At 41.1% G+C, this 112466-nt stretch overlaps 3 protein-coding genes across 10 annotated transcripts in view; 2 read left to right on the top strand and 1 right to left on the bottom strand.

Annotated features, from left to right (window-relative positions):
- Nucleotides 1-3137, bottom strand: part of tgfbi (transforming growth factor, beta-induced) — a 22565-nt gene extending 19428 nt beyond the window's left edge. Inside the window, exons 1-2 of the mRNA XM_064328122.1 lie at nt 2951-3137; nt 2452-2550 (exon numbers count right to left, since the gene is read on the bottom strand). Coding sequence (XP_064184192.1) covers nt 2452-2550; nt 2951-3066 — 215 coding nt within the window. The 5' untranslated portion in view covers nt 3067-3137. The remainder of the gene's footprint in view (nt 1-2451; nt 2551-2950) is intronic.
- A 15306-nt stretch (nt 3138-18443) lies between these two features.
- Nucleotides 18444-39971, top strand: stard15 (StAR-related lipid transfer (START) domain containing 15). 2 transcript variants are annotated; one of them, XM_064328120.1, is made up of 6 exons: nt 18444-19294; nt 32226-32373; nt 34749-34852; nt 35465-35582; nt 36429-36481; nt 37516-39971. In XM_064328120.1, exons 1-6 carry the CDS (start codon nt 19148-19150, stop codon nt 37732-37734), a joined length of 789 nt encoding a protein of 262 aa, XP_064184190.1. In that variant the 5' UTR covers nt 18444-19147; the 3' UTR covers nt 37735-39971. The 2 variants fall into 2 exon arrangements, with proteins under 2 accessions (XP_064184190.1, XP_064184191.1); XM_064328121.1 differs by lacking the exon at nt 18444-19294 and adding an exon at nt 21629-21777.
- A 1333-nt stretch (nt 39972-41304) lies between these two features.
- On the top strand, nt 41305-84097 carry arap3 (ArfGAP with RhoGAP domain, ankyrin repeat and PH domain 3). Of its 7 annotated transcripts, XM_064328114.1 has the most exons (36): nt 41305-41469; nt 42173-42482; nt 42685-42732; nt 57813-58853; nt 62587-62630; nt 63012-63091; nt 63828-63901; nt 64450-64677; nt 65830-65899; nt 66312-66432; nt 66704-66888; nt 67180-67286; nt 67625-67824; nt 68142-68227; nt 68644-68826; nt 69421-69565; nt 70914-71039; nt 71352-71505; nt 71686-71788; nt 72028-72226; nt 72868-72931; nt 73315-73478; nt 74106-74318; nt 74649-74754; nt 74873-75020; nt 75847-75915; nt 76143-76217; nt 76613-76730; nt 77246-77374; nt 77726-77862; nt 78193-78275; nt 78447-78482; nt 78958-79021; nt 79968-80105; nt 80578-80616; nt 81826-84097. In XM_064328114.1, exons 4-36 carry the CDS (start codon nt 57838-57840, stop codon nt 82255-82257), a joined length of 5136 nt encoding a protein of 1711 aa, XP_064184184.1. In that variant the 5' UTR covers nt 41305-41469; nt 42173-42482; nt 42685-42732; nt 57813-57837; the 3' UTR covers nt 82258-84097. The 7 variants fall into 7 exon arrangements, with proteins under 7 accessions (XP_064184184.1, XP_064184183.1, XP_064184188.1 ...); XM_064328113.1 differs by lacking the exon at nt 42685-42732 and having other exon boundaries at nt 42176-42482; XM_064328118.1 differs by lacking the exon at nt 42685-42732 and having other exon boundaries at nt 64498-64677.
- Nucleotides 84098-112466: the final 28369 nt, after the last annotated feature.

Raw genomic sequence — 112466 nt, 5'->3', positions numbered from 1 at the left:
AACTAAGTCAACTCAGCTTGCAGACAAACATGATGTTAGATGCCAATATGTTTTCCATGACTGTTAACTGATGTCATATTATAAACACAATGTTAGAGATTTGACAACATGAACAGAGCATTGAAGTATTAGCAAAACTCACCATTGCAGCATGCAATGTCATCTATATCTTTGAATAGGGTTATGTGAAAATAAAATATTACATAGTTATGTAATAATGCATAAAAAGGTTTCCAGAAGTATCATGGGGTGGCAGAGCCCCTAGGGCTAATTCACTTTTTTGTGGTCACATGTTAGCTACATTTTCTACTTCAGGAAGTCATTTCCCAGAACTTGAAAACACATTCAAAATGACAAAACGGGTAGTGCTCCCTTTTGTAAGATAACATCTTTACCTGAATTGAGCTCACATTTTGTTCATAAGAAAAATTCATGCTTGTCTGATTCTAATGTAATGGCATCCATTTAAAACAACAAAGCCACACATGGATGCAGGCTACCCAATGGCCAAGTGACTACATAATTAACTCAAGTCTGGGGCCACAGCAATCCTTTAGAAAAGTGCAACAAAATGTAGATCCTGCTTAAAGAGAAGGGGTTTTATGGTTCGTCCCACGGCTTGACTCCCTAAACCAGGCTAGTAAATGGCTATACACGGCTTTGTGTTTTTGGCACATTTTAAACACCAAAGTGTCCACCTGCAGACCAATAATTGCAGTTGTTCAAACAGCTGTAACATGGAAAAGGATCAGTGCTTCCGACCCGACACTGCTGTGTACACAACCCATTGGGGGCAATATAAACCAATGAACTGAAGCATTGTGAATCTGATCAATGGACAGGGTTCTGGAGAGTGATAAGGGACACAGGCAAAGAATCACAAAATGTCTCCCTAGATTGCACACCTCACCAGGTGTTCAAACACTTTAATCAAATACAAAGGCAAGCTTCTAAACATACGATACGACAAACGGGAAAACTATGTATTCACCCGTATAGGGAAAAGTTGTTCATTCCAGATTGTGTTTTGGAGTTTTAGTTCACTGGGAACATTATGCTAAAGGACAAATGTAAAGCCATTTATGAAGAGAGTTAATAATATTAAAATATGAGCTAAAGTAACCAATAACTTGTCATTACACTTATTTTTATAATATATTTTGGGTACTGTATCCTATGCTGGTCTGGCATTAAAGATATATAAAAAAAACTGGAAATCCTTGATGAGTAAAATTTGGCTTCACACACCAGGTAGAATACCCCAGAGCATTTGGAATTAATGGTTTTTCCCCTTTCCTGTAAAATGCTTTGGGGTTGCTTGTGTGTATGCAATTGGCCACAGGTGGTAAAAAATGCTGCTAACATTCTTGTATCAAGAGGCCAAGCATTTCACTCACTAAAACTTTCACAATATATTTCCGCTCTTGAAATTGGGGCGACTTTCTCGTCAGTTGTGAAGTACACCATCTTGTCTAATCAAGACAAAGGCATAAAAATTCATGTGCTGTGCCACAAAAGACAAAATCGGTTCATGTCTAGCCATCAGAACCAGGTTTCTGCTAAACATTTGAATAGCACGTTTAATGATTCACCACAGGTCTTGCTACACTAAGAGTGGGAAATTTGTTATAATTGTAAGAATCTCATGATAGGCGATGAACAGATCCTCAGGAAAGACAACTAAATAACCATAGTTTTTTATTTTCTTTCTGATAACCACCTTCCTTCTGAAATTATTCAGCAACTGAATGAGATTGTTTCAACAGCAGTCAGTTGTTTTGGGGAAAATATTATGTAGGCTATTTAGTTTCTATACCTAAAGCTTCTATTCACAATAGCTAATACAGGCTTTCAATTTACTGCTCTGGCAACCTGGAGATGAAAGAAGACCACCATTAACTTGATCTGATACAGAAACTTTCAGAACAGTATTACAAGTCTCTCTTGATCTTTTTAATAACACTAACAATTTTCAATGGATATCTTAGAGAGGTTGCAAAACTGTCTCAGTCTGAATGTCATAAAACAATAACCTACTTCTTGAAAAGTGAGAGACCACAGGGAGATGTCTGTGGATTTAGAAAGCTGTTCATTTCACAATCTTCTATAAAATGCAATGCATGACAACACTAATGTCTTTACAAAACAATATGGCAAAAGATTCATGTTGCACAGATAGCAGGCTAATATTAGTTCTCAGCTGAATAATCAGGAGGGATCCTTTATAATTGGGCATTCTAAGTTATCTAAGTAGCCTATATCACAGTTATGCCCACTGGGGCTATCTTAAATTCCTAATGCAGCAGTGGGCTACTCCATTATTTTTACATAATCAAAAGTAAATAACTTCATATGTGTTATCATGCATATATTATGTGTAAAACCGTTCACACATGCACCAAAATACATTTATAAAAATAAATAAATAAATAAATAAATAAACGAACTCACGTTGACTTGCCGCAGATTTTGCGATGATACCATTGCTTGCAATTGGTGAAGTACTTCTTATCAGTCCCTGGGATTTTCTGCATCGCGCATACATTAGGGCTGAAGGTAAGAGACAACACAAAAGCTGCATTTTTGTGGCAGTGTAAAAAAGCTTTCTCACTTGTGAGTGATTCAACTCAATCATATGTGCACTTACTAAACTGGGGATAATATTAGTATCTGGTTAATTTTATATCAGCAATAGTCTTGCGCACTTGCCTAGATTTACTGCTCATTGCTCTCCACAACTAATAAATAGCCCCATAGAGTGACTTGGTAAAGATGTCTATATTAATAAGAACCAATGAATATGTTTTTCTAATAACAGTCACAGCACAAAAATTTGCCAAACAAATAATCTTTAACTGTTCCAGCATTATAAAGGAAATTCGTTCTCGCGCAAAAACTATGTTCCGCAAACGTTAATGTGTGTAACTAAATAATATCGAGAGCTTCATACCCATGTTGCCTTCCCCTAATTCTGCTATGTTGAAGAACTGATTTATAAGGTGACTTCGCGACACAGAGCGTCGCAATCACCACTAGACCCAAAGTCAGCAAAGTAAAATGCTTCATTTTGTCCCTTTTCCAGGTAAACTACCCTCCACGCTCCAGAAAGGCTCCGAAGTGTCGAGGGTTCGGTGGCCGTTGGTGCTTTAATATATATGGGCAGTTCTTTTTGGTTGGGGAGGAGCTTGAGAGGTAGAGCAATTTGAGATATTCGCGCGTTACACAAACTCTACCACAGTTCATACTTGAGCTCCGATCCCACATTGGAAGATTCATATTTACATTGGAACGGCAGCAGAACAAAATGGTTAACAATTTCTGCTTTGTTCATGATTAGGCCTATATTACAAATGCACAATTAGTGAAAGTTGCAGATTATTATTATTATTATTATTCATTAGTAGTTGTATTAGCAGCAACAGTAGCATTGCATAGCTGGATCAAATTATTTTTATGGTCAGCTGATCAAGATGCAGTCTATAATTATCCTTATTATTAACATCTTTTTGTAATTTCAGTAATAGCATAATGATGGTAATAATATGTTTAATAACAGGGATCCTCAGCAATGCATTACGTTGTTCAGAGCTCATTTAGAAAAGTGTGGCAGTTAGGGGTTTGGGACTCCTATGGAATGCAATTTCATAGGTGGTCCTTCCTGTTGTGTTGCGGCTTCAGGAATGTCATCCCTCAGTTTCGTTCCTTTCATGTTTAATAGTAAAAAAAAAAGTTAAATATGCCGTTCCAAATATCAGAGCCACAGGGAGAGGACTCCCTAAAACCTGCCATGGAAAATAAGAGGCAATATTATGTCTTACAAAGGGGACCAATATCTTCAGGCTATTGACTGATAACAGACTTGCTATTGCATTTTGGTGTGTGCAGGTAAAGGTTCTAATTAGGTTTTATTGAGGATGGAGATGGACAAACAGTAGTTGTTAAGGTCCAGACAAATATCGATGCGAGTAAAACTTATGAAAAATATTTGAAAAAAAAAATGAAAAAAAAATCTGCTTATGAAAAATGATAAAAACAACTGACTTCACGATTGAGTGATGGCCCAAAAGAGCAGTTTTTTTTAAAAATTACATGGCCACATGTGCTTCTCCAGCAGTTATTAAATGTCAGGACAAGTCAAGGAATACTGTACACTAGTTATTTAAGTTGGACTCATTAATCTCAATTACCTGCATATGTTTTTGTGATTGGAAATTTTTGACATAATGCAGTTTTTTTGAGGTTTTTTGTTTTGTTTTAGCATTTATACCTTCAAGGGACCAAAACAGCTTTCCTTTCCTTGTATTGCAAAAGGGATCAGCAGTGGTCCATAAGTAGTGTAGAATTTGTAGTGCTAATAGTACTTGTACACATTTTTGAACAGGGCTTATATTTTCCAATACTTTAAATTTACACCTTCCGCTGCTGAATTGCACAGTACTGAGAATTCTAGTATGCTGTTAGGCTGTGATATGTCATCATGTCGTAGCACTTAGGGTCAGAAGGCCCCATCCCGAGGGAATGAGCAACTTGAAAAGTGAGGATCGTGAACAGGTACGCAGTGAACTGACGTCCAACTTTTAATGAAATCTTCCATTTAAAAAAAGGGAAATTCCCATGCAGACCACTAACAGTTTATGGGAAAGAGAGCTGAAACTCAGCACGTGTACTTCTCCCTCCAAAAGCAACTGCTCAGAACACTAGCACAGTCCCTGTTACACAGCCGTCCATCAGTTCACCAAGCAAAGCTGTCATCATGTCGGCAGCAATGCATGAGTGATGTTCTGCAGGGTAATGCAACAGAGAAGAGGAATATGTCCACCTTGCCTCCCAAGTGAGCCTTTGTGGCTTTTGTGTGCATCTCCAATAGAGCTTCTTTCAAAACAGCCTCATTCATCGCCACGGGTTTATCTGGTCATGCTGACTGATTGAAAATCCCTGGCTGTTTGATACAAGGCGTATATATAACAAGGGTGAAATTTATGACAAAGCTCTATGAATTTTGTTTTCAAACCATTCAGTATGTTGAATGCCTGATTCAGTGTTGATGTGGTAAATTTAGATGTCTAAATACCTAGATTCCAGGACATCAAATTTTGATGTGAAATGTACCCTGACATACTGATACGATTCACTCTGAAATGAATGTATTGTTAGTCATTTCTGAATCAATTTCTCCCCGCAATGTCCTTACAGGTCAAAGCAATCCTAAAGGACTTTCAAAAAGCACAATGTTGAAAATGTGCTAGGTTTCTTTCATAATATAACATAAAGGGAAAGAAAATATTGAATTTTTTGCCATTCAAGTCGTAATTCGAGTACCTGTGAACCATGAGTTCTGCATTAAATTCCTTCATTTTCCAATATATGCCTGTGATGGAGATGCTAATCATTTGTGGAGGGTTCTTGGCAAAGGTATTCATGCAGGATTTTACTACAGACTTGCACAGTGGAGGAAATGCTCCTGTTTCCAACAGAAGTGTCAGAAAGGTCCAGAAGAAAGATACTGCACCAAGTGTGTTAAAGTTGGAATATAAATAGTTAAGCATTTTAGTCTGTGAGTAAATTCAGTTATTCTTTTCAGAACTTAGAGAACCACCCTTAGCTTGCTAGCCAGCTGCTTGCTGGCTTATTAACAGAGTTACCACATATCTCCAAGCAGCTGACCTTTTTCATAATTTATATTGCTAGCAGCTTATCTCATTCAGCTTAGCCTCCTTCCTTGAAATTTTAGTTAATTGCTTTGAATACCCTTAGGCAACTAGCTAGCTAAGTCCAGAACATACTTCTTGTAAGAGCATTGTCATAATTTAGGGTTTTTTTCCCCAAATGAAACTGAGGAAAAAAACTCCCCCAGCCAAGATACAGATTTTACAATGGCAGTTGCATGCATGTTGTATCATGCTTTTTGTGATTCAGTTGTCAGTTGTATTTCACAGCAAAAAAATATGTGAAAATACATGACACTATATACAATAAAATACATGTAGAAAAAATCATATTGGCCAACAAGCATTTTTTAGTCAAACCCTCATGAGGTACAGGGCTTGGAATATATTAAGATTAGTTTACTGATTCTGGATTATTGTCCCTTATTATCTGTGTGAAGATTAGAAACATTTGTACAAAAATTATATTTGGAGTAAATGTTTTTTCAGCTGTGACAATTATCATTTTTGCCATTGTGAAATCTTGGTTATAAAAACAAAATGGCATTGTTGCAGGTTCCAATAAGAATTCTGTCTGTCGAGCCCAACTTAGTGAAATAATGTAGACACGACAATGGTGTGGGAAAATTATATATTTTATTGGCTATGATAATGTATATATGGATAGGCTAACTGAAAACAATAATTTGCATAATATGAGAAATAATACCATGTGACTCTTAATCGGAGGAAATGATAATTCTGCAAACACTAAATATAGAAGTTAGCAGTAATAAAATTTAACAAAGTTTAATTTGTGTTACAGGTTAGTGGCACGCTCCACTATATTATGTGGTCAGTTTGTTTCATCAGTCTCATAAAATTACATTTTAACAGGGTAAAACAACAAGGTCAAGGAATTTGCTGTTACAGGCCAACACATGTATAGCAAAAACAAAATACAACAACAAACAACAGTAAAATAGTTCAAATAGGTATTATAAGTTTTATGCTATCCGATGGCTTGATGTCAGTGTTAAATAAGATGTTTTTCAATATTTAATGGCAAGAAAAGGATGGCCAAGCAGTTCCATTAAATTATGTCAGCTCGTCATCTGGACCAAGGTCCCGGGGGTGCATGGACTTCTGGGACACTACTTCCTTGAAATTGGGGTCGGGACAGGGTTCCAGTCAAGATGGCTTGAATGTGCACAGAACTCCACTTGGGCCCATGCCGCAAAAGAGATATTGGAGGAAAAGATATTTGTCCTCAAAACAGCTGTTGAAGGAAAATAAAACAGCATGGTTTATTTTGTAGATTGTGGCTGGCCAACTCTGTCTTGAGATGCTGGTTGGGATGGGTAGCAAAGTCTGTCAAGTCCTCAAGGATACATCTGGTAGGGTTAGACAGTGTCTTTGCCATTAGGGCAAAGTTGATAAAGTTTTGGTGAGTTTTTCTGCTCAAAAGTCAATGATGTCAATGACACTCCATGTGCATTCCCTCGATCCAGATTGGTAGATGGTTTTGGGCACTTGAATGGCAAATTGTATTGAAGTTGTCATTCAAACGCTAATGGATAAATCATTTACTACCACATAAATGTTTAAGCGTACTAAATTTGGTTTCCCATTTCCTTCTCAAAGTGTTCCTGCTCAAACTGGTGCCTAATTGATCAAGCAAATTTTCATTGAAGGTCATGAGAGAAAAGGGACAGACACTCCATTAGGCCTTGGTTGATCAGAGAAATTAATTGTGAATGTGATTCAGCAGAGAGTTCAGTCCCATGGTCAGAAAGCCAGAGTCCACAAATATCCCTGTGTGTCATTACATTTGTTTCGTCAAAAAGATTGAACAAACAAGCAGAAAAAAAACATCTGCTTCTGTGTCAGAAGCCATTGCAATGTCCTTTGAGCTCAAAATTGGACTTGTGCAGCTCACGTGATTGCCATGTTCTGAGGCTGAAGTGTGTGTTCACTCCAGGAGTGAAAGGTGTGTATGTGAACTCACTCAGCTAGATAATTCCAAGACCAGGGCAGAAACTGAAGCCAGTGTAACTGTAGAGGTTATGAATGTATACAGATATTTTTCTGTTTAATGCCTTACACAATTTCCAACCAATACATCCAACAATAGATTACTTTGTAATTGATTGGGTCAAAAACATTTGTGAAGGGGTTAAATTCAGTTTGAAACCTCTGGAATATTCAGGACACTGTTAAGCCAAACATGCACCAACTCTTTACAATGAGGTTAGTGGAATGCAAATACACTCTGAGCCAAGGTAATCAGTGAAAATTCCAAACTAACGAAAAGTTTACAGATGAAGGGGATATGAAGAGTTCCAAATATGTATTTTGTGGTGGCATTTTTTTAAATGTGGCTAACTGCTTTAATCCAGTGGGATTCATTTACATCATCCCCATAGCCAGGCAGTGTTGATCCTATAGGGTTTTCCCCTGTTCCAACTGGCATGACAATCTTTTGGCATGACAAGACGTGGAGCTTTTACTTTGAGGTTTGTTTGCATTTCAAAATGAAGCCAGGGTAGTGGGTCACTGCTTTCACTTTATGCTGATGTCACTTCTTATACACTGTACAGGCCACTGTCTTATACCCAAATTAAAGAGCAGAGTGACTAGAGCAGTGGTTCCCAACCCTGTTCCAGGAGATCAACCGCCCTGTAGGTTTTCAATCCAACACTAAAAAGCAAAAAATGTCATTCAACAGCTCTCAAGAGATCTCACTGAACTACTAATTAGTAGAATCAGGTGTGCCAAATTAGGGTTGGAGTGAAACCCACCAAGAACAGGGTTGGGAACCACTGGTCTAAAGACCCCTCTTTCTTAAGTAATCCATCCAGTTTTAACTGAACTCATAGGTGAGGAGTGGAGTGGAGGTATTTTACACTGGTCACCCTTTGGAACCTACCTTCTTTTCACAAAACAAACAAACAAATAAAATAAATAAATAGTGGAACTTTCAGGGAGAGATATAAGCCAAGAAACATTGGGGACACAAGAACTGAGAATAAAGTACATAAAATGTGCCTGTTTCACAATATCTGCAATGACTCTCTGAAATGGGCCTGATAATCATTTACATTCATTTTCCCCCCACTGCCATAGTCATAACAAAGAGATCTGCTCTCTAGTCCGCTGTAACAGTTTTCAGAAAAAACTCCCATGAAAATAAGCACAGGGACACTGATGGCATTAACTGTATATGTAGTGATTTTATGTTTATGTTTACATACATCTAGTCCTGGCTGCTTACCAAAAGCGTTTATGCATCTCTGACAAAGCGGAAATTTCACCCATACAGGAAAGACATTTTTATGTCACCAGCTGAGATCTGAATCACTTTAACAGACTCAGTTCCTCTCTGCTTTTCCTGATCAGTTCCTAGGAGACAGAGTATAGACACAGTATGTAGAATTTTGAAAAAAAATTATATATATATATATATATATATATATATACATATATTGTAAAAGTTTTTTTAATTTTTAAAAAATAAAGCCAGTGATGCATGTATTTGCCATATTATGTACTGCATAATTACTCTTTTTTGCATGCCATTATTAATGCAATTAAAAATTTTTAGAATGGTGGATGGTAAAAAAACATGAAATTCATGATTTTTCCCATTTATCTAGTAATATCAACCTAAGTTCAAGAGCAGCTTCACAGACAGAGGCTGTTCCAGAGGTCCCATATACATGCATCAGTCTATCGCAACTTTTACATGAAGCATCAAACAAAACTTGGGTGGAGACAAAGTTCTCCAGCTTTTGAAGCTTTGAGAAAAAGCTTCCGTGATAATGTGGCCAGGCAAATTCAGGGGGAAAATTTCACACTGTTATCCAGTTTTTTATTTATTTTCTTATTTTTTATTTTTTTTGTAAATAATTTCTTTGTTAAATTTAGATAAGAAATTGATTTTACTTTATCTCACCACATTTATTTCTAGGAAAATAACATATTTTATCTTTTTATTTTTAATGAAAACGTTTATTCACTACTCGGTACTGTTTAGTCATACACATTTTAATAGTTATCAATTCTCCATATGATGCATACAAGCACTACATAAATTTTGATGGTTTTGCTGAGTTGGTGCCTTGAATAATTATACAACATTCTGCTGAAACATATTATTACTGAGAACCACTTTTTTATTGCCCAAGGGTATAACAGAAATAATACATTTAATTATGTTATGGGCAAGCTCACAGCAGGATCATGTGTTTCATTGCACAGCAAAGACCTCAAGTTTCATCCCCTTACGGATAATATTTAAAGAAATGGAATAAGGAATATTCCTAAATATTTCAGGCAGGCTGTGGTTTTTTGCATGTCATACAGTATACCATTAACTGTCTCCATATTGAACGGGAGACATTTTACCTTGATGCAACCGGCAAGACCACAGCTGTAATACGACGCCTCCCTGGTTTCTGGTAAATCTTTCTGCAGTGGCATCAGATCTGATAGTTGAAACCAATGTTAATTCAGTGTGCTGTGAGGTATTAGTCTGCAGAGCAGATCTTGCCAAACTGGGCTGAAACAATTTCAGACCAGGAACCTGATATCCATTCAGTGCCATAAAAAGTACCCTTTTTGTGTGCTTTTTTCAAGCATTTGCACACCTCTTAATGCCTGCCATCAGGTTTGAAGGGTGACCAATAAATCACCTACAACATTCTGTAAGTCACTACACCTGTTCTGTGTTGCCAAGATGGTCAATTTGTTGTGTTGTTTTGGTGTGGGACACCTTCACACAAGAGACCCCAAGTTTGCTGTGCGATTACTGGCTCTGGTGCGGGGCCATTTAGAAACTGTTGCTGGGATCCTACATGGCTGTGGTCGGCATATGTGACAGCACACCATGCAATAGGTTTCAATGGCGAGGGGATAGATGATATCAAAAAAACTAGTGCCATCCCTGCTGCCAGGGACCACATCTGACAAACCAACAGACCATGTGGAAGGCAGCAATTATCTAATAATTTCTCACTGGATCACTGGGGAGATAATAAAAAACAGCAGGGATCCATGATGGCCTGTGATTAGCCTGCTGTGGAGCATATGTGTGCTACATCAGCATTTGCACTGCACAGCAGAGCATGACTGCAGTCACTCATCATCATCTCTTTGTGTGACTGCATATAATGTAACTCCCCCTCCCTTCCCCCATTGCCAAGTTCCCACGCAAGAGATGGTTGATAATAGGGCTGGAAGTCATAAGACCATTACTGAGTGTGTGTAAGTTTACTTTCAAACCAATTATTTGGCCAAAATGTTTGTAATGGCACATTCCACACCCAGGACTTGTAAATTACATGTACATTTTGATCACTTGCCTGGTCTGCACATGCATGTTTGTGAGCCTCTGTTATTTTACTAACTAGCTGGTTCTTTGATGGGGAAAAAATGAGTGACCCAACTAGCATGACTCTTTTCAGAAGCAATTGGGGAGGTCTTTACTGGAGCTGAAGACCATAGCCCGTCTGGGAACATCCCAGGCTCCTGTTCCTGTTGAAATCCCATAGGCCATATTTTTCTACATATTTCCGCTTGGATACACAGAATACTTTCTAAAAGCCCAATTCATGCAGGTCTGAAAATCATTTTAATGCTGTGTTACATAATATCTGGTCTTGAACAAAAATTACATGTTTTTTTTATTCTCTCTCTCAAAGCCATTTTTTCCAGGGGAAAACTATTTGAAAGAGGATACCTTCAATTTTAGTCTTATGTTTTGGAATTCATAGACTTTTTTTCATTAAGCACTTGTACAATAAAGAAAATGGATACAGGTGTTATTTAAAAACATTCATAGAATCTGCATTAAGAATATTAATATTAACTTATTCTCTTCATAAAAGTTTCACTGAACGTAGTTTTATGCCAATGTATCCTGTTTGTGGTTTGAGTACAGCATTGTTTTTGTTTCATATGGAAATTAAAGCACTACATGAAAAAATCTGTTCATGTTTGTTCTAACAAATATGACATCATTATTTAACATCATTAAAATGACTACAGTAAAACTGCTGGCTGTTGTTTTCAATGTATTGTGATATTGTAAAATTTGTCTGTATTTAATGGAAGATGCTGTGCTTATCAGAATGGCATGTTCAAGTGGGCTGTAGTAAATTCTGGTTTGTAGTTAGGCAAAAAAAAAAACAAACGAACAAAAAAAAACACAATATCTGTATTTCATTTGAATGCTAAATAATTCTAATGTGCCCAGCTTACATCATAGCCTTGTAAGGATCATTTCCTAGCCACTGATTGCAATGTAACTCCAGTAGCCATGGTTTTTGGTATTGTGCTTTCATTTTTTTTTTTTTTTTACGTTTTATTTCAAAATAAGATTGTAAAGAATTTCTATTCTTTTTACAGTTTCTGTTACAAAGCAAACATTGTCTTGTGAAATATTACATATGGACAATTGCTTTGCAAGATGCCCTTTAAAATTAAAATCTGAAATGTTGTCAACAATAACCTTAAGAAGATGGTTTCAATCTAAAGAGTAAAAGCCAGTATTTTCTGATATTAGCTACCATCATATCAAGTAAAGGGTTAAACAAACAGACTAACCTGTTTATCTTTGGATGACAAAAGCCACACATTCCTATGCAGATGTCCAGTTGTGTGCAGTCTTTCAGTGTAATTATTTCAATAATAATAAGATCACAATAGAGTCTACAACCAATGAAATCACTTATGTGATCTATGGGCAACTTCAGAGTGCAAAAGAGAATGACTTACATTCTAATAGTGCCTAGGCCGTATTTCTTAGTTGTTATTCAACTCAGGGATGAAATATGGCATGGTTACTTAGTGGTCTGTTTCTTCAATTACCATTTATTGCTGTGCCCAACAGGAGCCAGTGTGGGGCTGTACATTAATGTTGACCTGTACTGTTGCCTGAAAAGCCCACATTCCTCCAGAAGGGTCCAAAAGAAAAAATGGAAAAGTGGCCCTGATAAAACCAGCACTGCCTATCTAATATCCAAAATCTTTCCTGTTGCATTTTCTTTGGCTCCTGCATGTAAACTGGATAGTAATAGTAATATTAATAGTAATCATTTAAATTGATCATCGAGCAGTAAGTATGATTGCTCTGTGTGATGATTAACCAAGTCAGGAAGAAAATAAGTGATAAGGCAGAACCCAAACTGGTTTTGCAGTTTATTATTGCAATAACTATGAATGAGCTCTCGACTTACTGCATAAGGAACTGAACTGTTCATATGCATTCCAAGACAGTTTGATCAGACAGATTTTTTTGTAGATTACCTGGGATCATTCAGTCTTGAAAGACTTGGAATTATTTTTCACATTGCTTTGTTGCACTATTGTGTGATTATTCAAATTCTAAAAGAATATTGTGTGTATTGTGTTTCAAAGCATTCTTTCTTTTGTTCTGCTATACTATGGTGTTTCACTGCAGCCTTCCATTATTTTACTGGCGCATAACCTTGCCCAGCACCCCACCACTAACCCTTGATCTCCATCACCCTCATTTTCCCTCCATTTCATGAGACAGGAAGACTCCGTTTTTAGAGTTTAGAGCACCTACTACATCGTCCCCTGGTCACGTTGAGGGTTTTCCGTATCAAACCACAAGGGCTCGGAAGCAGTGTACCTTAAGGAGAAATAATTATGTGTGTTTTTCCAATCTCCTTGGGGGTACCACAGGTCTCCTCAATGTCTGGCATGACTTCCTGCTCACATGTTGAGGCTAGCTTGAAACGAAAAACAACACAAGTAACCATGGCTACAGCAGTGCCCTACAGACAAAATAAAAGGGGCCATCTCTCCTCACAGTGCTGCTGTTCATCTATGTACTGCATGGAGTAAAGATTAGAATGTCCAAGGCTACTGCTCTACACCTTGTACATCTTCACAAAATATTGGTCCTGTCTTTAGCACAGCTGCTTTTACTATTTGTGCACAACCTAGATTAACAGCACACATAATTTATAAATGAATTTTAATTGGCAATCAGCTATTTATTCTGAGAGAAATAAGAGGTGGACTGCTCCAGTTTTCTATAATGCTAAACCATTATAATGTGCCCAGCCTTCACACAGCCTTGTAAGGATCATTTCCTAGCCATTGATTGCCGATAGGTGAAGAAGGCAAGTGATAATATTAAAGCACAAATGCATTTACTGTAGCCATGGCTTTAGGAATAGTGCTTTCATTTTGTCAAATGCATTATTTTAAAATAAAAAAACACACACAGGCTACTGCTTGCAAAGGATGTGATAAATGACTGGCCAGTGTGCACAGTTCCAGCACGCTAACTTGCGCGCACGCACAGAGTGAGAAAGACAAATGAATGAAAATTCAGACTAGTGTGAAGTCTTTAAATCTCCAAGGCAGACATTTACTCATCTCTCACTAATATGTCTGTCACACGCTTCCCGTCTCCGGCTCCTGTTCAGAAACTGTGAAAATGTTATACTTTTCTTGGGAATAAAATAACAAAAAAGTTGTCTCCCACATATTTCAATTTTACGTTAATCTGTGAGAATATTAATTTTTAATCTGACACAGATGTATTATACGAAACAGCAATATTATGACTATTATGTATGTGCCAAGTGTGTGAAAGTGTGTGTCTGTGTGTGTGTCTGTGTGAGTGTGTGTCTGTGTATGGTGTTCCCTCTGAAGGGCAGTAGCATTCTTTCTCAGTGTGTGAACCGGTAGGGGCTGTCTTTGAAATCCATGGAGCTTTTCATCTGTATTGGATATATGGGACGCAATATGTGAACTTAGCGGGAAAAATAACAAACGCCTGAGCAATGATGAAGTGCGGGGCAGTTTTTTCAACAAACGCCTCCATCCAGGAGACTAACATTACCATTGCCATGACTTAAGTTGAGTAGAATCCCCTAAATAAACTCCTTATCCCCCTTCCATCAACCACAAGTCTTATTTGGAGCGCTGGAAGAGGTATTAAAACAATTGAGTCAGTGTTTTCAAGAGACTGGTCACTTCTTGCCCTCATCTCCTTTAGAACTCTTGCAAAGGGCCTGAGGGGCAACTGCCATGAGTCGAGCTACAACCAGCAGCCCTGACTCAGCCCTTAGGTCCCTGTGCGGTTACCCTCTTGCATTCTTTCCTGCTCTGTCTCGGCCTTCTTCACCGTCAGTGTTTATCCCTCCGGTGGAAAGTTGTTTCCCATCCCCGGGAGATGATCGCTGCATTGCCAAAGCCGATCCCGTCAAACATTTAAGATTTTAAAAGCCAGGGCGACTTCCATATTCATTCAAAACACACCATCCCCAGAGGTTCATCTGATCTGTGTGGCTGGTTCCTTTCACATTAGCCATTGAAAACAGTCAGTGACATGTGAATGAAAAATTCATTGCAAGAAATGACAGACTACATCGCTGAATATATTTGGTTTGGTACAGGTCATTTGGGCTGTCGCATGTCAAAGGTCACTGAGTCTCAAATACTAAATCACGGTGAAGGGATAAAAGACTAGGTAGTAAGAGGGGGCAGTTAACAATGGACAGAGAGAGAAAAAATGAGTCTGTGTTGTGTTTCTTGAAAATTGGATTATCTCTGGCTGGACAGAGGTTTTGGACACACCCTGAGGTGATTTTTTGTTTCGGACGACAGACTGTCTGTCCCCTTGGATTTCTTTCTCTCTTTGTCTCCCAAACTGACAGAGTGGACCTGTGTCGATAAGTGAGGCTTTGTGTTCATGTTTGGATCAGGTTACTCCGGCAGATGTCATAAGGTGAGGAGGGTCAACTGCCCGGGTGAAATGCACTGGGGGAGCATTATCCCAAGACGCCCGATTTACTGCATATGCACCAACTGTGTGGCAAGGTTCAAGCGGTTTCGCAGTGTGTAAATATACGCATCCACAGTGTGCTGTTAAAATGTCAGCACCCTGGCCGCTATTTGTAACAGCATTATTTGACATAATACCCACAACTCCTTTACCGCCTTGGAAAAAGGTTCCTTCTCTGTGCTGTTTCCCATGACGTCTCACACTTTAACCTTGCCAGTAGAGCATTTAAAATTCCCATTAAAGGTTTCATGCAACTTAGTAACAGCAATGGTTCCCTCTTTATGTCTCTTAAATGACCTATTCAAAGCACAATGCTCGTATGACCTTATGAACCTAAAATGGCCTGTGGGATCTCAGTCAAATGAAAAACAGTGACCCGAGAGTAACAACTGGACCAGGCACGCGTTAGTGATGTCACCGGACAGCTATTCAAGGCCACAAAGAGCAACTTTATCTAAACAGAGAAAAGAAAGGAATGGCGTTTCTGTGTCTGGGGGGTGAGAAGGGAAGGATGGAGGACAAGGGTAGAGGAGAAGACATTGGTGTGAAAATAACTGGAACTTGTGAGCTCAGGACACAGCTGAGCTCCTGTGCTTGCTTAGAATATTTCAGTGATGCATTCTTTGAATTCACACATTTTTAATCTAGGGATAAGAATATTACAGTGCATGATTTATCCAGCAATGGAGAGAGACTGAACGCTTCTTTGTTTCACATTCAATTATCAGAAGAATATTTAATTTATGATGGTACCTTCCAGGTTGATTTGAATTTTAGAAATGTGACTCTTTGATTTATCAAGACTATTAGGTGATTTTAGGACCCCTGCACCTTGAAAGTATTGTCATTCAGAAATTGTCCCTGCTGTCCATATCATGGCTTGAAAAAACATATTATTTGGAGTGAGGGGCATAAAATTAGAATGCCTTAAATTGACTCAATAAGTACATTCAGATCCCTCGGAGCTAAAAAATGCGTCGTCCAGGGTACCGGAGGGTTGTCAGAAAGGTGTACGCGTTAATCGCTATCTAGCGACCTCCGCTGGTCGGAGGCGCCTGGGGACTGCATGTTAAAACCCCATATGAAAGGTCTCCATCAAGTTGCGCTCTATGCAAGTTTAGCTGTAAGCGCCGAGAAAAAAAAGCAGCCGGCGACACCGGATATTTCGGAGGGGAAACGTGGATGTCTACCCTCTCCCAAATTGGCAGTGGGGTTCGTGCATATACGCGGCAGCAGTTGCAGACAACTGGCCATTCCAAATTCGGGTGGGAATTGGATATGGTCAGCCCCAACAACAACAACAACAACAATAATAATAATAATAATAATACATACGCTACTCCTTCGTTAAGATGCAAATGTGTAAATTCTTTATTTCCCAATGAAACACCCTTGACAAAATAAGTCAGTCATTTTAGATGAACACATTCATCTTTCCTCATTAATTCAGCACAAGCATACACCAGCAAATATTTAGCAAATATATATATATATATATACAATTTAGTATAATTCCAATTTCCCAAATAACAGGAAAAATTATTTTAGGAAAAGTCAACAACTAGTAAAGAAAACAACTAGTAAAGAAAAACAAAAATTTCAATCACACCGAGGGCTGTTAAAGAGGGCTGTATTTTTATTGACAGGTCTCTAAAACGATGTGAATATGTAGAAGCAGATCCCAAGTTCGCCCAACCCAAAATGGTTCAGGCTGAACATGTTCTGGCCTCCTGAACTTCTTTAAGTCAATGGGCGCCCTCTACTGGTATTCTCTAGTGTTATTCACTACTATCGGCGTATTTAGTGTAATCTTACTGTGCGATAAAGAATACTTGTGGAAATTATAAGCCTAAAAAACTGTGGTTTGCGTTTTGAAGCAAGAATATACAAGCATTAAAAACAGTAGTTTATGCTCGCTAGTTTGAAAACAAGGTGATCCAAGGAGCCCAGAACAATTACGGGTGTATTATGATATTCTTAAATTCTACTCCGGTTTTCTGGAAGATATAAACGTAGCATGTACACACTACATGTAGTGTCTACACGATTGCAGTGAGGCTTAAAAAAGAGACTTATTCTGTGACAGAAGTGTCTCCTTAACAGTGAACTGAACTGAAATCATAAAACATGTGTAGGCCTACTGTTCATCGTAGCAGACTTACTCATTTTTCCCTAAAAAGTGCAATGCAGCGATTTTTTGAATGCATACTGTGCGTATACTTCAAACATATATTGCAACAATGCACGTGATCCAATCTGCCCTCACACCTTGAAACATTAAAACAGTTAGGCCTATTTCAATCTTCTAATTGTTGTACACTGTAGCCTACTACGTTGCCATTCGACAATGTTAGAAATAGATGTAGACAATGCAGTGCAACATTGTAGTTCAGAAGTCTAAATCACATCGGAATACTGCGCATTATAAATAACGAGGAAATATAAATTAACAGGACAATTTTTTTTACAACTTGTATTTTTTTTAAAAAAAAAACAGTAGTATCTGCAAGTGTTCCAATATGAATGTATATGGTGACAGTTTTGTGGATGCAACATCAATAAGAGTGTGGAAAACAGAACATGGGGGTCCAATGTTCTGAGGTAGATCTTGCTGTAGGCTATCAACTGCATGTTTTAGTTGACTCGTTTGTTGTTAACCTCGAACCTTAAAGTAGGCTACTGAATTTAATAAAGAGGAAGGCCTTGCGTGTCATACAAATAGCTTTGCAATAACGCTTACGTGTAATTCACTCTTCGCGTAAGCCTATGCACTATATCTATCAGATATACACATATAATATCACAGTCGTATGTGCATTGTTATCGAACGTTCAAATTATGAAGAATCAGCTGATTATCCTTTCCTACAGGTTTGTGTGCGTGTGTGCGTAGAGAGAGAGAGAGAGAGAGAGAGAGAGAGCGAGAGAGAGAGAGAGAGAGACGTGTACGAGATACTAGGACTATGACAAAAGATGAGGGGGAGTCTAAAGACGCATGGGGAAATCTGAGAGGCGTTCTCATATTCCATTCAATCACAATAGAAGCCAAACAAAATAACCAAAGAAAGGAAATCTACTGCAAGAGGCCTAACATGACACCCGATCTGTGCCCATCATTCAGTCTGACTGAATGCGAGGTCGTGTAGTCTACCCCACCTGGGCAACCGGGATATCAGTAATGTGACGCCTTACCTATATATTGCTTTCAAGTCTATGTGGCGAGTGACAGAGGAAAGCGCACCGACTGAATGCTGAAAGTCACTACTACATTATTTGTGCACCTACATGGATAACTGTCATCAGTAATAACAACAAAAATATCAACATTAAGAAAAGTTGTCGACGTAAATAGCTCGTCTCAAGAAGACCAAAAGGGGCGCATAACACAGCTTGGATACAACACACAACTTGGATACAATTTAAACTGCCCTTTCCACGGTTTTCTTTTTTGACTTGAAGACCTGGTCCAATTGACTGAAAGCAGTTTTTGTTTCTGCATAAGCACCGAAACCTACATCCCTTGAGTGACTGAAAGTAGGGGATAGCTCCTGGAAGACCAGATACAGAAGCAAGAAATAAACCAGAAGATTGAGACTGCCTTCTGCCATTCGTTAAGGCAATCACTCCCCGACAGATCCGACTGAACTGCCGCAAGCGGCGCCGCGCGTCAGAAGAACATGCCGGTCCAGATTCCGGACGATACCGATTTCACCTCCTTCAAAGAACAGTGCGAAAGCCAGGACGGATGGACAGCCAGATACAACAAGGGAGGGGTGACGGTGTGGTGCAGAGAAGAAGAGTCTAAGACTGTGCAGAAACTGAAGGCAAGCGTGCGTTTTCTGTGTTCTCCAGTTTCCTCCTATTAAGCACCGCAGTGCGGAATAGCCTATAACAAATGCATGGCTTGTACCATTACATGTAGTAGCCCACCTGCCAACATCATGCGTTTACATTGCTGTTGCTCACGCTAATTTTCTAAAGAGTGTTTGCAGTAGGTGCTGCCTCGGGAATCGTAATAGCGTTAAATTGCCGGTAGTATATGGTGTATCGTGGTGTAAATGCCATCTACACCATCATCTAAAGTCCATTGTCATTTGAGAAGGGAAGGCAGTATTGAATCTACTCGGAAAGATTAGCCATGTAGTAAGCCAGTAAATAATGCACCACATATATCGATATGTGTATTGTCCTTGGGTAGGTTGGGATTGTTGATTTTAACAACTGACCCAGGGATTCCGAGAAAGTGTTTTTGATATTTATCACGTTTAGGGAAATAGTGCGCTGAGAAAGTGTGAATAAATTCCCAAATATCTCTTGGGAAATGTGAGAAATCATTTTATGTGGGTACATTACATTTATATTTAGATGCCATGATAATTATATTATATATACCCACAATAAAGCAGTATAACATATGCAATTTTCTTGTAATTATAAATCAATATAACCGATCTAGTCAGTTTTAACCTTATGTAAACATCTGTAACCATTTCCACTTCCTTTAAAATGTCAAAAGAAAGTGAAATGACCCATGTAAAACCACAAAAGGATGTATAGTATTATCCAAAATAAATTAAAGTTATGAAAAGTTATATATATAAATGGCTGCAAGCCATTACAGTAGAAATTTACTGACAATGTTGAGCTTATCTGGCTTAAAGGCCATACATAAAAGGATGTATACTGTTCTGTTCTCAATGTGGATGCAGTTTTGTGAGGTGAAAAGCTCAGTGGATAGTCATTGAGGGCCAATATAATTCACTGTTTAACTTAATGATTTTCGCTATATCACACTCAGGGATAGTGGCTTGTAATAAGGGCACCCCAAACTAAACAAATTTCTTACGAAAGCTGAACCAGGATTTGCCATCTTTTACATAAGGGATGTTCTTGTGAGAAGAATCAATGTTTTGTTTCTATGTAGAGAATCTGCATTATACTGTCGCGCAGTTGTTGAGCAATTCAAATGGCCACCATCTCTTACTTCTGTTCTGGATATGTTCCTTCCTAATCCTTCTTGTTAACCAATATGCATTGGTGTGGATCTTACTTTGCAACAGTGTCCATTTGTGGCAGCCAGTGGTTTTTTTCTCTCTGAATTAAACCATAAAATTCACAATTTTCATGAAGCACAATGCTAACATTGTCAAACAATTGTAATTTAACTCTTTTGAAATGCTAACAAAACATCTATTATAACAAAATGACTATTGGCTAACAATTATTATAAGGTTCCTTACACCAAACTCTGTGTTTTGGAAAATGGAAAGCAGTGCACTTGTACTGGAGAGCTAATGCATTTGGGTTGATCATAATTTAAAAGGAAAAGCACTTCAGAGGGATATGAGTTAAATTACACAAGTCTTTGAATTATTCAGACTGGGAAACAAAATCAGTAATTGGCATGCACCTGCATAAGAACTTCAAATTGGCAGGGAGAGGGCACAGCAGCTTGGCTAATTAAGAACAAGCTAAAAACAGTGCTCCTATTCAGCCTTCTTTTGTAGTGTCTTTATGATTTTTTCCAGCCATATGCACACAACAGTATTGGAAGGAAATATGAGTATTCTCATATTATGGGCAGATAAAAAAGACACACTTTGTTGTTCATTAATTTTAACATGACCCTTTGCAGTGTGCAGCTCTACAGTACAGTATATAGCCAATAACCTCAGATTTGTGAAATTGTAGTTAGAATGCTTTGTTAGTAAACTTCACCAAAAAAGGCCTTTTGAATAAACCATCAGTTTCAGACTATTTTCAAAATGCCTTGTGCTAGTGTGCGCGTGAGTGCATTGTAGCTGTGTGGTGGGGGGTGGGGCTGGGGGAAGACCTTGCACTAAGACTGTTAATGTGACAGGGAAGTCTGTGACGAGCCAGTGATGTTGTGCAGGAAAACATGTAGCACAGAATGGTCACTTCTGCTTGTGGCATTGGCCGCAGGGCAGCTTGGCTCTACAGGGAAGCTGTCCCACCAGGGTCTGCTTGAGCTGTCAGAAAAGAGGAGACCTGTGTGCCAGCCGCTCTCTCTTCAGCATGAAAAGTGGGGGTGGCGCTCTGTTGTCGTGCCTACTGCAGGGTACCTTGTGTTCCTACACAGCGCTCTGCACACAAGCACCGCCCCCAGCAGTACCCTGCACTCTCCATTCTGCTTGCTTCAGCACTCTGATGGAAACAGCTATAAAAATAACTGCTGAGTTTTACTCCTGAAAAGAGAAAGCAATGCCCTGAGCTGCGTGTGCACACTGCCAGCTGATGACAAACAACGTAGTGGAGTTCCACAGCTTGCTAATGAGACTTGGGAGTGGTATGCAAGTTTTTTTTTGTTGTTGTTTTTTTTTAGTTTCTCCATACACAATGCCTTTCACAATAATAGGTGATTTTGTGTTCTCCAAATCAGAGATGATCTGAATAGCAGTTCGCAGTTCAATTTACCTGCTGTTGAGCACAGTGGGTCAGGCAAGGAGAAGAAGTTTTCTGTTTGGCTGTCCAATGTGATCTTGGTGTGTTGGGATGGATTGTGAAAAAGAAGCTACACAGACTAGTTCCACAGCAGTTTTATGTTCTTGTGGAATTTACTTGTGCATTCTTGGAAACAGTCATGCTAGCTGGCCTTAATGGTTCACTTAGCTGACGTCAGCGGCATTGGAAGACTGCCCAGTGTTTAATGACCAAGTCAAGCGAGTTCTTTTCTGGTTTAGGTTTACATCTGAACTGAGTTACTTTTTAAAATTGAATACCAGGCTAACCAGCTTAATCTACCAGTACTGCTTTGATAATGTGGACAGAATCTTTTGCCTTCATGCTTAGTAAGAATACCATTAACATTTTAAAAGCCTGACTGGGTCTTTGTATATTCATTATGTCATCCTTGATTAACTTCTGTACATCCACAGCAATTTGCTCTGGTTAATTCAATCCATATTTAATGAAATCCTGATAATCTATTGAAGCTTTTCAAAGCTGAACAAAGGAAGAAAATTTAGAGGCTGCCAGCAAATACTCTTGATGATTTTCCTAAGCCATTGTTGAAAATGTACTACTTGACAAGGAAACTACATATGATATAGTGTTGTATAAATACATGAAAATCTTCTTCAGTGAAAAAAAAATACTACTGCCACCACTGAAATTATTTTCTATAGGTAGCAATCCACATAACACAATGACGAACAATGATATTATTAGACAGGACAGTAAGAAAGCCAGATTATATCTTAAATCATTTTCATTGATTATTTTGCTATCACATATAATTTATTGTAAGATCCTGTGGGATTTGCAAAGATTTTGGTTTGATGAGGTGATTCTCTGGATTAAAATATTCAGCTCAGCACAGTAGCAGTTCACAGTGAGCAAAAGCCTAAATCTAGATGTCTAGAGGGGTAGAAATCAAGGTTGAGACATGTTTTGACCTAAAATGGAGTAGGCTGGCTCAAGTTAGCTCCAAATTAGCTCAGGTTTTACCTGGACATAGCCTGGCTATGTCCTAGTTGGCTAGAAAACATTCACTTTTCAAATAAATGTAGATCATCTTTGATTGAAAAGTGAAAGTTTTCCAGCCGATGAGAACATATTCAGGCTTTATGCAGGTGAAACCTGAGCTATTCTAGTCTAATCTCTCAACCAAGATTTCCACCCCTCTAGACATCTAGATTTGGGCTTTTGCTGACTCGGTTATTGGGTTTTACAATTCACATGACACTGTCTAAATGTGTATAACAACCCCAATCAGGCTTTCATGACAAGCTTCAGGTTTCTAAGCATGGAATGTCATAGGCTAAAAATCTTTTTTACAAGGCTTTTTTGTTTTCCATTTTTAATTGTTTTGTGATTTGACTCACCTTGTAATTACGTACACATACGTAACTAATGTTAAACAGTTAAAGACACTGACTACTGATCTGCAGCTGAGCTACTTGAACTGGCATGCCAGGAGCACTGCAGGTGATGCAACCCCTCTCCACCTAGTGGAAATTTTACCCTCCTCAGTCAACATTGTACTAAAGTACTAAACTAACCAACCAGAGAGGATTGGAAGACACCTGGTAGCGTGTGGGTGTCTGGCATATGGTGGCAAAGATGAATATAGAAGTAACCCAAGGAACCCTGCCAACCTAGACAAACTGTACACCTGACAAGGCTAGGTCAATTGAATCTCAATGCTTTGTACTTGCAGTCATAGTCAGCTAATGACATTGCCAAGGCTGGAACCAAAACATTTAATGACACAACACTGCAGCCAGAATAGAACAGGTGTAGTTTACTGTTGGAAGGTTGATGTATTTCTCAATAGGCCTTTTCCTACTACCTTTACTCTAACAGGGTTTAAAAAAACATTATGAATATATTATGTATCCCTTTGCATAGCTGAAGCGTCCTCAGTTCTGTGGTAAAGCCATGAAGATCAACTTTGCTGTTCTGTGGGTGGGCTTGGCTGAGCCCGTCTACAGAAGGCTGTTTTGGCACTGGAATCAGTAGAGGACTGTGGGAGACACAAAGTGTCACTTTTACGCCACATCACAAACTGTACAGTAACCTATGTCTGAATGGATGCATTTAAGTGTCAACTAGGCATTCTTTTAGGCTACATGTGAAACCACACAGGATGTTAGTGCCAGATGTCTTATGGGAAAACACAACCATTATATTTTCTACAGACCCTGTAGATTTTTGAAGGGCTTGAGGAGAGAAAGCCAAGTGGGACATCACTAAGTGACAGTGTGTTCTCTCACTTTTCACAGAAGAATGCATGAGGGAGATTAGAAAATGCATCCTCACACGCCTCAGAGTTAATAGAGCCATGGAACCTGAAATTCCAAGCAGTTCGTTTGCTGAACAGTTCTCTTATCCCGACACTCAGGCTTTGTTGTTGGCAGAAAGACTTGTGCTGGCTGGTGCTGGCCTTCCAATGATCCTTGACAGAATATAACAAATACAATAATCACACAAAGGACGTGTATTCAATTCATATGTGGACTCTGAGTGTAGCTGAAACAGCGTTCCGCAGCATATGCTCTATTAATATTTGGTGCAAACATAGACTGGAAGCATCCATCACCCCTTGAGGTTCCTGAAAGATAGGCCTTTAAGAAGATTCATGAAGTGTGGCTTTCCTGTTTCAGTACAAAATACAGCAGTTGAACTTTCCTTGAATTACAACTAGATAAGGAAAATGAGCAATCTGTGATGCTTGAAACAGAAATATTTAGAAGAAATTTCATGCGATCACTCATTTGTCTTTGCCCGATAAGGTATGAAGGGTGTATTGGTACAGCTGCGAGCCTGTCCTGTCTGAAATCCTTTTTTCCAAAGGCCCTGTAGCTGGCAGAACTCCACTTGTCAGATGCAGCAGAACAGTATGTGGCTAAAGAACAATTTCGTCCCATTTTCTGGTGCCCTGCATTGGAGCCAATATTGTTTGGACTTCTGGTACATCACAGAAATTCATTACAAATTAACTACCACTGTCGTCAGGGCTGGAGCAGCAGTTAAATGGTAATTTATAATACCCAGGTTGTTCCAAATGCCAGAACTGTGAAAGTTCAGTGTTCTTAAAAGCTTCTGCCATCTGAAGCTTTTAAGCATATTATTTCCTTTTTTTAAAAAAATCCAATTTGAGTAAAGAACACTTGTAGTTTTTCTGGCATCACGTTTCATTTACTGATCGATTGCTGTGTTCACCTTTAATGGTCTAAACAAAGCTCCACTGCACTGCACCATTTCACAATGAGCCAGCAATAAATCTCAATACTCTACCACTCCAGTGATGGGAATACATTGACTGATGGGTTTCATTTTATAGGAAGTTCCACAGGTGTACTAGCTTGTAGATCTGTATGTGGAATTAAAGTCCAAGATGAGCAGTTTCATCCTGACACAGCTCACAATTCAGAGATCATCCGCAACAATTAATTTACAGAAGCCCCAAGCATCGCAATGTTCTCACACGCCATTTTCGGACAAAATGTGGGTTGATCTGGGTGGCTACTGAATGCATTCTTCCCCTGGTACGGTAGAGCCTTCAAAGTCAGAAAACATAAATTCAACCAAAGCTGTGAGGGATCATGTGTAAGACGAACAGTTACACTGTAATTACTAGGGTGGTGTTAGACATTGTATTGACTATGGTGGAATGCAGCTTATTACATTTCATGCCACAAAAACAAAATAATATTTGGTACTTAACCACCTTTACACAATCACACCCAAGAGACATTTAAAACACTTAAGCAATGTATACCATATGTGTATTATCAAGTTATTGCTCCATAAATTATGTTGATTCGTGAAATATTAGATTTGTTTTATTAAATATTTTTTATGGGCATTTCAGCTTTATTGGAAAGGACAGTGTAGAGAGACAGAAAGAATGAGGGAGAGATGTGTGACAAAGGTCGTGAGGTAGGACTTGAACCACAGACATCGCAGCTCATAATGAGCATGTGGACAGTGCTCTACAGGCTGCGTCACGAGACACCCCGAAATATTAGATTTAAAAATCTAAACTAATGCGTCATTTTATTCAGTCCAGGTGTACACCTAAACCAGATAAGTAGCCAAAAAACTTGCTTGGCTTTGTCGTCATTAAACACTTGGCAATCCTGCAATGCGTCTGACCTCAGCTAAGTGAACCGTTAAGGCCAGAAAGCATTATAGTATTTCCAAGAATGCTTCATGGCTTATATTTCACACCAGTAATTTCTACTGGAACAAAAAATGTAGCAGTGTCTGCCACCCAGCCACTTTTTCACAATCATTGCTGACACACTAAGGCCTCTTTGAACAAGATAAAAGAGGCCTTGGTGTGTCCACTGTGCTCAGGGGGAAAGCAAATGGTATTGCGAAGTCCCTCCGAGGCAATTTACGATTTCAAGAACAGAAATCCTCTTCGTTTTTTGACACCAGCGAAAATCACCCCATATTGTGAAAGGCACATTATGGAGAGACTCTGAAAGGATTGCCTGTTTACCACTCCCATGTTTCTCCAGTGAACTGTGGAGCTGCTGTGTGCAAGTACAGACAGGGTAGCCTAGCAAACTGCGCAAACCTCAGCATCAGAACAGAGGTCCTCTTCAGGTAGGGCGCACTTATGGGGCGCTCTGAAAAATTCAGAGCGGAAAACGGCAGTAATGGCAGACAGAGAAACCCGAGCCACCTGTACTGCCCTGTCTTTGGTGGCCTGACATATATTTTTTGGGAGGACTCCAGCTGACCTTGAGGTTCGTGTGAGATAGGGGGTGGACAGGAAAGGAAGCGGTTGATTTTTATTTATTTTTCTAGAATGGGGGCGGGTGGGGGAGCACAAGAAAAAGAATTTGGGCTCCCGAAACACCCAACTAAACAGGGATAATGGACTCCACTTCATCATTCATGAAGCCTTGTGGGACGCAGCTGTGCCTCTTGCCATGAATAATTGAATGCCTGTAGAAGCCATTGGTGACGTTCCATTCACAGTTTGTTCCAGGCGGCCGAGTGGAAACGGGGAGCAGTTGATGAAGCTGGGGGCAGGGCGGGGACTGCTCATGAATAATGAATCTGGTGCGAGGGGGTCAGGGATACAGTTACACGGAGCATTTGCATCATTGCCTTGGACGATATCCGATGGCACCACACCTGACACTCTGCACCCTTACTTCACTGGGCATCTACGCAAGCACCATGAAAGACAACTCGTGCGGTAGAAATCCAAAGTGGAAAAAAGCATTTGTTCCATCGCATCTGTTTATTTATTTATTTTAGCGTGCTGATGGCCAAATGTGGCACGATGGCGAAGGTCCATGCATTCATGTCCATCACTGGCTGAGGCATTTTTCCATGGCCTAGGTGGCTGTTTTTGTATTGGACTGTCTGTAGCAGACTAATTGTGTACTACATAAAAATTTAAAGAGGTAAATAAGTCCTGTTGAACCCATATGCCTATTAAGAATTGTTATAAGACATTTTGCTGCATGCAACTGAACAAGACATAGAGAAGAGCTTTATTTTATATGTGGTGTAAAATCCGTGGTACAGGCCAAGGGCAGGTTAATTAAAGACTTGCTGTGTGATGAATAGTTGGAATTGGCCATGCCCGTTAAGCACTTTCAGGTTAATGTACTCCAGCCAGTGATCAGCAGCATGCTCCCTATATAAAAGATCAATACTCCTTCGCTATTTTGTGAAGGCGTGGTGGCCTGACTGTAATTCTGTCACATTACAAACAGCTGCTCATAAAGTACAGTAAGAGAAGCTCAGAAATTGTTATTGATGATCATCTTCTGATGATCAGAGCATCTGGCCAGCATCATTACAAAGCCAAATGGGTCATAGTAAGGTAGTAGGGGAAATATATATAGCCAAAGAAACTACCAAAACTTACAAATGTAAGAAATTTCTGTGTTTTACACTTTATAGTTCACAGTATGTGCCATCCATGTGTGTAACGTACTCTACTGTATATCACACTAGCTAAAAAGCAGCATGGTTCTGTTCTTCCGGGCCGTTCTATAGCAGTGGTGCTCTGTTCACAGCCCAGGGCCCAATGGGATGCGGTTGAGCCTCAGATCAGAAGATTCAGTGTAATGCTGCAATAGATGTAAGCATTTAAGCCACACTTTGACAGCATTCCTTTGTGGAGATGAAGACCAACACAGTTGCTCACACTCTTGTGGGTCTTCTGCAGTTCACACCCAGCTTCTACTCACAGGGCTTTCTGGATAAATGAAGAAATTAAGGGTAGTGCTAGAAATCATAACATGCTGTGTAGAGCTTCATAAATATTATTGAACCTGTGTTAGGTAACTGGCTAAAACGGTTAGAACTTGTTATGTTAAAACTGTTATGATCCAATGCATTGTTTACTAGTAAATGGAATATTCCAGACATGACTCAAAAAACAGATTACACTAATTAAATCTATGTGTAATTAATCCTCAGGGACTTGTTCTTTTAAGTGGGCTAGACATCTTAGTAGTGGGACTAATAAAACAATACTTGTTTTTCATTAAACCTGTTCTACCTCTGACTAATTATCTTAAATATGTCCACAGTGGTCATTATATATTTCACCCCACCCTTTAATGGAGCAGCCTGTCTATTAAAATACAATAACAGCACCTGAAATGAACAAATGATTGTGCAGTTTAATATCTTCCATACAACCCCACGTGATGTATTTCCTAGTGCGAAAGTGAAATTTACATATCATGTGGGCCATAGCTCAATGTGATTATCCCAAAAATCACTGTATAAATGTTACTACCAGAGATGGGCCTTATTTTTGCCTGAGGACATGTTCTTCCCTTTTGTAAAGTATTTTTACTTCCTCTAATGCGTGTGCCTGTCAACTCCACTATCACAGCAACACCCAAGTCCTCACCAAACAAGTCCTGACTTTTTCCGCCCTCTAATCCACCAGCTGAGCTGCACAGTTGCTGGAATGCACTGACACTGACACATTTGGTGCAGGCAGGGGGCAAGTACCTGACTGACCAGAGGAGTTCCTTTTGAACAATGAGGCTGTGCGATTATATGCCAACCAAGGCAGCAGTAGTGCTGACACAGTCTGGATTTGATCAAAACATTATGGCATGTCTCAAAACTAAACAAATAGATATGCCAGTGAGGATGTTTCTTACTCCAATCCCATTCACTTAAACAAATCCTGATGTAAGTCATTTTAATTGGATACTTTGGACTTGACAGTAGGTATACACAAATTTGAATCATGACCGGTGAGGTCAGCTTGGATTGAATGCATTACATGACATAGTGATTAGATACTATTGCACTATGTTGACATCCATGATATGGTTCAAAGTGCCATCCAGACTGTATTCTGTTTAATGCATAACCACATTTGAGACAGAGTCTGTGCTCATCATCATCTCATTGGTAGTATGACCATTTGTAAATTTGATTATAACACACGATGATAGAGGAAATCATTTGCAAGCTAATCCTAAAGAAGACAATTATTTCTTCAATCCTATTCAAGTATAGAATATTTTAGCAGAGCATTTTGTGCTAGAGCTTTATTTCTTGTGGCTTGCAAACATATTTATAATGTAACTGGCAAAATGGAACCAGTCTTTTAGAAAGGTCCCATTTCCTTATACTTTCCATTATCTCTTATCTAATTATTGATGCTAGTGAATCTGCTTCTTTGGTTTTGTGTATCCATGAGCAAGATCCTAATACCATGAACTTATTTGTTGGCTTGTGCCAGAGTCGGCTATTAAAGTGCTATACTGGCATTTCGGAGATGCTTTCTCCTGCTTTATGATTCGTAAGCAGAATTGAGTGTTATGGCCAGCAGGAAGCTTTTTTTAGCAGAGAAAATTACCGCAAAGAATGTGTAGGATTTTTGATCACTGCTGTAGTCATTGCCACTGTTATTATTTGTAGGTAAAGCTGATGTGTGGCAGTGATTTGTTGAAGCAACGTTTGTTAGGAGTCTTCTTTAGGAGACACTCCCCTACACCCTTCACAGAGTGCCCGAAATCTTGGAGTTGTGCTCGACAACAGGCTGTCACTCTCTGAGAATATCGCGGCAACCACCCGGTCGTGCAGGTTCATCCTGTACAATATCCGCAGAATAAGACCACTCCTCACCAATTATTCCACACAGCTCCTGGTCCAGGCCATGATACTGTCACGTCTGGACTACTGCAACTCCCTCCTGGCTGGCCTCCCAGCATCAGCCACCAGACCCCTTCAGCTCATCCAGAATGCAGCAGCACGTCTGGTTTACAACCTCCCTCGTGACTCCCACGTCACTCCCCTCCTCATCTCCCTCCACTGGCTACCAGTGCAAGCTCGCATCCGGTTTAAGACACTGGTGCTTGCTTTCCAAGCAGCCAAGGGGTCAGCTCCTGGTTATCTGCAGAAGATGATCAGACCCTACAAGCCGGCCAGATCGCTCCGATCGGCTACTACAGGGCGGCTGATTCCTCCCCCTACACGAGCAGCAACAAGGTCTCGACTCTTTGCAGTTCTGGCCCCACGATGGTGGAACGATCTTCCAGTGGAGGTCAGAACAGCAGAGTGTCTGAGCACCTTCAAACGGAAACTCAAGACGCACCTCTTCTCTGTGTACCTCTCTCCTCTTCCCTAAACCCCCTCCCATAACTATTTAAAAAAAAAAAAAAAAAAAAAAAAAAAAACTTTTGTTCAGACTATCTTGTTTCTCCTTATTGTATGCATCATAGTAAAGGCTTTTTATCTACATGTTGTTCAATGGACTTAAGTGGACTTGATCCTGAGTTTGGTTACTCTGTTGTAAGTCGCTCTGGATAAGAGCGTCAGCTAAATGCCTATAATGTAAAATGTAATGTAATGTTAGGTGCTTTTGCAGAGGATTTCTGTCTCTTTGAAGCTAGGGCCTCTGAACTGTGTGGGCTGACAGTGGCCTTATGGATGTAAGCTTGTTGCCCTCCACATCATTTGTGCTAAATTCTTGCTGGTTTTCTCTGTGCCTAATTCTTATGGTATATTTTTGAATTTTGTGAAATGCGAAGTGGATCCGCCTTTGTTTCTTGAATTTGACAAAATGGCCTTTTTTGTGATTTATCACTTGAGCATACTAACACCATGGAAAGATGATGTTGAACTCTCATCATTGCTCTGATGAGCTCACATTATGTTGGTTACCAGTCTTCAAGCCTGACTAAATGTTGTCCATTTATGATTGGAAAAGTCTAGAAGCCCATTCCAGTGTCCCTGTGTCATTGCACTCAGCTGGGTGAAATATCACCTCTGAGGGGAGCTCAATAGTTTAAAGACCTAATTAATCAGATCCATTCAAGGGGATAATGGCATGCATGGTTGCGAAACTTAACCAGCCACTTTATCCCGATTCCATGCTGATATCCCTGCTGATTTGACAACATGCGGAGAATGGTCTCTCTAGTTGCTCTGCCAGGACAGGCTTACATAACAATGTAAGATGAATCACAACAGCAAAGTGTGTTCTGGTGTCCATTTGGCCACAGTGAAATATTTGCACACATGCAGCCCACATCACTGATTTGTCTAGATGACCTAATATACCTTCTCATGGCATGTTATCATGAAGATTTAGCTGGCCGTTGTAAGACGTTTGGGGGTCAAACCCAGTGACGATACAGGTGCTGTGATTAAGAAAAATGTGCAGTGTTAAGAGGAAGAGATATAGATAAGGCTCTGTCCTCTCATCCCATCATCAGAGCATTTAATCAAGCGTGGTATGAGCTGCTTGGCATCCCTTAATAGCCCAGAATCAGCAGCTTTGGACCAGAACAGATGGAAGTCATATACAGAGGGAACTGGATTTGTTTAATAGAACACAATGTCTCTGTTCCACAGTGTGTGAAGGATACAGCCTAAAATAAAAGAACAAGAACAGATATGGACAAGGTCAACGGAGATTTGACATGACATGAAATGTCAACAAACATAAAGAAAAAAAAGCTAAGAGTAAACTGCTTCATGTTTTTGCATGTTAGCATTTACATGATGCTGGTAATTTAAAGCAATTTAAAGATTTTGAAAAAAATATTTCCAGATTTCAGTTAGGTATTGAATTTAATCAGTTAATATGTATAATACATGTTTACAATATGTCTGTATACATAGTGCATTATCCAGGTTTCCAAAAACAGCAGCAACTAAAGAAGGGGGTTTGCCATTCATAGAACCAGTGAAAGTAAAAGTTCTGTAACCGACTACACCATTAGCATAACCAAGTTTTCTGTCCAGTACGCCAAAATGAAATGTGTTCATGTTTTTTTTCAGATGAGGATAGTGTGTAAGGATGTGACGGCAGAGACACTGTACGATGTCCTCCATGACACAAGCTACAGGAAGAAGTGGGACAGCAACATGATTGACACCTTCGACATCGGGAGGCTGACAGTGAATGCAGATGTGGGCTATTATTCCTGTGAGTGATGCAGACATTACTGCTGTAGACACATCACTTCCCTCACACAGTTTTACTGAAACCTACACACTGGCCTCCAGCCCACAGCAGAACAGTTGTTTTGTGATCAACCAGTAGCTATCAGGTTAATGGCGGGAGATTAATCAGATAGAGATTATTAAATGCAATATGAGTGTTCACCATTAGCCCAGACAAACAATGCATTCAAATCCATTTCAAATCCATGATGAATGAGCGACAAAGCACTTTCAGTGAGTCATGTTCACTTATCTAGACTGAATCATAGTTTAAAATGACCTCAGGTTGTGAAGGTAAATTAGCAGATGTATTCAGTACTTTACCGCTTGACCTTTATATTGTACTTCAAAGCCCATAGTGTAGAAAATCTGTTGCAGAAAACAAAAGAAAAAAGCCTCAAGGGCATACTTGGGTATTCATAGCCCATGTACAGACACGCCACTATATCATGTAATGTGTGGAGAACTTCACACAAATTTATCTTTTTTTCTGCTCTTCATAATATAAGACATGGACTTCGAATGGCTTGAAACTTTTGTATAAACCTTGCTTTGGATGCAGATTTCATGGTTTGTGCTGTATAGGTCTCTTGGGCTGTAACATTTTCCCTATTAGTGCCGAAACGCAACACAGCTGGGGTTTCATTCATCTGGAAAAATATCTGTCCGTGAGAAACAGACAGCCTTATAGTCAACTGTAATTCAATTCAGTTGCCAGCGCGGCATCAAAAGTCTTCCCACAGTCCACTCTGTCCTCTCCCCTCCATAGCTGCCATTTTCAGTTTCCTATGTATTCTTGCAAGTGCTTTGCAATAGTCACAAACCCCCCAGAAATTAAATAAATAAATAGACAGTGTAGTCATTCTGTTTTATATGCACAACAGAAATAATTTAGCAGCAGCAAATATGCCTCCAATTCTGGTAACCATAAAAAAATAATTGTGTCTTGGAAGAATTAACAAATTTGTTTCTGCCACCAGTTATATGTTTCAGGAGGGAATCGGAAGAACAGAACAAATGGTGCACTCATTTGTTCTTCATTACATAACCTGTCCAGCCACATGCACATTAGATTTGAACAAAGGGCACTGTCTCAGCTTGTGAATGAATTTGTCTCTACTTGCACCTGTATCTGCACCAGTCCAGGATGATGTGTAAGGAAAACATGACATATTGCAAATTATGGCCCTACCCAACTGATGTATCCAGAGTAATTAAACTACTTCTTACTGCACCTGACAAGCATAAAATAGACTATTCCAAGAGACTGAGCTCTCCCACGATCCCTTGCTCTCATCGCCCAGCTGTGTTTATAATTTCTGTTTATTTATTTATTTTTTTTATATTCCCTCATCAGCAGTGCCTGCCTCCACCATTGCGCCTGGCATTGACGTTGACTACACAAACACAAAAAAACTATTATTGGTATAAATGAAGTATTTTAGTCTTATTTTTGACTTAAAATAATATTTCTATTACTTTTTTGCTAAATAAGACAAAATATTGCCAATGAGGTGTGACAGTTTGACTCATTTCAAGATTTGCCAATGGGGTAAGACAATTTCACATGTCAAGCAAGCAGTAACTTAAAGCAAGCTAATACTTTCAGCTTGAGGGGAAAATATAAGATTTGGAGTCTTATTACAAGACAAAAACACTTAAGACAAACTTTTTTGTGGTGAAGATTGTTTTTTTTTTCCTGAGGAGTGGTTTTTTGTGTGACCTATGGCAGTAGCTGTAATAGCAGATAATTCTGTGCAGTGTCTGAGAAATGATGGAATCGATAAGACCTCATTTACCACCTCAGTCATCTTGATTTGGAGGGCTTTTTTTCACAGGGATCAGGCCTGGAGGCATGTGGATGACTCAACAGAGCAATAATGAAACTGTACGCATCATTACCTTGCTGCAAAGCAAAAGCTGATTTATGCATTTCTAATCTAGTTTCATCCTTTGCTTCAATGAGGATTTCTTTGTCCTTTCCCGGCTGACACATATATTTTTTCCTGTTTATAATGTCTTGTCTTTTTTGGAGGTAATTTAAAGAGAATAACCTCTAACATTACAGCTGTAATAAACATTCAGGACAGCATGGGGTGAGATATACTAATAAAGTACAGAGATTTTATTGTAGTGCAGTTTGAAATTATTTGTTCGATGTATAATGAATGAGGTTTAGCAGGTTTTTATGGCATCACCCCAGGACTCTGGTATTGATTTGAGAGCACTGCCGAAGGTTAGAATAAGCCACTAAAATGAACATGCTTTCATCTAGTGACTGGAAAAGCAAGGATGTCTGCTGGCACAGACACACAGTTGTTAAATGTTACATGTGGTTGCACATGTTTTTGACCTCAGGGAAGTGTCCAAGCCCACTGAAGAACAGAGACTTTATCACCATGCGGTCCTGGCTCCCTCTGGGAAATGACTATTTGATCATCAATTACTCTGTCAAACACCCGGTAAGTCTCTGCACGATGCCTCCTTTGGTGGCTCAAGATTTTGCTAGAATGGTTGATGCGCACATGCAAAAATGTCAACAGATAGGTCAGTGTCACATGTCAAGCATCTGTGTCAAGTTGCCAGCAAGTTCCTTTGATTTCTCGGTTCAGTTAAGTACCACAGATCCTGAGCAATAATGTCATATCACCAAAGGTATCAAACATCTTATTAATTATTTTCTGTACTAACTCATGTCTCTGGCTGCCTGCTGGATCAGTTGTATAGCATACCAATTATAAAAGAGGTAAAATCTGTTTTCTGTCAAGGTTGTGGTTTTTGTCAAACAAGCCACTGTCTGCAATAGCATTGTTGCATTATTTCTCATGTCTGGTCTGTGAAGATGCAATTCAGTGCATCAACAGTAAAATTATTAGTGTTCTTTTAACTTTAATAGAGTTTATATGAGTCCAAGATGGATTAGATGTGACAGTAGAATGTACTTTATCAGAGTTAATACTGAACATTTTACTGTGTATAAAAAGGTAATTGGCCAAAGAAGCAGACTTCTGTCTCATCAAGTTACTCTTGTGCTGTGTTCACTTGAACATGTTGTGCTTTATATCTTGTCCCAGCAATACCCTCCAAAAAAAGACTATGTGAGAGCTGTATCTCTGCTGACTGGCTACCTGATTCAATCCACTGGCACAAACTGTTGTACTCTCTACTACCTGACTCAGGTGGACCCAAAAGGTGAGACAGCACCAAGGGAAAGGACCTACATGCAACAAGAACTTAGCATACACAGAGCAAACGTAGTTTCCTTAAATGTGAATCCATTCACTTCTGCAAATTTGTCTTGTCATTAGAAAACTATGTGCTATGTGCAGTTTTAACAACAGTTAATTTCAGGCATGAAGGATTTTTGACAGATACAGTAGCTGCACAGATACACATACCATTTAGGACATCTGGATTATTGATTCTGAATAAATCAAGCGGTGTTTTACAAATTTTCTTTTAAAATATTGATGGTCTTTGTGTAAAGAAGCGGAAGCTGCGTCTGCCCTTAGGTTGTGTTTTACCACTTCCTTCCTCTTGGGCCACTTCCTTCAAACTTTAACGCATTTTGAGCTCCAGAGTCAGGAAGCAGGAGGCAAAAATAAACCTGTGCTGAAGGAATATTTTATTCATGCCTTTAAGTCATCTTTTCCAAACTGCTTTGGGAGTTCTCTGAATATTAATGTCTTCCGCTGCAAGGTCTTTATTTACGCACAGGAAATTTGTGAAAGGGGCAAGCCCTGTGTGGTATAATATGATGCACCGCTCTCCCCTCCCGTTATTCATATGGTGTTCACTACATGAGATGAACTTGGCTAACAGAGCAGAATTTTGCTCACAAAGAAGATAACATTTGCACATTTTGTACATTACACTTCATTTTCATTTATGTGGTCAGTGGGATTGTTGTTTATGCTTTGATTTAGCATTAACATTTAGGCCTTTGCATCATTGATTGGAGTTGAAATTTTACATTGTGTTGAAAACATAAATGTCATGACCCAAGTCCATTTTGAAACATTGCTGTGTCTACTGCAGGTTCCTTACCCAAGTGGGTGGTCAATAGAGTCTCTCAGTTTGTGGCCCCAAAGGTAACCAAAACCATTTATTTACATCTTTCATGATATTTCATGTAGATATGATATATATTTTTACACTGAATGTTTACTCGTCATTATAAATAGCAGTTATAGTTTGATCTTTTAAAACAGTATTTTATTTTTGTAAAAAAATAAGCCATCAACACATTGGGTATGTTGCAGTTAATTTGCACAAATGTAAAAAATATATATATATATATATATATATAATCTTAAAATTGTGATTCATGAGAATTTTATGAATTTACTGACCTTAATCATATAACTTAAAGTACTACAAATCTCAATCCTACAGCATACTGCTGACTTTATAAATAATTACTTTGTCAGAGGAGGTGAAATAGTCTCACATTACTAAACACAATGCACAATACAGTGCACAGCTTAAACACCCAAACAACACAATTGGTTGTAATCGTACGATTATTTACTATTATGTACTATTGTTCCTCCCATTAGTTAAATATTATTTTCATTGTGGTAATGATGACTAGAAATGTATTTTTTAAATGAATTTTCCTAATTTGGCACAACTGCAGTAACAGTCGCACCAACACCACTAAGACATTCTGACAACGGCCTTGGAATCATATTAAACTTTCAGTGTGCCATTTATCCATCAACTAAATACAAACATACCATTTTACAGCCTTATACTGCCACCTTCTGGTGAAATAATGTAACTATATATACTCAAACTTCATCAGCCTTAGAAAGAGCATTGCTTCATTTGAGGTATGCACAATATATAAATATAAAATATAATATGGCCTTGTTTTAATTCATATTATTTGGTTTATTAAACACAGACACCTCCACAGAAATGCCTCTGTAGCCAGTACATGAACATATATTTCTGTATGTATCAAGTCCTAATGTGAGCTACTGTATCAATCTTAGACTAAAGACTTTGAAGCAATATTTTAAAAACTCGACCCTTCCAATTTGCGCATGCTCACTAGCGCAGCTTCCTTCACTGTGGGCCAGCTGTTGAGCTGTGGGTGCATCTCTGTGCTCTTTGGCAGGCCATGAGGAAGATCTACAAAGCCTGCCAGAAGTACCCAGAGTGGAAGCGCAAGCACAACCCCAACCTGAAGCCGTGGATGTACCCTGAGCAGAACACCCTGCCCTGCATCAACATAGCCGACCTGACCCTGCAGAGGGCTGACTCGCTGGAGAACATTGACGAGAGCAGCCTGAGCGAGGAGAAGTCGCACAACAACAGTGAAGAGGAGGAAACCTAATCTTCCTCTGGGGAAACCCCACCCATGGAGGAGGCAGTAGAGGGAGAACAGGATTTATTGACTGTATGTGTATATAAGCTTGTGTGTGTGTGTGTGTGTGTGCGTGTGTGTGCACATGCATATTTTATTTGGCGTGATGCAATATGGATTTGTATCGCAACCTCTGGTCTTTGTGGCGATCTTTGGATTTTGGACTGAATTTACATAGGACATTTTGAAAAGCCTCCAAAGATCCATATCAGGGACATAAAAACACAATTTTGACCCACCCCAGTTTCTGTATTCCAGCTAGATTCTGGTGAATGGCAATGTGAAATATCAAAAATGTGGGAACAGTTAAATGGTTTTTACCTTGAGCCAAAAACTAATTTAGGAATATCTGCTAATTGGACTGCAATCTTACTGAGAAAATTCTGCTGTGCATCCAAATTTTGGTTCTCTAGAATGACTGCAACCTTATAGGCAACCCAAAAACCTTGGAGCTTTTGGCACTGAGGGGAGCCTTGTTGCTGTGTGATTTGTGCTGCTTCATCTCCAAGGCAAACTCCCTCAAGCTAGAATGGTGTTTTGAGCAGCCCCTCTTGGGAGAAACTCAGCATGTGGTAATGCTTGCTACTGGGCAGTGGAATTTGCCTGACCCCGCCCTCCCCCACCAATGCAGGAATCTGGTCACCAAGGCAGTTGTTTTAAGTGAGCTCCACAGAAAATGGAACCACAAGTGTCACAGTGCAGTAACTTCTTGGAGACAATAATAGTGGGTAGCTGTGAAAAGACTTCAAAATAATGTCATGATAAAGTCAGATAATGAGATGGGTTCATCTTGGAGTCATCCACAAGTCCTTCATACCACTCTTCCTGTCTATATTTGCGTGATTTCACATCAGAAGCATGTTACCAATTAATTTATAGATTGTAAGGTGTAAGGGGAAGTTAAATGAAATACAATTCTGAATATCTCACATTATTTATGAGGCATATCATCATATATGCATTGTCCTACCCATTTTGATGAAATGAGTACCTTGTAGAGGTGTGCACAGGTAAAGTGAATTCATGGTAGTAATCAAATGCCACACTTAGTCACAACTGGTCACCATCCAGATAATTGCAGTAAAATGTAACAAACCAGTCAGGTGTCTCAAGACGTACTGGTTAGTCACATGGTAACATTCTAATACCTGACATTTTTGTATCTGTTTGATTGTACTGCAGTAACCACAGCTCTCGTACTGTGTCTTGAGTTTATTAAACTCTAAAATATAAGTATAGAGAGGCCTATTAGGCATCTCCAGCCTCATTAGTGTCAGCCTGATAGGCATTTATTGATGTGCTTTTTTTTTCTTTTACAAGGCCATGCTTGGAATCTCCAAAACACAAGCAATAGACCAGACATTCTAAAGAAGTTAAGTCAAAAAAATCAGTGCAATCATATTTATTTTCATAGCTGACAATAGTAGACTGTATTTTATAAAACTAGGAAATGTAATTCAAAATAGAATAGTATTGACAAAATAAATCTATTTTGTGCATGCAGATTTGAGGAAAGGGGCAAGTTATCTCTTATCTTTGTCAGTCTTAATATTTTACTAATAGTTTTGAATTAAGCATGCTTCAACCTATTGATGCAATTTGCCTTTATTTGATTTGATTCCTTTAGAGTTTCTAGCTAATACAGTGAACAGTTATGACACAACATTGAAATGTAACTATATATTTTTGGAGGATTGTGTTTGACTAAAACAGAAGAATATAAACCCCTTCTTCTTCTTTTTTTCTTCTTTGGCTCAGCCTTTGTCAGTGTTTTCAATGTAAGCCACTTCCTCTTGGAAATAAGGAGTGAACATTATTTACCAGCAAAATTATCTGTCATTTGATACCTTGGCCAAGTGCATGAAGTGAATGTAAAGATGACCACAACAACAATCCATGGAAATACAGTACATGCAGTGTGGGAATATGAGGTTGTGTAAAGGCCACTGGCTCTGTCTCTCCTGTTTCCATTGATACTGTACAATATATGACAGCTGTGAAGTCAAACTCAAAAGGGAAGACATAGCTTAAACAGTTGCCACAGAAGTTGCATTAACAGTTGGTTTCACAGCTTGCTGTTTTAGATGGCACCATAGTGCTTGGATAATCTGAGTGTGCAGATTCTTACCTTCTTTAATTGTTTCACTGCATTTTATTCTTGAGTTTATTTTTCCTTTTTTGAATAAAAGTACATGTCTGATTCATGGAATTCTGTGTTTTTTTTAATTAAATATATGAGATCAGCATTTTTGTATACTACAGGCTTGATCTGTTTCTGATGTTGCAACAATATCTTTTCAGAAACAAAGCACTGTTGCTGTTTGTTTCTTGTCAGTTTAGTTCCTATTTTTGCTGTACCACCTATTTGACAATCATTTCTTGCTACATTTTTGATGGACATCTCTTTCATCACAGCAGTACATGCAAATGCCGAAGCACACTAAAAACATATTTTATACAATTGCAAATTGAATATCTCACGAGTATTCTCATTAGTTGAGTTTCTCATTAGTTCCCAACCTCTCGTGTGTCTCCTGAATGTTGTTTATTTGAGAATTCAACATGTGACTAAATTTCTTACATGTCTTGAAATGACAATAAAATTGTGAAAAAAAATGTAGGTATTAATTTTGGGGCCTGTGGTATGCGCAGTAGAAAAAAATATTCAGTGAGATGCTCTAAAATATGCATTATTTCTGAGAATATCACTACTGAGTATCTTCAAGTTCTCATTCCTTGACTGTTGAGGGCCATTTGCTATTAAAGGGGAGGTTGCGTTTTAGGGGGGGAAAGAGGTTGAATTAGGTTGCTGCCTGCCAGTTTCTTCATTAGCTGCTGAAGTTAAATATTCTTTAGCGGATGTCCTTTAGTCACGATACAGCTGAAAGGTTGAGAGATACTGAGATTTAGAGATTCTTTTCTTTTATTTCAGCCCAGTAAAGAAACTGAAAGGATATAAAATAAGGAATTTATTATATATTCCATGACTCCTATATTCCAGGACTATATTATCCTACTCATTATGAGTAGAACCACTGGTTTGACTCCACCATTTGACCTGTAGGGATTTAATCTTGTATTTCAATGGTCATGACCCAGCATGCACTGGGTGAGAGGCATGAATAATACCCTGGACAGGTCTCCAATCTATCGCAGGTTACACACACCATTCACTCACCATGCATTTTCATAAATAAAAGATTAATTGCAGTTATAAATTGAAGACTCTGTTTTTTATTGGTTTTCAAAAAAATCCAAAACATTAGAAGACCAATTTCAGAATTGAGAGACTTCAAACTTGTGTGTTTGGATATCAATGGTTGTTTTGCTTTGTTCTTGTGAGTATTGCTGTGGAAAGTAAAATCCGCATTTTAACAAAACGGTCAGATATTGAGTTATTTGCAATGATAAGGGGATTTCTAGTGTCTGTGTCTGTCCCTTTTGTACACAGATCTACAGCTGGGGCCACTCCTCAAAATCTGTATTGTCTCAGGCATTTCCTGTTTCCCATTTGGCACACTTCCTGTCCACATCAGAGTAGGATTGTTTTTTCAGGGACATGGGAAACTCCTCAAATCAGAGGTTTTCTGATTTCTCACAGGAGAGATGATTGGCTCATTTCACTGTGTATTTTCCCCTTAGAACATGACTCACTTTGAAAGAAATCCATCCAAAAGTGAAGTGTGATCGCTTTCACGTGACAAGGTAGAGTCTTAGCATGGACCAGATTCTATTATTCTTTACGTCAATGAATTAATTTTTCCACCATCCTTTTAAAATTCTCACACTTTTGTCCGCTAATATTGGAAATTCGTGTTGTCACTGTACGTTGGTAATTAGGCTATATGGAGATCTTCACGTAACCAAGGGTGCGTGTGCTTGAACTTCCGAAAAGGCCTGTTCCCTTTTCCTTTTCCTAAGGCTGGAATGTGAAGCAATACAAACAGGACGCGAATGTAGAGGTCGAGCCAGCTCAGGGTCATGTGTGTTCTACAGTGTGTATGCTATATACTTGTAGCTGGCATGTGTATTGAACTTATATTGTAGAACGGCTGCTGAAAATGATGTTCATAAGCAGCGCAAATCATGGGGAAGGTCGTTGTGAACATAAAATGTGTTGTAAAAGGTTTACAAAAGGGGGAACAATTACTGTCAGATATTGAGATATCATATTTAGGCATATTTAACCTGGATAAAACATGGGATGCGACGATAAGGGATTGCGAGTTGTTAAATAACAGGGTAAACAGTGCAGACGATTGCAATTGAAATGTGTTAGGCCACCCGTTAAGACTTCAGGACAGCCGCAGATTGCAGCAACAAGTATTCCGTAAACCTGGACCTCAACAGTCGTCGTTTGCTATCCAGAAGACTAAGTGATTAATAACGTTTATTTCCTCCAAATTAGCAGGAAAGGGATGACTCCATTGGCCATGAAGATTCAAGTGGGGGAAAGTCGGCAAAGGCTTCCTCTTCTAGCATGGACACCCTTCCCTTTAAGGGTTGTGTTGGTACTTTCGCTGTGACCGCGCGGTAGCCAGCGAGTCCCAGCAGTGAAACAAACCTTTCCGTCAAAGCTCCTGTTGAATGGCTATTTAGATACCCCGTGGGTTTCTTCTGTAACCCGAAAAGTAGTTGCAAAGGGGGAGAACGAATTTAATTGTTTCATAAAAAACCACTGCCTGGACAAAACCGCGGCAACAACAGGTGACAAAGAGGTAAGTTAGCTTATCTTACGCATTAAAAGTTACAGCACGCTAACTACAGGAATGTTGCTGTCTGGTTAACTTTCAGGATTTAACGTGAATGTTTGATGTTGTCTGATTGGCTTGGGGACGAGTTCAGAGCATGCAACGCAAAAATTTACAGAACGTTTAAAAATACGGGTTCTAATTGAAATTATGTTGCTAACTTCTGTAGGTGCGGCCGGTATATTGATGGCAGTATTTTTCTGAACACGACCATCAAGTAAGCATATACAGCATGACTAATGTATAAATACAAAACCTTCTCGTTGTCTTTTTACTTTCTTCCCCAAGTTACATATTTGTGCCTGCTTTACAAGATTACAGTTTTGCTTTGAGAAACCCATTGCACAATACCTACAGTTAGCTGTCTGCAGCTAACGTTAGACTACTGTATGACACTTAAAATTTGGTATCCACGATGACTAACGTTTAAAGAGTTAAACGACGCAATCTGCACATTCTAATTAACTGTTAGCTAACGTTTTCTGTTCGATGTGTCGTTATACATATAACCGATGTTACACATCTTAGAAATGTCATTTTCACTTAAAAAAAAACATTTCAGTTTTGTTCAAAAACGTACCTAAAGTTTAGAGATTGTAAAGTTTATTAATGGAGACAGCTGACGTTAGATGTCATTTAGGATAATGAGCTAGTATTTTAATTTGTCGTGTTTGAAGTATGCCATTTTTAAAAAACCTCGATTATAAAGAAGAAAATGCACGTGAGCATGTCAGGGATGCAGTTTCTCTGTATTCAGTGTAATTAGCCACAATACATAGCTGTGATAAGAGCGATGGAGTTTCTCTTTCATGCATTACCAGACGAAATCAGTTTGTTTACTCTTGCCTGGTAAAGTTTCATTTTGTCGGTCCTAAATAAAGTATGACAGTTGCAGGGCTATGAACAGAAAGCTAGCTAAATTAAAGGACACGCAATCTGTCTGCCACCATAGTAGACATACATCAACGAGCCAGTGGGGCATTTGTCAATTTAAAAAATCTCAGTTTCAAAGCTTCTAGCAAAACAATAACATTACTTTTGCAGTTTTGTTATTTGTATTCATTTGACAGGCACGGCTGATAAGTTCTTATGGTTATGTCGACATGGCATACTTTACCAGAATTTTAATGTGTAACATAAATAGAGTATAAATTCCATTCTGAAAATAGGAAACTCCAGCTCTATTGAGCAAGAAATTACCTAATAAATAAATATAGTTAATGTTCAGTCAGACAAATTGAAGCATCACACTGCAATGCAATGTTTGCTTAATTTTTCACAAATGTGATGAACTAAACTCTGCAGGCTTAGCACTAGAGTGTGCTGAGCGGGTGTTTTCATGTGATGCTGTGCTGCAGTAGTCTGGCTCGGTAGCCCATGTGGTATTGGCTAAGACTAGACTCAAGCCAGGTCTATGTTGACTAACCTGACATGTGCTAGTTGCTTGAGTTTGCTCAGGGTTTTGATGTGCCAGCCCAAAATAGGGGCATCTTATGATACAGCATTGCTAAAGCTCATTCTTGCTAATAAGCCTTGCTAATAAAGATACAGTTCCCTAGTGTAACCTAGTGTTACCTTAGTGTAAGGTAATAGCTAGCTTTGTATATTTGGGCTGCAAATAGTTCAAGATGACATGATAAGCCACAATTTAAGGAATTATGTCAAAATATTAGGCCATCTGTGCAAAAAAGCAAAGTGCTCATTGTAATTTGAGATGACTGCTGTGTAGTATGGACCAGAACATGTGGGATTTTTTCTTTGAATCCTGTTGTCTTTCCTAAAATTCGGAAATATGAATGCCTTGCAGAATGTTTATCCACCCCCCACCCTACCCATTTGTACAAATAGCTATGTCACAAATTTTTAGGTATTGCTTCAATTTTCATGGGAGAGTGACCTCGAGAAATGTTTCCAAAGCTATGTTTTCCCAAAATAGAGGCAAAACAATTCTCCTTTTTTTCCCCCCATCCAACACAGTTAGGCATTTTGTTGTGTTTCAGTAGAATCAAGGATAAATAATGGAACCTCTGCAGAACCTGCTGTCTTCTCTTTTGTAGCACAGGGCTTAATTGTGATGGCACAGCTGCTGGAATGTGGGCGAGCTGTTGGGAGTCACAGTTTCATCCCTTTCATTCCGTTTGCCACGTAGGGCCGAGCCCAGCATCTCTGGGCCACGACCAGCCCGCCAGTTGTTCCTCTTCCTTTCCAGAGCCTGTTTTTAGGATGGGTCACGTGGCGTCAGTGCTTTTAATAACCCGCCTTTTCCCCTCTGTCAGTGAGCAGCAAGACCAAGGCAGGAAGCTGCCATTTGGTGCGAATCAGAGAAAATCTGTGCAGTTTTTTTCTTTTTTGTGTTATTCACTGAAAGGAGGAGATAGCGTGGGCTTAGTGAAAAGAATCTTTCATCCCAAGCTGTTTCTATTTTTAAAGCCGACTAGCCCCTCACTTAAAGAGTTAGCCTACTGTAGATCGCTATGTTTACTGCAATGCAAATGCTAACAAACAAATAAATTGTTTGAAACATTTTTTTCCAATGGAAGTGAATGCACATGTTTTCATGTGTGAACATGATTCATCTGAATATCCTTAGAAAATGACACCGTAATTGCATATATAGTAAGATGAATATTTGTTAAATCTATAGGCATAGAGTGACTATCCAATTCTGTAGCAAAGCACTGAGAGTGTAAGTATGGGGCTAATCAACTATAGCAATGCACATGATCTAATTTCTATGACTGTCATAGTTCTGAATGTAACAATCTAATTACCTCAGAAAATACATTTAAAAACATGTCCTTGTCTGCATATGAAGAGCCCTGTAGAGGACTGAAAAAAAATGTCACACAAGCAAATGGATTTGAATGGAACACAGCCCTTTTATACATTTTTACAGCCATATTTTGTTTAAAACGGGAGCTCTTAGTGGTAACGAGCTATAGTGATAACAGTGTAGATGGGGGTTGCCACAATACTTTTTTTTAGGTAGGATTATATTGAACATATGTACTTTATTATAATAGCAAATAGCAACAACTGCATAGTCATTTGACCACATATTTGAGTGTGGTTTCCAAAAAAATATGAGATACCAGTAGCATTGATCACTAGGATACCGCTCATAGTACTACAATATTATTTTGTCTGGCCAACTTCATGATGCGTGCATTCTCATCTGTCATCACACACGCAGTTGTCTATGAAGGCCCAGTATTCACAGACACAGCCTGTAACCTCTGATGTTATTGGCTCAGCTGACACTAGCATATTGTATGTGTTCCTATTACAGGCTCCATTCACACAGCTAGGAAACATGGCCGAAAGCTTAAACGACGTCTGAATTTAAATGCAGAGGCAGACTCACCACTGACTAATGTGTGAGGGTAAGGCTGTCTTTGAAGGTTGGGCACAAGGTCATTCCAAGCCTAAGGCAGTTCTGTTCAACCAGACAGCACATCAAATTACAAGCCATGGTCAGTGTAGGAGGGGGGACAGGATTCTTTGTAAAAAAAAAAAATAAAAAATAAAAAAAAAAAGTGTGTAAGATTTGCAGGCGCACACTTCTCCTAGATACACATGTGAAACAAGTGGATCATGACAGAGTTTCTGTGGGTGGGTCTGTTCCTCTCTGAGGTGCATTTAGCTTTGACAGAGTTAATATCAGCACCACTGAAGTGTACTTACGGCTTATCACTTTCAATGTGTTACATAATCCTTTAAAAAGCATTACAGAGGACCACTATACACTGTAGTGGAACACTTTGAACACTGACAGGTTAGATGAATAGTATTTTTAAGGAAGCACAAAGTGAAACTGACCTAATTTTTACTCTTCAAGTATTTAATGCTTGAAATTTGTGCAAGTGACTTAGCACTCTGAAATTTAATTGTCTGCCATAACTGTTTGATTATTTATGAGAAATGGCTGGCTTTTTGTGTTGATGAGGCAATACACAACAACTCCAGAACATTACAGAATGCTAATGCTTCATCCCTGTTTGCTGTTGGAGAGAGACATGCGTTTTCTGAGCGGCTGTTGGGTGTCCTTTAAGTGCATATCTAAAGCAACACTCCTGTAGTGATTTTCCTGTAACCCTGCAAATGAACACGCATAGGTGTAGGTGTCTGTGGACCCTGTCTGGTGTGGTTTTGTGTGGATGAACACCAGACGGGGTCCACAGACATTCATACAGAACCACATCCGAAACTCAGACTGGAGCTCTTGAAGTGTTAGCACTCTGGTGTTTGTGGGTGGGTGGGGACGCCTGACCGGCCACATCAGTCAGGGCTGCTGTAACCTCCCACACGGGCAGGCCATGAGGGCAGGGCTGCGGCGCTTTAGCGACGCGTCCGCTGCCAAGCGCGACCCGAGCGGAGGGGGAACCAGCGAGCGGCGCTCCCGGTGGCCTTCGAGGGAACAGGCTGAAGAGCCGCCAGCCCCGCAGGGGGTTGCGCTTCTCCAAAGAGGGGAGGAGGAGGGGAAGAAGCGGCGGGCCCCGTTTGAACGGAACAGAGGGCCTCAGTCCAGTGTGCCGAGCCGAGTGGCGAAAATGTGACCAAGCGAGGGGCCAGCTTATTAGCACACAAGCGCGTCCAGTCATTGAGGCAGCGCGGCCTCGGCCAGGCCCCAACAATGACATATTGTGGCGCACAATAGTGGCCCTCTGTTATTTATATACAACCCCTGCACCCTCCATCCCAGAGACATCCTCCATCCCTCCCTTCGGCTAATCGCTTTTGACTCTACAGCTTCCACTAATTGTTTGACTTGGAGGATTGGACAGAATTCGAATTTGGAGACGGACCCATAAGATTTTTCTAAATGTGCCTTCCCCCCCCCCCCCCCTTCCCCCCCTTGGTTACCTGAGAGGAGGGAGCATTGAAGCGACTGGGTACTTAACACAGTGATGTACATACTGCATTACTGCACTTCCCTCTGTGGGGAAAGATAAAGTGTTGTGCTTGTTCTCTTGGTAATATTCAGTTTTGCCTTGATAGCAAGTCATGGTACAGTAATGTTGTTGGGAGAAACACTGGCATTAATGTGTTGTGTTGTGATAATATGTTGTTGCTGAGAAGTTGACTTGATTGTCATTGAATGGATCTTTGCATTCGGTTCCATCTGCTGGTATCTGTCATTTCAGTGTCATATTTGTGAGTAAAATTGCAAATTCCATACATTTGTACCATATTATTATCATTGTTAAATGCCGCTGTTCTCAGTTACTGTACACATCATGGAATGTTTTGAATTGCTGCAAGGTCCTAGGCTAACCTTCGAGTGGTACGTCGGCACACTGCTACAGTGTATGGATAGCTATGGCTTGGATTAGTGGTCAGGACCCATGGTGCCTCATGAGGAGGCATTTACTTGCTCACATATCCATTCATTTCAACACTTAAAACGGTGTAGGCCTAAGCTCAATTGATAATTATTTTGCCTATTTTGCGTAAACGACGAACATTTTCTTGCAACCATATGTTGCAACAGAATCAAGGTTTTATGATAGTCAGAGAACAAGAAGTTTGTAAACTGGCTGTGAGATGAGCATAGTTGGAAACCCCCTCCCAGTCACCCACTAGTTGCAAATTTCATTAAGTGAAAAGAAAGCCAGTCTTTAGTTGTTTTCGTGTAGCTCATGATTGTGGGATCTTATATTGTCCATGAGACTGTGAATGGAGTGCCTGTGTAGGGGTTGCCGATCATATGGACAGCTGTGATATGGAGTTGGGTGGAGCTAGGGAGGAGGGGGCATTGGTGTGTGAACTCAAAGCACCAAACGAGGGTGCGATTCAAGGGTGTCCGTCAGAACAGACGGCTCTGGCGTGACTTGCCTTTAATGTGATTCATGCACTGACGGTTGTAAACCTGTTGAGGAGGTGGATGGAGAGTGTCCTTTCAGAGTTGTAGAAATCGCTGGTTGCGAAAGCTTAGTCTGGTGATGACTGAAACTAAGATGAACATGCGACCAGCTATGCTACATGGCCAACCTCGTAGTGATGCCTTGATTTTGACCAGTATTTTCACCCTTTTGAAGCCAAGAGGACCAGAATTATGTTTCAGCACTGAAATACAATAGGGCCAAGCTGATTTTTTTTTTTTTAAATGATAAAAATAAATATTTTGTGGGGTCATCATACACGGCGGTGTGTTCTCAATTTGGCTTCAGAAAGTAGCGTGACCAGTTACTACTTTAAATGCCCTAATTTTGCATGCATTCCTTCAATTTTGTAGCATGGTACCTACGGGTTACGGAGGTTAACTAGTGTGTCCACTGAGTGGGTCTGTGTCTGAAGATTGTATTTTCAACTGTCTGTCTGAATCTGTCACCTTCTTCTGGAGGAAAAGGTGTTACATGCAAGTAGCACTGAAAGCAGAAGGAAGGAAACAGGCTTGTGAACAATTGGTGGAAACTGTGTCACTGTGAGCCTGTAAAACAAGAAGCTGCTGTGTTACATAAACTGCAGGAGGCATGTTGACATATTTATTAGCCCAGAAAGCACTGCGAAAAGTGATTTTTGTGTTTAGGACTACTGGACAAGGTATACAGTAAAAGAAAATTGTCGACAGCCAACTGGCTTACTGGAATTTGATCTGTGTTTAACTGCTAATTCTGTGCTCAGTATATTACAGGTTTTTAAACGTTGTTTAGACTTTGCATGCTCTGCTTGTAAGGCTATTGCAGCTGGAGCACTGGCTCCTTATGTATACCCAGAGAACCTGCTGTATAGCCATTCCCGCACTGCATTTTTCACAGTTGCTAAAGCGACCTTCTGCCAAGATTTCTGTGTGCCGTTTGTTTTCTCTGGCTTGAAGTCCGCATTGGTATGTTGCAGAAGGAAATTTGCTTTCAAAAACATTTTGGGTGATGACTCCATGCAGCCTGATTAAATGTCACACAGTGCATAGGCCAATGTCGAACTGACTTATTATCATATGCACACATCTGGCCTGTTACAGGAAAAGACACCAGTGGTGCTTAATGTTTTTAAGTCCTCTGAGATTTCTTTTCTGGCTAAAATAACTCAAGGGAATTGGAAATGTAATGCATTTAGAAATCTTTTAATTTTTTGCAGATAATTAATGTTACCCAATCAGTACCTGACAAAGTCTGAATCTGAGAAATCTCTTGGCAGCAAGCCGTTTTGATCTACTGGTCTCCATGTTTGTTTGCTTACTCTCCCTCCCTGTCCCCCGCCGCCATCATCAGGCTAAACCCGCCTACATAACTTGACTGGGGAAAAATTCCCGGAGCTCTTCAGAAAATGCCAGATTCCCATGTGTGACTACGAGGACCACAAGACCACCACGCCTGACTTCCTCCATCTCTATGTCAACACATTCCCCTTTCAGCTGTGTGTCCCCCCTCCATCCCCCCAGCAGAGCCATGGGGCAGAGGGTCATCATTATCTCTGATCTGTCTGAACATTAGCGAGTTTATCTCCCTTCCTGTTATAGCAGGCAGAGGAGGAGGGTGTGGGCCCTGTGTTTTCAGCAGGGTTTGAGGGACAGCTGTATCCTGTGCTTCAAGCAGGCCGTACAGGGCCGAGGGGAGCCGTGGCAGCCCCCGGGGAGCGGAGGCTCTGATTGGTCGACACAATCGATCCTGTTGACTTGGAAAATGTGGGTGCGGTGAAGAAAGCGAAGCCACATTTGTTTGTTTGTTTGTTTCCTGCCAAGCATGACTCTCAAGCCACTTTTGTCCCCAGAATGCATGAGTTATCGATTGTCGTTTCTTGGCTTTCCAGACCAAGAGAGATTTAGGGTTATGGGTTTGCATGATGGTGGATGACAGACCATACTGTAGGATTCAGTGATCAAGGATCAAGGGTTTTTTTCATTAATTTAAATTTGTTTTGCAACCCACAAATGAGAAAATATTTGTGCTTTACAGCCCCCGCTTACTTTTAGTCAGTGGCTGACTTCTCACTCAGATGTGCTCTTTTTGTGGTGATGCATTTAAGCTGAACAGCGAACACATGTTGGCTGATTTTCACACATTCTCTGTTTTCACACACACCCTGAAAACCCCGAAGAATAACGGTGGAGGAACTGACAAAGCAGATGACACTGCTGTTCTGCAAAAGACAGATATAGCCTGCAGACGTATGTAAAGAAAATCTAACTTGCCTTGTAGGCCATAATTTAGAGCACATTCCAAAGCCCAGAGCCACATGGGAAATCATTGTTCAGTGTTGGAGCGTATATCCACATCACCTGGGTGAGAGTGGGTGAAATTTATGTAGGCTATACATAGGCTACCTGCAAACTAGTCGCTTTTTGGCGAAATTCGCCAAAATAGGTCATTTGTGTGATTCGTGTAGATCTGATGAGTTTTTGAAATTTGGGGGGGGGGGGGGTTCGCCACCGAAGATTTTCACCACAATCAGTTACTAGCAATGAACCAATAACTCTTACACCACCGCTGTTTGTGGTGTTCACTCCCTGGGTGATGCTGTCATAAGATTTTCCCCGACCGTGAAGACTGCCTTACTTGTTTACATTTTGGACAGATGTGGCTCATGGGTAAATCTGTCACCTTTTTCACCCCTGATGAATTTGCAGGTCTGGCTATATCTGGAACTAATGCGAGAAATACGTAAGACATGAAACCAAATGCATTCTATTTTAACATTCCTGGCTCAGAAGCATGTTAGCTAAATTTGTAGTCACTGTGACTCAGAATTTTTTTTTTGTGTTTTCGGTTCTGGTTTTTTCTCCCCATATTTCCCTGGATAAGGTGAGCTTGATCGCACAAGGGATCTCCATTAAATGTCGGCGTCTGCTTATAAAGGTGATTTAAAGAGGAAAACCTTTCCCTGACTCTGGCGATAGGCCCTAGACACCCCCACCCCCCACATGTCCTGCAAAAGAATGTCCATTAACTCATTTTAAAGCATTTTTTCCCTCCCCCGTCTCCCCTTCAGCCAGCCAGAGGCACTGCTTTTACAGAGCAGTCTGTCACACTTTTTCATCTCAAAATAACTCCCCCCTTCCTCATGTCTAATGCCCTGTCTGAAGTCGATGCAGAAGTTGTAGTTTGGGTCCTACAGAGTGGGGATGGTGCCTACCCTTGGTGCCACTGTTCTTTTCTCTGGTTTGGGCAGTTATTACTATAACTATCAAATTTATAGTTGAAATTTTAGGTGTTGATCTGACTAAACATTTAAAGTATCTTGAAGTATTTTGAGAAAATAATCCAGTTTTACGTACAAAAAAAAAGCAATTGTTTTTTTTGTGAGTAAATTTTAGTTATCTTTGAATCCACGTCCAGTCATGTTTTTAAAAGTGAACTTTGATTGCGAAAGTTGGAATCCAAGCCCAACAGGGATACGTCAGGGACAATCTATAGTTGCATACCAAGCACATTCCAGGCAACTGACTCCTACAAAGCGAACTAGCCTAAATGATTTGAATGACCAACCCCAAAAACTTTCCCTTTACTTTCTGCAGTGTAATCCCTAGGAACTTAACAATAGCAGAAAATGTTCTGTGAGGGTCAATCCCATTTTTTTTCTGACCCATGTCTGCAATGCTAAATTGATCGAGGCAAATAATATCAAATGCCTTACGATAATGGTTCAGGGACTATAATATAGGCCTCTCCTGTTTTCTGACTCCAGCGTCTATTTCTGTCACATGAAACGGTCATGTATCAGGGTCTGAAACTAACGTTTTGTTGAAACAGTCTGGTGGATGAGAAAATTGACCAGACACTTGGAAATTTTGCCAGTCACTTCTTCAAAAATAGCAGAACTGCAAGAGCATGCTTTGTAGAGCATTTTTAAAATCTTTATGTTAAGACAAAATAGATTTCAGAATGCGATTAAATGAACAAACAATATTAATAGCAACATTTTATCTTTTCTTTTTAAAGAAGGCTGGGTTACGGGCTTCAGGCTTCCAAGCAAGGAGAATTTCATCAGCCTTTAGTCCTGAAAAACATTTGGATTAAGAAGTTTATTTGAAAAAATGTTCACTTTAGAGCATCATTTGATTGTGCCTTTAATTTCATCAAAATCTTGTGCCCGAGGGGTTAGTGTTGAGCCTGGGTAGCAGAGGAATACAGGAACCATTATGAATGTTTTCAAAAAAATATTTCTGAAATGAATGACTTGCAGTTTTCATTTCAGCATGTTGCCTGGGAATTGTCATCAGCTGTGTTTCATGGTTCAATGGATTCGCCGAGTGTTTGCATCTTGGCAATCACTTATCGGAGAGATCGGCCCCACGCGGGATATGTGCCGAGATCAGCATCTTTTGATCGTTTCACACAGCAGCCTTATCCTATTAACCATATTAATCGATCAAATTGTTTTAAGACACTCATCAAGCTGCTTTGTTCTTACTACTGCAAAAGAACGAAACAGAGCACATGAAATAAAGGAACGCTACCTTGGTATCTGGCAGGGCGTTATCATTCCCTTTTTTCATTAGAAAGCTATTTTAGCAAGCTTATCTGGCTAGGAATCTAGATTTAACAAAATCATATAGCTTTATACCTATAGGTCTTGGTTGTTCTCTTGACGTAGGCAACATCCATGGCTCGTTTGGCATATTTGACAACCGCTTGTCCAGACAGCAGGTTTTTTACCTGGTAAAATACCAGATAGTCCTTAGTTGTGTGAACAAGAGAAGCCACTAGATTGCTGAAGAAGTTAATACTGCAATGTTTTGTGTTCCATGTGCGAAAGAGGCTTTAGTCTGGCTCGCTAGCGTAATCAGTGCAACCCAGATAGCGTTACTCTGAGATGTCATGTCTAGCTTGATGACAACACTGGCAGCGGACATATCTCAGCAATGGTGAGATGGGAGCCCCAGAGTTTGGCCTGAAGGCCAGACTTCCTTTATCAGCCCAGCTCACGCGCTTCCTGCCAGCCTGTCAGGGCGCTGAAGCCAGGGGTCACCTGCCAGCATGGCAGCAGGGGAAGGAGGCGGATATGACTCACGTCCCCTTTTGACAGCCGCCTTTCCCACTGCCTCTTAGTTCAAATCTCCGGAGGACGGAGGTTCTGCTCTTCTGCTCCGGCTGCTCTGCTCGGAGCTAATCACTGGACTGGTCGGTTGTTTCTCTTGAAATTTTCATATCTTCTGCCATCCCCGTCCGATTGATTATGTTTTGGTGGATGTGCGGCAGAGAACTAACAAGCATGTCATTTGGTATCTGATATCTGCTGTTCTGTTTTGGTGCATTAGGCTCCTATATTGTACTAATGTAATTTCAGCTTTGATCCACCCAAGGCAGAGTTTATAACTTCCTGTTGATAGCATCTATTTTTTTAAACAGTCAAAGGGGTTTTTCAGCTCAGGTCAAATTAACCATTGGTAGCAATTAACAGGTTTTTTCCTTCTGTCCGCTAAGGGAGTTCCCAGGATTGGTCAAATCAAGGCTGCCCAGTGCCTTTATCTCTGGCAGGAAGTATTTTACTCACTGCAGTCATCATTTAGCCTATTGCTGTCTTGTTTGTCACAAGCAATATAACTTAGTGAAACTTGTACAAAGGCATCTGATTCAGTTGGCCATTTGAACATGATGAAAATCTTGCAGTGATGTATGCATATTACCAGGTACTTGTAATCTGCTAAAAACAGCACAAGGCATTTTATAAGATACCCTGTTCAATGAAAGGTACTCAACCTCAGCATCCTCCCCCCCGTCCCACATCCTCACCCCACCTTCCCCCAGCTGGGTCTGACAAAGACACAGTCATCCTTGAGATTTCACGCTACGCTGTGTTCTCAAGCTCAACTGCCCTTTGGGTTAGAAAAAGTTGAAAAAAAAATTCTTTTAAAGCTCATTCCAATCCTTTTCCAGGAAGTGTCTGCTCTGGGAGCTCTTCTTCCAGGGCTCTGCCTCCTGCAGAGCTGCATCTCTGCAGCTAACCTCAGCTAACCACAGTGCACTGTCCTGGAGGGCCCCCGGCTGGGTGGTGTCTCTCCATTGTTCAGTGGCCCTGGCTGCTCGTTTCGTTTGCCTGTTATTATTATTATATTTTTTTTTTACATGATGAGTTATTGTTAAGACATCTTCAGCTGTAGGTTAACAGTGAGCTATTATACTGTCTTTACATTGTTGAATTGAGAGCAGCATTTTCTTTCCCCAGGCTAATTTACATCCATTCTGCACTGTCCAAAATGCCTAGTCTGTTATTTAAACTGATTTAAGTACCTATACAGTGAGAAAAGTTGTGTCTTTCTATTTATAACTATTCAGATTTTGTCTCCCTAAGTAGTAATTCTTGAAAAATGATCTTGGATATTTTAATTGTGTGTTGTTAGTTTTCTGTTAGCACCTTTGCCGGTCAGCTTTTCATCTGGGATTTAATAATAACTTCCTTTAGTAGGGCCTTTAGTTAACACCCAGCAGCTAAATGACTACAGCCAGTAGGAGATCACATTTCCATTAGCACATGCTGTGCAATATATCACTGTCATTCCTCATCCATTAGTCAGTGATAACAAGCCTGAGCTCAATTATCAGCTTCTTCGAGACACAGTGTTAACAGGTTGGAGACCCGGGGCTTGGTGCTCAAGCTAGCTAGATGTAGCTGTTGAGCTTTGCATGACTGAGAAATCATGAGAAGTGCACCTTGCAATAGAGGTTACAAAACCAGATGTTTAGTTGATGCTGTGTTTTCCTGCATTTGAAGGTTTACGCGGGCCACAACTGTTTTGACTCAAGAAAATCACTGTTGCATAATTTTCAAATGGGAATTAAATGCTTTCAGTCAGTACAGTGGTCTAAAATAGCTAGGTGTCCAGAAACATATCCAAAATCTCTCCAAAATTGAATAAAATGCTTTTTGTCCATTATAAAGCATATAAATGAGCCCCTTATGAGGATTTAAGATGAAACATTGCTATCAGATTTAAAAAATAATGCAAAAATATTGTCACACAATGCGGTACAGTACCTAAATGTGTAATAATTAACTCGTGTGTATTTCTATACTCTGTACTCTCGTATGTTTTCTTGTATGGGGATGAGACAACATGAAAACAATTTTCACCCGTCCACCACGTTTTGGCAATGTTCCAGCTCTGACGTCATCACTGTTGCATGCTTCACAAAAACTATTACACTTCCATCTAACGCTTACATTACAGTGTGAAATATTTACATTATATAACACCACTAACCTATTTAAAGATACTCAATTTCAAAAATAACGTATATAACCGAAATCTTTTGAGCGGTAATACTTAGGCTACATAGCAATGATGAAATCTCCTCTATGTTCAGTAGATGGAGACAGAGACAGTATCAATGATATTGTTCTATTCGCTTCTGTTTTGCTCCAGAAAACGATGTCAGCTAGGTCTATCAGCAAACATATGGCTTAGCTATGTTCAGAAGTCCTCAATAATAATAGAATTTTCCAAGAAATGACAAAATATCCTTGAACACGTTTTGTTAGGTGCATCGTATTTGTCTGCTAACAGAGTGAATGCGTAAGTGAATGCGATGCTAAGAATATTTTCTGTTACGCTGACCTATAAAACGCTATTCCAAAAGCAGAATTAGACATGTTATACATCGTTAGAAAGCTTATACTCTCGCCTACTGAATAAATGAATTGTCAATCAAGTCAGACTGTAGTAAAAAGGGCGACGACGCCGTAAACAACAGGTGTGGTGTTATGCACAGCTATTTTGGAAGATACCCAGGCGTCACAGATGCGCGTATATTTCCCAAACGGATTGTCCAAGACAATATATGACCACCCAGTCTCAAAAGGGACATCTCTACACGTAAAACCAACAGTAAGGTTTTATATTTATTCAATATTTAGTCCCAGATATTGACTGTAGAATGACATGGTATCATTTTTAAAAACTTTTTCTCGTTTATTTCGTTATTCAGTGAGCAGCGTTTTCACTGCTCTGTATAGGCATATCTTAGGGCTATTGTCGGGTTTATCTTGTTGCTATGACGGAATACGATTTTTTAGTGGTGAAAGAATATTTTTATGAATGCCAAGATAGACAATATTGTCCATTATGTCAAGGGTGGGGGGTGTTTTTTAGATGAGACTGCAGGGAGGGGGTGCGTGTTAAATGAACGACCGGAGCGACAATGGTGGGGCTGCGAAACTCCGTTTTCGGCATAGTTGTCATGTATCGTCTACTAATGAAACTGAAACAACGCGTTTCTGTATTCATCTCACACGTTGGTTGCAGTAGCACCGAATGTTTGACTTTAGTAATCTAGGCACACGGGCGTGCCCACCACTAGGGGCTGTGCGCTAAGAGGTTAATTGCATAAAAGAATGAAGTGGACAGATGACAAGAATTTTTATTGCCTACATTTCAATGCATTGTAGTGGTCTCTTGAAGACAAGAACTTTACATTCTGAATGTAGCTAAATATAGAGAGATGATGCATCGAGTTGACCGTGGCACTAAAGCTGGATCGACCACAGTCGCTGTCACACAGTCACTGTCTGAGTTCTTTTAGCCAGGATAAACTTTATAAAGTATGAAAGAAGAACTCCCGTGAAAAGATTGGGTATGGCCCTCCTTGGTGACTCAAGGCAGCTAGATTACCAACCAGGTTTTGCATAAATTGAAAGCACAAAAAAACATTGGAAAACAGATCATAAGTATAGTGTCATTTTGGAAAAACCGCATTAATTGATTATAATGTAACAATCTTTGTAGACCAACCATTCACTAAAACTTTGAAGTATAACCACAATTAAACATTCAGTTTAACAATTAGTCACAATGTGCTTTTATTAGCTTTATTAGCTTTTATTGATGTTTTATCTCATTATATAACTTCCTGTTGTCATAGTTAGACTGTTTCTTACGCGATTATGACATGAAATGAAAAATTTTACTCAGAGAGTTTTAAAGTGTAAGTGTGTATACACTATATACACAAAGTCCCTAGTCTTAATTTTTAGCACATTTGTACTTCATGTTTCTCATTGTGTGTCCAAAGAAGCCCATCCCTTTATTCTCTCCTTGGAGTATTACAGTCTAAAAGGAACAATAAGGTGGCTTTGTCTGTTGAATGATCTCAGACTCTGTGACTTCGTGAGGCAGTAGGAATGCCATGACCCCTTCTTCAAGAAAGGTCACTGTGATGTCATTGAATTTATGAAAAAAACACACACACACACACTCTCCACACCACAACCACCACTGAACCAACCAAATAATCAAGCGGTAGGCCTACATTTATGCACATATTACACATTCAAATAAACCTTTTTTTGTTGATTGAGGAAATGTTCCTTTAATATTGAGAACTCTAAAGCTGATGTCAGCCTGTTTCTTTATCATTTCAGATGGCAGGGTGGTGTCCTTTCTTCCATGTGGCCGATTTTGGCCATTGAATTTCATGCCAGCAGGATCCAGGAGTCTCCGTCTGTTATGGCAATGTTCGATGAGAATGTGGATGTGGGGAACCTGCTGACCTCTATTCACTTGGATAAGTACCTGGAAGTCTTCAGGCAGTCTGGGTTCCTCCAGGCCAAAGACTTAATTCATCTCAACAATGAGACTCTCAATCAATTGGGGATAACTGCCACAGGCCACAGGAAGCGCATCCTCAAAATAGCAGCACAGATCCGTGGACAAAGCCAGGAGCCTCTGTTCGACCGCTGCCAGTCCGAATCTGCCATCCACTTGGCGTTTCCAGGGGCACCGGGTGGGTCGGGACCTCCGTCTCCCCCATGCGGGGTCCCCGTGTCCCTCGGTCATCATCGGAACAGCTCTGTCCCAAACCTTCCATCAGCGATTGCAAACTCTCACCCGAAGCATAGTGGCGCACTGGTTAAGCCAGTGCCCAAGCCCAGGACTGTGTTCCACAAGTCCAAAATGGAGCCTCTACTCTCCTGTCCAGCTCCGGAGTCCAGACTAACCAAAGGAGTGTCTCAGGAATCTCTGTGCTTCATGGTGGTGGAGGATTTTGCTCCTGGAGAGTCCGACTTGGAGGACCCGGGTTCCGGCCTGAGGGGGGGATCTTGTGAGAGGTGTTTGAGTAACTGTTCAGAGTCTGGCGGAGATCTGCCCCCTGTGCCTCCAAGGCTCAATCGGGGGATACCTCCAGCCACTTTCAGGGTTCTATCATCACCCGCTAGGGAAGGTCAGAGCCAGTTTACCCCTCCTTCCGCCTCCTCCTGTCCCGGAACACCCTGTACCCAAGGGGAGCCTCCCTTCCTCCCTTCTACCAGTCCCCCTCACTGCCCCATGGAGATGGTCTCCAATGAAATCTACTGGGGCACTTTACTCGGCCCTGAGGCCCCTAGGGCAGAAATAAACAGGAACCGCCCCGTCCCACTACCCCCTCCCCGACAGGAGCTCAACACCTCTATGGAGAGAAACAGGTACAGTCATCCGCCTCCAGAGTATTGCCTTTCTTTTCCACTATGCTCATGGAGTTTAGTGAACAAACAATGAAAACGCAACATGCTCCAACCGTGAAGAATTATGCTGATTTTTAAAATAATATCAGCCACTTTTTCCTTGCATAGATTGGATGCACTCATACCCTGATAAGGCAGGGTTGATTTCAGGGTTTCCCCCAACGATACGTCTCCCCTAAATTACCCAGTGCCTCTTCTAATGTTAAGGGAAAAACGCAGAAATCTGCACTTGTTGCATTCTGTTATAAAAAACAAGCTTATAATAAATTTTACAATGCAAAAAGGACCTGCCATCTTTTAAAAACACTTTATTTTCTTACCAGTCTCTGGCCCAATCACTGCATTAGCAGCCAGTATCAAACTGCTCATGTGGTCTGTGGCATACCATCACAGGTGCGATGATTGTCAAGGGATAAACGTTTTGAAGATGATGCAGTACCCACCAAGCTAAATGTGTTCCACTGCTGCAGATCACATGCGTTAAATAAATAAGAAAATACTTATTTAGAATCAACTGAAGGCGGAAAATGGTTACATTTTACTGGTGTAACATAATGTTGCTAACATAGAACATAATCAGGCTTTTTGAACAACATGGTTGATATCATGAGTGGCCTAAAATGGATATAAATGTTTTTCTTACCATTTTGTACAACCCCTGTTCCTAAAGTATGGCAGCCATTGATACCATCTTCAAGTGGTTCTTGGGCGAGACTAGCATCACATGTACTGTTTCAGCTAAACGCTTTCACGACAAACTGATATTGTAGCTACCCATCTAAAATATTAACTTTATACATGACAATGTCATTAAATAGCCTGTCCATAAAGGACACTGGATAGATGCTAACCATGTCAAACAAGCGTGAATATGATTGCAAATGGGGCCATGGGAATCGGAGATGACCTTGCGTGGCATTGCTTCTAACAGAACGTAACTGCAGCGAACTAATACCTACCAGACATGCATTGGACTAATAATTTTCTTTGAATTAAGTCCTGAATTCATGTGATTGGTTAATTTTAATAATAAACAAATACAATGCTTCTCATGGGTGGTACTGTACATGTCAGGATCTTGTGAGTGGAAATCATGCTGCGAAATGCACAAATTTTGGGTAACTGTCTATATTATGCTTGTGAATAATAAAAAAGGTATCTCTTGTTAGCGTGCCTCTTTTCCCCCCATACAAAAGCACTTCCTTTTTTCAGCAGCCCCCCCTAAGCTTGTGTGAGTTTAGTTTCTGGTGAAAGTGGTGGAATCATTCCTTCCTGCAGAAGTCCAGAAATTGGTAGATCCTGCCACAATGCAGAATAACCACACTGGGCACTGGCCATACAGGTCATGGGCTATGAGTGACTTGATATTGGTTTGTTCATTTCTTTGTTCATTGCCTTCCGCATTTAATACTCATCATAAGTCCAGGTACAAATCTCCCTGTGACTGGATTTTAAAACTGGCATCAAAAGCAGTTTGAGGTCCTCAGCCCTTCATTGGAGAGCACTAACTTCCTGCCTTTGAACACACGCAATTTTCACAAGACATCGAAATACAAAAGGCATTGTGACTGAGGGTGTTTAGGTTTGTGTGGGAGAGGTGTACGCTGCATCACTGAAGAGCAATTTTACTATGTTTCAGACCCTTCCTTGGCCCAACCATTCAACTTTTTACGTCTTTTTGTGGAAGTATTCCCTAACAGTGTATTAAAAGATGATTGAAAAACCCAAACAGAACCATTGGATCATCATTGTGAACAGTGAATGTATCTGTGGGGAGGAAGATATAGAGTGAAATGTTTTATTCAATCGCTGTTCAAAGGACAGAATGTGGAGGTGTTAATGACCACACAGACTCTCAGCTCAGCGTTATGAGAAGAACGGGTGAAAACCAAAAAGTCTCCTCTCCTGAAGTTTTTTTTGTCTTATTTTGTGAGCTTCAAAGCCAAGGCACTGGGCCCCAATTTGTCAAAAGTGAGAACAAATAAACAAAATAGTATTGTCATACTTCCACAGTAGATTCACAACACTTCAGTGCATAACTGCATTGCCTTGTTGTCGACTAATTAGACTGCACTTCCCCATTTCATTTCCTGGCCTGATGATGTTTACTTGTTGTGGCCACATTGGACGAAATAAATGACTGGCTCAACCTTGCCTAGAAACTCAGCAGGGCTTACAGAAGTTACTAATTAAATGGCAAAACAGTGGGCAAGCTGTAAAAAGTCAGCTTCTGCCCTTAGGTTAATTAATGTGTTGTCATGGTGAGAAGGAAGTGTGCTTGATGTGGGGATGTGTACCCAGATAATCTCACATTGAAGAATGGTGAAACATTAAGTCCTCGCAAGTGAATTGCGCCGCAAAGGAAATGTGTACACTTTGCAGGTACACTTTGAGTTACATGGAGTTCAGTTAAAATTGATAAATGGTTGGTTAATCTGTGTAGAAAAAAATAGCGTATATCTAAACATGGAAGTACATGAGCGGTAGTTTAATGAAGAGTATCACTTTTGAGTAAACGGATGTGAAAAAAGCTTTCTACCTCATTTGAGTTGTTAAGGGTACTGAGAAAGGCTCGGGATTCGGTGACAATAGCCACATTTCCATCCGCCAGGCTTTTCACAATGACAAAACCTGCCTACTGCCTAGTGTTAAACTGAAACTTCCAAGGTTCACATCAGGTTTATTTTCATTTTGGTACCAACAATCTATGTTCACACAATTAAAGTAATTATTTGTATGATTGTTAAATGGGTGCAGCAGTAGCAGTTGAAAGTACCATGATATGCATCTACAGTATATATTCACTTTTTAAAGAATAGCTAAACGTATTGAAATACTTTTTAGTAGAAAAGAGGCATTTATTAAGTGATGTAATTCCTAAAATTGTATTAAGATCATGAGTTCATGAGTGTACAGTGTTAACACTATTTGCACTTGGGAATGGCACTGTAAACACCTTTAGTACAACAAAACTAAATATTCTTATTCAAAGATCCTCTATGTATATTCCTCTCAAGTGTAAAAAGATACAGTGCAGCATGATACAAAACCTTTTATATGAAAAATAATTATCTGCTTTCTGTTTATGATCATGTCGTTGAAGTCCTCTCTCTGTTTGTTTTATAAACAGAACTAGTGTCAGTAAATTTCAGTTTGGCCTTCAGAGGGCCAAGCATAAGAGACATGCAACTCCCAAACAAACTTGTTTGAAATGCATTAAGTACTTCATTTTTACCTCTGAATCACTGTACCATTTTTAGTCACAGATATAGAATGATAACTGTCCTACAGTGAAGGCTTTGTCCGTCAGATGTGTGAAGTTATACATGCAGTGAACTGTAATTTAATTGGTGTATTGCAGTCATTATGCAGTGCATTTCAGCACAGTACATTTGAGAAATGTTCTTTTGGGACTACCTGTTTTTTCCACCAAAAAATGATATATAAAGTAACTAATATATGAAGGAAATTGTTTAAAGAGAATTCTTTTTTTCCAGTCTACCTTCTAATTTACATAATTAAAAGACTTGTAAGCATGTAATAGGCTATACCTTGTGAAACATATTTGTAGTGTATGCATAACTTGTATTGAGAGCATACCCACTGGATAGGAAACGGTTGAATTTTATAAGCATGTAATAATATCTATGAGCCAGAGTGCGATTCTGAAAAGGTTTGTGTTTCCGTTTCATAGCACTTTAAACAACAGCCCACCAGAGACACCTGAGAGAACGCTTGGTAAGCTTCCTTCCTTCCGTAGAATTGAATTAATAACCACAGGAAAATTTCCACACTGCTCACAGACAGAAATAAAAAAGTTTGGTCATGCCCTCATATCAATAGTTTACTTGTGCATGTTACAGTTTGAATGTGCACGTAACTAAAATTTGTATTGGTGTGAATTAAAAAAATAATTTTCTTGTAATCATGTTCATTTCTGTGAATGAGATGAGCCCACATCCTCGTTGAAAAGGATAAAGAAGCTACACTGATATCGATCTGTGCAGTGCTCTGGCTCTTTTTGTCCTTGATCCTGCACGTATTCAGTGTGGCTGTAGTCAGTCTGTAATGAAGACACGTTTGTTATGCAAGCCAAGTGACTTTGTTCTTCCAAAACAGGCTGCCGGGGAGACCCAGACGAGATCAGCCCTTACTGTGAAACGGTGTTTCAGAACAACAAGCAGCTTGAAGACACCAAGGTGAGCACCACCTGGGAAAAGAATAAATATACAGGTGGCTTGCTTGCTGAAGGAGCAGGGCATGTGCAGACCTGAGAATGGCTTCTCATCAATGGTTAACTTCCTGGTTATTAACACGATTTCTGCAAGAACCAGTCTGTTGTGTAAGTCCCACCTGATTAATAGTTTACTCCTATCTACCAGATAAGTATCTCTAACTTTTTGTTAGATCTCATTGGAAATCATTTTGTTGGATTTTCTCTTCACCTGAACTTTGGATTGGAAAAGATAAATCCCTCATTAGATACTGACATTGAGAACGTTGTCACTCCAAATAAGCTGTATTTCACTCTATCTAATAAAACTTACCGTATGTCGCTTTGGATAAAAACGTCTGCCAAATAAATGTCATTTAATATAAAGTAAAACAAGTCAAATTGTGTTATGGGGTCTGAAAACCTACCAGCTCCTATACATTTTTAGTTTGATTTTGTATTTGGTGGAGGATATTGATCGTAGGACCATAAATCTATGGGGGATGACAGATTGTTACAACCTCATATGAACATACATTGTATTAAATGTATTGTTTACTACTGTGTAAAAAATACAAAATGTTTTCGGTTTTTGCAGTATTTATGTGCTTAAAATGTCTCTAAGGATGAAAATGTTGATCCGGAGGTCTGTGCAGTTACTGAAGTCTTATTCACAGTTTCTCTGTTTTAACACAGTTTTGTTTCCTGCTGGTTACTCAAAGGTTGCAAGGACCAGAAGTGAAGCAGGGACTGGGGCTCTGAAAAAAGATGAAAGCACAAAAGGAGAGGATTCTGGGTAAGAGAACTGCATCCTGGGTCCTGGCGATGTGATTTACTGGGCACCAGGGCACAGGGCAGCTGGCACTGCCACAGTCTCTTGATTAAACTCAGGCAGGCCTACGTGGGCGTGAACAAAAAGATCTTTGTGTTGGTGTTGACTGCACTCTTTCAGGACGGCACTCTGCCATTTCCAAATGCTCTCAGATTACCCTGCTGATTCCCTGCTTTCATCCTCTGTGATGCCGTCTTGCATGTCTGTATCTACAGACTCAAGTCTTCAGATGTAGGTAACGGTAGTTATGTTTCATTTTTATTTCTGACCATTGGGATATCTGCACAAAAGTCCTTGTTTGAACTGCCTCCAAGGAGTGGATCTCATTTGTAATGGCTTGCATGTTAAGCTATTTTAAATGCGTATCCTAGAAGTAGCAAACTAGGTAAACATGGAATATGCTGAGAGAGACCAGCATGGTGGCACGGCCCAGTGGTGCATTGTGATTACACAGCTGTTCTCACAGTAGGCAGTTGTGGCGGTTATGTGGGTGACGGGGTTTCTGTTCCCAGGCCGTCGCCCCCGTCCAGAACTCTACGTCCCTCTCTGCCCATACACAGCGGGTCCCAGAGCTACTGCACAGTGGGGAACGCTGGGCGGTGCCTATCCATGCCCCCCAGGCTGTACCCGGGGGAGCTGGACGAGGACCAGACCATCTCCCCCTACGCCAGCTACACCTCCCAGTCCGAGCGAGCCGCCCCCATCATCAGCGGCTGGCTGGACAAGCTCTCGCCTCAAGGGTACGAGCCGCCGGGGCTGCTGCGGCCCTCCTCCTGTTGCGTCTCTTCCCCTCTGCGGAACTGTCTGTGCTTCGTGTCTGTCTTCCCAAACCGGTGTGTCTGTGCCTCCTCTCTTCTCTGATGTTTATATGCTGTCATGTTGTCATGTTGTTCTGTGTTTCTCGGCCTGAATGGAAATGACCTTAGAATAGAGTAGATGACGGTTGTGCACAACGCTAAATTTTGAATTTGAATTTTATCAGCAAACAGGATGCGGAACTGCGATTTGAATTTTAATAAAAGGAAGTAGAATGAAAATTCAATGAAATTCGTGTGATTTAGGTGTAGTTTACAGTGAATGCTATGGATACATTTGACACCCTAACTAGTAGTAAATCCATTAATATATACACACAATGGCAACTTCTATACAAACTGAACTCATCAACTAGGTTTAATAAAAATGATTTAAAAAATGCATTCAAGGCTGATATTGTTCTATCAAATCCACCATATTCTGTTATATAGTATAGCTCCTTAGTTAATGGGACCACTTCTTTTTTGTTCATTCTGGTGACAAATTACACACTATGCCATATTAATGCAATGTGTAAATAAGCAATGCCTGAAGTGACACATCACTATTCTAGTTAATCTAGTATGTACTACAGTTGGGAATCATTTCTGGAAATGAATGATTTCTTTGAATTGCAGTGAATTAAATTACTCTTCCTGTCATTCCAATTCATATTCCAATTTGACATCCTGTGGGGTGTGGCTTGTTCAATTCAAATTCAAACTCTTAAAATTCTGCATTTTGCACTACCCTGGTAGTTGATGAGATGTCTTTGTAAATAATATGTAGAATTTATTATTTTCTCCACTTCTTTCACATTCTGAACCATTTTGTGTCTTATACAAGAAAAATCCAAAAATTTTAATGCTTTTACAACAAATGTAAAACATTTCTTGTTTGAGAAATCAATGCCTTTACATTGGAATTTCATTATGTAGTTTTGTAACGGGGTGAATTTTAACTACATTGTATTACATTAACATGTTGATTTTGTTTCATCTAATGAAGTGGAATATGGGACATTGTGCTAAAAAATGGTATACAGGTGTTAAAACTGTTGATTAACAGCACTAACTAGCACATTTATATTGTTCCAGAAACTATGTGTTCCAGAAGCGATACGTGAAGTTTGATGGCAAAAATCTGATGTATTTCAGCAATGAGAAGGTACTGATAAGCATTGGTCATTTTAAGACCGGAGTTGTCCATTTCAGGATGAGCATTGTGCATTTGAGCATGTCGGGTCATTACTTCTCCACTTCATTCATTTTCAAACTACATTTGAAAATTAGCAGAGAACTCTGCTTTGAAGCAGTTGGCAATCTGCTCTGTCACTGTCGTTGCATATGTGGATGCAGAAGTAGTCATAAATTCTTGTGTCATGGAAGACACGCATCTTCTCCTTTTTTTTTTTGCAGTGTCAGAATTTATTATTGTGTTTTGATGTTAAGATACTATTACTATGCAAGTTGCAAGGCTGTAGTTTCAAGAAGTTCCCTTTTATAGAGCATTGCATAGTTTGCTGTGTTTGTTGTTTACCAAGCCTTATTTGCCCCTCCTGAAATGGTTTCTCCTCCAGGAAGTTTATCCAAAAGGCGTAATTCCTTTGGCTGCGATACAGATGGCCCGCACTGCCAAAGACAATAAATTTGAGGTTGTGACGAGCCACAGGACGTTCCTCTTCCGCGCAGATAACGAAGGTAAACACGCGTTATTTCGAGAGCGGGTGCGCAAAAGCACGCAGCAGACCTGACCTCAGAGCTCAGACCCTGCGAACATTTAACCGAGTGTGTGGCTTCAGCCGCAAAACATGCGGACGGCTAACGCTGGCCCAGTTACCGTCAAACGTGAATTATCCGTCTTATTCCTGTTTGGCAAAAGCCATGGTGAATCCAAGCAGGGCGTGTGGGATTTTTTCCTGGCTGAAGGAAGAAGAGCAAAAAAAACACAAGTTTTCCTTTCCTACTGCAGCCCTGAGGAACAAATGGTGTGGCACACTGCAGGAGAGAGTCAAGGAGCAGCTGGTGTTCGGAAGGCCAAGGTTTGGCCCTGGCAACCACTGCCAAAAGAGCGGCTTTCTGGAGCTCAAAGGGACCAAGTCCAAGATCCACGCTGCCATCTACACTGACCAAGTGTGGCTGTACAAAAGCGAGCAGGTGATCTCATGGTCCTGGAGGGAAAACAATCACTCTCTTCTTCCTGAACTAAGGCCCAGTGCCCATAAAGCCCCCCCAACAGTAGAGTAGTCAAAGCCAGTCCAAAATACATACTCACTCTTAATTGAAACCCGTTATATTGCTTTTCCTCAGTTCTTGGAACTGTGCAGAGATACAGTTGAGTATAAGTGGTTAGAAAAGAATGGTTGCATATGTATTGACTTTGTTTTCTGTTACATGCTTCGTTTTTGTATTATATTGTGTTCATTTTCCATTTTGCTTCTATTCCAGTGTTTTAAGAATGGAATCGGGATCACTTTGATAGAGGTCAGAGGCTCTACCATCAGAGACGGCAAGAGCAAAAGCTTCGACCTGATAACTCCCTACAAAACATTCAGGTAAAGTTGCCCCAGAAATCCACTGCACCACTGGCAGCAAAAAAGCTTTTTTTTCTCAACCAGTCTCGTTGGCTGTGTAGCCATTTTCAAGTCTCAATGTCATTCCGATCACGTTCCCTGTATAAATGGCTCCCGGGCTGTTTGATGACATTGGTGGCAGTCGGCTGCCTTGCGGACGGCGGAATGGGCAGCCCTCCCCTGGCTGAATGTAGCTGTGCTCAGGCTGTGCAGTGGGAGGGCAGCGCGTGGGGGGGATGGAGCACAAAGGGCCCTGTGGTAGCCGTAGGAACGCGTGACCTCAGACATCGGCCATGTAACGAACCGTGCCCCTCCCACAGCTTCACAGCCGAGTCGGAGCGGGAGAAGAAGGACTGGATGGAGGCCCTGCAGGAGGCCATCGCCGAGACGCTCTCCGATTACGAGGTGGCTGAGAAGATCTGGTCCAACCGGTCCAACAAGATCTGCGCCGACTGCAAGGCCATCAATCCCGACTGGGCCTCCATCAACCTCTGCGTGGTCATCTGCAAGAACTGCGCAGGTGAGGCAGTCTGAGGGTAAAGGGCAGGCCTGCAGGGTTCTTTAGTGCTGTAAATGAAGGGATAGCGTGGGTTAAATGTGCCTGTGTTGACAGCCTGTGTTTGAAGAGAAACAGAATATTCAAAATAGCATTCTCTACACCAGTATACTGTAGCTGGAGTGCTAAACCCAGTGATGACATAAGCACTTCTTTGGTCATGTGAACCTTGTTAAGATTACTACAAGAGAGTGTAATCTCTGTGGGAGGGGTCTGGATTTCAGTGGGAGCAGATAAAATGTCAGCACTGCTGTCCCTCTCTTTGTTCATTTTGTCTGCAGGTCAGCACAGAGGCCTGGGAACAATGGTGTCCAAAGTTCAGAGCCTGAAACTGGACACCAGTGTGTGGAGCAATGAGATTGTGCAGGTGAGGTTGGGAGACAGGGGGTGGGGCATGAGAAGGAGCCTGATTCATTCTTACCACAGCACACTTTAAGAAAGCAATTCACAGAAATGCTGCTTTTTTATACATTTCTTAAACAGCAATTTTCATTCATTTAATGATTGCCAGAATCATAATCATAAAATGTCTGAAATAAAAATTTTCACACTTGCTTAAAGTCAGAACTGTGATTTAAGGACAAGGCACTTTGGAATTTGATTGAATCAGGAGCATTTGTTTTATTTTATGCAACTGAAACGGCTCAGTCTCAGATTGCTCCTTTTATTCTGTAAGTGATTTTAATGCAGAAGTAACCAAAAGCTACAGTTTGGCTCACTGTGTTGAATTTTTGGTGGAGGTCTCTAATGTTCTAATGTGTGTTTTTTTTTTTTTTGCAACAGCTCTTCATCATGCTGGGCAACGACAGGGCCAATGAGTTTTGGGCGGCGCGCCTGTCTCCGGCCGAAGAGCTGGACTGCGACGCCACGCCGGAGCAGCGGCGGGAGTTTGTCATCCTGAAATACCGCGAGGGCCGCTACCGGCGCCCCCACCCCGCCTTCAACACACAGGAGGAGCTCCTCAAGGTGCTCCAAACATGGCAACCCGTGCTCCACATCATACAGTATATGTACAATACCATATTTTCCTGTTCAGCGTAGATAACATAATAACTAGTTAAACAAAGGAACTGTTGGCTGGGAGATGGTAATGAGGTTCTGGCTCTTCAGAAATGAAAATTTCCAGAGACATGCTAGTGCCCTGCTCCTGTTTACTTGGTTACTGGTTTCTATTCTGAATTCCACAATATCAGCATGAAGAAAGCTCTCCAAGAGTAACTGCAGGGTAATATGGTCTGTTCAGTTTATATTTAAGGAAAGGAGCAATGCGTTTTTATTTCTACTGTAGAATCAGTCACCTCTCCACCTGGGAGAAGTAGAGCCATCTGACTGATCTCTATTTGCATCAACGTGGATATCTGACACCACGCCTTTGGTTGTGGTTGTTCAGTGTGTTGTTGGTTATACAACATTTGTCATCCGGTCCAGATATTAAGAACTTTCCTCTCGAAAACAGAAAAGAACAGCTTGTACAGTCAGGGAGGGACGGAGCTCTGTGGGAAATGAAGCTGGTGTGCCCTGCAGGTCCGGGTGTTTTAGCGAGTGTCTCCCCCCCCCCAGGCTCTGTGCACTGCCGTGAGCGAGCATAACCTGCTGAAGACCGTCACGCACATCTTTGCAGAGGCCGAGGATGCCCACCTCTCAGACACTAACGGACACGACAAGCATCTGTCCTCCGACTCGCTCGGCCCGGAAGCTACCTCAGGTAAGGGGGAACCGCAGTGCATCACCCCGCCCGGTGGCAGGAATGCTTTCAAAGCATCACAGCACGCTCCAATTCAAATAATGCCCCGCATTTGTCGTTAGAATGTCCTTGTTTGTTGGGCTTTAATGGCAGTCCACTCAGATTATTTTACATTTTAATGTAATGGAGCTTGAAAAATATGTCCTACGGCTCCCCAGGGTAATTTGATAAATTTAATGAACTGAAACCCAGAAGTGGGGTTTGATTGGATTGGAAGTAGATAGTCTGTACATGGTACATTTACCAAAAACTTTCATGTTTATTTTTTGACCCAAAGAGGAGCTATCCGGCAGGTCCCTGTAAAGTGGATTTCAGCCCCCCAATTTGTTTGAGCACACAAATTATTCCAGGACCCCTGATTGTTGTGCTAAAGCCGCTCTAACCACACTACATGACCAGAGTGCATGAAAAGAAACCTAACTAGCTTTGCCAGTGACTTGCACTGTGCCCGGCAGTCGTGATTAATGAGGATAAGATAAGCCCATAGGGACTGAAGAAGCTCCTTTGCCTCTTTGAGCCTTTTGTCACGGTGGAGAAAAAGGCGCCATATTGTGGCTGTGGGGCACTCGGAGGTTTTGTGCGGCCATACTTAAGCAGGCCGAATGGCAGCCCGGAAAGTTCCGCTGAATGAGTCTTTGTGAGGGCACAGAATTTCTCAGAAACAGGAGACGGAGGGACAGAGGCTGTCGGATGCCAGTAGTGTCTTACTGTGTGTGTGTGTAAATATTTGAAGCTTTTTTTTATGTCAGAAAGAGGATATGGTTGTAACCAGTGGTGTTTTTTTAAGGGCTGAGGGAGTATCCGGAAGATCATATTCATGACACGTCAGGAGTTGTAAAATACACTGGAAAGGTGTTATGTATGAGCTAGGCTATTCAAAACACCTGAGCTCATTTGTGTATCTCTCCAGTACTCCCACTTCAGATACATTGAAATGGTATGGTGGCCTTTTTTACGTCTATGCAAAGGTGTCAGCTGTACACGTTCTCGAAGTACTTAGTAGGACCCACTGCTTTACAGACATGGAAACATGATACAATTCACCTGGGAATGACCAAAACTGCAGAATGACAAACCTGCTGATTCTGCCCCTAGACATTACATCTAGAATACCGTAGCTGCATCTAGTGTTGATATAGCAGATGAATCATTCTGTTTCCAGAAAAATGCTTTTTTCTGCACTGACTTCAAATACATATCAGTTCCTTTTGGTGCGATTTTGAGGAATTAGAACAAATAGAGGAAGGAGCGTTGCTTCTTTTTTGTTTTGTCTTATTGCCCTCCTTAACACCTTAAATGCTGTCTACAGATCTAAGCTCTCTGGACTGGTCACAGAGTGTTTATGATGAAATCACCCAGCCTGTGCTGCATTCTGGGTATCTCTACAAGTCAGGATGCATGAACAGGGGGACATTATCTCGGAAAACCAGAGAAGGTAAGCGACTATTCATCAGCATGCCAATTTGGCGCCTTTTTTCCAGATTACGTGTCCTTCCTTGGTTTTGTTGGGGGAAAAAGATTGCTTAATAATGAGTACATAAAAGTAGACAATGTACTCTATGAGCATGCCTAAATATTATGAGAAATTACTATTCATTATTCATGTACCTCAATTATGTGCCTTAGACCTATGTGTTTATTGATAATGATGAAGTCTCTGTTATGTTTAGTTGTTAGTCTTTTATATTCTGGTTGTGAATTTTAATATGGTTGAACTGCATTAATTGACATAACCGTGTATTTTCAGATTTCCAGAAATACTGGTGCTCGGTGGAGAAGTCCATCCTGTTCTACGAGTCCGAACGGTGCCATGATCCCAGCACGAAGATCGACATTAAAGATATCATCTGCCTGGGAGTCAGCCGACCGGATTCATGCAACAACACTGGATTCATCGACAGGTGGGGGTGGGGGTGGGGGTGTTGGGGTGCGGACCTCTGAAGGGATCGATCAGTGGAGTTGCTGTTCATCTTTTTGTTCTTGAACAACAGAAATTCTGTATGTTCAATCTGCAAGCGTGAACCAACTGCTCTCAAGTGCACAGCAGCCTCTGGTCTTAGCATTTCTCCAACTCATTTCAGGTTCCGCTACACCTTTGAGCTGTACTTGTCCAACGAGAAGATGTACCAGTTTGGTCTGGAGACCCCGGATGCCCTCCACAGCTGGGCGAAAGCGATTGGAAAGGTGAAACAGCACTTTCACTCTTTATGATTGATTAACATTTTAGAAGAGCTGGTTTTTAGAATATTTTTCCAAAATTCAAAGTTAGTGTTCTAGAACTCCATTGTTTTCCTTTACCAGTAGTGATTGTTAAATCAGAATTGAAATGGTCAGTTGAGAACATTCTGATCACAGATTTGTGATCTTATACCTTAATGGGTTAGAGCTGATGTGTTTGTGGACCCTGTGCCACCCCTCCGCAGGCTGCCACGCCCCTGAGCTGCCACTGCCTGCTAGCGCGGGAGTTTGAGCGAGTGGGTGTCCTGCGCTACAAGGCCATGCTGGACCCTCAGCAGTGGAAGGAGGGGTTCTTCGTCCTGCAGAAGTCCAACCTCTTCATCTGTCCTCAAAACGATGGGGCCGCTGAGGACATCATCAATCTCAAGCGGCTACAGGAGCTCAGTGAGTCCCACCTAAAGCTTTGCATTACCTTACTATAGTGAATACAGTGAGTCCTACCTAAAGCTTTGCATTACCTTACTATAGTGAATACAGTGAGTCCTACCTAAAGCTTTGCATTACCTTACTGTAGTGGACACAGTGAGTCCCACCTAAAGCACTGCATTGCATTACTGTATTGGATACAATGAGTCCCTCCTAAAGTTCCACATTATACTACTGTACTGAATACAGTGAGTTACATTTAAAGCTGTACATTACATTACTGTACTGGATTCAGTGATTACCACCTGCATTTCACATAACTGTAGTGTTTTGAGGGCTGTCACCTGACGTTGATGACAACTGGCCATCACTGTAGTTGTAAGGTCCTTTGCTGACTTTTTGTGCAGCCGCAGCTATTTCTGGACATTAAAGAGCCCATCAAAATATCCTGATGCAACTCCACATTATCATCATTATGTAGTAATGCTCTTCATATTCCACAAGCTTTATAGTGGCTTCGGTCTGGCCCGTAGCCTAAACATGGCTCTTAAATGTTTCAATGTTGGTTATGGCACCCATCGCAATCCCCATAGCGCCACCCTGTGGATGTGTTTTGCCTGTGTCACCCATGGTAGCTCTGTCCTATATTTATCTCACAGGTATCACTTCTGAGAATGAAAGCCATGAAAAGAAGGACATCCTGGTGCTGGTGGAAAAAGGACGGTAAGTATTTAGTCTCCTCTGGAACTAAGGGTTTAAAACAGGGGTGTCAAATCTGATCCGAAAAGGGCCACTGTGGGTGCAGGTTTTTATTTTAGCCCAGCACTACAACACCTAATTCAACTAATTATGGTCTTCAGACATGACGTTGATAAGTAGAATAAGAATTTGATCAAAAACCAACACCCACACTGGCCCTTTTCGGATAAGATTGGACACGCTTGTTTTAAAATGTCCAGTCCTGTCCAGTCCCTTGTGCAGATTTTGGTGTTGAGAGATCTGAAACATCGGAATTTTTGGAATGAGAGTTACATACAACTTTCAAATCACCACTCTGAACAACGATAACCTAACATCCGGTGTATTTGACGCCCTTTGTTCTGCAGGACGCTGTACCTGCAGGGGGTGGGGCGGACAGATTTCTCCTTGTGGTACACGGACATCCAGACGGCAGCAGGAGGGAAGGGGAACGCCCTCAAGGACCAGCAGCTCAGCAGGAGTGACATACCCATCATTGTGGACAGCTGCATTGCATTCATTACCCAGTATGGTGAGTATCCAGTTAATGATCGCTTAATATGTTGGTCCTCTCCTTCAGAAAAATCTTCACTGAAAGGAAATGAGGAGTACTCCCAATAACTTCATTAGTTCAAATGGTCTTCTGCACGTACAGGCAATAGATTTGGTGTTCACTCTTGAAATACAGGTCACAGAGGGTTAGACAGGATGTATCATATTATGACTTGGTTGAAGACCCTTAAAGGGAGTTTGACAGTGTTTTCTGTTATAAAACATATCCAACATCAAAGAATGGTTACTCTTTTTTTACGTTTTGTGAGGCAACGTCCAGTAAGTTTCTCAGATAGTTTTTCATGTTTTTCTTCTGTCTTGTTCTGTATAAAAAGCATTCTTTTGATTACTACGATTTTGTTTTCTGACCTCTTCTGAAGTCGTACCGGAATTGTGGAAAATTGTCCAACCCATGACAGTTTAACACTAGTGTTGTGCTAGTAGCTACTAGTGGTAGTATTCTTAGGTGCCATAATACTGCATAACCTGGCCACAGAAGGTACCCGTCTCAATGAGGGCTTTCCACCGTGAATGATAATTGTAACTATAAATGTAAAATCATAGAAACTGTTCCAACAGTAACGGCAGTACTGGTTTTGCTCCCCAGGTCTGGGGCATGAGGGAATATACAGGAAAAATGGGGCCAAGTCCAGGATCAAGCTCCTGATGGAGGAGTTCCGCAAGGACGCCCGAAACGTCAAGCTGCGTATTGGGGACAACTTTATTGAGGACGTGACCGACGTGCTGAAGAGGTTCTTCCGGGAGATAGACGACCCCGTATTCATGTCTGACCTGCACCCCTCATGGCAGGAGGCTGCCAGTAAGCATCCTGACACCCCTTTACCCCAAACAGGGAAACTCTAATGGCATGACTGTGGAGGACACATTCACTTTCACTCTAAAGTTACTGTGTAACATAACATAATGACGAGAACTGGCCATTTAGCCCAACAATGCTTGCGATTTTCCTGCCTCTAAAATTTTCTACAGTCTATTGCTTCCTCATACCTGTCAGAATTATTGTACCACTCCCCTGATCCCATGCCAGATAAACATATTATTAGTACTGGCTGTTGTGCTGGTTGTAATATCTGATTGTTGCAAAAATGTTTATGAAGAAATTTAGCCTCGAATTGGACTGTCTCTGTAGAAATATCCAGCAAGGTGCACCGCCTGGACAGGTATAAGGAGCTGATCCGCAGTCTGCCTAGAGTCAACAGGACGACACTAGCTGCTCTGATTGGTCACCTCTACCGGTTAGTGGCCTGAGACCACATCTTTGATTTTTATGACTGCTGTGCAGCAATGCTTTTTATTTACGGTCACTGTTCTGACTGTTTTCTAAACGCCGATGGCTATCTCTCCCTGACCCAGGGTTCAGAAGTGCGCCGACCTCAACCAGATGTGCACCAAGAACCTCTCCCTGTTGTTCGCACCCAGCCTCTTCCAGACAGATGGCAAAGGCGAGCATGAGGTCAAGATCGTCGAGGACCTCATTGACAACTACCTCTACGTCTTTGATGTGAGTGGACTGTTCGCGAAGGACACATTTCAGTCAGGTCTGTCTGTCATAGATATAATCAGTTATCTTGTGAATTTTCCACATTCCTCAATTGTGAGACGAAACAAAAGGTTGGTTTTTACTATTATGTAGTTTAGTTTTTTTTTACATTTTTAATATTTCAGTTCATTCGATTGTTAAATTAAGTCTGATTTCTATGAAACACAATTCCCGTTATCCCTGTAAGATTACTGGGATGGATGTTGTATATGAGACAAAACAAAAGTGCTGTTTATACATTATGTGTGGTTTTATTTACCTTTTTAATGGTTCAGTAACTTCAGTTCACTCAGTTAGTAAGTAATGTCTGGTTTCTTTCAAAACACCATTCAGGGTTTCCTACTAGATCACTGTACTGCATGTTGTATGTCAACAGTAAAGTGTACCTGCTGATTTGGTGTAGGAATGCTGGCTGTTAGTGTGATCAATAGGCTGATTTGCCCAGATGGATTTTATACTCCACTAACGCTTTTGGGCGAACGTCAAGCCCAGGCTCACTCTAGATCCACATTGTGCTGACATTTTCCAGACGGTCATGCACATTCATCAGCACCACTCAAGTAGGAATCTGCTTCCCCCACGCAAAATTACCACCATAAGTGTCCATACTACAGTGAGTCTTTTCATGTGAAGATGCATGTGCTTGCTCGTGATATTGTAATAATGGCTGTATATTTGTGTGTGCGTGCGTGCATGTTTGTGTGTTCTTGTGTGTGTGTGTGTGTGTGTGTGCGCATTTGCATGTGCGTGCATGTTTGTGTGTGTGTGTGCATGCGCATGTCCACAGATTGATGAGGAACAGCAGACCCAGATTGAGCTGGAGATCAGTCTCATCACCACCTGGAAAGACACACAGGTAAAGCAGGCCTTCCCCTGAGCACAATAGTTCTTAAGGGACCTATTAGTGCATTTATGTAGTAACATCTTTATTTATAAAGTAACGCAAGGTTAGCAAACAAATTGTAGGATATAATTGATTGAATAAAATAAATCAGTAAATTAGAGATTTGGAAAAAGACCTGCAAAGATTGCAAATTTTACACATTCTGTGGATGGATTCTTCTTTTTCCCCATTTTATTCAGCTGTCTCAAGCAGGTGACCTGATCATTGAAGTCTACTTGGAGAATAAGATTCCGGACTGCTGCATCACCCTGAAGGTAAATCACTTATACATATTTTTATTTACATAAAAGCACTTCACTCACTCAATTTGTTATTCAACACTGAGGGTATAAAGGTCACATTTAAAGATGCTTGTATTTTTGGTTGTTTAATGTTTTTTGGTATTTTTATTTGGCATTTCAAGAACTTAAGATATTGCTCACCAGAGAAGAAAAATAGTAGTGCTGTATGGATTTATTAGTTAAGTGTACTATAAAATTGAAGGTGAGGCATTTTAATATTGGTTTCATAGGGTAAAGCCATTTCCTGAAATAAATCTCATTTAATTTGGGTTACAGTTACTCATTCCAGCCACCAGGTGGTGCTCCTACACAAGAGTAGTAATACACAGCACCCGTTTAGTCGTTTAGTGTCATCTGTTGTCCTATAGGTGTCACCATCAATGTGTGCAGAGGAGCTGACCAATCAAGTCTTGTACATGAGAAATGTGCCAGCCGGAGAGAAGGACATCTGGCTGACATTTGAGGCCATAGAAGATGGAGAACTCGGTGAGAGTGCTGGGAGCATGCTTACATTGCTTAGAGAGAAAAAAATGTCACACTGATTCAGCTAATCGTGTCGTATAGTCAACTCAGAACTGAAATGAAGAACTGAGAGTAGTGTGTGAGATTAGTCTGAGTAACTTCGAATTTCCCCAACTTCTCCCTTTAATGTATTTGAAAGCTTCAGTGATGAACAGGGTTTGGAGAAATAATATTCTCTTCTGAAACTGGATATACATGTTAATGTAATATAGACAGTGTTTATATGCATATACTGAATACTCATACACATATTATGTCAGAAGATATTGTAACATCATAAACTCGATATTGAGGCTTTTTGTAAAGCTGATTAATGTACGATTGTCGCACAACATAAATAATTGTTCATTCATTGCGTTACGACTGACTGTTCTCATTTTTATACATTTGTTTAGGATATGGAATTATATATCCAGAGTGAGTTTGTGTCTCCAAGCCACCTGACAAATAAGTATGAGATGTTATGTCACCCATTGCAGAGAGGCCATTGCACCCCAAAGAGAAGGTTCTGGAGCAGGCTCTGCAGTGGTGTAAGATGGCCAACCCCAGCTCTGCGTTCCTTGTGGTGAAGAAGGCACCTAGAGGAGAAGCCATCAACATCTTTACAGGTGAACACAGTCCTCTTACAACCTAAGGTTCAAGTCAAGGTGGAGCATGCTATCACCATAATTATACTCTGTTATGGTGTATTATTGTGGTTCTTCTGTAATTTCTTTTGGTCACTGAGACATCAGTATCAGCTGTTACTGACAGTCACTGCAAAAAATATTATAAATAATATGAAATATTACCACACATTTAACTAAGGTTATGTTGATGCCAAAGGCGTTGATACTGTGTGGTGTTTAGATTACAGTGAGCAGTGTATGCACTGCAAGTTTAATTGTAATTTGTTTGGAGTTTTATCTGCCTCGTGCTACGATCCTAGTAATTAAGCGTTTGTCTCTGGGGGGGTGTAGGCTACAAGAGTGAGATTGTGAAGAATGGGGTTCTGAAGTGTCGAGAGGAACACCCAAAACTTCTTCAGGGGAACAAATTCCAGGAGCACACATTCCAGATCCGGGACCACAAGCTACTGCTGCTCAAGGATAGGAAGGTACAGCTGCCACTCAGAATCTTGGCCAATGGCAGCACAAGAGGACTATGCAGATGCTTCTCACTTGATTATATGGAGACATTTGGATTAAGCTACGGCTGGAAGGGATGTATTCCATGTTTTGTGTTTCTCTATGAACATCACATCATGTCTTTTCACAGATAAATTCCTAATATGTACATTGCAGAGGGTGTGAAGAAATAGACAGAGAAGTAGCCGAAAGTACAGAGTTTGAGTTCAAATGTTTCAGATTGAGCTCCAGTGAAATGGCACAGAGCTAATGCCATAATAATGAGCTATTTTTTCCCTTGTGTTTCTCTGTCATTGAAGACTAACAAGCCAGAGAAAGAATGGCCATTGAAAACCCTAAAGGTCTACATTGGGATTCGGAAGAAGCTTAAAGCTCCAACAAAGTGAGTTTCCAATGATATCTGAAAGATTTCTGCATATTTGTGTGCTTGTCAGTCAGTCGGGTTCCTGTGAGAATGCTCTCAGCTTACCAATGAGGCAGTCAAATCTGTTAAGACTGTTCATTCTACTGTGAATGTTGAAAGGGAAGTTAATGTTTTTATGTCTTTTTGTAGGTGGGGGTTCACTGTGCTTCTGGACAAAGAGCAGCTGTAAGTATTCATTCATACATTCTCTAAATAATTGCAGAGCTGTGTATTTGTACTACGAATGCACAGATTTATGCAGTGTACATTTCTCATTTGCAGCCCTGCAGGTGGTGCATTGTGGGTACCATAAGGAACACATCAGGACTTTGAATAATTGTACATTTTATGACTAATGATTGTTTTGGACACATCTCCTGTAATGTGCATTTGTAATGATTACTTAGATATCTGTACATTGTACACTTATAAGGAGTCATTTGTGGCCAGAGTTCTGTCCACTGTATTGTCAGCTGCCACATTTCTGTAATCAAGGGGAATTATTTTGATTGATGCCAGATTTATTGACAGCATGCCACATGTAGGGCCGGCATGGTGGTGCAGTGTGTTGTCAGCTAGGAGGTCCCATTTCAAATTCTGTCCTGATTGCATGTTCTCCCCATATTCGTTAAATATAAATGTGGATGCACTGCGTTCGCAGGTACCTGTGCTGTGCCAGTGAGTCAGAGCTGTGGGACTGGATGACTAATTTCCTAAAGGCCCAGGTGGGTTCCTACAAGCCTGCGCATGTGCACACGCTCACAGGGCTTCACACAATGCCGGCAGCACCCGGCTCCTCCACCATTAACCTCCAAATCTACATCTTTGCGTCTGTGTCTGCCTGGATCCCCCCTTTACCTTATTGGGTATCAGAGCTGTTACTGGGTGTAGTTCAGTTCATTTTCCAGTCCAAAATAATCAATTATCCTGCAGGCATGTGAAACACGTTTTTGATGACTGTTTTACAGCTTGTGTTCTGTGGGCAGGGATCAGGGGGAAGTAACTGATGGTATTGCCCTCAGAGTAACGTCCATCATTCATTCATCCTGCTCATTTTCATCACCAGCTCATCTAAATCAGGACTCTGTGCCTGCCTGGATGTAATTCTCCCTCAGTGCTTCTTTACCATCACTTCATATCAGAGCTACTGTGTGGGTTTCTGCAGAATTTCCTATTCAGAAATGATGAGAGGTGGACATAAAGGAACTGCATTGTAGGCAGGCATGCAGTTTGACTTAATCTTGAGGATGCAGCCTAAATGATAAAATAAGATCAGGTTTCTGTGCGCTTCATGAAGAATCTGATTAGATTAGAATCTGATAAGAATCCAATTAGATGAGCATTTGATTTTGTACTTGTACCATTTGCTGAAATATGGATGAGTAATTATGGGTTTGTTTATATACCTGTAAGGAAAAGGTGATGGCATGGCATGTCAGCCATGAAAATATGCTCCTACCTGATTATTCCCTAGTTTTCATTTAGCATTCAATATAGGAATGCTAGCATTTTAGTAATGTAACTCATTTGAATCATGACATTGACCAAACCTTGTCCTCTGGCTGGTGTTTCATTTGAAAAGCGGCCCCTCAGATGGTAACTCTTCCATAGAGGGTAGCTGTTGGAATGTGACTGCGTGCTGACTGTTCGTGTGCTCCCTCCCTCACCCAGCACGACGATCTGAGGCCTCCCGTGCTACGTCGCCACTCGTCCTCCGACATCGCCAAGCAGAAGTTTGGAACCATGCCCCTGGTGCCCATACGCGGGGACGAGAGCAACTCCACCATGCTCTCTGCCAACCAAACCCTGGTGAGATCCCGTCAGAACCCGGGTCCAACCGCTCCCTCCCAAGCGCTCGTTCCTAAATTAGGGAACCGGTCGGTCAGCGTTCTGGCAGGGGCGTGGATTGTGTGCTTATCGTATGTTTAATCGGCCCTGAGCTTCTGCGCCCGCTACAGAAGGTGACATCACTCCCAGAGTCCCAATGAGAATCAAGGTTCTTCTTTTGGTTGGTGTCCTCGGTGCTAGGTCTACAGGCTAATCGTCTCGGTGGCATGGTATGAACGGGCTGAACACCAGTAGTAGGCCCCTACCCTTCTAAGGCCGAATGATGTCTGCATGTACAAAGCATACAAATTATTTTCTGCCCAATCAAAAATCAGCATCAGGCCCCGCTCTTGGGTCTCCCGGCCCCGCTCTTGGGTCTCCCCGCCCCGCCCTCATCCTCCAGCCCTCGCTTCCATAGCTCATGTAGTGCCCGTATATTCTTCTTTTTTCACAGCGAAAGCTTCATGCTAGGAGGACACTCTCCATGTACTTTGTAAGTATACAGTACCCCCAGTGCCATTCCACCTGCAAGACCCCGTCGCCCTCCATTTCCCAAGCAGTCCTTTCCCAATGACCTCAGCTTGTCATTTGCATGCGGTTCAATTTGCATTAATTTTTTTTAACCCTTTAAGGTGTAAGATCACAAATATATGATTACAGTGTTCTTAACTGAACATTCTATTGCTGCTGTAACAATCACTACTGGTAACTGAAATCAGTAGTGTTCTAGAACACTGACAAGACATTCCAAAAAACCTACTCTTCAAAGGGTTAATTGTCTAGCCTGTAAAAGCTGGTTGCGCATGTACCATTTGAGTCCTGTCTGCGGAACGCCATGCATTTTATTTACTGCTTACTTTTTCGAATATGAAATTCTCTAACAAAGCATGCATTCTAACTCTGTTGATTTATTCCACTAAAGATGCGGGGTGTGGGTTCGGTATATTTCAGTTGAATCTCCTCTCTCTTTCTCTCTCACTGTCTTTTCCAACATGCATCATGCATTGTGCCAATCATAGTGGTTTCTGATTTGTTGATTGTGTTTATAATGTTTTACAGACAAATTCTTAACTCGTAACTTCCCCTAAATACTTGGGCCCCATGATACAAAGCTGTTGAGGAAACTCTGGATGTTTAGCAATGGCTGTTCGAAGTTTACAGGAAAGGGGGCTGAGGCAGTTTGTGTTGTCCCAGCCCCAAGCACTTTACAGGCACATTGTCTCCACACATTTAGCTTTTGTCCTACTGTGTGTCGCATAATTATCCCGAGGTTGTCACTGTGGTCCTGAAACAATGGCCTCACCTCGTTTTAGGAAGTCGTTGTTGTTTTTAAAATCATCAGGGGGCAAATTCCTTGAGGTCCCGTTTTAAAGTCAGAGTGCCTGCAGGTAACATTGTTGCATTTCTGTCTAATGGAAGACGACTTCTCTGGTATATACTTGTATCAGAAAGTATCTACCAAAACAAGAAAAACCTTCCAATTCAGTCATGTTGATATCCACAGTGTCCTAGTGCAGTTTTCTGGTAAGATTCTGTTTGGCAGTTATTTTTCACTGTCATTGTTACTCCACAGAAGCTCCAGTACCAGGCCCATGCATTCACAGTACAGACAGATCACTCGGTTCCAATCAGACGGCCAGGATGTGAGCTGAGCGAGTTTGTTGGTTAAGTAACCAACCCCCCGTCCTGTTGTCCCCTACAGCCCATGAAGGTGCAGCAGGACTTGTTCGAGGCACGGCCCGTGAGCCCGGAGCCCCTGTACGAGGAGGTGGGCGACTTCAGCCTGCAGGCGCCCAAGTCGCTGGAGACCAGCTTCCTGTCGGCCGGCAGCCCGGAGACCCGGGAGGTGGCGGAGCGGCCAGTCAGCCTCGGCCAGTGCAAGACGGGCTCCCTGGACCGCATGATCGGGCCCAACCCCGTGCGCCTGCTCGGCCGGGACGGGGCGCTGCCCCCCGCCGCCTCGCTGGACACCCTGTACCTGGAGGAGCCCCGCGACCCCCTGCAGAACCTCCCCAGGAGGAAGCAGCTGGGCCTGGCCAGCCCGTCCCAGGACCTGCTGCTGCAGGAGCTCTCCACAATCTTCACCAAGAAGACTGAGAGCGAGGGCCAGCCGGCCAAAGACAACAGCCTCTGATGCGCACTTCCCAGCAACAACCAGCACGATGACCAAGCTTCAGCTCTCGTACAAGGCCAACCTGTACAGTCATATTCCTAAAAAAGACAATTTATATGATTGCCAGTGAAGTAACCACACCCTAAACTAATCTGCAGGGACAAGGCTTCAACTCAAGCTATGTTTGACAGGGAATCAGTGTGTGGTCTGACAGTACATTTCATTGTGGTCACAAAATGATGGGCTTGGAAGAGGTCAATAGTTTATATGGAGTGAATTAAATTCAAGATTTCAGATTCACCCTTGACACACCCTTGTTCTGCCAGTTTTGTTCATAAAGCATTATTTTAATAGTTAAACAGTTCTGAAATGTATTCTGATTGCACTGATGTTGGCAGGGGTTTGTTGGATCGCTGCCTTTATCCAGGCCGTTTCCAACTTGGGGATTACTCCTTGTTTTTTCTCTTACTATACAATATTATTTTAGTAGTATTATGGGTATTCACTCATCTCTCACCTTGGGTGTGGGGCAGCAGAGCTGTTGCTGTAGGTTACACGTTATGCAGTATTGAACACAAGACACTGGCACATTTTGTCTGGCTCATATTGTAACATATGGAAAGGCCAATGTATTTATTTATTTATTGTTAGAATACTCAGTGAATTTTAAAGGAAGAACAGAGGAATACACTGTGAAGGACAGTTAGACACTGAGACCATACAGATACAGTTTTTGGGCTGTTTAAAGCATGTGTACTGTTAAATGCTTTTTTTTAAATCACTATGACTGGCAATGTTTGTCCCCAATCGGTTTCAGAACGGAAAGACTGGAATCCCAAAAAATAACAAACTAAGTGCAGTCTTGTTATTGCTGCCAGGAAAATCATGATGCATGTTCAACATATTCAGTACTTCAAGTTTTATTTTAAGTTTTAAATATAAATGGTCTCTACAGATGAGCTACATCTTCACCAACAGCTGGAAGAGACTGTTTTACTCTTTTACAACAGTAGATGGCAGCAAGAAACCAGAGCCTTAGCCAATGTTTTTGAACGATTACATTCCTTTTTTTTATTACATTACAAACATGAGTTTTTAATATGCGTCACAATATTGATATTTCTTCTTGCTGAATAGCTTGAAAATTAATTAATTGTCCAAGTTTTCTAAATTAAAATGTAGAATTAAGAACTTTTTGTACACAACACAACACAGACCACTTGCCTATACTTTTCATGTTAGCTTAGTTGTAATACCATACCGGATATGGAAATAAGTATAAAATCCACAGATGTCCTCAATCCTATTTTATGCAGTAAACAAATTCAGTCACCAAGTTTAATACAATGATAGCGCATCAGAGTGCTGCTTAATGTGTCGACTGCCGAAGAGCTGAAAGATGAGTGTAAGGTTGTACCCCATAGAATCATAAATATGTTAGGTTTATAATCATGTCATTGAGAAGGTCTCAATGCAACACTCCCATCATTCCTAGGTAAACTATTGGATTTTTTTTAAAGGATGTGTCTTCTTATTAACTTGTTTATTTGTGGCTACTGTATGTTTATATGTTTTTTCTCTGTATGGTGCTTCATTACATGTACCACTCCTAACAAATGTAAATATTGTATAGCTCTTTACTGTGGCTGCCATTTTAACTTTTTTCTGTTTATTTGAGAAAGTGCATCGCAAATTCAGCAGTTGTTTTAGTATTAAATGTTTTATATAAAAAAGTCCTTTCCTTATTTCCCAAAATGTTAGGAAAATACGTACTGAAATGTTAACTGGAAAGTTGTATAAAAATGCTTTGTTGGTGTACAGTTCATTATACAAGTGGAAAATTAAAGTAAAATAGCCCTGCTGTACAGTATCCTACCATCTCACAGGATAAACAGAGGTCTAGGGATTTCGAAGCACAAATAGTGCCTGAGTCACTGCTCTACCACTCGCATCGATAAAAGGAATACTGCTGCAGAAGTGCATTCTCCCACAAGCCTGTCATCATTTCCTGAATCAGTAAGAGAAGTGTATCTCTTCACAACAGCTGGTAGCATGTCAGTGTCTGGCATACCTTTTGAGGAGACCAGTAACACAGGGAGCCCTGGCAGGTTAAAGCCAGGCGTGTCCCCCTGCTGCCAATTCCTGTTTACAGTCGACTGTTCACAGATCTCAGCCTTGAATCTGTCATGTCTTGACTGCAAGGCCCAACCTACCCTGCACTTGCCCAGTTTGGACTACCCAACCTACCGCTACAATGTCCTCCACCAATTCTGATGCACATCATTTAACATTCTGACAGCTGATGCATTGTTTCACTCGGCTATCTACCTGCAGACATGCGGTCACAATCGGAGGACTGTGTCTGACAAAGCAGGTGTAGAAGCTGCTTCAAAACTTCAAAACTTCCAACAGAACTGCAATCAAGCCTGAGAACCTTGTGCTTTGTGTGTGAATAGTTCAGTTTGTGAAAATGATAATGTAGAGCATGTAGAGGTGAGTGACATGAGGGTTTAACATCTGACATGGGCCATTTATGATTTAATCATTTGACTCATTTTAGTCATGTCTTGCCTCACACTTGAAATCAGGGCATCCAGTCAATCCAGCTCAGATTAGAGAAAATAAAAGATATGCATTCTCAGTTATTTGTACTTACGCACTCCTAGCCAGCAGGTGGCGACAGTAATACGAATTGCAACGCGTTGAGGAATCCCCGAATGCAGGACCAGACGAGGCGTGACACCAGTAGCTGAGCATTGGAAAGTATTAATAGCAACAGCAGTATTATTGGCAGCTAGCTCGTGCACACAGGTGAATGTAGGGTTGACACCCATTATAGTTTTTCCGTGAGTGTTCGTCTTTTTGACTGTCTATCCAGGGCAAGGAATGTTGTCCCCGTTTTTATTAGGCCAATGTAGTTCGAATACTTTTCAGTTAAATTCGTAATCAAATTATAGCGCGCAACGTTGTAGCCCAAATCTCGCTCGTGAGTTTGCCTAAATAAAAGAGAAACTATGTTCCCGCAAGACTAAACCCTATATTGCTTAGCATTAAATGGTATACCAAATTGCAGCCTCGTTTCATTGAATACACTACAGCCTAGTTTTGAGAAGTGTAGAAAGTATGTCAAATAAAATGAACTGACAGGATCCGCCTAGTAGCCTAGACTAAATTCCGGCGGCAATTCTGATTAACGGACAAGAAAAGCAGCCCAAAAGAAGTTTGATTTTTTTCGGTGATTGGCGATTTCCGTGCGGTCTCTGGCCTACCCTGCTAATGTGCTCCTATATATATACCATAGATTGTATAAAAATATCGTTACCGTGTGTGTTCCACACCTCCAAAGACAGTGGATCATCAACAGAAAAGGGCCACAGAGAGTACAGAAGAGCAAGTCCACTATGCTAGTTAGCTCGTACTGATTACAGTTGGAACAGCAGCTACCCAAAATTTCTCTTTGACTTCAGTTTGGTCAGTGCCCCCAAATTCCAATTATACTCACCCATTGTATTTCTTAAAAATGAGGAAAGGTGGAGGCGTACGTCATTATGACGTATGCCTCTACCAAATGTTGCACCTTTTACTGCCAATATCTCTGTATATATCTCTGAGATTGCTTTGGCTGGCCACGCAGAGAATTCATCAGCTATGATTAATCTGTTAAATGAGCTAAATGTTGTTTTGCGATGGAATTCCCCTTTAAGTGGCCTTTTTGGCCTTTTGATTACTTAATAACAATAATCAAACAAACCACAGCATGCATCCCCTTCTCTTCTCCCAGCCTCATCCACCCTCTGCTCCGTCTACTGTTCAAAAGCCAACTATATGGCATTTGAAAATACGTGGAATGTCTGATAGTGTGCTCTCAGCCAACACCAGTTGTTGATGAACCCATCCTTTGCTTTATTAATATATCCTGATAAGACGTAATCATTAACTTTATATTGCCTTGAATATTATGCACCTAATTGTGTACAGTTACAGTGGTGGAATTAATGGATTACATTTATATTTTATATATTTCTAATTGCATTTATGCATTGACAAAATACTGCAAGTATTCATATAAAATTGCTGGGAACCACCTTAAGGCAGCATTATGTCTATACATGCCCATCTGTAGAAATGCAAGAAACTGTATTTAATACCGAAGTCGTGGAATACTTTGAAATGGAATTTGACCCTTAATGAAGAGGTGGGCAAGTTCCAAGATCATCAAATTTACTAAGAATTTGAGTTAAAATGGCCAGTAATATGAGTTAGGCTAAATGATAATCTGTATGAAAGATAACCTGTAAATAAAATGTCCTTCTCTGATATTTTTATTTATTTTTATTTATCCTTTATTTAACCAGAAAGGTCCCACTGAGATACAATATCTCTTCTGCCAGGGAGTCCTTGTCAAGATGGCAGCAGAAAAATAAAAGTTTCATATAAAAAACATACCAAAAACAAAACAGAACAGAACATACAAGGACCAGGAGCTAAAAGGCACTTGTTGTTAAAAGCAATAACATTGTTCAGTAAAAACTGATTTTCACATATTTTTAACATGTCAAGAGAGGGTAAGAATTTCAGATTAAGTACGCCTTGTAACTCATTCCAGACATGCGGGGCATGAAAGGAAAAGGCAGATTTACCCAGTTCTGTTCGAGTACTTGGGAACATGAGGAGAATTTTCTCTGAGGAGAATTTTCTCTGATATCTGCAAGCTTCACTTGTGGAATAGAAGAGTAAAAAAAAGCAATAGTTGACATCACTTGTTTTACAGGAGAAGCAAATCAGCTTTGCTGATCCTGATCTTTGACCTTGTGGTTGTGAAAACCGATTGGGTACAGTTCACTGAGCACAGGATTCAGTTTTGGATGCAACAGTGCAAGTAACCTTATGAGGAACAAGTGTTTTGCAATTTTGCTGTTAGTTGGCAATTTCTGTATAATATACTCATCAGGTTTGTTCAATTTGTAAGTTTCCAAATTTACTCCCCGGTTGATGAACCGGGGAGTAAGTTTTTTGCAGGAAATGCATATCCCTGTTTTCTGCATTTCAGGCACTACTGTGAATGCCTCATTATCCCTGATGCACTCCAGCATCTCACGTCCACTCTACTGCCTCAGGTAATGTTGAAGGAACCAGTAGAATTGAGCATGCCAATGGTTTTACATGCAAATATGGTACTTTACATTATACAGTGGTGTTGTTTGAGCTGTGGCAACTAGAACCAGAGGGCATTTTTGAATATGAGATGAACACAAGCACTCTTGTAAGAGATAGTCATACCAAACATTAAGAAGCAAACAAATTTATTTATTTATTTATTCAATGTTTATTTGATTGAGTCAGACATTTTAACACAGATTATTGTAAATCAAAAATCCAATGTAATGTATCTCAGCATTTTTACTATTTATACTTATATGTCCATTTCCTAAGCTTGTCCCATCATGGGCTATTCAAACACACACATATACAACACAGAATAGAAAAGATAAAATCCATGAAATACAATTAATACAACGTTGTTAAAATTCAGTGAAGATATAACAAGGAAATAAAAGCCTGCTAATACATAATCATGTATGATAGCACGACTGATTCTATTTTTAAAAGTACAAACCTCTCCCTTTCAGTTTCAGTTAAAACTTAAAATACTCAAAATTATGCTCAGATTTAAACTGCACAGAAAATTGCCTTAATAGAAGTCGGTCTGACCAAAAGAGGTTTTCCGATACAGAACTTATCAGAAGACATATGTAGACATTGAAAAAGAAGTTTGGTGTTAGCAAACATTTTTTTTAGAATGTGACAATGGTGACATTTATCCAGTATCTTTATTGCACAATTATGAATGTTTGATCACCAAGGAGCATGCTGGCGTCCAAGAGGTTACACAATAACTAAGATGTGAAAAAATCATAGAGTGCATGTGGAAATGTGCTGTATCAAATGGCAAATAGATTCTAGTTGGTCTACATGAGTACAAGTTGCCTTTTATGGTTCTACTCAAGTTTTTAACATGCAATAGGTATAGAAGACCTAGATATTTGACTTCTCGAACCTGCTTATCTGGCTCGCCATTAATGTTAAAGTCAGTTTCACCTAGTGTTGGCCGTCTCTTGGATGGAAAGCATTTAGACACCGTGTATATAAAACAAGCCAATAGTGTAGATAAGCTCGCCAAGTAAGAGACTCTTGACAAATACAGTATCTGACGCTGATATGCTGATATGCTGGAGCTCATCGCAATGGCAACATTTTATGGTAATTCATGGTTTGAAAATATTAATTTTTCAGAATGGTTTTAACACTCTCATTTTGTACACACAGAACTACACTTTCATTCTCAAGAGATGGATCTTTTAAGCGCATGGCATATGACCAATGTTTTCTTCTCAGACAATACACCTGAATTTGGCATAATAAAACTTTCGGAGAGTACCAGTGGGCAACCACAGACACCTGCCACCTCATCCTAATCACTCAAAATCTGACAAATTGGACACTGCTTTCAGGAATCAGTAGAGTTTTAAGAAAAGAGGATTACTGAATCTCTAGGAGCAGGACACAAGCTTTCAACATAAAGCCCGCGGATCAGTCAGTCACAAACATACTTCCCGTAATACCACCTTGAAGCGTAATCTCCTAAGCTTGGTGAGACTCATCCTGGCTTTTAATGGAACACCTCGAGGAAAAAAGTGACACATACCCTGACGCTAAACAATAGGTATTGGCTCATCCTCATACACGGATATAAGAGCTATTGATTTACCTCAGACTAAGCCAACTCAATATCTGCTTTCCTGTCTTCTGTAATCACTTTTTAATTTTTTTACTTTCCTGTCCCATCCGATTGATCTTAATAGAACTGTAATATGTCAGTGGATGGTGTAAACAACTTAGACCTTTATTTTAAATCAGTATGAAAAGAATATGTGAATCTCAATTTCTTATCTCTGCAGTGATCCAGGTCACTCCCTACGAATCAAAGCAATAAAACAAAACAAGTTTTCGTTCCTATTAAAATGCATTGAAATTCATTCTATGCTCCTATTGCGAGAATCTGAAGAAAGCTGAAATGATTCGGCAAGTGGACATTTTACAATGTTGGAGTTTTACAGACAGACACAGAAGGCCCATTTATTGTCGTGTGCAGTGCATATGATTTGGGGTGGGGGGTTGAGTGCAAGGTTTTCATCCTTCCCCTAATTTATAACCACTCGTCTTGGAATACCTTTCTCCCAAAGATGAAAAGCCCCTTCTAATAAGCATGCCAAGAGGGGGTTAAATGTCATTACGACCAAAAGGGAGGAGAATGCACAACGTGGATGTGCAAAAGTGTGATTAGAGTGTCACATTGACTTCAGAATGGACCATGACACACCTGATCATTACACAACACCGAAAACACGACATATTGTTCCGCGGCCTGAATGCCAGTAGGTTGCTCGGTTCCACGTCTGAATACAACGGAGACAAGGGCTTAATTGCCGCAGAATGGGAAGTCAGTGGAGAAGAGGTAATTATAAGGTGCCCAGCTTTTAGTGTTGGCCTAAAAGGGGTTGGAAGTAAGGTCAAAATGGAGTATGTGAGCCAGAGGTCATTAGGTGAGGATAGCGAGGAAATGGACATTTGTGGCACTGTTATCAGGGATTGTATTCAGTGTAACAAAAGCACTGTCTGTCATCTCCTTCAGACTTCTTATCTCTGCTGTTGTTGTACAATAGTGATTGATACTCGAACAGAAACATTTTGGTTATATTCATATATCTGAATCACATAAGGAACAATGATAGTTCTCTTATTGTAGATCTTATTTAAAAGTAGCCTATTAAAAATAGTAATTTTTTGATATGCCCTGAAACTATTGTTTTGGGTATTAAATTAGGCCAACTGTATTTCTACTTTTATTAATGCTGTTGAAATTGATGAATTACTTGAAGATAGCCAGCCATGTGCAAAAAAAAAAACAAACACAGCGGGTCTTTGTCTAACCACAGACCACAGATGTTTAAACTGCACCTTGCCGTCTGTGTCTGTACCCCCTGCACACTTATGAACAGGCAAGCCTCATTGTCACAGAGGAAGAGAACGGTTGCACAGCGCAATTTGTTTCCCTTCTGCTGAGCAAATGAGAAAAACATTACCTGTCAAGTAGTCTTTAGGGCAAAAAATAAGAAAAAAAGAGAAGAAAGTGAAGATGTAGACACTCAGTGAAGACAGTAGCTCCTTTTGGCGAGCTGTTTTGTGTCAAGCAGGCTGGAGTCTGCTATTTAGCGAGGGAAGGAGAGGGGCGACAAGCCTGGACAAGAGCTTAGGGGATTAAGTTCATTCTCACTGCCAGTTTGTCACCTATCGGGTGCCCTCGGCCAGGGGTCTGAATGGGCTGCAGTATTTTCGGATGGCTGATTCACTCCACTGAGCAATAATAAGGGCCAATGGCCCCTCCGAAGGGCAGCAGGGAAAATATCCCCAGGGTAGAAGCCTGTCCCTGAGCACGAGGTGCCAAACAATCCCCTAATTCAACAGCTTTCTGTGTGTATGCTGTGCTGTGCTGGCTTCATTTTTACCGGCTTGCATGAACACCACATTCGGTACAAGGGACTGCTAACACCTCGGCACAATTCATTTCGCCCCTCTGGGAGGTATACAGATGGATGTCCTTGGCCAGCATTTAAGAGACTGTTTCATAAGTTAATTTGGATACTTTTTTTTAGTGTGCAGGACCTCTTTTACATGTTGGAAGTATTTTTATGTATTATTGGAAAAAGGATGGCATAAATGATATTTCACAGCATGTTATAGTGGGAAAAAATATGAATACATCTAATGTCTACTGAAATTGTGCACTGAAAAGCATGCTATATTTGCGCCAGCAACCTGTTCCTTATTAAGCAAGAGCAAAAAAGTGACACGTAGTGTTTCCTGACAACAGTAGCTGGCAGCAAAGTTATTAGGAAGTCATTTTTCATGCTGCTGCCCCAACAACACCACCTTCCCAGTTTGGGTTTTGTACCTCTGGAAACCTTGACTGTATAATAAGCCAATATGGTGTTCCCCCTCGAATGGAACACTAGAAAAACTTCATTAGACAAAATGAATAGAAAAAAATGTGAATGAGCACCTGTTTAATTTGGAAAATGTACTTCTCTCTTCGTTTGATTCTGAGAAACCTGCATTGCTTTTGTTTTTGACTTATTTGTTTATAGAATTATGCCATATGTCTGTGATGAAATGATCAATGGATGATTACTGTTTGCCAGACACTGAAGCGTGTTGAGTTCTCAAGAGCCTTTATAGTGAGCAAACATGTATTGTTGAGTTTGGATGACTATGATTATCCTGACCTGAATGGATCCCACAAGGATTAATTAAGCCCATAGCTGGGGCTGCAGACACTGTGAACCAGCCCTGGATCCATCAAAGGAAATCAGTGTGCTGTCATTTGAAAGCGGACCTCATTCAGAGACAGATAGGGGACTCCATACTTAATTTAACTGTGCCGAGAGTCTGCCTCGCACTGTATGAGTCTGATCCACTGGGAAGAGTGGCGAGGAGAAGGCAGTGATTCAAAAGCTGAGGAAACCACAGGATTAGCACCGCCCCGGGTTCCTGTTTCAGACTTATTTGTGAGATTGCCTCCTCTGTTAAGCCCGGTGATAATAATGAGTAATTAGGCGTTTTTGTTGGAGCTGCATTTTGCATTGAAGACAAGGAAACCTCTCGGATGACAGCCATTATTTCTGTCCTCTGGCTTGGCAATTAGGACACAAACCTCTAGCTGGTATTAAACAACTTTGTGACCCCCAGACTCATATTCACCCCGGTGCTAGGAGAGTACGGAGGGCAGAAAGAACTGATCTGGTCACGTGATCACATTTACCATGAGAAAAGGTGGCTGCATTGTGCTTATTGTCTGTTTTATTCGGACTCGCCCAGACTGCTTGAGCCTCTCGGGCGTTTCTCTGTCCCGGCTAGAGGGCAGCTTCCAAAATGGAGTGATAAATCACCTGTGCTGAAAGCAACATTTCCTTTCTGACCGCATTTTTAGCCCCTTTCCAAAGGGCTTCAGCGTCAGACTTCAGTAGGGCCAAAAGAGTTGTAGTTTGAAGTGTGGAACTTAAAAGCATTACTGCATATATATCACGATTAATGCACTCAGAACGCCCTCATGATGCATCCGTAATAGGTACTAATGTTTGACATCAGTGTTTATGAGTGTTAGGGTCTGTTTAGCAATATTTTACATAATGTATTGCGGGAAAAAAACATTATGAGTAACAGCAACAAGAGACACTGCACTATGTAGTCCATTGTTTCTTGTTCTCAAATTGTTCTTAAATTTTCTGCTGTGCTTTTACTAACTCTACTAACTTTCTCATGTGATGCAAGGGACGTATCTGAAGTGAGATACATTCTAGCAATTTTGTCTTTGATGCAATTCCATCACTTTGATGGAATTCTGATAGATGTTCTGCAAATAACTGGGGGACCGCGCCTCCAGTCCTCAGTCGATATACAGTATTTGATCTTCCGGTTCTCAAGGGGCAGTACGCTGCCACCACTCCAGGTACTTTATGCCAGTCGGCAGCACGCTCACGAACAAGCGCACGGTCGGTCACCAGCTTGTAATCCAAAGGGAGAAGGTTACCACAGCTTATGCAACAACACCATCTAGTTAGTTGCCCCAATTATTTCAAACAAGCGCAGACTGTTTTTGATTAGGCTGAGTTATGCTAATCTGCGACGTGGCTGCATTGTTGCACACATTTCCCTGGAGGGGCGAGGCCGTAAACACCCTGCCAGCATTCTTCCTCCACCGCAAATATCCCCCCCAGCACCCAATCAATAAATAGAGAATACGTTAAAGAGGTATAATCCCGAGGATGACCCCGCTTTGTCACTTCACCTCTCCAAAAACATTGGGGGTTTGGGGGGATGGTTGGGGGGGGGGGGGGTGAGGGACGGACGACAAAACAAATGGAAAAAAGCGCTCCACATTAAATCCACAACACTGCACGTCTAAGCTGTCACCTCTGTAAATGACCTCTGGATTCAAATGGAGAAGAGAGAAAAAAGGACACACTTTATAACTCAGACCGAACCTTCCAACCCAAAAGCCCCTCCTCCCATTTTTTTTTTTGCCTGCACAGAATGTTGTTGCTTGCTTCTCTGTACATTAATCTTCCCCTCTGCCCCCCACACCCCCTCCACACACCCCTCAATCTCTCCTTAGCCGGCTCCCGCTATTGTGACTGGCCTCATTGTAATGTGAGCCTGACTTCATCTCTATGCACCGGCAGGCAGGACTGTCTTTTCCTCTCCTCTTTTTTCATCCCCCCTTCTTCCACTGGGGCATTAATTGCCCCAGACCACCAGTATGTTGCCGCTGCAGATGTCCCACTCCTTAATTTGCGTAGAGAGCACAATCGGTCCCATCTGCTGCAGTTTTTCCTTTCCACCACTAGCCCCCCCCTCCCTCCATGCCCCCCACCCAATCCCCTCCATCACCACCACCACTGCTCCCTTGCTACATCTCCCCAACTCTCTCCAAAGTAAGCCCCCTCCACTCCCCTACTCCCCCCCCCAAACTCCAACTAAAAAAAGCAACAACTCCCAGTCCTCGTAAAAGGAAACCTTGTCAGTGGGGCCGGGATTGAAAGCCTATCAAAAAGCTATACAAGAGTGCTTTGGTGTGGAAGGCCAGAGCGGAGGGCTGGTGTGAAATGAGGACCCCCTGCTAGTTTACTTTTTTTCTCTCCGCCGCTTCTTGTCAGGGGCCTGAAAGACGCTCGGGGCAGATAAACCGGGACAGATGGGGGGGAGCTTTTGGGAGGAATAATCAGGAACGCGCCGCGGCTCAGACGAAGGTAGCGCGTGTTGCCGTTGTTTATACAAAACAAAATAAAATATATGACTGTGGATCCCTTTAATTAAGCCCGGAGACACTTGGCCGAAGGCAGCCTCCTCCCCCCCAGTCTTTCCCCTCCAGTGCCTGGCCATTCTCACCAATTAAAAGGGGAAAATACCCCGCACATAAAGCACGAGCAAACAGCGCTGACATCATAAAGCACGGTCAGCACAGAGCCTACTTTCATACACAACTTCTCAAGTCAAACGCAGCTATGATTCCCAGTTCATTTTAAAATACATTTAATATGCTTGTGAAAAATTAATTCTGCCATGTGAAATCCCTGATGTTTTTGAAACTTCTTTTGCAAACTAACATGACACAGTGTTATTGAAAGTGACGATAACACAAAAATAATCTTTTCTTTCACCCAGAGAATATGTGGATTGTTTGAATTTTCTTCTAGCGCAACAGTCTCCATAAACTATAATGTCTCAAAGGGAAATAAACTTGCAATGTTCTCTGCAAGGTTAAATCTTGGTTGCTGCCAGGCTGAACTTGGTAGGTGTTGGTCTTCACTGTGATATCAAACCCCAAATGTCCCTGGTTAGTATTGTGACATAAGAGAGTGAAATGATTTATGTGGGCTTTTTGAGAAGGGTTTGAAACTTATTTTGCTTATTTTGGTATCTTTGCAGACAGGCTTTTGTTCTGTCCATCACAGGTCTCTTTTGTCTCCTCTCTAAAGTAAAGTAATGAGATGAGTGAGGCCGGTGCTGCGCTCACTAGCCTGTATTGTGTGGGTCACAATGAACCTTCATCTCAATACACATTAAGACCTGACTGTGGGCATTCATCAACAGTTTTCTCTCCCCATTTAATGTTCCATTTTGCATAGGGAACGCTGCCATTTTTTTAGACACATTCTGACCAATCTGTTGCGCTGCTGGTGAGATTTCTCCTCTGTGAGCTCAGTTAGGATAGGTGTCTATATTCATTTATGTTTGAGTCAAGCGTCATGATTTTTTTGTGAATTATACAAAACAGACCAATATAATATTGTGCCACAAAATTCCATTTTGCAGGTTTTATATTCTGGCTCAATGATAATTTGAGTGGCTCACTGTGCTTGAATTGTACACAGAGAAGCTGAGAGTCTTTGATATAGGTGCACTGACAAAGTCTCTGAAACATTTTCACCTTCGGCTATTTCTGCACTTTGGCTTCGCTTAATAAAACCCTTTTTGGAAGAAAATGGATGTATCTTTGGTGATAGTAGGGGGCATATCAAACTACATGCTTTTGGCCTTCATGAACTAGCTTGCTAGATGTGCAGACATCACAAGTCAGCTAGAAAACCATTGGCTGAAATTTAACTTGGTGAAAACTCTGGTGCTGTACTTCCCAGCCAAGTCTGCCTTTGTCTCACTCTGGATGATACTGCAGTGTCATCCTCTCCATCTGCTAGAAACCTGGAAGTGGTGTTAGATGACAAACTGTCCCTCTGGAACATCACAGTTTTAATGTCGGGCAGATTCTTCCTGTATATCCTCCTAAGAATCCACCTGTTCCTCACCATTTTCTCAACCCAGCTCTTAGTCCTAACACTGGTCATCTCTCATCTGTACTACAGCTATTCCCTCCTTACAGGCCTCCCTGCCTCTGCCATTAGAACTCTGGAGCTCATCCAGAATACTGCTGCTCACCTGATCTACAACCTTCCCAGACTCAGTCATGTCACTGGCCTTCTCGTCTCCCTCCACTGGCTTCTGATATCAAACCTTTGCTGCTGGCCTATGACCCTCTTTAGCTGTCAATTCTTTTGGCACTGTAATGATAGGTAGAGGCACCAGTTTATCTAGGGCACGTGACCCAAAATTCTTTCAGCCTGCATTACCATTTAAATCCCCATGGGGTCACTGTAGGTGTTGGATTGTCCCAATCACCTGACTAAATATACAATTCCTGATTCATTCTGATCCTCATAAGGCTAAGAGGAAGGAATGTGACATGAACAGAATGTTAAACACAAAAAAGTCTGACCCGTCCTGATATATTTTCTTTATTTTGCAGTTTTCAAAGAATCCATACCAGCACACTAAAGAACAATAGACCAGCATTTACAGACAAACAAATCAGTGTTTGAATCAAGGTCTGAATTAAACAATTAGTGGGAACCATCTGTCTGTGAAAAAATCCAAATAGAGAAGTGTGCAGACATCCAAGCTTTGAGGGATGCATTCTGAATGCAAACATTCCACTTTAAAAAGCTGGCAAATCCTAAATAACATACACTTTTAAATATGCCTGTAAGAAAAGACGGAGCTGGTCGGATCAGCTGACGGCATATCTGTGCTCTCAGACGAGTCAACAGATGGCACAGACTATTCATTTTTACACATTTTATTCAGCAAGGAAAATCAATTACTTCTGATTTAAAAGTTGTTCTTCCTACCGCTGTGTACCCTGATGCCATAAATTACAGATCAGTCACAGATAGCATTAAACAATGCTTATTGAAATTTGAGGTTGATTTCAACAATGTAACTGAATTTGTCTTGGTAATCGTACAGAGAAGCCCTCAAATGCCTGATGCTAAATGTAGTTCATTGTAATGCTGACTCCCAGAAATCTATTTCCCAAAAGTTGACAAATTTTTCCGACCAGTCAAAAAGCTTTCCAAGCATGTGCCAAGCAGTAAGTCTCACTATATGGCACTTCTAAGAAGTGTGATAGGTTCAGACTATTCCATAAAAACCATGCTAAATGAGATGGGGTGTTTGGTATTATGTTGTACTGTGCCAAGTAGTACTTCAGTTTTTACTCCAGATTTATGGACATGAAAATTGACACCATACTGAATGTGCAGATGCAGGAATTGTTTCCTGTCAAGAGTTTAGGGGCACCGCTCAAGTTTTTTGTGGAACATGGCATAAATCTGGTGGTTTGGGAGTAGTGACATCAGAATACATGAAACATATAATAAGATCAAACAACTGAAAAATGCCAAACACTAGTTCAACAGACATTCAATTCATAAATACCCACTGCATCAAAACATTCAAAGGAGTTACTGAGAAGCGGACTGCAGATATTCCTAAAAAAACTGTGGTTCTGTAAAATAAGTAAGTTATTGACACACAACCATGGCACTGCATTGATACTCTGAGAGTTGTGGGACAGAGGCAAAAAAATAAAAATAGAACAAATTGTTCCACACATTGTGCAGAAAGCAAATATACTTGTCTGTTACAACCATCTTTGTTGATGCAGAAACATGCGTCTCTTCCTCAGGACTGGTCTATGCTAAGCACTGCCAAATAATGGCATAGGAGACTGTTAAGCAACAGATCACAATGCAATTTCATCATAAGGGTTTATACTTGCATTTATACTTCATTTGAGTTCATCAACACCATTGCAAACTATTTTATTGTTAGTGTTAACAATTTTTGTGCATGTAATATAATTGCATGTGTGTGTGTAGACCTGCCTATAGAACTGCTCAGAAAGAAAAAGAATGTTACTATTTCTATGCTCTGAAAGCACAAATAAAAGTGGTAGTATTGCAGTAAATCATCATCTGTGCTTAATTAGTGGCTATTGATGTACAGGGGAGGAGCAATTTTAAGGATGACTGAATTTATGCACTTTCGCTGAATTCCTGCACATTTACCTGCATTTAGGTGTTTGGGACGTTTCTGGACGTGGACTCTTCTGTGTGGGGAAAGGGTGGGTGTGGCTACAGAGCCTGTGGTTTTGGATCAAATTTGTTCTTTGTTGTCAGCTAGCTAGCCGCCACAATGGCCCAGATACAGTGAAGCAAATAGACAAGCGGACAGGGCTTGTTTAATATAATTAACCTTGGAATTGCTTTTTCTTGGTGGTATCATTTGAAGTTTGCCAAGGGGATGAAAAGTGATGTGGAGTTGGCTTGTTTTCTGTTGGACCTGTAAGTAACCCTACCTCTAGTAATCCCACTAGGGTTGCCAGACGCCCAGTCATCAAATTATTTGTACTGCATGTCCGGTTCGTGGTCCCAGCTGGACAATGTAGGTAATGACAGTCCAAGTAATTGATAGGATTAATTTACTGGTAGTGTCTAATGAATTTGCGTGTCAGTATCTCGGTCAGGTATTCGGGGGTGAGTGGGCAGGGTTGAAAACGGAGGAGACTTCTTTGATAGTAAACACAGGCTAAAATATCCTGCGTAGTGTGCCTTTAAGGCCTGAATTAATTAATGTTCTAACTTATAGACTCATTACGTGAGGGTAAGGGTTTCACCTTCACAAACCAGCTTAAATATAGTGCTTTAAGTAATGTGGTTACTTTTTGTGCATTCTTCATGATGATTTGTTTTCTGTTGCCAATGTGTGTGTGTATATATATATATATATATATATATATTTTTTTTTTTTAATTAATTAATTAATTTTTTACCTGCAGTGTGTTTCTACCATCTCAGGCTATGCATGTAAAAAGTTTCATTTTATCTCAGGAATGCAATTTTGTGAAGACCTATAAAATTGTTTTTGTCAATGTTTTTGTGTACTTTATTGGATATCTTTTGATTGATTTATGAAAACAACCTCTTGGAAGAGCCATATTTATCAGCCATAAACCTGCTTTTTCACCGAAGTGGCGACTGAGTAATGGGATGTACTCCTATGTGCTGAGTACTGACTACTTGGTTCTAACTTTGTTCATTTAGTCACCAAAGCCATAAATGGGAAAATGATCAGTAAATATACGTACAGGCCTGTGCAATATACATACCAGCTAAATGTGTACGTGATTTATTCAAATTTAAGTTTTTTTCTTCAATATTAAGAGGAACTAGTTATTTGACGTGGAATGGATTTGTTTTGCTTCTCTCAATATTCTTGAGAGAATATCTTGTATATTTAAGTTTCTCGTATATTTCTCCAGACAAAGACAATAAGTTTCAGAAGCTTAATTTTACAGAAAGTTTGTATTTCCACTATGCTGCATGAAGCCCTAAATGTATTGATCTTGAAGTTCATTCAGCTTTCTGTATCCTTCACACTTAACAGTCGGTTGAGCTTGGACAGTTTCCCCTCTGAGAGTGAGTGAAGGGGTATTGTGGGGCGACGTTTCGCTTGTTATCCATGGCAACTCCTCACATCATTCAGCCGCCCTCGAGCAGCCCACAGCCACCAAGAAGCTGGGGCCCAAGTCGCCGTGAGGCCTCCTCGTGGCCCCCAAGCCCAGCGCGAGAGGTACAGGGGAACTGGAGAAGGGCCCACCACGGTCATGGTCTCTCCCAATTCAATAACAGTTTGTTCTCAATTAGATCGCTTTGTAGAAAGCTGAATGCCTTTTGGGAAAATGCTCCTCAGCCATCTGGGGAGGGCTTTCACGAGCTTAAAAGATGGCATCCTCGCCATAATAGTGATGTTTCGCCTCTTTTCCCCTATCCCGTATTTTCTTTTTTTCAACTTTCTTTTTTTTCTGCCATTTAGTGCGCTGACTTTAGAATCAAACTTGCAGGGCCCCAAAATGGCGTGTTGTGATGGAGTGGTCCATATGGATCATGTGTTTTTTTTTCAATCGTAAAAGTGTGAGGCGAACAATTTTGTCATTGTTTATGAAGTTTTAACACACATCTAATAAGCAATTCTATATGAAAAAATATTTTGTTGGCTATTGTAATGATTCAAAATGACAAGGGGATGCTCAACCAAAATACAGTGGCCTTTCTAGTAAAAGGCACACCCTGAAGTGCTAATACAATTTCATTTCTGATACTACAGATAATTACACTAAAGTGAAGCATGCCATTGCATTAAATGTGTTTATCAGACCTGGATATAACACGTATTTGATATCCATTAGTCTTTTGGCATCGATAAAAACAAAAATTATTATCATCAATATTTACTATAAAAGTGAGTATCTGTGTTCCTTTCAAAGAGGCCTACTGGAGTGTTCTAATTTGACTAGTTTTGAACATTTCACTAATTTGGCTCTAAATAAACACCTGTTTGACCCAGGTCTGATACTGTGTTTGGTGTTCATGAGTATTTATAAAGTATGTATTTGTTTTATTGAGAGTAAATTTGAACAAATAGTAAACTCTGTCATTCCCCCAACTGAGTCCTTTTTTTTTGTTTGGACTTGCGTATTACAAGAACAATAAACTGTCAAAACTTTCAAAAAATAACATCCTGCAATAATGCTTCAGCCCATCAGATGGTGCTGTTTAATGTAGATCTCTGTTCAATGCATTGACTACAAACGTGAAACAGTTCTGAATGCCCAGAACCCAGAAGACGTTGTGTGTTGTGATGTTACATTGCAGGGTCACTAGCATCTTCATTACTTTACATTACATTTACAAACTGCAAACTGTACACAGATACTCCAAAGTGCCATTATGTATGTTACAGGGGACCATCTAGTTCATAATTATTTCTTCTAAAGCACAAAATTTCTGTGACACAATGAACTTATCACATTTATCAATATATCCATTCATAACCATTATCAATTTGTTTTTTAATAATAACTATTAAATTGCTCTAATTGCATGGACTAATGCAAAGCCAATATTCCACTGACTGTCTCATCATGTGTCCCACTAACAGTACATAACATGATACTAATGGCAAATCCATGTTAAAAAAACAAACAAAAAAATTCTGAAAATCAGAAAATTCTAAACTTGTCTGATGGTTTGATTGCATTTTATGGTTCCAAAATATTTCAACTTATTTGGCTTGCTTTGATCTAATAAGAATAAACGGCATTGTTATACTCAATGTCACATTGTTAAAGTGATAGTGAAGGGGCCAACTTCTAAGCTCTGGCTCTGCTTGTGTGTCGCATGTGCTGCCTGCAGCCTGGAGAGTGAATAAAGGAGAGGATAGGTGAGCAAAACGCATCTGTGCCACAATGAGAGTGGGTTTTTTTTTTTTTTTTGGGGTGGGGGGGTAGTAAGGCAGTTGGCGGGGTGGATGTCCGCTGTCTTAGAGGGGGCCCCCCCACGGAGCGTACTTTGCTGTGAAGCACCGCCTTTTGTTTGCCGTTTGTTTACCTTGCTTCCTCGCGCCGAGCCGGGGGGGGGGGGGAGGGAGGGGTACAGCGAAGGCCAGATGAACAGCTCATTCACTGCCCTCCTCACCCTCTTCCGGGGCCTCTGAGAGAGAGAGAGAGGCAGAGGGAGAGAACAAGCCATCAAGAGCCCAACGGGTTACCCCGAGATCAGAGGCACAAAGGCTCTCCAATCATCCATTAAGAAAACCTTGCTCCACGAGCCACGTTCCACGCTGTGCTCACTCAGAGCTGAACATCACTGTCCAGGTACAGGCTGCATCAGGCCTCCCATTCCCCTTTCTAGGCCTCAGCATACCCTGAGCGCACAATGACGTAAGGCCAGGTAGCCGTTATATAGCCTGGAGGTAGTTTGCCCAGTGGGAAGATGTGGTGGCAATGTCGCTAACAGAATCAGATTTGTGTCAAAATGATCAAAGAAAGCATCGTACTTCTGACAAAGATTTGTGTCAGAATGATCAAGAACCATTTCTGGTTGAGAGCTAAGAAATAAATATTGCAAACAAAGATAATAATTTCAGAAGTAAGACCTAAGACTTTTGCGTTTGGAACAAAAAGGAAAAATATTCCAAGTAAATATTTTCTATGCCTGTGCAAATTATCTATTTTGTTTGATACTTGATACGATATTTTGTTTGATACTTGATACGTTGTTTTGTTTGATAATTTTGACACAAATCCGATTCTATAGCAGAGCAGCACTAAGCAACATAGCCACAACATCTTCAGAATGATCAAACGACCTCCACCCTGCACCGTGACTACCTGTAGTGGGACTACCTCCCACTGACGGAAAGTGACAGAGCGGCTGTGTTGGCCCGACGTTGGTTTTCTCAGTGTGCTATCTGGGTACTCTTGCATGTCCCTTCCAGCCAGTTGAGGTTGTTTTAGGCGTTTTCACATTGTACAGTACAAGGACTGTTTCGAGTGCCAATCAATGTGTCCAAATGGGCTAGCATGAGCACATTGAGTTTTGGAAGTTGGAAGGTGGTAGGAGCAGAATAGAGGATGGGGGTGTGTAGTTTGGAGGAGGGGGGGTGGTCTGAGGGGTGGTTTGGGAACAGTCGGGCAAAACCAGCTGCATTGCAAAAAACGCCGCCCATTCCCCACTCAGCAACAAAAGATGAAAGAGGGTCCTGCTGGGTGGCAAGGACACCAGGTGACTCTGGCAACCTGAGGGGTTTAACCGAGCGCTCTAATGTGTAAAACCATATCCAGTTGTATGCAGGCCATTAAAGAAGTTTTTCTTTAGTGGGGGGGTCTTTCCCTTTGCTTTTTAAAGGCAACCACATAATCTTTGCCTGCGAGTTACAAACAATGGAGTGGGTTGAGGGTGGCACCACAGTGGCCGACTCTTAACAGGGGACCGGCATTCTGGACCCATTCACTCGGATCAGGTTGCACATGAGAAACTGGATGTAAGGGAAGGGTTGCTGGCTCTCTCTCTCTCTCTCTCTCTCTCTCTCTTAATGCTTCTCACTTTCTTTCTCTTTCTTCCTATCTGTCTGTCAGAACTCTGCTGTACATCTCTGTCTGAGTTTATCTGGGTTGTTTTTGGATTAAGAACTGTAGAGAAGCACTACCTGACTGTAGGAAAAATACCTCCGGTTGTGGAAAAACTAGAGATGTTTAGCCTCTCTATCTGTGTGGTGTTTGTGTGTGTATGAATTGAGGTCACAGTCTGGGGTATGCGTGTAACATTTGGATTCTCTTTTAGTTACACTTGTAGAGGGCTAATACATGTGAAGAAGCCCATATTATGTTTTTCAAAACTCATATATTTTATAATTTAGTCCTAAAAACCCAAACCAAATTTGTACAGTTGAGATCGGTGTGTGTAAAACCCTTATAAAGCTAACCCAGGATGTTACTGTAATGGGGCAGACCTATGGTTGTGTTTGGGGATTCCCGACTGAAGTTGAAACCAGTTTTATATATTCAGATGTATGATGTACATAATTAAATACTGCTGTGGAGATGTACTGGATGTCCCTTCATCCTCATCAGTATTTTTTTCTTATGGGTCTGCTGATACACTTTCAGTGTATGACACTCCACAAGGTCTTATATAAAATTCTGAATTCAGTGCTTCCTGGTGCACTGTCCCGTAAGGTAGCCAACAGCTGACCACAGCTTTGCTCAGTTGTCTCTGTGTCTTCATGCAGTAGTGACACCTGGTTCACTGGATGACTGCAGTCTCCTTGCACACTTACAACACCTCCGATGCAGTGACTGCATTTCAGCTGGTGGACTCTAAAGTGAAGATAAGCAGTTACTGACAGCACATGCATTTCTGTGTTTGTATTAAATGATGATGACATTGTATTTGTTAGAGACTTACAAAAGGGAACTGGAAATTTCACAAGCAGTGAGCAAAGTTTAACTGTTATTGTTACTGTTCTAAATTGTTTGAAATTGCAAAGAATACATTTTCAAGTAGAAAATGGGCACCATTAATCTTATACTCTACTGAAGCTCTGAAAACATGCTTTCAAATAATCTACAGAGCTGTCAACAGATTAGCAAGAGGTCCAAGAATGAATAAAGAGCAAAACTAGTTCAATTTTACAATGGTTCATCTTGACATGGTACCTTGTTTTTCAAGTACTCCAGTTGATAGAATGATGGTCACAAGCCAAACCTCCAGGATCTCCAATCAAATATAATGACCATTGGCAAGTGCAGAAGGTGGAGCAGGGTGCTGGGTTTCTCTTGCAGGCCTGTCCCCACTAACAGCCATACTGGTTAAGTTAGAAGAAATTGCTTACTCTGTCATTTTTTAAAAATGTGTTTGTTTGTTTGTCTGTGTTTGGTCAGAATACAAGAATACAAAATACAAAAAAAGCTATTCTGGGTGGCTACAGACAGTACTGTCAGATTTTCTTTTAATACAATGATGCCTGTAAGTATTTGGACAGTGACACATTTTTTACAGCTCTTTTTACACATAGTCCATTCATTTTAGGGGACCAAAAGTAATTGGACAAATTAACATAATCTTAAATGAAGTTGTCATGTTAGCACTTCCATAAGGCACCCTGGAAACTTACTGTACTTTTTGCCAAATATCAGTTTAGAACAACATTTCCTAGTTCCTTAGGCCCTATTTTATATTTTAGAAACATATTTGGAGTGAAACATTGTCAGCTGTTACACAGAGGTGTATGGAGTACACACAACACAGGCTCCACAAGTAGATCCACTTAACATCTGGATTTTCGACTACTTGAGTGAGTAAATTACCACCAATATTTTTTATTGGGATGCCAAATGTGTGTAGTACACGTAGATAATCACAAGTAAAACAGAACAATGGAAGTCTTTGAGGTCATTTTGTTTGCAAAAATGCAACATTGGGACTCAGTGGTAGTACAGTCATGTGTGTATTAGCAAGAAATAGGCTCACTATGACAATATGCAAGACCTGATGTCTGGTAATGTTCCATTAGTTGTAGTTTATGTTAGCCCTGTGGTTTCATTATTGTGTTTGGTTGGAAGATGACCAACAGCCCCCTTTGCCCCCCCCCCTTCACCACCACCACTCCCCTTCATCATACAGGAATGATAGTACTGTATTACTGCTCTCCCACAATGAATAAGGAGTCATTTGAAAACAAACAATATGATTATATAAGGAGTTAAAGAGCAAAATAAGACTAAAAGTTCAACATGTGTTCCTTATGTTATCATCACAACGAAATGGCAAAGTTTTAGTTTAAAGTGAAGTTAAAAGTAGCACAACTGTGTCTTTGAGTATTCTTACTGGGAAGCATAATGATCATTTCTGCTACCACTCAAGCCCAATGTTGCATTTTTACATGTTCAAAAGTTGCACCAAAACGTTTTTCAACATATTCCTCATCAGAGGCTTCCCACAACAAGGTTTAAAGAGTATTTAAAAAAATGTTCAATTGCCTCAATGTCTGGGTTTGGGTCTGGGTCTCACAGGGTTAAACCCTTACTTGACAAAGTTGGCATCCCATTTTCTCATTGGAAGACCGAATTATAGCGCGGTTAGAGTGTAGGTCGTGGAAATACAGTGAATACGTACAGTATACAATCTCAGTTGGCACTCATTAGGCTGGAATAAGCCTAAAGCCTGCAGCATTTTGTTAATTTCCTCCACACACAGTCAGCTTACTGCAGCCACACAAGTGGTGCTCCTTTGCCCCTCAGTTCAAAGTGCCCTCGTGCAACAGGCGACCCTGTACGTAGGTTCTGTAGCCTGTTTAAAAGATGAGGTTAATGTCACTGTGCGGTCAGAGTTTGCCCTCGGTTTGCCCTTGCGGAAGGTGGGGGGGGGGGGGGGGGGGGGTTGTGAAACAGACACTCATTACTGTCTTTTCAATATATAATCATTGAACTCTGGACTGTGTTTCTCTACCCCCCCTGTTGGTTTACAATGGGGCAGCACACACCCCCAACTGCTGGTTTATGGTCTAACCCTTGTGTGGCTGGGCCGAACCTATGAGGATGCGCTGGAGAAAGTATCCAGCTGTGACCGGCCGGTCCTACAGTGGTATGACCTCTGTTCTATACTGGAGGCCCCTCTGAGGCAAATTCCACCTCTTTTGTTTTAATAATAATGACTGCCCCATCTTCAGGACTACGCTTTTATCATGAACTACTGAAAGATTTCTACATTTACTGCAGCAATATACTGCAAAAAGAATGGCTAGTTTTTTCCATTTATTTTTAACCAGTCTCGTTTCCAAATTGACAGGTGCTCGAAATCTATACATTTTGAGCAAATGTCATTTAATTTAATCTGAAAACTAATTGTTCCTTTCTGGCTTGAGTTTTATGTTGTTTACATATTACTTCTAGTATGTTACATCATCGTTCTTATCATTTCTTAATTTAATTGTTGATGTTTTAACTCGGCTATATTATTTATTTTAAAGGGTATGTTTGTGCTATGAACTTGCCCTGAAGATTCAAATTGAATTGAAATTAATTTAATGTGTATTGATAAAATTATTTATCTTCCTAGAGTAGATGCAAGAAAGTAGTGCAAGAACAATTAATTCACTACCAGGGATCAGGTATCACAGTAATATGTATACAGTGTGTATTTTATTTGAAAACATATACAAATTATAATTTGGGCTGTGGGATCTTTCCTTTTATGCAGTAGCGTTTTATGCCCTACTTTACCGGACATTGTGTGCCATTGCTGACCACTCTGTGCTCCCTGGTGATTACCCTGTGAAAGGGGAGCGACACACTCCGAGAGCCTGAGACATTAGCAGGTTTGTTAATCATTCTCCCGACACACTTGGGCTGATAGCGAAAGCCAAGCCAGTGCCACGCAGTGACAGGCCCCCCCCCTGACTAATGATGGACGCCTGGCCCATTCTAAACCTCAGAGGGGTGATAAGCGCGCCCTCCCAGCCCCTGAATAATGAGCACAGGAAGCCGTCTCGGCCAGACAGCCACTTCGTCAACTGGTGAGTGGCCCACTCACCCGGCGCATTAGAATCAGATTCCCTGCGATTGATCAGGAGGGTTATTGATCAGCGTCCCCTGTCGCTTTCCTCCAGACCTGAACAGATAGTGCCAGAGCGGGGCTGCATCGAGTCAGTTCACCCTCAGGTATTTTCAGGGTCTGCTGTCATTTATTATGCCGGAGAGCAGTGGGCTGGACGGACTACTGTGTGTTGCGTGGCAGATTGATTGGCGTGTCAGCTCTCCGATTCTGCACGTTCAAATGAACAGATGGGAGGGAAGTTGTGGGATGAACACCTACTGAATCACTAAAGAGATCCTATTGCCATTGTTTCAAAGTACTCCCCCCAGAGACACGGAAATTGAGATGTTTTCAGTGTTTCATAAGAAGTGAAAACTATGATTGTGATGTCATTGTAGTCATTGTCAGGACTGCTACTCATTTGACAGTGTTTGTGTAAGTCATTTTTCATTTTCACTCTTTTTACTTTTTGTGTTAAAAGGGTCAAGTGGATATCACGCAGCTGCAAAACTTTGACTCAAGCTGTCATTGATAAACTCTGTACGAAACCCAGCTCATTATTTATGGCCTCCAGTTTTCAGATCCAGTCTCGCTCAACAAAGGAACCTCTAAGACAGTTTCAAACGCACACTTTCAATATATCTTCTTTTTTTAAGCAACATCAACAAAAAAGATGTCTTCTCTATTGATCATATTCTCTCCGCCTCCTTCTGCATGCCCTTTGCCCTTCCCTCCCTCTGTCCAGCCAGTATAACAGGACTGGTAATTATTCCAGACTTCCAGCTTCCCCCTGGAACTAATGTGATAAAATCTAGGAAAAAGACAAGGTGCACAAAGAGAGAGATGTAGCCCTGGGCAGGATGGCTGCCAAAGGTCTAAGCCAAGGCAGCGAGTGCCTTTGGGACGTAATGGGATTTTCTGGGGCCTGCATTGATCTCCTGCTCACTCATTCAAAGCCGCCTTTTTGCAGCCAGTCGGCACACTTTCGCCCCCAATCCCCCCCACCCCCCCATCCCGTATCACCCCTGCCTGCACTGGGGGGCCCCTGTTTTGGGCTAGATCCAGGCATTTAAGGAGTCAAGGCAACAGGTGAGACTGCCCAGTTTCTGAAACACTGAAGCACAGGGCTGCTGGTAGGGAAGATTTAGGGGAGGATTGGGGGGGTGGGTGGGGGGGGTCATGTTGTCTTTTTTTGACAGGGGTGAGTTTTTCAGGGGATTGCTAGTGTTTCAGTGAAGCAGCATTCCGCCGATTTAAGCCCGGTTATGTTATGGTCATCTCAGAGGATTTATGAAGGATGTCAGGTAGCAATTATTGTCAGTCACACTAAACACCATATCTTAAGTGTAATGTAATAAGTTCATATTCCTCAAAGAGTGACAGCTTAGGCCACATCCCCAATTAACCATCCTTAATTATTAGCTGTAAGCTGAAGCATATTTACAGCTCACCCATTTGAAATGAGGGCAATAAAGGCAATGAAACTTTTTTTAATGTGCAGGGGCCTACCTGCCTGTTGGAGAGGGCAATGAGGAAGGGCTATAATTGATGTACATCTAGTCCTGCTGTACCTATTGTGTAGAGGGGCACAAATGGCATCTTAATCCAATGCAGTGGCTGGAACACAGGCCATTTTTCAGAGTTGCAATAGAATGTTTTTTTCTATTGAAATACTTATAACATTTTTTAAGAAGAATTCTTTTTATAAGAATCTTAACAATATAAGGATGTATGATATAAATTTTTGTATACCACCAGATAGCTAATTGTTTCATTTTTTTTTATTTTAAGTTCTCTTGCACATGCTGAAGCCTCCAAGCAGATCGTTTGATAATGTGACTATTGTAGTTGAGTTGAGTTTTGAGTTCTCTGTACTAGTAACATACAATAAGTGACTAACTGCTGGTAGACTGGGTATCTCGCTTAAATAAAAAATTTCTGTTTAAAAGACCATACACAGTGTTTTGGTACAACTGAACACTTAACACAATAATCAGTAGGCCGAGGACAATCCATGCCTTTTTTTTGAATGATCACAGATATTACAGTAACTTGAGGCAGCTCAAGGTAGATAAATAATATGTTGTCAAATTTAGCATGAATGGCATTTTCTCTTCTACTCTTATCATTTTAAACCTAGTTTATGAAATATAAGTGAGCCTTTGTTTACTCTCTGACCTTCGGTGGAACAGAGTTGCGAATCGGATCTGCAGACAGATGTCAGTCAAATGGTGACTTTTGTTACTGTTGCAGAAGTAGCTTGTAAACATGGATATTGCAAAGGGATTGGGGGGCTGTGCTAAAACTGAGAGGCCCTAGGGTATATGAGTGCCAGTGGAGTGATCTCGGCTCAAAGAGCTGGCAGATAAATCGTAACAGTAGGGGTCACTGAGCTATGCCTTCTGGGAATTGTCAGGAGGCACACTTGTGGCGAGAGGGAACACATTCCGCTTTGGATAAATGATTATGGAAGGAAGAAGCCAATTAATCGATCATTAAAAATTTCTACAAAGTGCCTTTTGGCCTGCCACCACCCTTCTTTCCAGCAGGATCGGTCTGTGGAACGGTGCACGTGTTGTGCAGGAAGAGGTCCCCCCTTTGTTTCTCTACAATTGACAGCCACAGAAACACCCCCTAGGGCACGGACTAAGGGTTGCCAGAGATGACAGTAAAGTCAAGATTGTGTGCTTCGGTGGGGTGGAGGGGTGAGGGGGGCGGTGTAGCTTGGGGTTGGAAGAGGCTGTAGGGAGGACTTGGGGGGTGTGGGGGGGGGGGGGGGTGGGGAACGGGAGCTTGGTCAGGCGATCTTCAAGTGTCCGAGCTTTTCAAAGCTTTGTTATCCACTTTAGGATGCCCTCACTGACCTCCCTGTGCGCTCGCTCGGCGAGGCGAGGAAATGGAGAAGAGGGGCGCGGGAGGCGGGGGGGAGCACTTTTTATTGTGGTCGGGGGGAAGCGGGGTTCAAACGCACACGACCGGCATTCCCCCAAGGAGCAGGAAAGGGTGAGGGCCCTGCCCAAAGGTGAAGCGGGAGAGATGCCGTCGGGCCCTGTGAAAGGGAGAGAGAGGCACCGAAGATCAATGTCCACAGGCGACCTCCTTGTTTTGGGAGGCTGTCGTACACTGCCTCCATTCTTCTGGCTTCTTTGTCCCCACTTTTAGTCCTAATATAAAGTGCACGTTTCAGCCCCCCCACCCCTGTGAAGTGGCAGGGTTCCCTGGTGCAGGGCACCGCTGCGCTCTGAACGGGCACGGCCGTCTCCCGGGCCCCTGGGCTGTGCTGCACGGCGGCGCACGTGGGCAGAGACGTGACAGAAACTAATTAACGAGAGCGGTCTCAATTTCGGTCTTCTTCCGCACTTTGAAAGTTTGGAAAGCTCTCGCAGTCCCTCTCTAAAGTTCCTCCACTGCCAAAGCACCTTAATTTCATGTGAGAAGCGTTCTGCATCATTTGCTGCTTTTATGTACGGACATGCGTGCTCGTCTGGCGGTCCCGGCGGTGGCAGGTGCAGCGCGTTTTCAATTATGCCCCTCAAAAAAAGCCCAAAACTGCGCCTCATTTAGACTCAGGCACAGGGCTCAGAAATAGAGCAAAGGCAACAAAAAAGCTGTGTCTGCCGCCACGATCACAACACGCACTTTCCACTGCTTTTATTTGCCACTGTGTCGTTTATCCCGGCAACAGATGCGATGTAAAAACATTCCTGTTCCATTTCCCCCCCGCACAACAAGGTTAATTTAACTTGTTGTGCTTTCAGACGTCGCCCTGCCACGGCTCTTCCCCGGCAAACCCGGAATAATAAAAAAAATGCAATTAAAGAGGCTGACTCCACATTAACCGCATCCCAGACACTTTCACTGGGGCTTAATCCCACCCCTGGCTCTAAGACCCTAATGCGATCTGGGACGCACGGCCCCCATTCAGGGCGCTTCATCCCGTCCCTTTGTGTTCTTAATCGTTCCTCGGCATTAAGCGGGCCACACAGCCCAATCCCCTCTCAAACACCCTGCCCTGCGCTTTGTCAGATGTCAGGCCCCTGTCTCTGCCGTCCCCGAACCCCCGGCGCACAGCCACGCTGTTGTCCTTCACCCTTCCTGGGAACGCTTTCTTGACACCACGCCACTGATCCCATGTTGTCTCACGTGCCCCCCGTGTGCCCCGCACGCACATAGGCTCAGGACGTGAACTAATCACGTCCCCGGCCCGTGGTTCACTGTCTCAGACTGAACTCCCCCAAACGCAGTGTTGCGCCGATAGCTCACAAATGCATGTTGTTGTTGTTGTTGTTTTTGCAGGTAGAATTGTCTTGTTTGGGTCAACCTGTCAAGGGTTTTTGCCTTTTCATTTCTGTGGAGAAACTGGCAAAGAGCCTTATGCTAACAAAAAGCAATTGGGTGCCACAGAGCAGATCATAGAGCAATGAGAAAGATGAGAAAATTGAGATTATATGAGTGTTACGTGAGTGAATAATCTAACACTGGCTTTTCTGCTCTCAGGATCATAGATGATCGAGTGCTTATGGCCACTGGTCCAAGTGGAAGCTAAAGGGCTGATGCATGGAAATGGCATGATATAGTCTGCAGATGGAATCGCAACAAAGACGATCACCATCCACTGAGGCCACAAAGACATGCTTCTCTGGGGTTAGCAATTCAGAATCGCTGGAACTACGGCCAAAGAAGATGACTAACATTTATAAAATCACGTAACCAATTCTGGAAAGAAAGCAAAACTGATCAAAGAAAAAAAGATGAAAATCAGATGGCTGGAAACAATTCATGACCAGTAGCCACCTGCTTTTGTGAAAATTGGACTGTCAAATCTCAAGCTGACAACAACCAAATATTTGAAGTGTGCTGAAACTGATTCTTGAAAACGCCATGAACACGTATGGTGGGGGCTCCCAATGGTCCAGGAATGAATGCATGCCGTTGAAATGAATGGATGCTGACAGGTGTGAGGGGCGGCCTTATAACTGAAAATGGGTGCAAATGCTCACTCTGAAGAAGAAAAGTGTGTTTATTAAATTCTGTTTTTTTTTTTTAAAGATCAATATTCATCACATGGTTCCAGGCCCCATTCAAGGCTGCAGAAATTCAAAAACTCACAAAATAGCTCACAGTGTTGACTCCTCCTACTCAGACTTTTGGCTGGCCCCTGGAATGGAAATGGCAGCAGGGAAAGACAGTGATGGCATGACAACATCAAATCATGGGGCTGAATGGTCCCTGCTCGAGCAGGAGACAAAGGCCTGTGTGCAGCATTCAGGCACATTCATCTTTAGATATGTACGGAACCGTAAGTAAAGTAAGAATGGGGAAAATGTTTGGATTTAGGACACACACACACACACACACACTCTCTCTCTCTCTCCCTCATACATACTCACACACACACGTGTTGTCTAAACTGAGTATGTGCCGATAATTCATCATGATGCCTTTTGTTCGCAGTTAATTCATTGATTATTTTACTACATTTCATAAAAATAAATAAATAAAAAAACAATATCATGCATAATTCACACTTTCTCATAATTATTGGTCATAGTAATTGCATACGATTCAACAATAATTACCTGTTGTCTGTTTCAGATCTGTATGTATTTGTTTTTGAAGATCTAAAAAAGATGGTCATCCAGATTTATGATGATAATAATGCAACTTCAAACTCAGGAAATACATGTTGAATTTGATTGCAAGTCATCATAAATATCTATGATGAATGTAACTTCAGCATTCCCCTGAGGCATATAAAAACAAATTATGTTAAAAAAGAAGGTAGCTAACTAATATTTTGTACTGCATCATATTCACATTCATTACCTTAGCTGTAAA

The sequence above is a fragment of the Anguilla rostrata genome, chromosome 3 (genome assembly GCF_018555375.3).
Source record: "Anguilla rostrata isolate EN2019 chromosome 3, ASM1855537v3, whole genome shotgun sequence".
NCBI classification, from domain to species: Eukaryota; Metazoa; Chordata; class Actinopteri; order Anguilliformes; family Anguillidae; genus Anguilla; species Anguilla rostrata.
Note: the sequence above shows the minus strand (reverse complement) of the source record. Positions and strands in the feature narration are given on the sequence as shown.

Excerpts from the sequence above, each read along its gene's own strand:
- stard15 (XM_064328120.1), top strand. The coding sequence starts at position 19,148 with ATGCCGGTCCAGATTCCGGACGATACCGATTTCACCTCCTTCAAAGAA. Across the intron at positions 34,853-35,464 it reads ATTACTCTGTCAAACACCCG|CAATACCCTCCAAAAAAAGA; the intron begins GTAAGTCTCTGC and ends ATCTTGTCCCAG. Across the intron at positions 35,583-36,428 it reads GACTCAGGTGGACCCAAAAG|GTTCCTTACCCAAGTGGGTG; the intron begins GTGAGACAGCAC and ends TGTCTACTGCAG.
- arap3 (XM_064328115.1), top strand. The coding sequence starts at position 57,838 with ATGTGGCCGATTTTGGCCATTGAATTTCATGCCAGCAGGATCCAGGAG. Across the intron at positions 67,825-68,141 it reads CATCTGCAAGAACTGCGCAG|GTCAGCACAGAGGCCTGGGA; the intron begins GTGAGGCAGTCT and ends TTTTGTCTGCAG. Across the intron at positions 73,479-74,105 it reads TGCATTCATTACCCAGTATG|GTCTGGGGCATGAGGGAATA; the intron begins GTGAGTATCCAG and ends TTTGCTCCCCAG.